The sequence below is a fragment of the Phyllobates terribilis genome, unplaced genomic scaffold (assembly GCF_046119375.1).
Source record: "Phyllobates terribilis strain yellow unplaced genomic scaffold, ASM4611937v1 Scaffold_2__4_contigs__length_985480577, whole genome shotgun sequence".
Classification (NCBI taxonomy): Eukaryota; Metazoa; Chordata; class Amphibia; order Anura; family Dendrobatidae; genus Phyllobates; species Phyllobates terribilis.
In genome coordinates, this window is record NW_027362762.1 from 660,741,358 (window position 1) to 660,885,536 (window position 144,179).

The 144,179-nt window shown below is 43.0% G+C and overlaps 1 protein-coding gene across 2 annotated transcripts; it reads left to right on the top strand.

The window, feature by feature from the left end:
* Positions 1–25,967: 25,967 nt before the first annotated feature.
* FOXP4 (forkhead box P4) lies at positions 25,968–111,970 on the top strand. Of its 2 annotated transcripts, XM_073666776.1 has the most exons (18): positions 25,968–26,412; positions 66,138–66,323; positions 66,938–67,027; positions 67,112–67,234; positions 83,919–84,005; positions 86,940–87,090; positions 87,452–87,644; positions 87,778–87,885; positions 88,923–89,010; positions 89,137–89,220; positions 89,315–89,516; positions 90,393–90,470; positions 90,909–90,985; positions 91,088–91,189; positions 93,327–93,448; positions 108,495–108,561; positions 108,971–109,125; positions 109,237–111,970. In XM_073666776.1, the coding sequence occupies exons 2-18, from the start codon at positions 66,153–66,155 to the stop codon at positions 109,370–109,372; spliced, it is 2,034 nt and encodes a 677-aa protein (XP_073522877.1). In that variant the 5' UTR covers positions 25,968–26,412; positions 66,138–66,152; the 3' UTR covers positions 109,373–111,970. The 2 variants fall into 2 exon arrangements, with proteins under 2 accessions (XP_073522877.1, XP_073522881.1); XM_073666780.1 differs by lacking the exon at positions 90,393–90,470 and having other exon boundaries at positions 25,972–26,412.
* The last annotated feature ends 32,209 nt before the right edge of the window (positions 111,971–144,179 follow it).

The window sequence follows — 144,179 nt, forward strand, 5'->3', positions numbered from 1 at the left end:
CAGAGATAAATGAAGAAAAAAATTATTTTTAATTTGCAACCTGATGGAGGTCAGTATAGATGGACTAATAGAACAAGTCCCACACACTGCTAGAAGCCCAAATATTTTTTCAGAGCTAGATGCAGAAAAAAAATATTTTTAATTTGCAACCTGATGGAGGTCAGTATAGATGGACTAATAGACCAAGTCCCACACACTGCTAGAAGCCCAAATATTTTTTCAGAGCTAGATGCAGAAAAAAATTATTTTTAATTTGCAACCTGATGGAGGTCAGTATAGATGGACTAATAGACCAAGTCCCACACACCGCTAGAAGCCCAAATATTTTTTCAGAGCTAGATGCAGAAAATTTTTTTATTCAATTTGCAACCTGATGGAGGTCAGTATAGATGGACTAATAGACCAAGTCCCACACACTGCTAGAAGCCCAAATATTTTTTCAGAGCTAGATGCAGAAAAAAATTATTTTTAATTTGCAACCTGATGTAGGTCAGTATAGATGGACTAATAGACCAAGTCCCACACACTGCTAGAAGCCCAAATATTTTTTCAGAGCTAGATGCAGAAAAAAATTATTTTTAATTTGCAACCTGATGGAGGTCAGTATAGATGGACTAATAGACCAAGTCCCACACACTGCTAGAAGCCCAAATATTTTTTCAGAGCTAGATGCAGAAAAAAATTAGTTTTAATTTGCAACCTGATGGAGGTCAGTATAGATGGAATAATAGACCAAGTCCCACACACCGCTAGAAGCCCAAATATTTTTTCAGAGCTAGATGCAGAAAAAAATTATTTTTAATTTGCAACCTGATGGAGGTCAGTATAGATGGACTAATAGACCAAGTCCCACACACTGCTAGAAGCCCAAATATTTTTTCAGAGCTAGATGCAGAAAAAAATTATTTTTAATTTGCAACCTGATGGAGGTCAGTATAGATGGACTAATAGACCAAGTCCCACACACTGCTAGAAGCCCAAATATTTTTTCAGAGCTAGATGCAGAAAAAAATTATTTTTAATTTGCAACCTGATGGAGGTCAGTATAGATGGACTAATAGACCAAGTCCCACACACCGCTAGAAGCCCAAATATTTTTTCAGAGCTAGATGCAGAAAAAAATTATTTTTAATTTGCAACCTGATGTAGGTCAGTATAGATGGACTAATAGACCAAGTCCCACACACTGCTAGAAGCCCAAATATTTTTTCAGAGCTAGATGCAGAAAAAAATTATTTTTAATTTGCAACCTGATGGAGGTCAGTATAGATGGACTAATAGACCAAGTCCCACACACCGCTAGAAGCCCAAATATTTTTTCAGAGCTAGATGCAGAAAAAAATTATATTCAGTTTGCAACCTGATGGAGGTCAGTATAGATGGACTAATAGAATGATGCTATGCCCAAAAGATTTTACTTCACTAGGTGCAGTAAAAAAATTGGTATTCTATACACAGGTGTTATATCTTGCAACACAGATAGGCTACTCCACTGACTAACACACTCTGCAATAGGCCAAAAAGGATTAGCTTTGCTAGATTCAGCCAAATGCTGTGAAAAAAACTTGCACAGCACTGGCACAGACCTGCCTGGCAAAAACTGATAGGAACTCGTGTAACCTAGTCCTGAAAAGGACTCCAATTACAATTAGTCTTTACTCCCACAACCTATCTATTTAAGAGCACAGACCTCCCTGATAAAAGTCGTAGGAAATGCTGTAACCTAGTCCTTAAAAGGACTGCAATCACAACTATTCCCTACTCCCAAGCTATCTGTATATTTGTGCGAAAATTGGCTTGAAATTAACAAGGTATAGCACACACAGCAACAGCGGTGCCGTCTAACACGCAGCTGCAGCAGTGAGAAAATGGTGGCGACGGGGAAAATGGCTTGGTCTTATAGGGCAAGGACATGTGACATACACTGCCAATCACACATGCCCTTGCTTGTGTGAAAAAAAGCACTTCGCTCCGTGTGTGCGCTGCTGATAGGCTGACAGATTGCACCTCCCCACTGCAAATGCGGGAAAGAGAAAAAAAAATGGAGATCTTCATTGTTCCTGCAGAGATCCATCCCCTGCCCCTCCCCCCGCCCCGCTGTACACTCAAACTGCGTATTAACATTAATTTTCATCATTACTGAGAAAAAATCCAGTTATGATTTTGGTGCACGAACAGTTATCGAACATAACCTCGAACAGCCGAATTTTTCTCAAATTGTTCGTGTTCGCCGACCGGCTCGAACACCGCCCAAAACAGCTCGAATTTGAGATTGGCGAACAGTTCGAGTAGAACAACGCTCATCTCTACTCTCTACCCCACCATTTCTTACTCTCACCTACTGTTGAAACCTTCAAAAAGCACTTGAAGACCCACCTCTTGCGACATGTGTACAACCTGCAGTAACCCTCACTCCACCATACCGCTGCACGACCAGCTCTATTCTCACCTACTGTATCCTCACCCATCCTTTGTAGACTGTGAGCCCTCGCAGGCAGAGTCCTCTCCTGTACCAGTCGCTGTCACATTTTTGTTCAAGATTATTGTAATTTTTTTTTCACATGTAAAGCACCATGGAATAAATGGTGATAAAGTAATAATGTGATCCAGACTCACATCTACTGAGACTGGACCATGTGGAACACAGGGTGGTGGTGGCAAACTGTCCTGAAACTTTATCTGCTATCCAACCAACAACCTTTTACACTGCTCTGGCTTCAATAGTGGTGTTCCGCGGCCCCCTAGAAATTGGGACAGGAAGTTCGACATGAAGTGGGTGTTTGTTGTGCTCCCTCAGCAGGCACAGTTTCATCTTGCCCACGGCCTCTGCGTGCACTATCACTATCACCATACCCGTCCACACTTGCCCGTCCCTTGACACACACCTTGCCCATTTTAAATGGAGTTTAAGATTTGTCACGTTGCCAAAAATGTCTGTATTATTACCACAGTAATATAGGATCACGTCTGATGAGATGACCACAGTTTTAGTCCGTGCCCTGGGAGTCAGAGATGCTTCCAGAGGTCTTCCCAATGCTGTTTCCGTGTCACACACCACATGGCCAGATAAGTTAGTAAAATATTAAAATGACATTTCCTGGTGAATGCATTTTTCACGGTTGAAAGCAATGCAAAAGTGCATCAAAAATGCTACGTGTGAACATAGCCCAAAATGTGGAGGAGCATTTTTGTATTTGGTTAATTATTTTGCCTTATATACAAGTCATTACCGTGGAAAGGATGTTCCTTAACATATTTCCCAGGAAAATGCATTTCAGTTTAGTTTTTGTATGTTTTATCCGTAAAAGTGGCGTAACACCTCTGACAACATTGTTGACAGCAGTGACCTGGGAGTCAGAAATGCTTCCAGGGGTATTCCCCATGCTGTTCCCATGCCATTTGAGCACTGTTCCCATCGATTTGGGCAATTTTTAGGCCCTCTGCAGACCGCTGGGGGAGGCTGCCGGAAAAATGCTTCAGTTTCCCATAGACTTACATTGGGCTCGTTACTCGGACCAAGCACTCAAGCATTCCAATTTGCTCGACCCGAGCAACGAGTACCCGAGCATTTTAGTGCTCGCTCATCACTAATTGTTACCATTACATAACTGTTATCATCAGTGATGTCTTAGTCCTAATGCCCCAACCCACAGGGTGTTACTGTCACTACTAGGCCTGTCACCGTCGTCACTCTCTAGGCAACACAAAACATCACACAGGCTCTAACAGGGTTGACAATACTGCCCACTAGGCTGCAATTCCCAAGTTGGAGATTTACTCAGTCCACTCGTCACACTGGCCGCCTTTGTTCCCTGAAGCATGGCACTGGTCCCCACTTTGTACTGTACATCTACATTGGAAGCGATGGTTCACTCGAATGTCCCCCTGCTGCTGCCTACTCGTCTCTCTCTCTTGGCTCTGACTCTACTCACTTGGCTCAGCTCTCCCGGCTTTGGTCTCTCTCAGGTCTGGTCTCTCTCTCAGGTCTTCACTTGGGTCTGGTCTCTCTCTCAGGTCTTCACTTGGGTCTGGTCTCTCTCGGTTATTCACTTTGGTCTGGTGTCTCTCTGGTCTTCACTTGGGTCTGGTCTCTCTCTCAGGTCTTCACTTGGGTCTGGTCTCTCTCTCAGGTCTTCACTTTGGTCTGGTGTCTCTCTGGTCTTCACTTGGGTCTGGTCTTCTCAGGTCTTCATTCAGGTCTGGTCTCTCTCGGTTCTTGACTCGGGTCTGCTCTTTTTCGGTCTTCACTTATGGTCATCGAAGAGGAGTGTAATACAAAAAGCTTTGTTAGTATTCTTGTTTATTTTTTATAGTTTTCCTTTAAAACGGACAATGAATTAGCACTGCAGGAAAAGTAGAACATAATACAACTAGTACAGGAATACCAGGCAGTATAGTTATAGTACCAGTAAAATGACGTGTGGCAGGCAACTCATGTATACAAAGAGTGGGTGGTCTAGCATTAGGAAAAATGAAGCACCTGTTTCACTTATAAGCATTTAGAAGGAATTTCTACGTACTCTGATCGATATGGACAATTATCAGCTGTGATTATGGCTTCTTGGGCTGTTTTCACTTACTGCGGTCATGCTGCGGCTTTTAACCACAACAATCTTTTGCCGCTACAGCTTTTAACCACAGGGGCCCTGTGCACCTTCATTCTTTCCACTGCTTCCCAGCAAAATCAATCATTCATGTAGGAAACAGTCGTTTCACCTGCAAAATTATGTGATTGTGCACGGAAACAATGAAAAGACTGCAGCGACACAGTACTGCTGCGATTAAAAGCCCAAAAATTACTGCTGCATCGAATGCAGCAAATTCTAAGGCTATGTTCACATGTCCAGTAATCATCAGTTAGAACAGATCCAGCAGCAATCTGTTGACAAAAAAAGTTCTGTCTATTTTTTTCCTTTCGGATCAGTTTCAAATAGATGATTACTTGAAAGTTCACATGTCCAATAGTACATGTTAAATATTTATTTTGTAAGCAAAAAACAGATATTTCCAAATGGGAGAAAAACTGATGGCTATTTAACGGATCCGTTTTCCATAGACTTCAATGTTAAAAAAACAGTTCTATTTTAAATCAGTTTATTCAGGTGGATGAAAAAGTTGTGTCTGCATAACTCTTTTTTGTCAATGGAGTGCTGCTGGATCAGATCTAAAGGATGATTACTGGGCATATAAACTTAGCCTAAGTTGTGCAGACACAATTTTTTTGTCCGGCTATAAGAACTGATTGCAATTGGATCTGCTTTTTAACATTGAAGTCTATGGATAATGGATCATTTAAATAGCCACCTGTTTTTCTTCCATTTGAAAGGGATCTGTTTTTTGCTCACTGGATCAGTTTCAAATGGATGATTACTTGATAATCCACCTGCCCAGTCGTCATCTGTTTGAAACTGATCCAGTAAGCAAAAAACAGATGTTTCAAATGGTAGAAAAGTAGATGGAAATTTAACACATCCAATTTCCATAGACTTCAATGTTAAAAAACGGAACCAGTTGCAATCAGGTACTTTTATCTGGACAAAAAAGTTGTGTCTGCACAAATTTTTTATCTTGCTAAGATGACTGATTGCTGCTCGATACGTTTCAAAAGGATGATTACTGGGCATGTGTAGGCGTTCACACTGGCCAACAAACAGACACAGCTCACGATAAAAACATAATAAGCAAATACCCTGAAGTAAATAAATAAACAGCAATAGTGCATGAAAATAATATAGGGTGCTTAGTTAACATAATTTTGATAAAAAAAATGTAAAGGCCATTCCACCACTTCAAGGTGACCCTATTCGGGACGGTCCTAACCTCTAATATTAAAACCTTACCATTTGTCAAGTGACGTGCATGAGAATAAGGGCTAAGAAGGACAGAGACCTGGCTAGTGGATACACTGCCATGGGGAGTTGCTGCTGGATCCGTTTCAAAGAGGATGAATACTGGACATGTGAACTTAGCCTAAGTCTACATTATTTTTAACAAGAAGATTTGTGTTCAAAGATTGAAAATTCACACTACAGTCATGGCCAAAAGTATTGAGAATGAGACAAATAGTAATTTTTCCAAAGTTTACTGCTTCATTTTTTGTAATGGCAATTTGCATATACTCCTGAATGTCAAAGAGTGATCAGCTTAACAGCAATTACTGTACTTGCAAAGTCAATATTTGCCCAGAAAATGAACTTTAACCCCCAAAACACATTTCAACATCATTGCAGTCCTGCCTTAAAAGGAGCAGCTAACATCGTTTTAGTGATTGATCCATTAACACAGGTGTGGGTGTTGATGAGGACAGGGCTGGCGATCAATCAGTCATGATTAAGTAAGAATGACATCACTGGACACTTTAAAAGGAGGCTGGTTCTTGGTATCATTGTTTCTCTTCAGTTAACCATGGTTATCTCTAAAGAAACACGTGCAGCCATCATTGCACTGCACAAAAATGGCCTAACAGGGAAGAATATCGCAGCTACAAAGATTGCACCTCAGTCAACAATCTATCGCATCATCAAGAACTTCAAGGAGAGAGCTTCCATTGTTGTCAAAAAGGCTCCAGGGCGCCCAAGAAAGACCAGCAAGCGCCAGGACCGTATCTTAAAACTGTTTCAGCTGCGGGATCGGACTACCAGCAATGCCGAGCTTGCTCAGGAATGGCAGCAGGCTGGTGTGAGTGCTTCTGCACGCACTGTGAGGCGGAGACTCTTTGAGCAAGGGCTGGTTTCAAGGAGGGCAGCAAAGAAGCCACTTCTCTCCAGAAAAAACATCAGGGACCGACTGATATTCTGCAAAAGGTACAGGGAGTGGACTGCTGAGGACTGGGGCAAAGTCATTTTCTCTGATGAATCCCCTTTTTGATTGTTTGGGACATCTGGAAAACAGCTTATTCGGAGAAGAAGAGGTGAGCGCTACCACCAGTCTTGTCTCATGCCAACTGTAAAGCATCCTGAAACCATTCATGTGTGGGGTTGCTTCTCAGCCAAGGGAATCGGCTCACTCACAGTCTTGCCTAAAAACACAGCCATGAATAAAGAATGGTACCGGAATGTCCTCCAAGAGCAACTTCTCCCAACCGTCCAAGAGCAGTTTGGCGCCCAACAATGCCTTTTCCAGCATGATGGAGCACCTTGCCATAAAGCAAAGGTGATAACTTAATGGCTCATGGAACAAAACATAGAGATTTTGGGTCCATGGCCTGGAAACTCCCCAGATCTTAATCCCATTGAGAACTTGTGGTCAATCATCAAGAGACGGGTGGACAAACAAAAACCAACAAATTCTGGCAAAATGCAAGCATTGATTATGCAAGAATGGACTGCTATCAGTCAGGATTTGGTCCAAAAGTTGATTGAGAGCATGCCAGGGAGAATTACAGAGGTCTGGAAGAAGAAGGGGCAACACTGCAAATATTGACTTGCTGCATTAACTCATTCTAACTGTCAATATAACCTATTGGTACTCATAATATGATTGCAATTATATTTCTGTATGTGATATAAACATCAGACAAACACTAATAAAAACCAGAGGCCAGCAGATCATGTGAAAATATAATTTTGGTGTCATTCTCAAAACTTTTGGCCATGACTGTACATAAAAGACATGCTTAGGATTGAAAAATAGGTGGCATGCCTCAAATCTAGGATGAATTTTTGGTAACATTTGAATGAGATTTTAACAAAATACAGGTATTAATTAAAGTCTTTAGAATTAATTGCACTATGCATATATTTTCACCACTTTAATGTATAAGATCAGTTCAGTTTATTACATTATATAAGGCAAAAGTGTGTCAAATTACATTATTAGGGTGTAAGAAGATAGACAAGTGAGAAGATGCGTAAAGTTAATGCCTAACAGAGTGTCTGCAAATGAACACCACCATCTGCTGGTCAAAGATGATAGAGAAAGTGAAAGCAAAAAGAATTGCATTAGCTGGAACTCAAGGGTGAAGTGCATGTTCCCTTTGTCAAAGAGATAGGAGGAGACACCAGGTAAAGTGATAACTGTGGCGCTGTTAATAATTATAAAACGCCCAGGAGGGCAGTGAAGGAGAGGCGTTGGCTCCAGAACCTATAGCAAAACAGACATGCGGTACAGTGAGCTGGCTTATAGATGCCATTATGAGAGACCAGACCTGAGTAAAAGAATCGAGAGACCAGACCCGAGTGAATACCCAAAGAGACCAGACCTGAGTGAAGATCTGAGAGACCAGACCCGAGTGAAGACCCGAGAGAGACCAGAGGCGGGAGAGCTGAGCTGAGTAAGCAGAGAGCGAGAAGACTATGCCACAGCGGAGGGACATTCATGTGAGCTGCCATTTTAAATGTAGATGTACAAAGTGCAGACCAGGATCATGCTTCAGGGAACGAAGGAAGCAAGCCGAGTGGGCCGAGTAACTCACCAACCTGGGACTTGAGGCCTAGCGGGTAATATCGTCGACCCCTGTTAGTACCTGTATGACGTTTTGTGTTGCCTAGAGAGTGACAATGGTGACGGGTCCAGTAGTGACAGTGATGTTCTGTGGGTTGGGGTATTAGAACCAAGACATAAATGACAATAACAGTTATGTAATGGTAATTATAGAACTATAGAGTGTAAATAGCATTGTGTCAATATCCTGTTCATCTGAATAACTTCTTCATGTAAGATAACTTTTTTCATTTTCACCGTTAGCGCTATCCCTGATATTGTGCCGAAGGCACCACTTTGATTGTGTTAGTCGAATAAATAGTTGTTGGTTTAAGTACCACTGTCTCCTCATTGTCTGCGCTGTTGCATTCGCATACCTGTTAACAAGAGATTATGCACAGGATTGTGTTATTGCTCCATACAACCTATGTGTTCGTATGAACTGCACAAAGCTGCAGCATTGGGCTCAAAAACTGCAAAATTGGAAACATGGGCACCATATCTCAGGCATATTTTCCCTATGTAGAAATATATACCTTGTGTAAAGTGACATATGACAGCGGCCTGTTGTGCCATATACTGTGCACAGCAATCTGCATACTCCATCATATACTGTGCTGAGAATTATTGAGGTATTCTCCCCTCTAAGCATTATCACAATAGAATACCGTATAGAGTACCATATAATGGCTTTTGGTTCCCTAATGAAAATATAGAAATTAAAAATATAATGACATGAGAAAGAGATACTGAAATGGTATGTTAAAACCTGGATAGCAGACAAATGACAGGCTAATTGTAAACTGTATCAATGTAAAATGGACCAATATTAGCACTAGTATACTAGCATCCACTGACTGCTCTTTTCTTCCTTTATCCCACTAAAGATTTCCAGAAACCCGTGTCCTTTATTCACACCCTGAGCTGCCATCAGAAATTTTTAGGCCGCAAAGTGTCAAAGAATCTTGGTACCAAGTAAGGTATGGGCACAGAAGAGTTTTCCACAAGGAAAACATTTACAGGACACACTGATGTCTTTTAGTAGAATAAAGGTTCCGGCACTCAAAAATGATGCAAAGAGTCAATAGTTTCAATTTCCAAACCAAATTCCTTTTAATGATTCTCCAATGTGTAACTGCCCAACGTTTCAACCCCACCGGGGTTTTCATCAGGGGCTTCAAATAAACTAATACAAAATCATAAAAACAAAAAAAGAAAGACGGTAATATTAATGCTGAGTAAACTAACATCATAGTAACTGGAAAACCACCAATGTGTGTACATTTTGACAATAAATGGTGTATATTTCCCGACATAATAACGAAGAAGCTGGAGAAATGGTGAATAAATCAAATTCTCACGAGACAAGTATATAACATGGAACAAAAAATTGTGCTGTAAGATATATTAAGGTACAATATACGTAATCAAAAAATAAGCTTGTGGGGCATATGCCCTTAATGCATATCCTCTATATAAGACACCAATGGACAATAAACGAAAGACAAGGGACGGAGAAAAAGGAAAATATGACAGAAGTATGTAAATACCCAGGATTGTTGGTTTTAGACCAATAAAGGAGGAGAGTCTTCAGGAACAATAGGGATTGCCCAGGCAGCTAAAACCGCTACTAATGACATTAAGAGAAGACCCATGTGAAAAAATGAAATAAGTATGATGGATATGAAGCTCATTGGAGCTCAGTGTAAATATACATACCAATAGATTAAGGTGTAGGGTGGGCAACCTATAATAGGTGCTAGTGGTATTGCCACTAGCGACTGCAGAGGGGATAGGCTGCCAGTCTAGAAATACAATGGGTCCTATGAGATAAATAGTCCAGGGATATGTTGTTATATAAAACCGACCCTGCCATGTGGGTAAATCATACCTGTATGCTTGTAGGACCAAGGTGCGTCCTATGGAGGTGGCCGTAGTGTGGTGTAGGTACGGCTGTCTGGCGATAAATAGCGCTGTACCATGCGCTGTGTTTCCTGTTTCCGGAATTTTGAAACGCAAGTTCCGGTTTGGTGGAACGCACCTCCGCGCATGTGCGGGATGCGTACTTCCGGGCCAGATCGAGCAACGGAACGCAAGCTATGCGTTCCACTGCGTAACTAGGAACTGGGATATCGGCCGTGAACTAATGGATTACACAGTGTAACTAAATGCTAAAGGCAGAGGGTCTATAGTTACTAATGTCCATATAGAAAATGGGGCCAACAAACAAAAGAAAGGAAAAAAGGGGGAGAAGAAGAGGGTATAAGAGCAAAAGAAGGAGGGGCATACACTGGGGGGGGTAGAGAGAGGGGCTATGGAAAAAAAATTGTGACATACACTATACAAATAATATAAATGACATGGTAAAAATAATGAAAAACTGTATAGACATATAATACAATTTTAGTATAACAAAGGATATACGGTATCATATTGACTGATGACCCAAGTAAACAGATCCTGTCTATACATGGAGGGTCTGAAAAAAATAAATATCATTAGTATAATGTCATGGGAACAATAAATGGTTAAAATTAGTAGAAAAAAAGTAGAAAAAACCCTCCTTGAACAAACTTCTAGTGAAATTAGGAAGGGGACAATTAAACATGAATCTCATATTCTCTATTGAGACCATGGGGTTCCAGTGTTTTCAGGGTAAAGATCCAAAATGCTTCTCTATCCTTGAGTCTCTGTATCCTATTACCCCCTCTGCTGCTTACCGGGATGTGATCAATAATTTGAAAGCGAAGCTGTGCAACAGAATGTTGTTGTGTGGAGAAATGATTCGGAATCGGCAGTAAATTCTGTTTGCATCGGATGGTGGATTTATGTTTACTGATGCGGTCTCGGATATGCTGGGTGGTCTCCCCAACATATCCGAGACCGCACGGACATTTAATCAAATAAACAACAAAAGAAGATTTGCATGTAAAGTAACCCTTGATGGGGAATCTCTTGCCTGATGATGGATGGGTGAAGAAACTGCCTTTTGTCATATTGGAACACTGGCGACACCCTAAACATGGGAAGTTCCCCATGCGAGGCGTCGCCAGAGTGGTCTGACGTATACTTGTGTGAAGACTGCCAATGTCGGCCCTCACCAATCTATTTTTTAGATTTGGTGATCTTTTATTTCATACTACAACAGGTTGTTGAAAGTCCATTATTCTAGGATAGGATCTGCCTAATACTGACCAGTGATCTTTAAGAATGTCTTGAATCAATGTCTGATATGGATGGTAAGTGTTTGCAAAAATCATCCTGTTTAATGTAGGTTTACGTTGTCTAGGTTCAAGTGGCGGGAATGAGATGGAAGGTGGGTATCCTCTTGTGATGAATTTCTGCCCCATCCCCTTGTGGCGTCTAATTTTCAGGGATGGAGACTGGAAGGGATTTGTTAACATGTCTTGGGTGACAACTGGTATAGTGTAATAGGGCATTCCGATCCGTAGATTTAACAAACAAGTCAATAGTTAGATGTCCCCTGTCATCTAAAATGACCATAATGTCGAGAAAATTAATGCGACATCTGTCATGATTCAGGGTAAATGAAAAACGTGGCGTGCAGCCATTGAGATATTGAAAAAACTCATTTAATTTTATTTCTTCTTCATCCCAGATGTCAAAGACATCATCAATGTATCGTTTCCATAATCTGATGCCTGGATGTGTACCTGTATCTGGTAATACATATTTCTCTTCAAAGTGAGCCATAAAAATGTTAACATAGGGGGGTGCCATGTTGGAGCCCATGGCCGTCCCTCGCTTTTGTATGTAAAATCTGTCACCAAATAAAAATAAGTTGTTATGTAGAATAATTTCAGATAAATCCCTGCAGAGGTCTTTACTGGACTGTGAATAGTTACTGTATTTATCCAAGAACCATGTAAGTGCCTCTAGGCCTAGGTCATGATTAATAGACGTGTACAAACTGTTAACGTCTAATGTAACTAGAATGGATCCTGGAGGAATTGCGTCAAGTTGGCGAAGATGTGACATAAAATCTGATGAATCTTTGATATACGATGGAATAGCTGGCAGAAGTGGTGTCAAAATTTTTTCAACTGTTTTCGCAAGCGGGGAGAGTAGGGAATCTGTGGATGCGACAATCGGTCGTCCAGATGGAAACTGTAGGTTCTTATGAATTTTGGGAAGCGTATAAAAAACCGGAGTGATTGGGTGTGTGTGTATCAGGTAATCATATAATTTTTGATCTATGAACCCTGAGTTGGATAGTGTCTCCACCTTGGTGCGGATAAGCTGACTGATGTGGAATGTGGGGTTGTTTGAAACCATGGTATATACATCCGGATCATTTAGTTGCTCTTCAATTTCTCTGTAGTAAGAGCGATCCATAACTACTATAGCGCCCCCTTTGTCCGCCGGTTTGATAATAATTTGATCATTCGTAGTTAATGAATGCAGAGCCTGTTTCTCCTCTTTATCAAGGTTCATCCGGGGGGGAAACATGCCACTGGAGATATTGGTCTTAAGTTTTTCAACGTCTCTTTTAACTAGTGCGATGTATGTCTCCAACGGATATGTTTTGGGAGGATTGAAGTGAGATGGTACTCTGAGGCCCAATTCATTGAGTGAAAGTTGTTCTGTCTGGTGCTCAATTGGGGGAAGACTAGGGGGGTCCTCACTGTTGGAAAAATGGACCTTGAGCCTGAGATTCCGGAAAAATCGCCTGAGTTCCAGATCTAGGGTGAATGGGTCAAAGGATGGGGTGGGACAGAAGGATAATCCCTTCTGTAGTAATTTGGTCTCTGTGGGGGTGAGAGCCTGTGATGAAATGTTGTAGACGAGAGTGTCGGGCCTACCTTTGAACGGAGTGTCATTCTGTCTATATATTCTAGAGACACTGATGTCTTTTGTCCTTTGTCCTGAAATAACTTTTTTGAGTTTTTTTGCTAACTGAGTGCTTCTATAGACTACACTTAATAGACCACTATGAAAAGGTCACTGTGACGTGGCACTTGTGATAACAATGTTAATAGAGAAATCTTTTTTTCCACAGTTATGGTATACTGTACACACTGGATTCTAGATTTTCTAGATTCTTTTTATTTCCAGATGTATATTGACAGCTGTTAAGAAAAATCTTCTTTTAAGCACAGTTTCATAAAACAGATTTCCCTCTAACATATAATGTCTTCAATAAATATTATAAATTACCATATATATACTTTGTCCACTGGTGCTCCTAACAATATACACCTATTTGTATCACCTGCAGCTGAATAGTATTCTCATTCCACCAGAGAATTCCAAAAATATATAGTTAAAAGACTATTTGCGCAAAATGACAATACAGGCTAATATAAAGAAACCCCTGGAGCACTAAGCAGAGGGGGAGATGACTTTGGGAGGGGTGGAACTTTGCAGCTTTGTTTGTATAGCTGTGCAGACTTTAAGCAAGAGTGATTCTGCTTTAAGAGGAAGGATCACAGTATTGTCTGTGCCTGATGTCTTACTATGAGGAGGGTGGGGCTTACATAGAGGAGGTATCTCTCTGACTTGTCTTTCTCTCTTTCTCTCAAAAGATGAACTGGAGAAAAAGTGACCCGCCCTGTTATAATCACTGTTCTACAATGCTTTATTCAACCATTACTTTTTATATTGAGAAATGCTTTATTGTATTTGTTTAATTAGCCATTGTAAATCTTGCAGCATGTCCAATTTTATCATGGCTATAAGGAGCTAACATTCGCATTAACCTTCTAAGCCCAAGGGAAGGGCAATACTTTAGCCATGGTTCCCTAGAGGTTTCCTCCACAGGGTTTTTTTCTTCTCCTGAGCTCTCTAGGATGACTCTTTGTGAGTCAGAGGTTTGCCAAGTTTGCCCTTTGCAGGCGCATCTACTTTGTAAGTTTACCAAAGTGATTTATAAAATAAAAAATAAAAGATTAAAAGTGTCATATGTGTCTTGGAATTTATAACATGTCACAGCTTTGCGGTTTAGAAGTCAGGTGGAAGTTGCAGACAAGTTAAGGAGGACTCATTTTAGAGGATGTAAAACCTTATGTGGTGAACAGGCTTGACTTTGGTGGCCAGCCTCAAGGATGTTGTAATGGTAACATCAATCAGGGGTGGGCACAGTGGTTAAGCACAGGAGTGAGGATAATGGGGTCACTCGTGCCCTGAAAGTTTACTGGCTCTGCTTGAATGGCAAGCCAGCGAATGCTGCCCCTTTATGGCTGTCTGTCCTGGTGCTGTATGTCAGACAGCTGGGGATTTCACAGTACTGGTGAATCCCAATGTACTAGCACTTCACCTGACTCCTAATGTGATTGTTTTAATCCCGTGATTTAAATAAAGCTTTGGCCATTTTGACAACCAAAATAATGTGTTCTGTGTATTTATTCCAGTGTCGAGGTTTATTGTAGTTATGGTTGTTTTAAGATGGAGTGAGGGTCCGTCCCACATCCAAAAGTCATGTTATGCACATAAGGTTAATAAACAGATAAAACAAAGGATTAGCCAACATGTTCACAGCCACAGACGTACCAGTTTTGAAAGGACAAGATTTGTGGAAAGTGGTACTGGCTGGGGGACCATCCACATACATTCCGTGGACTTGTACAGTTGATTTCAAACTTTGGATACTCTCATGAACAATAGTTCCTTTGCACACTTACTGGCTGTGAACAGGTTGGCTAATCCTTGGTTTTATGTGTTTATTAACTGTATGTGCACAACATTATTTTACCCTGTATTTTCATTTTGCGCAAATAATCTTTTAACTGTATATTATAAATTAGTGTCCTCATTTTTACGTATTCTATTGACTGATCTGTCATTTTCTTGTAAGATAAAAGTCTTTATATTGTTGTTTGTCTTTTTCAACAGCAGGACTAAATCTAGAAAGTGAGCAGAGTCCTGGGAACATCAGGCTGCTTGAGTGACATGGTGGGATCTGTTTCCAGTAAGGATTTCCGCTGAACAGGGCTCAGGGGCAATTTAAATTACTTGCTAATTAAAGTAAGTGTGAGGCATGTTATTGAAGCCCCCAGTGCTCAACAAAGGATTCACAATGACTGGTTTCTCCTGGACTCCTCTCTGGCATCTCATTGCTACAGGCCTGCAGAGCTGTTTATTTCTACATTTTTTATGGTGGACATTTCTTGCAAGACCTCTAATTCACCTCTCCAAGTCTTATTTGAGGGAACATGTGTTATTAGCCTGATCATTGACTGTACAGTTTTACTAAAGCAACTTCTTCAGCATCACCTAACCACAGCACTTCCCTTTTGCTGCTCTTGACTCTGTGTGGTACCATCTCTCTTCACCACTTAAAAGACTCCTGCACCCCCTCGACCTCTGCTCCATCATTACACTTCTCATCTATGGTGAGTTCTTTGTTGTGTTGTTAGAAATGCAAATGATGCATTGTTTAGTTTAAATCATATCCATTAAATTTATTATGTGAGTTCTTATTAGTCTTTCAGCTTCATCTAATGTGGTTTTACCTGTTGGTATCACATCAAAAATCATAAACTTGGCTACAATTCATCACAGGACTCCTAGCTATGCGTTTATATTCAGCTACAATACATAATAAAAAATCAATAAATAACATAATAATAAACATCAGTTCTTAATCCAACAAGCAATATTCTTAGGTGATGATATAAATGACTTTTACGGGAGGACTTGTGCTTTCTTACAGTAGACAATTACACTTATAAACATAATCCAGGTTTCTACTTCTCACACTGCTTCCAAAGAAATAAAGGCTCTCTAACAATGCCTGCGGCTGCTCCCCATTACTTTGGGGTTCTGGCTGCTATAAGACTTTACTCATACAAAACCTGAGTGAAAACAAAACAACAAGCAGAAAGTTTCTCCCACTCTCCCCCTTCTCTTCTCTTTTAAATGTGGAGCAGTAGGAGGCCAAGACACAAGAAAGGAGCACAAGAAGAAAAGCGGGAGAAGAACCTTCCACAGGATCTAGCTGTGAATTTGCTTCTGCGAAGTTGGTTTCTTATTCGGACATATTTTTTATTCACAAACAGCAAACTTTTAATTTACTGTAGTTTAGGAAATGATGGCACTGGAATTCGATAAAACAACAAATATATTATTACCACCTGGCTTAAAGTGGTATCAGAAAAAATGGACATCAGATAAGGTTTTGATTATAAAGGCATAAGTGGTGAAAACACCATATAAACATCTATAGGAAATCCAAATATACATTTGTTTATTACATCCTGTCCCAAAGTGGTTCTGCCCTTTCAAACTGGTAGCAAAATGGTTAGATAGGTCATTTTCAGTGATGTCTTCAAAGGGTTAAACAATTTTAGACTGCTAATCTCAAAATGCATACATACATTTGAGGATTTTGCATAGAATTTAGTAGGCTCTAGTATAAACCTTATTGATTCTCGCCTATTAATCTGGCATTAAAGTAGCATATCTGCCATTGTACCTGGTCTTTTCAAAGGTTTGCATGGTGTTTTGGTTCTGATTTCTCACTCTGTGAAGGGTGGACTTGTCATGGTCATTGCCCCCAGGCAATGAACATCATCGAATGTTCACCATGAATCATTGTCATGATACACCTGCGATTAATACATCAAGGAGCTTTTGGTAATGTAGAAGGGCATAAAATGTATCTTCCCAAAAAGAAAGTTCTCTATCTCTTTCTCTACCACTACTTTTCTGCATTAGGGTGTCATGATAATGCAACAGAGTTTAGAACAATTTAAACATGCAGCAACATAGTCCCTGGGTGGAAAGTGGGGGCATATGCTGAATGTCTGATTTTCTAAACACACATAATTTGCCTATCAAATATACACTGCTCATACCCTGGGGTGCTATCTTATAATATACAAGGCTAAGCTTATATGTCAATTAGAGTCTACTCATTAATTAATACTAGTAAATATGGGCCTTTTTAATTCACTACCCCATTGAAATGAATATGTGTTTCATTTAATAAATTGGAATAAAGTTATACGTTTTTAGGCCTGTTAGTGGTTCTATATCTAGTGGGGCTTTGTCCTTTTAGAGTTAACTGGTGGAAGTGATACTGCTCCTTCAACATTGGTTGGGTTTTATGGATTGAATCTGGTAGAGAGAAAAATAAATTTTATTTCCCGGCGTCTTGTAGAAAGTAGTACTGGTGCTCACTTGATGGGTCATTGAGTTCCCAGTGACAAATATCCAATGTACAGTGTAATGTATGGTGGGGACGCAGAAGAGTTTTTTTCTGCTGACTCCTCCATGAAGGCTATATTTGTACAGGTGTCTCTGAACAGTAGAACAATGTACCACAACTCCAGAGTCTGCTAAATCTTTCTGAAGGTCTTTTGCAGTCAAGCGGGGGTTCTGATTTGCATCACTAGCAATCCTATGAGCAGCTTTCACTGAAAATTTGCTTGATCTTCTAGATCTTATCTTTACCTCCACTAATCCTGTTAACTGCCATTTCTTAATTACATTTTGAACTCAGGAAAGGGCAACTTGAAAACACTTTTCTATCTTCTTACAGCCTTCTCCTGCTTTGTGGACCTCGACCATTTTTATTTTCAGAGTGCTAGGCAAATGCTTAGAAGAACCCATGTCTGCAGTTTTTTGGCTCAAGGTTAGAGGAGGCTGGGTTTTAATAAAGCTGTGAAATTTGCATCACTTGGCCTTTCCGAACGATGATAGTGAACAAGCCATAACGCCAACAGGCTAATTAAGGTCTGAAACCTTGGTCAAAGTTATAGGAGCACACAAATCTCCAATGGTCCCCAAACTTTTGCATCGGCCAATTTTCCTGCTGAAAATATACAGTACAGACCAAAAGTTTGGACACACCTTCTCATTTAAAGATTTTTCTGTATTTTCATGACTATGAAAATTGTACATTCACACTGAAGGCATCAAAACTATGAATTAACACATGTGGAATTATATACTTAACAAAAAAGTGTGAAACAACTGAAAATATGTCTTATATTCTTGGTTCTTCAAAGTAGCCACCTTTTGCTTTGATGACTGCTTTGCACACTCTTGGCATTCTCTTGATGAGCTTCAAGAGGTAGTCACCGGAAATGGTCTTCCAACAATCTTGAAGGAGTTCCCAGAGATGCTTAGTACTTGTTGGCCCTTTTGCCTTCACTCTGCGGTCCAGCTCACCCCAAACCATCTCGATTGGGTTCAAGTCTGGTGACTGTGGAGGCCAGGTCATGTAGCGTAGCACCCCATCACTCTCCTTCTTGGTCAAATAGCCCTCACACAGCCTGGAGGTGTGTTTGGGGTCATTGTCCTGTTGAAAAATAAATGATGGTCCAACTAAACGCAAACCGGATGGAATAGCATGCCGCTGCAAGATGCTGTGGTAGCCATGCTGGTTCAGTATGCCTTCAATTTTGAATAAATCCCCAACAGTGTCACCAGCAGAGCACCCCCACACCATCACACCTCCTCCTCCATGCTTCACGGTGGGAACCAAGCATGTAGAGTCCATCCGTTCACCTTTTCTGCGTCGCACAAAGACACGGTGGTTGGAACCAAAGATCTCAAATTTGGACTCATCAGACCAAAGCAGAGATTTCCACTGGTCTAATGTCCATTCCTTGTGTTCTTTAGCCCAAACATGTCTCTTCTGCTTGTTGCCTGTCCTTAGCAGTGGTTTCCTAGCAGCTATTTTACCATGAAGGCCTACTGCACAAAGTCTCCTCTTAACAGTTGTTGAAGAGATGTGTCTGCTGCTAGAACTCCGTGTGGCATTGACCTGGTCTCTAATCTGAGCTGCTGTTAACCTGCGATTTCTGAGGCTGGTGACTCGGATAAACTTATCCTCAGAAGCAGAGGTGACTCTTGGTCTTCCTTTCCTGGGGCGGTCCTCATGTGAGCCAGTTTCTTTGTAGCGCTTGATGGTTTTTGCAACTGCACTTGGGGACACTTTCAAAGTTTTCCCAATTTTTCGCACTGACTGACCTTAATTTCTTAAAGTAATGATGGCCACTCGTTTTTCTTTACTTAGCTGCTTTTTTCTTGCCATAATACAAATTCTAACAGTCTATTCAGTAGGACTATCAGCAGTGTATCCACCAGACTTCTGCACAACACAACTGATGGTCCCAACCCCATTTATAAGGCAAGAAATCCCACTTATTAAACCTGACAGGGCACACCTGTGAAGTGAAAACCATTTCCGGTGACTACCTCTTGAAGCTCATGAAGAGAATGCGAAGAATGTGCAAAGCAGTCATCAAAGCAAAGGGTGGCTACTTTGAAGAACCTAAAATATAAGACATATTTTCAGTTGTTTCACACTTTTCTGTTAAGTATATAATTCCACATGTGTTAATTCATAGTTTTGATGCCTTCAGTGTGAATGTACAATTTTCATAGTCATGAAAATACAGAAAAATCTTTAAATGAGAAGGTGTGTCCAAACTTTTGTCTGTACTATATATTTTTTTGCATAAAATACAAAGGAAATGTGGCAGCTTTAACTGTTACGCAAGTTGTTGTGGAATCACTGTGCCACGGACTGGGGACAGCCTGGAGTGGCATAACTAAGTGAACACCTGGTTCTTCACTAGAGCCCCTGATAGTGTTTTTCGACTTGAGCCCAGGTAAACGCCAGGTGCTACTCCAGGACAAACCCTGGAGCCATGGCAGCCGACCCCCAAAGGGGCAAGGAAGCAGGACCGGTCAGGAACTGGATATCAGGAGGGAATTTGGTATTTTGTGGCAAACTCGTAATATGCCACTCATGGGTTAAGTTCTTACAATCTAGCTGGACACTATTTTGTATACCCATTGTTTCTAGAGTCTTGTTGATGTTGGTGAGGTTAACCTAGGTAATGCAATTATCTCTCTTCTGTAAGGTCAGAGGAATTTAATCCTGTTAGAATGCCATTGCATTACCATGTGGATTGTTGACTCTATGTAAATTGCCTCAGCCACCATTGTTCTAATGTCATAATTTGCAAACCGAATGTCTCCTACTAGCATTCCATTGTAGGACTATATCAATCAGTATGTGGCTCTCCCTTGCCTAGACTGCAATACGATCAAAAATGGTTATATGGGACTTGAGATCCAGCCAATGAAAAGACAGTCTTATTCCACCAATTGTCAAGTCCCCGGTATCCTGCAATGAGGGCTGAGGGTATATCAGGAGGACTGTTCAGTTGACCAGGAGATTTTTGTCTACTGCCCTCAGCCTAGGGATGTTGGTCCCGACTGCAGGTGCACTAGCTTGAAGACAGGCAGCTAATTTAGGATTCGGATTCGAATGAGAGAACAACGACCGCCTAGGACGCAACCCAGGTTGGGACATTTCGGTCACCTGGTTACAGACTTTGCCGTGCTGTCTCAGTTCCAAACTCCAGCATTATTTCTTTCTGGGCTGGTGCTTGCCAAAAGAAGGGGACCACTGGTTTGGAGTAAATAGTCCTGGAAGATCTGAGATACGAAGAATCTAAAACTCTGGTGAGCCAGCGGAAGGGTGAGACTGTTGCCTGTTACAATTTGTGCTGTGCTGGTTGTGTTATATGCTGTTATTTGTTGGGGATCCAATAAAGCCTTAATATTGTGATTCCCTCACCCTGTGTTGTCTGAGTAGTGTTCCGTTCACGGTTGAGGAGTTCGGGCGTTCAGTTGGGGATGAGCCCTGGTCCACGTTGTCTTTCTAAAGACGGCTGGGCCAGCGGACGAGAGCACCCACTGACCCCGTGTCCTTACAGTTGTTATAGGAGAACTCTGCCCATGGTAAGAGCTTGACCCAATCGTCCTGTTGTGCATTTGTGAAGTGGTGCAGGAAATTGGTTAGAATATGGTTGATTCTCTCTACCTGTCTGTTGGAGTGAGGGTGGTATGCAGACGAAGTAAAGTACAACATTCAGAAGCTTGCACAAAGCTCGCCAGAATCTGGATATGAACTGGACACCTCAGTCGGACATGATGTGGTGAGGGAATCCGTGAAGACGGAAGATGTGTTGGATGAATTTCTCTGAACCCTGAACTCAGGATGTTCCATTATCTGAAGATCGAGGACACAACAATGTCTGTAATAAATTCCAATATGTTGCCAAGGCACTGAGGGCACAGGAAATGGTAGGAGTAGCCTGGAAGAGAGTTGCCTAGGAATTTTGTTCCGGGCACAGGAGGGACTGGTGGAGACGAACTCCATGATTTCCTTACGCATGGTTGGCCACCAGTGACGTGATATGAGCTGCAAAGTCTTTCTCTGCCCGGCATGACCGGCCTCCTTGGAGAAGGTCCCCCATAGCAGAACTCACCTCTTGTCAGATTCTTACACCAAGGTCTTACCGGAGCCACAATAACCATCTTGGACAGCTCGATGATGAGTTTAGGTTTCTCTTCTTGGTCAGTGTGCATGAAGCAGCAGGAAAGTGCATCAGCCTTGATGTTTTTTTTAACAATTCTGGAAATGCAGAACAAAATCAAAACAGGCAAAAAATAATGACCACCTAGCCTGGCGCGGGTTCAATCTTTGCGTGGACTGCAGATAGGCCAGGTTCTTATGTTCTGTATAAATGACTACTGGATGGATTGCTCCCTTGAAAAGGTACCGCCACTCCTCTAGAGCTATCTTAATTGCCAACAACTCTCGGTCGCCAATCGAGTAGTTGCGCTCCAGAGCAGGAAAGGCCTTGGATAAAAAAAAACACAGGTTACCATATGATCAGAGAAGGACTTTTGGGTGAGAACTGCTCCCGCCCCAGAAGATGAAGCGTCTAACTCCAGAAAGAATTGCATGTTCACTTTTGGTCTATGTAATACTGGAGCGGAGGAAAAGGCCTATTTCAGGGAGAAAAGCGTTCTTAGCCTCTGGAGTCAATACCTTGGGATCGGCACCCTTATGGATCATAGCAGAGATGAGAGCGGTCCAGGACGAAAAATGTGGACTGGCTTTCACGCCAGCAGGTCAACTCAAGGATGGAAGACACTTTGTCCGAATCCATCTTCAGGCCTGTGTCCGAGATGATATAACCTAAGAAAGGCAAAGAAGATTGTTCAAACACGCATTTTTCAAATTTAGCATACAGGTGATTCTCTCTAAGCCGTTGCAGGACTTGGTGAACGTTTTGTCTGTGAAAGGGCAGATCTGGGGAGAAGACCCAAGATATCGTCCAGATAAACCACGACACAAGAATAGAAGATGTCTCGGAATATTTTGTTCATAAATTCTTGGAAGACAGCTTAAGTATTGCTGAGCCCAAATGGCATATGGTACTCATAATGACCGTCCCGGGTGTTGAAAGCCGTCTTCCATTCATCTTCACAACGTATTCTGATTAGTTTATTCCTCTCAGATCCAGTTTGGTATAAGTCCTGGCACCTCTGAGGCGATCGAACGTTTCCGGGATTAACGATAACGGGTATGTGTTCTTGACTGTGATCTGATTGAGACCCCTATAATATAGGCAAGGACAGAAAGTCTCATCCTTCTTCTTGACAAAGAAGAAACCTGCTCCTGGCGAATAAATCCCCTAGCCAGATTTTCATTAATATACTTGGACATTGGTAGGGTCTCCACCTGAGACAGGGGGTAAATACTCCCTCGAGGGGGTGAGCATCCTGAAAGCAGATGTACAAGGCAGCAATACGGCCTATGTGTCTCTGCTTCCTTCTTGTCGAACACGTCAACATATGACCAATAGGCGGATGGTAACCCCCGGCAGGCAAGATGGTGCCACCGGAGGCCGGACTGGTTGTACAGGTACAAGACACTTCTCATGACAACACTGCCCCCAACTAAGCACCTCTCCGGATCTCCAATCAAGGACGGGTTCATGCATGCGGAGCCATGGAAGACCCAGAAGCGGATGAGACAGGCTAGGAAGCACATGTAGAAGGCGATTTTCTCAGTGTGCAGCATTCCTATCCGGAGCTCTATTTGCTCAGTGAGCTCCCGAAAGGCTTTGGATTGGGGCTTCCCATCGACAGATGACACCAACAAGGGATTCTGGAGTTGTCGAATAGGGATCTGATAGTGATCTATCACTGCTTGCTGTATGAAGTTCCCTGCTGCACTAGAATCCAGATACGCAGTCTCAACGAACTGGGAACTTCCACAAGTCACATATACGGTCAGGATCAATGACGGAGAGGAATACTCTTGCATAGGGTAGCCACTCCTAGCGGCCTTAGGCTTGGAAGTTTCCTGGCTTCTTGGGACAATTGGCTGGGGACATTTTTCAGAAGCATGCGCCACCCCTTTAAGAAGCATCCAGGGCGCGCACCCTAAGCATTTTCCCAGGAAACCTGCGTGGCGTGCGCAAGCTCTGGGAGGAGTCTGAGATGGCTTGGATTGGATCAACATGGAGAGGTGAGAGAATAAGCCAGTGTCCCTGATGAGAGGAGCAAGGGGCAGGTGCGCCGCCGCTGTCCCAACATTAACTTTAGGCCTTTTAGAGATCATTTTATTTTCAAGACCTGTGAGGGGCAGAATGTGAGACCTCTGAGGGGCAGAGTGTGAGACCTCTGAGGGGCAGAGAGTGAGACCTGTGAGGGGCAGAGTGTGAGACCTGTGAGGGGCAGAGTGTGAGACCTGTGAGGGGCAGAGTGTGAGACCTGTGAGGGGCAGAGTGTGAGACCTGTGAGGGGCAGAGTGTGAGACCTGTGAGGGGCAGAGTGTGAGACCTGTGAGGGGCAGAGTGTGAGACCTGTGAGGGGCAGAATGAAATTTGTGAGGGTCAATGTGATATTTGCGAGGGACAATATGAGACTTGTGAGGGGCAACGTGAGACTTGGGAGGGGTAGTGTGAGAGGCAATGAGAGACTTGTGAAAAGCAGAGTGTGAGACCTGTGAGGGGCAGAGTATTAGATTTGTGAGGGGCAGAGTGTGAGACTTGTGAGGGGCAGAGAGCGATACCTGTGAGGGACAGTGTGGGACCTGTGAGAGGCAGAGTTTGAGACCTTTAATGGGCAGAGTGCGAGACCTGTGAGAGGCAGTGTGAGATCTGTGAGGGGCAATGTGAGACTTGTGAGGGGCAGTGTGAGAGGAAATGTGAGACCTGTGAGAGGCAGAGTGCTAGACTTATGAGGGGCAGTGTGAGACCTGTGAGGGGCAGTGTGAGACCTGTGAGGGGCAGTGTGGGACTTGTGAGGGGCAGTGTGGGGGACCTGTGAGGGGCAGTGTGGGGGACCTGTGAGGGGCAGTGTGGGGGACCTGTGAGGGGCAGTGTGGGGGACCTGTGAGGGGCAGTGTGGGGGACCTGTGAGGGGCAGTGTGGGGGACCTGTGAGGGGCAGTGTGGGGGACCTGTGAGGGGCAGTGTGGGGGACCTGTGAGGGGCAGTGTGGGACCTGTGAGGGGCAGTGTGGGACCTGTGAGGGGCAGTGTGGGGGAGCTGTGAGGGGCAGTGTGAGATCTGTGAGGGGCAGTGTGAGATCTGTGAGGGGCAGTGTGAGATCTGTGAGGGGCAGTGTGGGACCTGTGAGGGGCAGTGTGGGACCTGTGAGGGGCAGAGTGGGACCTGTGAGGGGCAGAGTGGGACCTGTGAGGGGCAGAGTGGGACCTGTGAGGGGCAGTGTGAGACCTGTGAGGGGCAGAGTGAGACCTGTGAAGGGCAGTGTGGGACCTGTGAAGGGCAGTGTGGGACCTGTGAGGGGCAGAGTGAGACCTGTGAGGGGCAGAGTGTTAGACTTATGAGGGGCAGTGTGAGACCTGTGAGGGGCAGTGTGAGACCTGTGAGGGGCAGTGTGAGACCTGTGAGGGGCAGTGTGGGGGACCTGTGAGGGGCAGTGTGGGGGACCTGTGAGGGGCAGTGTGGGGGACCTGTGAGGGGCAGTGTGGGGGACCTGTGAGGGGCAGTGTGGGGGACCTGTGAGGGGCAGTGTGGGGGACCTGTGAGGGGCAGTGTGGGACCTGTGAGGGGCAGTGTGGGACCTGTGAGGGGCAGTGTGGGGGAGCTGTGAGGGGCAGTGTGAGATCTGTGAGGGGCAGTGTGAGATCTGTGAGGGGCAGTGTGAGATCTGTGAGGGGCAGTGTGGGACCTGTGAGGGGCAGTGTGGGACCTGTGAGGGGCAGTGTGGGACCTGTGAGGGGCAGTGTGGGACCTGTGAGGGGCAGTGTGGGACCTGTGAGGGGCAGTGTGGGACCTGTGAGGGGCAGAGTGAGACCTGTGAGGGGCAGAGTGGGACCTGTGAGGGGCAGAGTGGGACCTGTGAGGGGCAGTGTGAGACCTGTGAGGGGCAGAGTGAGACCTGTGAGGGGCAGAGTGAGACCTGTGAAGGGCAGTGTGGGACCTGTGAGGGGCAGAGTGAGACCTGTGAGGGGCAGAGTGAGACCTGTGAAGGGCAGTGTGGGACCTGTGAGGGGCAGAGTGAGACCTGTGAGGGGCAGAGTGAGACCTGTGAGGGGCAGTGTGGCACCTGTGAGGGGCAGAGTGAGACCTGTGAGGGGCAGAGTGAGACCTGTGAGGGGCAGTGTGGGACCTGTGAGGGGCAGTGTGGGGCTTGTGCTGTGCAGCGACCTGTGAGGAGGAGGCTGGCTCTCGGGCCTGCACACTAGCGCCGGGCTTTCTCGTGCTTTCTTTGCTCTCAGCCTCTGAGCTGGTGTCTTGCAGAGCAGGCGGGAGGGGAGCAGGGGGAGGAGGGGCCGGCACTGGATTGTCTGAGTGGGATTTGGGAGGGGAGCAGATCCACAGAGGTGCAGCTCCGCTCTTGTCTTTGTAGTGTCACAGTGGGGGGGCGAGGAAGGAGTTTTTTTCTGTTCCTCAGTCCAGTCAGTGTGCGCCTGGGAAGAGGCAGGGACAGGCTCTCGTTCCTCTCAAGTTTTCCTCCTCTCGGTGATATTGTTTTCTTCTTCTTCTTCTCCCCTCGTTTCCTCCCGCAGTGTCTCTTCCACCTGCTCCTTCTCGTGGGACAGATATCCGGGGCTGGTCTGCGGAGGATCAGCCGGGACTGTGACTAGCACCAAAACTTCTCCATAAACTTCTGCTGATCCTTCCTTTATCTGCATGGATCGTGGCGGATCACGCGTGGAAAGACACTGTGGCCGCATCTAGAGGTGAGTTCCTCCACTTTTCTTCCCGATTCCCCTAGCCCTGCTCTCTTACACGGTGCGGATCCGATACACAGAGCCATCCCCGATTTCCTCTACATCCGATCGGCAGATAAGTCGCTGCTCATCGCATTGCCCAGCGATCCCGATGGCTGGGGATCTGACATCTTGGCTCCATGTATGGGCAGCCTTCTAGTATCTCACTTATCTGGAGGAAGTTTACTAAACACTTTATTTGGTAAACTTGCGTGTGATGAGTGGAGGGAGCTGCCATATGCTGGGAGCCCAACCTGGCACAGATGGCACGTGTGATTGTTCTCATGGGGTTTCTATAGGTGGCATCTAAGACTTTCTCTGTAATAAACTATTGAAGTTTTCAGGTTTAGTTCCCTCTGAGATAAAATCCCCTACATATATAGAAATCCATATAGATTGCGGATGGTCGGGCTACAATCTGCTTCTGCTAATGGTTTCAGTGTCATTTTCTGCATAATTGTATCTGGCGGATGTAGGACGGGTCGTCTTTCTTGACTATGGCGACATGGGTGCAAATCTTAGGAGACTTGCCTGTCAGATTCCCAACATGCTAACGAGGTGACAGTAATCAAGAAATGATTGCTTCCATTATCTGTGTGGGTGTTTCTAAGTGTGTGCTTGCTATGTAAATATATGGAGATATATTGGGAATATAGATGCCAAAATCTACTTGGTTATTAGTCCAAGTGCCAACATAATTTGCAACAACACACACATTTTTGTGATATCGAATTCTGATTTTCCTCTGATTTATGTCGCTGATGCGTCTTTCAGGGCCCTAATCTGAGTGCGGCTTTGAAGGATCTTCTTTCCCACATGGCTCTTTTGTGTTGTGCTCCTCAGACATAACTTCTGTGATAGTAAGCGCTGTCTTGGGAGTGGCATCTTCTGAACGTGCCCCTGAACTTTAATATACAGATGTGGGATTTAAAGAGTATTTGTACCGAACATTATTCCAAAATAATTGTAAATTATCGACTTCTAGAGGGAAAAGAGTCACCCGAGTGGGACCTTTTTTCCTGGCCACCTCTGCGTGACCTCTAAGGACTCAACCTAGGTTTATGATCCTTGTACTAAAGTGACTGTTCCTTCCTAGAAAGCCTCTTGTGAGGGTTTTTTGTTTGTGTACTGTCGTATGCGCACCTCTGTTTGTATATAGGTTAATGATTAAATGTGTAAGTAACAGAAAATGACACTATGAAAGTGGAAAACAGCATGAGAGAGACACTTTCATAGCTAATAAAGGCTTATTATTTATTTTTCCTATAAGTGGAAATAGAATAAAAAAATCGGGTGGCCCTTAAACATAGGTTAAAATGTACAGAAGACATTTTATTTTAACATTCAACAACAGTATACATGAGTGCCTGAGTTTATTAATATTACCATTTACAAAAAAGTGAAAATACCTGATTATGGCTTGTCAAGAATAGAAATATACAGACTCTGTATAGAGGGGCACATGTATACGTGAAGCTTATAGACAGAGCAAGACTGGGGTGACCAAAGGTATATGGTTACTATAAATTCATACAAAAGTGGAAGAGCAGAGTTCATGGTGTTCGGGATGGGCAGCGTGCAGGTGGAGGTCTTTCTTTTTAGCCCTGTTCCTTAGATTTGCCTCCATGCACTTGTTTCCATATATAACAATACTGAGCTTTGTGCACAGAAGTTGGACGACTTAACCCTCTATCATATCGGGCACTTGGAAAACTCTAGAGCTTGTTTGAGCCTTTTTTGTTCCACACGGTGGTTTCTTTTCGAGCAGACATCCAGACTTTTTTTTTTCAAGTTATTAATATTATTACATTTGTTTTCTTTCTGTCCTACACTAGTTTCTATAATTACGTCTAACTTTAATTTCTAGTAATTTCTTAGCTCACGTGCTTGCTTTACAAACTTTTGTTGTTGGGATATCATGTGGAGAGTAATCTAAAATTCCAGCTTGGGTCGGAATCCTGAGTTTCCACAAATTACTTTCTAGACCAATATTTTAGATGTCTCCTTTTGAGGACAGTAATGTTCTCTGGGAGTAGCGTAGAATGATTCTGGAAAGTTATCTGTCTGGTATTCCCTTTATCGTATGATCTTCCTCAGGGCTGAGAGCATCCACCGCGTTTAGTATCAGAGCACATATGTATAGATGGAGTATTTTTTTTTTTTGCCTGCTGTTCTGCGGTTATTTATATTTTGCCATTAGATCTTTGTGCTTATTTCTAGTGTAGAGTATACAAAAAAATAAGATATTTATAAAATATACACAAATATTTTAAATCAGGAAAATATATCACTTACAATTTGTGTTAATTACAGGACGTTAGTGTCTGTTACTTTATAGATCAAAAGTGCACTTAAATATGCAACCTGGGGTTTTCTTTTTTACTTTGTTATGAAGAGTACAGATGTTTTTGTTGCTTTTTTTATACAAATGTGAAAATCACAGTATGTTGAAAACATTTCTGCTGGTTTTGCTGGATGTACATGTAAGTATGTGTGTACATAATAAATATATATATATATGCACATAAATATATATAAGTATCATACTCCATAAAAATTCCCAGTATCATGCAAGATATATATTTTTTGCCATGTCAGTCATTTATTCTTTTCTGAAATCAGGCTTCAACACTTGAACTAGTTCACCTGGCTGTGATCCAGTTCTTCATCTCCTTTGCTCTCTATTTCTGTTTTCTAAAATTTTTCCTTATGTGTTTGTAATCAATCACTTTCTATATTTTTTACATCGGGCTGTTGCAGTAGAATTACTGACTTTGGTCCCCTCTTTGTGCCTACAGAAAAGCCATTTTTCTAAATATAAGGGGAAGAATTTTGCTAATTTTGTGTATTTTCAAATTTTTGTCAAATTGTTCCCAGGCAAGAGGGTGCATCTAATTTAATGGTAGCAAGCATCTACAACGTACATCTGAAATATAAAATTGCCTTGGCGATGTTGACAATTTAAAGAGTTAACTCAGTTTTTTGGAGGGGGGCATCAAGAAGCCGAGTGGAATTTATTGTTAACACTTGTTTTTTTTTGCCGAGTTTGTATTTCAGAAGTGCACGCAGCACATATATATACGAGCCACCTGTTTAGTTGCATGGATAAATATTTTTATGTGGGGAAAATAAATAACACCTGTTGAGTAATGCTCCGCTTTATGTAGCGTAGCAGGGGCTTTGTCTGAAAGTTTGCCCAAAAGTGTATTACAGCTGTAAAGTGAGCACCGAGATGATTCGTGGTCCTTACTACTGCATATGAGGAATCATTTTTCTATAAAGTGAATTGATATTTGTTACAGATCAGTGTAGAAATGCGGCACGTGTGCTTGCTTTTTTTTTTCATTGTGGCCTCAAATGATTACCTTAATTTTCAGAGTGTTTTTTCTGCATCAGTAGTTATCTATGCATCTTACGAATATACATATCTATAGCATAGATCTTTGTACTCGACACCGGTAAAGTTTCATAGAGGCCAAAGTGATCGGCTCCATATCCCTTTCGAACCTGGAGGAATTTTAGGGGGTGAGGATGGGATGTTTACACAGCTGAGATCAGTAGGACTACAGGGAGGGGGCCATGATACTGCACAGTCACCCTACAGCGGCTCTCAGACCCCATAACTTTGGTGTGTAATGAAGCAGGAAATGTGCCATTAAAATCCAAGCGTGTGCAGGGAGGCCACCACAGTTGTGTCTTCTGCTGTTCTGTGTGAAATTGTGCGGGTGATCTTGTCAGTACTACATATAATGTTTCCTGCAAGACTGTGTGACACTGCTTGTTTTGTACTACTGTGTGGCACATTGTGTGCCGAGTTTACCACTACGAGTGCCCCTAAGGAAGAGCATGACATCATATTTCCTTTCCTAACTAGGGTCCTGCTAGACGGTATCTTGCATGTACAGTAGCGTTGTCCTGCCCACCCTGTCTGCCTAACAATGTATTCTCCATTTATCCGATTCCGTGATATACTGTTTATTATATACTTTTGCGCCATCTCAAGATAAAAGTGAACACTATTGATATTTCGTCACCGGTCGACCTAAACAAACATTCGGCTTTTTAGTTTATCTGCTGTAGTGATTGAAAGAAATTGTCACTTTTATAGTAATACAACCTTAAACTAAGTCATGTATAATAAGAGCACGATTCCACCAAAGTTATCACCTGTCTCAGCGGTGGGGTTTGGCGGACAAAGATACAAAATGGTACTTTTAGGGTCAAGGTGCGGGATGAAGAAAATTGGATTTTTTTTGTGTTTTGACAGGCGATCGTCTCAATACGGCATTTGCAGCAGCTACATAGACACCATTCGGATGAAGGTGTAGTAGTGAGGAAATACTTATAGGTGGACCTAGTTGTAAATCTATGGCCTTATCTTTTTTATATTAAGTGACTGTATGCAGAGAGTGAGTGTTTTGTATGAGAAGGTAAAGTCACATTCAGATATACAGTATTTGGTCAGTATTTGTAAACCAAAACCAGGAGTGGGTGATGAATACAGAAGTGGTGACGTGTTTCTATTATACTTTTCCTCCGATTTGTTCCACTTCTGGTTATATTGATAGAAAATACTGACCGTGTGAACGTGGCCTTAGTGTGATCGCGTAAGGTGAGCACTGAACATTGACAGATGTCTTTCTACATCTGATTCGGAGTTTTATGTATGTGGATATTTGTTGTACCTCAGCTTCATTGACCTGCCCATGGTAATAACTTGGCTTGCATCTGGCATAGTTATGCAGGTCTGATGTAACATATCACTCATCCCATTAGTATAACATATAGCTGGAAGATAATTATTTTTCTCTGGAGTACAACATTAAACAAGAGTACAGCCATAACAAAGAGGATAAAATCCTTAGTAAAATCCCGAACTTCCTTAGTGTTATTAATACTGCGGAGCATGATCACCATTTAAAATGATTACCTGGGTATTTACATTGTGCTCTGTTCATTTTTTGACAGGCCTTATTCTATTTGTCATTGTACTGACTTATTTGCCTATTCTTTCCATTTTATTAAAGCTGAAATCAGTCATTTGGTACTTTAGTGGTGAGAATACTAATACTGGATCAACAATGACACTGACGTTAAATGATTTCATATAGTAAATGACTTTGTACTGTGTCATAATACAACTGTTGCAGTAAAAAATTGCAGACCCCTTTCCCCTCCCCCAACTGCGGCTGTTAGAAGTATTTTTGGGTTGCGGCATTTTACCTTTACGGCTGTCTAGTTGTGTGGCAATCTGCTTCAAAGATGTGAATAGAGCGCTCCATCACTCATAATAACAGAACTTGAAGCGCAGCTTGCCATGTGTTTGTAGTGTCAGGGAGGAAGGAACATTGGCAGTCCTAGGTAAGTATCGCTCAGTGGAGTGATCAGCTGGATGTACTGACATGTCACCCTGGCACATGTCATCTTAATAAACAGGGCATCTTCTCTACAGTGGACACCCAGTGTATTAGAAAAAAAAAGATAAAAATCCTTAGATAAAAATATTACAACGTTTAAAAATTCATTTTCTTTAATGTTTATCAGAAACCACACACAGCTGAACTCTCGCACCTGAATTGGCTGATAACACATATCAATCAGGTATCCATCAAAAGAACAAACACACTATTGAACAATGTGGCACTTTAAGGACCTCTTTTAAGATTATCTCCCAGATTTTTCAAATATTTTAGTAATGTGAAAAACTTTGATTTGGAGTTTATTTTACTTGGCTGAAGTGGCCATTTAGTCAGCCGGGAGCGGAGTCTGTGCATTATTGCACATATGAAGGAAGCCTGCTCTGCAACAGTATCCAAAGTGTTAATGACCCCTGGGTCCCGTGTCTTATTTCTTTCCATATAGTATCTATACATCTCCCCCTTATCGCTGCGTGTTGTATTTTGTCTGTGTATACCGGCTGCACATCTGTTTCTCGTCTCCACATTCTGGACTGTCCTTGTACATCATCCCTCTGTGTATTATGCATGTGCCTATTATATCTGTATGTTGTGTCTGTGCATCCCTGTCTTGTCTACTTTTATAACTTGTCTTTGCCTCATAAATACATAAGGCTGCTCTGGCTCAGATACCTAACATACCTCTTATAATCTGTATCACTCTTCACTTCATATACTGTCTGTTTTTTGTGCATTCTATGAACTGCGAGGTCTGAGCTGGGGATCAGGTTATATGATTAATACACGTACCTTTAAAGTGATGGGATCAATGGAGCTTTTATAATATGCAGGAGGACTTAATCTAGAAAATATGTACTCCGTTACTTTTTAAGAAATGGAACAATTCTGAGGATGAAGAGCGCGACTGTTTGATACTGCCTTACACTCTTAGACTTGGTATATATAGAAATGCAGCAAGAAATGGCAGAAGGCTACCTCAATGCAGTCCACTATATTTCAGGCCTCATTAACACATGAAAAAATGGTACCAGTGTCATGGATCAGTGTGTCATCAGTATACGGTCCGTGCGCCCATTTTTACTATGTGTGTCATCAGTGTACGGTCCGTGCGCCCATTACTACCATCAGTGTGTCATTAGTGTATGGTTCATGTGTCCATTTTTACCATGTTTGTCATCAGTGTACGGTCTGTGTCCATTTTTACCATCAGTGTGTCATCAGTGTATGGTCTATGTGTCCGTTTATAACCATCAGTGTGTCATCAGTATATGGTCCGGTTCGTGTATCCGTTTTTACCATCAGTGTATGGTCCGTGTGTGTTTTTACCATCAGTGTATGGTCCATGTGTCCGTTTTTACCATCAGTGTGTCATCAGTGTTTTTCATGAAAATGTTGCTAGTGTTGTTAATCCTCCTCCTACTGTAAATGTCACAGTGATGAATAGTTAAGAATCGTCACTGTAAGGTGTGCAGATTTTACCACTTATTTACCTGGTTAAGATCAATTTGCTTTCCAGACAACAAATGTGGTCAGCCATAGACAAACAGCTGTAGAAATAGTGACCAATACAAAACAGAAGAAAACTAGCTGGTTCCACCAAGAAGGTATAGGTTAGGTATAGATTGTGTGGTGAGTATAGGCTTTGTATTCCATGTATTCCCGTCAACCTATAGTAACACAGCGTGGCACTCTCACCGCACGCCTTTTCTGGCATGTATATTGTTGAGTGCTTGTGGTTACCATTCACCTGCCTACTACTATAACGGCATCGCAAGAAAATTTGCTTCTCTTTATCATTCCTAGCACCTTGTTTCTGGCTAGTGCGCTCTGCAAAAATGATTCTCTCTTTGCGTCTCAGCTTCCTGTTCAGCTTCCTCTCCCACTAATTTTCCAGGATAACAATGGTTATAATAAATAGACAAAAGAAAGGGATCATTGGATGTTGGAACCAAATTCTGAATCCTAGAAATCAGAGGTTGCAGGTTTGCTGCCTTTAGGTCACGTTCCCACATAGCGTAAACACTTCTGCGTTTTTTTGGGCAGAAAATCTGCTACATTTAACTGTCCAAGCAAAGTGGATTCTCATGTCCACCTGCGTTTCAAGACCGGGTTAAATTGTGCATTTTTTGTGTGCATTTGTTCTCTATGGGGACCCTGAAAAAAGCGCATGTAAAAAATACTGTTGTGCTGTTAAGTGTAGAATCAAGACTTTTCTGTACTAAAAAAATGTAATAAAAATGAGGCTTCAAGAAGTATCAAATAAGGAAAAAAACAGTGAAAAAATAAAGCAGCAAAATTGCAACAATCAGAGAATACTGTTAGGTTTTTTTTTGTGCGGACACCTGCTGAAAACGTGGATAAAAAGCAGCAGAGAAAACTGCATTCAGCTACGTGTGAACACGGCCTTATAATTCTCCTGTCAGCCTTGATTTACAAGCCTAGTATTTTATTTCCTAGAGTTTTTAGGTAGTCATTGTACCCCACTATCTGTGCAATGAGATAAAAAAGATCCTTCTAATATTCTAATACTTGAAAGACATGTATCACTGCCTACAGAATTTGGAAAACAAAGCGAGCGTACAGGTTGGTTAGTGAAGTCAGACTACATGGAGAGGCTGTTGTCTGTTGGCATTCATCGGCAATGTGTATTTTCCTGAAAAAAAAGTATTTGGTGGAGGTGGAAGAGTTGTTGCTTCTTTTTCTCTGAACTTTATGGCTGCTGAGCAGGTCAAATTAGCTAATTTTGCTGGCTAAATTCCATCTTTCTACAAAGCCGTCATTTGCAAGAGAACTCATTTTTCAAGACTCTGTGCTCACGTAGGGAAGATTGGTAAGTGGGGAGGGGTAAAAGAGTAGATGGAGAATGTTCTCCTGCACTGTTTGTTTCCCACTTAGGACACTCATTCCAGGAATTTCTGCATTTAAACAGCTTATTTCTACTTAAAGGGAATGTAGCACCTAATTTTTACTAATTAAAAGCAGATACTAAAAAATATTATTTTCTAGTTCTTTTCCAAAATCATAAATACACACATATATATATATATATATATATATATATATATATATATATATATATATATATATATATATATATATATATATATATATATATATATATATATATATATATATATATGCCAACAACTGGTATCTGTAGGTGACTGTGAGAATTTCCTCTCCATGCTCTATGGACTATGCAGAAGTCATTGTACAGGGAGGAAGAAGAGGTGAACTGCGACCTTTACTTATAGCCAGTATTGGAACCTGTGAGATCTAGATACAGGTGATATCTTTCATTCTTATCGTTCCTATGATGATAATGAGATGTTTATTATGTTTAGTGGCTAAAGTGATTATTACTAAAACAAAATTCCTATTTTTCCAACCCCCGTTCAATTCTTAATGAGACAACACATAAAAATCTATTTAGAACAATAAATTTCTACTAATAAATAAGTATCATACACTATAATATGATGTTTTTGTTAAAAAAAAAGGTTGTTCTCTAAGCATAAAGGGCTGAGTTGTAAAACCAGACAGAGGTAGTGTTTTTCTTTATTTAAAAAAAAGGAAAGAAAACTGGTACCCCTGGCAAACGGTTATTTTTTGCAAGGCAATCCAGGCATTTCCCCAACAGTACACATGAGACTGCTCCTTTAAGGGCAGCGAGTTCAGGTGCAGGAAGCATTAGTGATGTGCTACATGGGTGTAATAACCCCATAGAAAAATCCAGTAATGGCAACCACTCTTTTCTTTACTTCAGTAAACTTATAGTCATGATCAATCTATTTTGCATCAGAACCATTACGTGTTTGAAAATCCATTTGTGAACACGTTTTAATTTGAATGGTTATTGCCATGTTTAGGGTGTATACAATGTTAAAGACATTTAGCATTGATTGTAAGACTGCTTTTTTTTTTTTTTGCTGCATTAGCGGTAATCCACATCTGTTTGCCACAATGTTACAAATTTGCGGAAAATTTTTTATGCCCTACCAAAAAATGTTCTTGGAGCAGTATTCGTATATCAGTATTGATATGTGTCAATGATTTACATTTCTTTATTATTATTATAATGATTTTAGACTACAAATGTATTTATTTACTCAAGATCCGATTATGGCAACAACCAGCAGGATATATGACCATTATGTGTTAGGTGCTGTTCAGTTTTGGTGCGATGTTTAAAGAGTTTTCCCCCAGTATGATATTTATGACCTATCCTTACCAGATCGGTGGGGTCTCACAACTGGCATCCCCACTGATCAGCTGTTGCTAGCTACGGCAGTAGCCGGATGTAAACTGTGTATGCTCCTTTACAAGGTTTAGTGACCACTGGCAGGTACTACAGATAAGCTCTTATACAAGTGATTTGCAGTGCCCAGCCTCAGCCACTAAACAGTGTAACCAAGCCACAGTAATACACTCATCACACTGTTAACCCTCAACTGGTGAGGTGAGGTGGGGGTTGCCACACCCCAGGGAATTTTTGTTCGACTGCCATTCTTTGAAAAATGCTGGTATGAGGATACGTGTCTCACTAGCTTCCATCCATTTGTGGGTGTCAAAAATTTGTTATACTCATGTGTAATCAATCGCCAATAAGAAAACGATTAAAGCAAACGTGATCTTTGCATTTTCTGTAAAAATAAGAGATTTCTAAACACTGGGGTATAGAAAACCCCACCTCACCAGTTGCGTGACAAAACCCCCCACCTCACTAGTTGAGAGTTCACATCTAGATGGAGCGGGTAACGGCAGATCGGTGTGGGTGCTGCATGTCGGTCACTGTTCTGTTATTGGTAACCTATCCTGTGGATCAGTCATCAATATTTTGTAATGGACAACGACTTTAAAATATTATAAGATTTTAATATATATATATATATATATATATATATATATATATATATATATATATATATTTGTTAGTTAAAGCTATAAGTAAATCTTAATCAAAGGAAACATATCAATGAAAAACTTATGACATTGATAGATAAAAGTCGTCAGAAATGTCCATTTTGACTATAATGCATGATTGTAGGCTGCTTTATCGAAACAAATGATCGACCAGTGACCGACCAACAAACTTTCCAAATAGCAGGCGAAAAAAATCCAACATGGCCAATGCAGTCTGAGATGGTTTTATGTGGTTCCTCTAGGGTAAAATAAAATAAAATCTAACATATCTTATACCGAAAGCAAAGCAAAAAATCAGCCACTGATTATGTTACCAATACTGATTGTGATGCAATTTTTACGTTAGAGCTGAAATTTATCTATCAGAATGGCAGGTACCTATAGTGATGCTGTTCATTGCACTGGTAGGGAAATTGGATTGTAAAGCGCGACATACACACAGATATTTATTGACTAATCCAACAGTTTTTTATGGGATCCCACGGTAATAAGTATGCAGACGGCTTGATCACTCTCCCAAAATCTCCAAGAAATAACCAATGGGAATGTTTACATGCGCGGTTTGGGCAACCAAGCGGGGCCCACAGCTGATAAAGTGCCTTTATGATGATTTGCCACAGATAAGACCGGCTGTGTCATTTAGGCTGGCCATACGCATTAAGTCTATGTTCACATGTCCATTAATGATCCGTTAGAACGGCTCCAGCAGAAATCCGTTCAGAAAAAAGTTGTGCTGACACAACTTTTTAGTCCGTTATTCACTAACTGATCCATATTTTTTAACATTGGATTCAATAGGCAACATATCCTTTCATTTCGTTGTCATCTATTTCTAACGGATCCGGCAAGAAAAAACCATGTAGCGACCCTGTGTATTCAATAACTTCTAGGTAATGCTTGGACGCATCGTACTTCAGTACTCCAGTGTCATTCCTTAGTCTTCCAGCATGTAATTATCCATATTTTTGCTGAGAACTGTAGTACTTTCTCACTCTATGTTCACTATTTAATTATATATTACTAAGTTATGCATTGATTTGAATGACTTCACTGTTTCAGTGTGTAAATATCCATCTTAGCTTATACGGGGCATTGTAGTGCTTTAATATGTCTTTCTTTTCTGTATGCTTTTCATGTGCTCAACTACAAAATCAGTGGGTGGGCAGATGGTGGTAAAGCAAGGTGATGAGAGACCAAACCATACAAGCAGAATAAGGGCTTTCCATGAAAAGATGGTGTTACAGAGAACCTGTCGGCAACATTTTTCCAAGTTAAAGTAGAGACATGGCTGTAATGGAGCTGATATAGAGATTAAATTGATATCTTTGGTGAAGAAATCTGCATTGTGCTTCTTCTTTAATCACCATTTGATGCTTACTGCTTATTAGATTTCGGTGCACAAGGGCTGGACTGTGCACTGGGTCTTCTCCTCTCTGTCTGTGATTTCCTGGCCCCTCCGTCGCCTCCGGTCTATGACTGACCTACCTCTTATGTTTGATTTATCAGCATTGACTTGTCATTAAAGCAATTTCTTTACTTTACATTACAAAATCGTGCTGACAGGTTGACGCAGCAGAAGAGACCAGCAGCTTGGTTCTATGATTTGTGTTGCTTCTATATGAACTTTGTGCCTATGTAAATAGTCTGTATCCCAAGTGATAGCTCTGTATTCATGCTGTGCCATCAGCTCTTTTGTAAATGTATTTATAAGACCTGGTTTACACAAGACAGTCCAGCAGACCTTAAAGGGAAGCATGCTGCCCAATCAACGGGCAGCATGTATATGGCACTGGCTGTTTAATATCAGCCAGGTATATTTGATGCTGAAATGTTGTGGTATTTGCAATAAAAATATACTTTAAAAGTCACACGGGAAACTAGTCAGACTGGTGGATCCCTGGTGACTTCCCCCAACCTGCTCCCCTGGAGTGACTGGTCTCTTATTCGCACACTCAGGGCCACAGTCAAATGTACCTAGCTGCAATCATACCGCCAGTGTCTGATACATGCTGGCTGTGGATCAGGCAGCATGTATCTGCTGTCAGGTTCACTTTAAAGCGCCTTGGTCTAAATGCAAAATCTGTAACCGTGCCCTCATCTACTATCTGACATTTCCAATACTGCTCGCCCTTTGGGCATTCTATACACATTATATAGCTGTCAGCCAACCGTGTGGCTGACTGCTTTCTCTCCAGACTCCCCCACACACAGGAACTCTCAGCAAGGCCATATGCTCCTGCGTCCTCTATGAGCGAGCCACTGCTACAGTAGAGGAGTCTGGTGGCTGCTTTTCTCCAGGGAGAACAAAAATCTATCTCTCCCCGACATCAACTGTCATGGGAGGGTTGGGAGGCCCCCATGCACATTAGACTGTCAACTGATCCAGACGATATCAGCAGGTTCTGACAACCTAAGTCTAATATATAAGGGCCTCTAGACTCATTTAATAGAGTGCCTATCACCAGTCTGGGGCTACCCTTTTGATTTAGTAAAAGAGAGGGCAGCCCCCTTTTGGTGATTTTTCTAAATGTCACTTATTCACAAAAGTGGCCAGAAGTATCCCAAATAACCCCTTTTAAGGACCCGACTTTCTGGCAAAAACGGGCCCAAACTTCCAGTTTGTGGTATCCCTGCATGCTGAGCGAGATCAGACAACCTCTGCGGCCCCCTATCACAATGAAAGAGCGAAACATCTCTCTTTACAGTAACTCATCACTGCCGCATACTTTACTAAACAATTAGCTATTGGAATCAGTTACCATTTGTAACGGTAAGTAAAGTAGCACTGAGTTAGTGTAAAGAGCAAGATCTTGATTTCTCACTGCAAGAGGGACAATGGAGGGTTGGGGGGTTGTGGGGCCAGATCTAATAACCCGTCGTGTTATTTTGGTGGACAAGATCTATTTCTGGTCACTTTTGCTAGTAGGTGATATTTAGAAAAATGGCCAATGAGGCTGCCCACTCTTCTATTGAATAAAAAGAGCAGCCCTAGGCTGGTGATAGCGTCTTAGGTACTTAAGGCTTTAGAAGAGGTACTTTCATTTTGTTCCAAGCCTGTCTGAAAAGTGACATTCTAAGAAAAATACAGACAATAGGGGAATTTTATCAAGTGTGGCGTTTCACACCTATGTTTTCAACCAAGCACCCACTTGAGTATGGTTGGTGCATGTCTCCAAATATATTTGGCTCATCTTTGTGCTTTGCAAGCACTGCAAAATTAAATCTACACAAACTCTGAGATTTCACCTCCAATTTATTAATACAATGCAAGCATTACGGAGATGGATTAAAAGGCAGAAAGTTGCAATTTTTGTGCATATGCCCATTACCCCAAATTTAGATTTATTTTTTTTTATGCCAAAAATCTGTCATAGAGGGATGGAAAATTTCCCACCAATGTTTTAGGAGCCTTTAGGAAATGCTTAATAAGAAAAAATGGCATATTGTTTAAAGAAACCCTCCCATGAGCTTTTTTCCCCCTAATCCTCTGTATGTGTAGTGTAGCGTCAGTGTGTTAATATACTCACTCACGTCTTCTCTGAAATCCAGCGCTGTTCCACTCCTCTTCTGATTAACGTCACCACTCTTCAGACTCTCCGGGTCAAACTGCGCTCTGCATGTCATGGAAGTGGCTTTTGCAATGCATGCCTAAGGAGCTACAGAACAAAGCTCTGTAGGCTTACAAAGTAAGGCCCCCTTCACAGGTCCATGTTTTCGGTACGTGTGGCGTTTGTTTTCACACATACCGGAGACACGTACACACACACCCATTACAATCTATGGGGATGCGCACATGTCCGCGTTTTCACACGGACCATGTGTCTGTCTGACCCATACGTAGACATGTCTGTTTTTTTTATGGCAGCACGGATGACAATATGTATTCCATACGGATGACATACGCGTGTCATCCATGTGCCGTCTGTGTGACGCGTACCAAAATAGAATACAGAATAGAAATTACAGATTTTTAGTTGTTAAACATGTGCAAAGATATAGATGGATATACAGGTAGATAGATATCCGTGAGATATATAATTAGTGCCTTGTGTGTGTAGCTTACTGTACATATATTAACCAAATAAATAAATGAAAAAAATGATGTGCGGCTCTCCCCATTTTTGGTAACCAGCAAAGGTTAAAGCAGACAGCTTTGAGCAGATATTATCACGCTGAGAAGGTGCATGGTTATTGGGCCCTTTCCCACCCAAAAATACCAGCCCGTAGCCGCCCCAGAAGTGGAGCATCACATGAGATGCTCCAATTCTGGCACTTTGCCTTTCCCTTTCCCCATTGCCCTGGAGTGGTGGCAATTGAGTTTGGGGTTGATGTCTATCAGACACCCCCATTACTAATAATTAAAAAACACACAAAAAAATATACTTCATTTATACAAACACTCCCTGACACTTTCCTAGGTTCACCACTTTATTAAAAAAAAATCTCATGCAGGTCTACCATAGTATACCGAATTCGACATAGTCCAGCGAATGGAAACCGAAAAAGAATATACACATAAAACAAAACAAAGACACTTTCCCTCATTTACCACTTTATTAAAAGAAAAAAAATTCCCACACAGGGCCGACGTAGTCCATCGAATCAGATGTAGTCCAAGCAAATCCAGCAAAGTCCATCGAATCCTCTGTACAGAGCCAATGGAGCCTCGTTCTGAGGCTCTATAGTGTTTGCAAACCAAACAGCCACTGCCGGGTTACTCTGCGCTGCTCGATACCCAGCGGCTCTGAACAGTGGTGACGTCATTAACGCTACCATTCATCAGAGTCACCGGGTGACGCTGCCCTCTGTGTGACCCGGTGACTGATGAGCGGTATCGTTACGGATGTCACCTCTGTTCAGAGCCGCTGGGTCTCGCGCAGCGCAGAGTGACCCGACAGTGGCTGTTTGGTTTGCAAACACTATGGAGCCTCAAAATGAGGCTCAAATGGTTCTGTTCAGAGGATTCAGTGGGCTTCGCTGGATTTGCTTGGACTACGTCAAATTCGGTGGACTACATCGGACCTGTGTGGGAACCTTTTTTTTTAATAAAGAGGGAAATGAGGCAAAGCGTCTTTGTTTTATATGTTTGTGTTTTATGTGTATGGACTATGTCGGATTCTGTAGACTGCGGGGGACCTACGTTTGATTTTTTTTTTTTAATAAAGTGGTGAACCAGGGAAAGTGTCGGGAAGTGTTTATTTAAATAAAGTTTTTTTTTTTGTGTGTGGTTTTTTTTTTGATCGCAAGGCACTAATTATATATCTCACGGATATCTATATCTGTCTACCCCATATCTATCTCTTTGCACTTCTTTAACACCTAAAAATCTGTCATTTCTCTTCTGCATTCTATTCCGGTACGTGTCACACGGATGGTACACACATGCGGCCAAAATAAAACCACATTGATAATAAAAATGGACCGGCTCACGCGTATGAAGGGACCGAGGACGTGTGAAGGGGGACTAAAAGAGACTTCCAGTTCACTCATAGAGTGCGCTGGATAGTCAAGAGCGGTGACGTCCCTTGGAAGAGGAGCGGAATGGCGCCGGATATTGGAAAACGGCGATCAGTGAGTATATTAACACACTTACACTACAGTACACACATATACACAGTTTTAGGGGGAAAAAAAGTTCATATTAGGGCTTTTTTAAATAAACAGGTTTCATTTTAAACATATTTTTAAAGAATTTGTTTTTTTTTTTCATTGCACGTTTGAAAGAAAACCTTGATACCAATGTAGTTTTTACTCAGGCAATATTGATGACAGTAGCCTGAAACTTCCTATCAGTATCATTACAGGTAGAATTAAAATGAAAGGCAACACATATATAAAAAACAATGGATCACACTACTCACAAAGGGTGATGGTCACAGCTCACCTGCTCCCCCTCCATGTACAGGACACAGAGCAGTCCTAGAAAGCTAATATAGAAGTTAATGAGTCATCCTACTGTAGAAACCCAGGCAAGAAGGGGTGCCTCCAGAATTTGTAATCATACATGAGAGTACTGAAGAACTATAAGTCCCAGGCTGTTTTTAATTATTATAAAGTAATATAGTCGACTCATTCCCTTTAGAAGGCTGTCACATAATTTCACTTTATTTTTGATATTCCAGGCTTTTATTGTATTTTATTGAACGTCTTTTTTTTATGCCAGCTGCTTGCATTCGCTCTCATATTTTACTTTGAGAAATCTTATTGAGAGAAGTTTCGCCATCCAGTGTTTAATAATTAAATGGGCGTGATTTTTTTTTTTAAATTTCTTCATACAGACTTGTTTCTCACCCCCTCCCCAATTAAACGGTTGGAATGTACACGTTAAGCGAGGCGCCAGTGTCCTTTCGTGCCCCTGATGATTCAAAAAGGATATTCATTTATGCCTTTTAAACACCATGCCGATTAAAATCAGAAAGATTTTCTTCATCAAAATCTAACATCCTTGAAAAATTAATTTGATGCTTCTGTTATCAGTTAATTGAATCAGCTCAGGGACGAGGTTTGTGTGGAGGGTGATTAAAAGCGGCCTCTCTCCGGGCTTTCTTTTCCCTTTCTTATTTCAAACACTGCAACATTATGAAACCTTCCTTTTATTTTCCCATTTTTACACATTTTCACTAGACTACAAGATGAATAAGGATTGTTCCTCTTGTCTTCCAAGTCCTGTAGTTTCTGAGGTGTCCACAAGGCCACTGAATTTTAAGGAGACGATCTATGTCCAGTAATATTTGTACCCTCCCCGTCCTACCTGACAGCAGAAAATTATTTCCTAGATCTCTCTTTTTGGTTTTAATTTAACAGGACCTTTTTATCAGAATGGTACATCTATGTGTATGATGCTCCTAAATAAAAAAATGAATGAGTGCTAAAATTTCAGATGTGCTACCAGCTTAGAGTCCATTGGAATCAGATAGGAAGGCACTGGAATTTTAGGGTAAATTCACATGTGGCAGATTTGCAATAAAAATTTCTGCAACTTTTCTATCCATCTCTATGAGGCTTGCAGGAATCCCGTCTACTTGCTACCTAAATTTCTTCATTTGATGTATGGAAAGGATTTTCAGGCACAATTTTTTTTTATTGCATTAACTATTAGTTCTTTTCACAATGTGACTTATGTCTGCAATAATACTGGCCGATTTTATGATACAATTTACAAAGGTGATATATACTACTCCAGTATAAATGAAAGGTGGCCACTCTGAATTGCTATTATCTTTGAGAAGCACAAATTACTGTGGTCCGACACTAAGGAGATGGGTAACTGCCAAATCCTTTTAGATTTCAATGCGGTGGCAAGAACACCACACAAGCTCGACCTAGGTCATGCTGTGGGTTGAAGAAAAAGAGAAATAAGATAAGAATTTTTAACTTCACAATCTGAATGTAGTTTCTAAATGGGGCTAACAACAAAAATTCAACAAGTCCAATCCATAAGAATATGGACATAAGGTATAATTCCAACTTCATAAAGGTCTCCTGTACTAACAATTAAGTTTTTATCATTTGCACCTCACTAAGGGCTTGTGCACATGACTGTATTTTCGGTCCAAGTACTATTCGTTAAAAAAAACAAAACCAGATTACACTTGGACCAATGTTATTCAATGGGGCAGTAAGGATTAGTGATGAGCGTTTTTTTCCAAGTATCATCAGCGTGCTCAGGTGTTATGTTTCAGTCACTCCGTGCTCATGATTTGCGATGGTTTGACAGCTTTAATACATGTGAGGAATGCTTGTTTCTTACATGTATTAAAGCTGTCAAACAGTTGCAAATCATGAGCACAGAGTGACTGAAACATAACACCCGAGCACGCTGAAGATACTCGGCGAGCATGCTCGCCAAAAGGGTTAACAGAACATACTCGCTCATCACTACAGATGACTGTTTTTTTTTTCACTGACTGAATCTACATGTGAAAAAAATTGCAGCATGCAGAGACTTTCCTCTGAAAATCAAATAAGACAAAGTCGAAGTCTATGGGTGTGATAAAACATCGGATGCCATATAGAGCCACAGCAGAGCATCTGATTTTTACCAATACATTGCAATTCTGTCACATAGGAAACTGTAAATGATTAAACTGATTGCATACAGATGACAAGTGAGAAACAAAAAGTCTCAATTTTTTGGATGAAAATCTGACATATTTTTTATACTGTCGTGTGCCCCTAGCCTTAGTCTGGCTTCATACATCCGTGTAACATGGCTCGTGCTTGAATCGGATCTTCTGACCCAAGCTAATTGCTCCAAAGCATAAATGCAACAGTTAGCTGAGGTCGGTCGGGCTGGGTCTTCCAACCTGAGTATGGTCGTACAATCGTCACACGGATGTGTGAAACCGGCCTAATGTCATACTCTGATCTTGATGCCGTGACCGGCTGCGGCTCTTCTTATCCGAACTTGACAGCTTCATATATGCCGATGAGACTGTCAAGTTCGTGTCAGGAGACCCATGGCCAGTTCGTGTATCACGAAAAATCTTCAGACCGAGAGACACGGATGTCTAAATGCAGCAAAAGGGAGAGTTCAAAAGTAAAGTTTTTTTTTTCTGCTGCAGGTTTGCACCAGAAAAAAAATCTGCTTTTTGACAGTTTTCACTGTGGAGTGTGGAAATATCACGCTTAGCAATATAAAGAGCGTGCTGTGAATGTGGAAAAATTGCAGCATGCTCCAATGGGCCTAGGACCCATATTCTCCCCTAATAGCACAGTTTCAGCAACCAGAACATAAAATATGGTCTCATCTTGCTCAAAATCGCGTGGATCTAAGGCCACTTGCACACATTGAGTATTTGGTGAGATTTTTTACCTCAGTATTTGTAAGCCGAAACCAGGAGTGGGTAAAAAACGTAGAAGTGGTGATGTGTTTCTGTTAGACCTCGTTCACACATTCAGTATTTGGTGAGTTTTTTACCTCAGTATTTGTAAACCAAAAAAAAGGAGTGGAACAAACAGAGGAAAAGTATAATAGAAACACTTGTACCATGTCTCCATTTTTTACCCACTCCTGGTTTTGGCTTGCAAATACTGAGGTAAAAAACTCACCAAATACTCAATGTGTGCACGTGGTCTAAGGCTATGTGCCCACGTTGCGGAAATGAAGCAGAAAATTTCTGCTTCATTTCCGCATGTCCTCTCCCGGAAAAACGCATGCGGAATTCCGCAAGCGTTTATCGCGCGTTTTTCACGCGTTTTCGACATGCGGAATTGCCTTACGTTTTTTCATGCATTAAATAAGGCAATGCAGAAACGCAAAATTAATGAACATGCTGCGGATTTTTGAACGCAGCTTAAATGCTGCGGAAAAATCCGCAGCATGGGCATAGAACTTGCGGATTCTCATTGGGGACCATGGGGTGCGGCTTACCAAGCGTTTTACAAGCGTTTCCGCTGCGGAAATTCCGCATCAAAAACGCCTGTAATACGCAACGTGGGCACGCAGCCTGAGTATGTTAACATGTTGCATTTTGCAATTTTTTTCTTGCTAAAAAATGCAGTGTTTTACCTTACCAGCAAAGTGAATGAGATTTCTGAAATCTCTTGCACATGCTGCTTATTATTCCCTTGTTGATTCAAAGCAGTTTCTTATCTGCAGAACGTCAATTCTTTCAGCATTTTTGCCTTTCAAATAAATGTGAAAAAAATGCATAAAGAAAATGTATCAAAATTTTACGCAAAAATTTTACACACCATTTTTCCTGCCACCACTCCAGTACTTGCAGTAGATTTATTTTTTGTTTGCAATATTGAATGTGTGCAAATATCCTAATGGAAAGTTATGTGCATGAGACCTAAGAGAAAACTTTTCATAGCAAAAGGCAATTGAATGTTATCACCATGATCAGGGCTGTGGAGTTGGAGTTGGAGTCCATTTTGGTGGAGTCGAAGTCATTATAAAATGGACCAACTCTGAAAATATATAATAAATTGGGTACAGTAGTACAATGCAGAATGTGCTTAATTTTTTCAGAAGAATTTGGGAAAGTTCTGAAATGTCCTATAAATGTCTCTATTCCTGATCTAAGGATCTCGGCTTTTAGTTGAGATGAATCTGTGCTGCACTTTATGTACACGCTCAGTAGTGAGGCAGGGCTGTGGAGTCAGAAGTCAGGGAAATGTCGGAGTCGGAGATTTGGCTTACCAACTCCACAGCCCTGACCTTTATACAATACAGATACTTGTACCATACTTTTAAGATTGGTTAGAAAAATAATGCTGAAAAATTTTGTGGAATTTAACCAAAGAAGGGTTGAAAGAACACAGCAGACTAAGGGTATGCACAAACTTCAAGTATTTGCAGTAGATGTTTCTGCACCAAAACCCTGAGTATTAGCAGGAAAAGCGCTGTGTAAAATATGCACATATTTCACACATTTTTACAAATGTTTTTGATGCTTTTATATCTGCGCTTTTCCCCATTGAATGGGTGAAAAACTCTTCATAAACGATGAAAGAATTGACATGCTGCAGATTTTAAAAATGCTTTGACGGTTCAGCTATTTATGGATAAATAAGCATGTGCATGAGATTTCAGGAATCTCTCTCACTTTGCTGGTACTGTAAGTACAGCATTTTACCCTTGAAAAACGCGCAGAAAAAACGTGGCAAAAATGTGGCATGTGGACAAGTCTTAATAGATCTAAATCCGCTGTACTAATGAGGGGAGAACTTGTTGTTTTGTCTGCACAGCATAGCGCAATATATGAAGATGACAGATCTGCTTTGCCTGCCCTCATGGCACTGTTACTCTGGGACTACCAGGCGACTTGTGCTGCACAACAGCAGTTCCGTGACAAGAGAACTTTTGCATGACTTGCTGTCGCACAACTATTTTAGAGCTGTGATTTTACTGTGAATAAAATAGCCAAGATCCGAGGGGTAACGTTTCTCCTTGCAGAGAGTGACGTGTTAAGTAAGTCAAGGTGAGGAGACTTTTAAGCCGCAATGCTCCTCAAGTAGCAATCCTAAAAGTCAATATCGACTCTATAACGAGCCTTGTCATATGACTTAGGATAAAAGACAGAACCTCAATTTGCAGATCCTGTGTTTTGGGCCACTGCCCCTCATCAGTGCAAAATGTGAGATCTGGTTTGGCTGGGTGAAAGGCATCTGGCCGGGATCCAAGGGGTAACGTTTCTCCTTGCGGAGAGTGACATGTTAAGCATATCAAGATGAGGAGACTTTTAAGTCGCAATGCTCCTCTGGTAAATATGCAAATTGTCTCTTCAGAGAAGAAAAGGACTAGAATTCTAGTGCAAGTCACCTATAGAAAGTAACAATCCTAAAAGTCAATATGAACTCTCTAACGAGCCTTGTCACATGACTTAGGATAAAAGAAATAGCCAAGTCACATGCAACTTGCATTGAAGTCTATGGCAAGTGTGTCGCATTTGACTTGCAATCAGCAACAGAAAAGCCAACACGTTCAGAAATTCTGATGAAGCGTGACACCAGAGGAAACTTTACATGCAATATAACGCTACGATTTCAGTGTCGCATGACGTGTTGCTGTGTAGCCCTAGCCTAAAAGTGGTTCCAATATATAGCAGGGTTTCAGGGAATACTGGTTGAGTAATGCTGTCCTAAAACTATCAAAAGTACAAAATCTGAATTTCTTTAAAAACTAGTCAAGCCGCATTTGATTATTTAATTCATCACATACTTTTATGCTAGTTATGAATTAATGAACACTTCGTTATACCCAAGATGAAGGTGAGGTTATCTACCAAATATAGTGCATGTCACCTTATTAATGGCAGGTGAATTGGTGTAATAGCCTCCTGGTAAACCCCGGCATTTGTTAGACCCATGAGCTGGCACTCTGCAAACACGTGCCATTCTATTACTCAAGACCTCACCATGCAGTCACACGTCACAATTTAATTAGGCGACCCTAATTAACAAAACTTGGCACTCGCCTCTCTCCTGCCCTTGTCTTCTCTGGCTCAGAATCAATGGCTTTGATATGCTAATTAGGGAGTAATTTAATTTCAAAGGCCACAATTAACAAGGGTGTTGTGGACATGCTGTAGTTAAGCGCCGTAATCTAATTTGCATTAGTAACAAGCAGGGACTAATTAGAAGCTTAATTAGACACTTAGCTGGCTCTTATGTTTACCTTTTTAATGAGATGGAGAAGAGAAGCTTCCTCATCTAGTACAGCATTACTTAACTTTCAAGATGTAGTGGTATACGGCTATGCGGGCCATTGATTAGACACAAAGCAAGAACCATAGGACTACGGAGGAATTTGACCTGCAGAATATAACACTGGCTTCTCCACCTTTCAAGATGGACTCCAGGCAAAACACTTTGCCAACTCTAGTGAGATAATTAAGAAAGATTATTTTTGTATTTTCGCAATTACTTTTGTCATAGCTATGTCTAGAATTAGTGCCCGTATGTGTGTGCAAGACGGGTCAAAATGGATCAAGATCACCAAAGAATGGACAACACTGATATTTAATTATTTTTTTTCAAGAATAAAGTCTCATGTGGGCACATTTTATTCAGTTCTTCCCGGCACTAATTTAGTATTTAAGTTCACATGTTTTGTTTTTTCGTGCTCTAAATTGTGTATAATCCTGACAAAACCACTGCAGTTTTGTGACAATAACAAAAAATTGCCACAAAAAAAGTGACCTGGTTGCAATGTGGCAGGGCACGGTCTAAGTGTGAAATAGTCATCTCTTCCTGCAACTATCCATAATACAGAAACATTGCCCTGGAAACAGGTCTATTAGGGGGAACTCACACATCAGAAATTCTGCGATTGAAAGAGGCTTGAAGAAAGCAATATGCTCCTATTTAGATATATTGAAGGAATTTTTTTTAGCGGAAATTTATGCAACAAATATGGTACATATGAATACACCCCTAAATTTGTCACCAGGTTTTTGCTGCCCCATCTGAGAGCAGCATGATGTAGTGGCAGAGACCCTGCTTCCAGTGATGTGTCACTTGTTGCTGCAGTTTTAATCAAATCACTTTTATTTGCTGCAGATCTATCAGTTTTCTGAAAGCTGAGCTCTGTATAACCCCACCAACACCACTGATGGGCAGCTTTCTGTGTACACTGTGCATAGGCAGAAAACTGTCAATCAGTGGTGGGGCGCAGGTTATACAGAGCTCATGAATATGCAGGACTACATGGCAACAGGTTTACTAGTCCTCTAGTGATAATCTCCTGCTGATGAAATAGTGATACATCGCTATAATCAGAGTCTGTGTCTCTACTTTATGCTACTCATTGATTAGGCGACACAACCTGGTGACAGATTCCCTTTAACCGGTTCCCGACCGCCCACTGTACATAAACGTCGGCGTTTGCTGGGCTCTGTGCAGCGCCGACGTTTAAAAACGGTGGGTGGTCCCGCAGCGCTCAGGACCCCCAGGGTCCTGCTAGCGCTGCGTTACCGGTTCAGAGCAATAGCTCTGACATGTGGCATCATGGGGACCTGATTGGATCAGGTTCCCATGATGTTAACCTGTTCCTATCTTCTAGATGCCGCGATCCATAGCGATCGCGGCATTTAAAAGATAGTGACAGCCGGTGGTCGGCGATCGGGACCCCCCACATACGTCAGGAGCGGCGGGGATCCCGGTGCTGTGACCTCTGACATCATCGAGACCTGATTGGCTCAGGTCTCGATGATGTCAGCGTCACACCAGCCAATCAGAGAGATCACCAAGGAAGTTTGTTTTAGCAACAAACTTTCCCGGGCGATCTGGCTGATAGAACACTGTTTCTCCTCCGATCTCAGTGAGAGAGCAGAGGAGAAACAGTGTGACAAGAGCTGTCAGCCTTGCCACTGTAAAATTGAAAAAAATAAAAAAGAAAGTAAGAGTTAGGGTCAGTCAGTCCTGTCAGATCAGTCAGTCCTGTCAGATCAGTCCATCAGTCCTGTCAGATCAGTCAGTCCATCAGTCCTGTCAGATCAGTCAGTCCTGTCAGTCCAGTCAGTCTGTCCAGTCAGTCCAGTCCGGTCCGTTCAGTCCAGTCAAAAAATATAAAAATAAAATGGCCCGTCAGACTTATACTGCAGAAGAGGTGTATGCCCTGCTGTGTTCTGATAGTGATGACAGTGCAATCTCAGATGGAGATATGGATTTTGAGGGCTTTAGTAGCGGTGACACTGAGAGCTCAGAAATGAGCAGTGATTCTGGTCCATCCTCAAGCCCAAGGACCAGTACAACAATAGGGGCAAATAGCGCTACTGGAGAAACGTCTCCAAATCAGGGAACATTGCCCAGTACAAGCGCTGTCCCTGCTACTAGTGAATTGGCGCACGCCAGTGTACAAGGGGCTTTGCCACATGATCTAGCATTTCCCAGATGAGAGGCTTCGGATTCGGCTGCTCCATTCAGCCCTGATTTCAACGCCACTCCTGGTATAAATGTGGAGGTGGAAGATTTTGGACCAATTCATTTTTTTAATTTGTTTTTTACAGACAGCTTGCTAGAGCATATTGTTGTGCAAACAAATTTATATGCATCCCAATTCATAAGCCAGAATCCCCGATCTTACTATGCTAGGGCAAATTTATGGACACCAACTAATGTCCCGGAAATAAAAAATTTTTTAGGACTTACAGTTGCCATGGGGCTTGTTAAAAAACCGAGCATTCGATCCTACTGGTCCAACCACCCTGTTCAAGCCACCCCTATGTTTTCAGTCGTTCTGCCTAGGACCCGTTATGAAATGCTCATGCGGTTTTGGCATTTTAACGACAATAGTCAATGCCTGCCCAGAAATGCCCCAGAACATGACAGGTTATATAAAATTAGACCCATCATTGAAAATTTGTCAGAAAAATTCTTAAGGCTCTACACCCCAACACAAAATATTTCTATAGATGAGTCCCTTGTAAAATTCAAAGGAAGACTGCACCTCAAGCAATTTATCCCATCTAAAAGGGCAAGGTTTGGAATAAAAGATCTATAAAATGTGCGAAAGTTCAACCGGATACACATCCGCTTTTCGCATATACGAGGGGAAAGATAGCCAACTAAACCCACCAGGATGCCCTACTTATCTGGGGACATCTGGAAAAATTGTTTGGGAGCTGATAAGTCCATTTTTTCAAAAAGGCTACAATCTATATGTGGACAATTACACCAGCATACCCCTATTTAAAAGTCTGGTTGAACACAACATCGGGGCTTGTGGGACCATTCGTAAAAACCGTCAGGGGTTTCCACAGCCATTGGTCAACCAAAAGGGGCAGTCAGGGGCTGTACGCAACAGAGAGCTGCTTGCCCTGAAATATAGGGATAAGAGGGATATTTTTGTCCTCAGCTCGATCCACACAGATGCCACAAGGGCCATTGTAGAACTAGGATCCACCACTCCGAAGCAAAAACCTGTGTCAGTCATTGACTACAACAAACACATGGGGGGTGTGGACCTTGCAGACCAGGTTCTACAGCCATACCAGGTATCAAGAAAGTCCTATACCTGGTATAAAAAGTTGGTTATTTATTTGTTTCAGGTGGCCACATACAATTCTTTTGTGTTGTACAAAAAAGCAGGAAATTCAGATCCTTTTCTTGATTATCAAGAAAAGGTCATTGAAAATCTTGTCTTTCAAAGTGTTAGCCCCGCTCATCCATTAGAATCTGAGGATGTGAAAAGACTCACTGAGCGACATTTTATTGCACTTATTCCAGCAACGGAAACAAGAAGGAACCCCCAGAAAAGATGTCGTGTATGTACTAAGAGAGGAATGAGGCGTGATACCCGCTACTATTGCCCACAATGCCCATCTTTGCCAGCCTTATGCGTCACTGACTGCTTTAAAATCTTCCACACAGAACCACGTTTTTAAACTGTAAAAATGTATCCCAATTTGTCATTCAAACATTTGGTTCATTTAGTGAATGACACATTCGAGTAGAGCTCACTTAATTTCCAGGGGGGGTTCTCCAGAATCTAAACCTTCCATTGCGTGCTTGTTTCTGGAAATCATCCATTGAGTTAAAATGGTAACAAAACTCATAGATGAATTCCCAGAGGGGTGTCATTTCCAAAATGGGGTCACTTGTTGGGGGTTTCCTCTGTTTAGGCACCTCAGGGGCTCTCCAAATGCAACATGACGTCCGCTATCGATTCCAGTCAAATTTCCATTCCAAAAGTCAAATGGCGCTCCTTACCTTCCAAGCCATGCCGTGCGCCCAAAAAGTGGCTTTGCACCACATATGGGGTATCAGCGTGCTCAGGAGAAATTGCACAACACATTTTGGGGTCCATTTTTTCTGGCTGCCCTTGTGAAAATTAAAAATTTGAGGTTAAAGTAGCAGTTTTGTGAAAAAAAGTTAAATGTTCATTGTTTTCTTCCACATTCCAAAAATTCCTGTGAAGCACCTGAAGGGTTAATAAAGTTCTTGAATGTGGTTTTGAGCACCTTGAGGGGTGAAGTTTTTAGAATGGTATCACTTTTGGGTATTTTCTGTCATAAAGGCCTCTCAAAGTCACTTCAAATAAGATGTGGTCCCTAAAAAAATGTTTTTGTAAATTTTGTTGTAAAAATGAGAAATCGCTGGTCAACTTTTAACCCTTATAGCTTCCTAACAAAAAAAAATGTTGGTTCCAAAATTGTGCTGATGTAAAGTAGACATGTGGGAAATGTTATTAACTATTTTGTGTGACATCTCTCTCTGATTTAAGGGCATGAAAATTCAAAGTTTGAAAATTGCAAAATTTTCAAAATTTTTGCCAAATTTCCGATTTTTTCACAAATAAACGCAAGTGATATCGAAGAAATTTTACCACTATCATGAAGTACAATATGTCACGAAAAAACAATCTCAGAATCAGGGGAATCCGTTGAAGCGTTCCAGAGTAATTACCTCATAAAGTGACAGTGGTCAGAATTGAAAAAATTGGCCCGGTCACGAAGGCAAAAACAGGCTCTGGCGCGAAGTGGTTAAATCCACTTGTCAAAAGACGCTGGCGATTTTTTTTTTTGTGGCAAACTATGGCACCAATTGAATGTGCCTTAAAAAAGGAGAGCTGGACTATTATTCACTCCTATGGTCAAGCCCCTACGGCACGGCATCTAAAATTCTGTCACTTGCTCCCAAGCATAACATTTTTCATCATTCATTACTACTTAAAACATACAAATTATAGTTGGCTGCAAAGGAGCAACTGATACCTTTTGTAATTGTATGTGGCAAACCTCATCTAGACTGAACATAGACTTTAAATGTTTGTCTCCATTTCTTTGGTTGCGCTTTTACTCGCAGCCTTTTTTTAAGAAGTTTCTATCAGTTAGCATTTTACCTTTTATTGCTCCTAATTTTTTTTCCCAATTTTTTTTCTGACTGCAAGATGATTATTAAAAACATTACAGCTCTTTTATGTACCCGGATTTCTTTCATGTCTTTGAGCACCCTATTGGCACAGTACAGTAGGAGGATGACCATTTGTATGATGCAAGTCAAAATGCAACAGCAGCTGCAGAGAGTTGCTCTACAGCCGGCACTTGGATGTAGGAAAACTTGTGGCAGAAAATACATTTTCATTTTTATAGGAAAGTGTTGTGAGATGTGCACAGAGGAAAGATGAGCTGAGTTGTGTCTACAACCTTGTGTCAGTGGTGCAAGTCTGTTATTTGCCCCCAGCTTTATAATGTAGCAGATAACCTAGGCCAGGTTCAGGTGAGCATATGCAAAATTGTCCATTTTTCATCTAGAAAAGACTTTTCTACATCTGTATGCCCCTCGTGTGTTCATTTTGTATATCTGTATGACATTCGTATGATATAATTTGCATCGGTGAAGTTCTACACCAAAGGACAGTGCTATTGCAATGTTGGTGGGTGCTCAAAGAACTTACTTTGACCCCGGACAGTCAAAGGAAAGGAAAAGCCGAAATCTGGTGCTGTGAATTTATTTTGATGCCCAATTATTTACACAAATACTTGCTACTTTGTGTCGGTATATCACATAAAATCCCAATAAAAACATTTACATTCATGGGTGTAAGGTGAACAAATGCTTAAAAGTTCACGGGATATGCATACTTTTTAAAGGCTGTGTGTGTGTATATATCATCTTTGAACCTACACCTTATTTGACTGTAGGTACTGTGTTCTTTTCTGTATAGGCCTTATTCCGTTTTCAGTAAACAGTAGAACGATGTGCTCTACCAAAAAGCTCTGTCTTGGTCTCATCTGTCCACAAGGTCCTTTGCCAGAAGGATCTTGGCCTACTCACATTTTGGCAAACTGCAGTCTAGCTTTTTTATGTCTCTGTGTCAGGAGCGGGGTCCTCCTTGCTCTCCTGCCATACTGTTTAATTTCATTCAAATGTCGACGTATAGTTCGAGCTGACACTGATGTACCCTGAGCCTGCAGGACAGCTTGAATTTCTTTGAAACTTAATTGAGGCTGCTTATCCACCATCTGTACTATCCTGCGTTGCAACCTTTCGTCAATTTTTCTCTGCCGTCCACGTCCAGGGAAATTAGCTACAGTGCCATGGGTTGTAAACTTCTTGATTATGTTGCGCATCGTGGACAAAGGAACATCTAGATCTCGAGATGGACTTGTAACCTTGAGAGTGTTGATATTTTTCAACAATTTCGTTAAGTCCTCAGATAGTTCTCTTCTCCTCTCTCTGTTCTCTATCCTTAGTGTGGCACACAGACACACAATGCAAAGATTGAGTCAACTTCTCCCCTTTTTATTTGGTTTCCAGTGTGATTTTTCTATTTCTTACTCCTGCTACTTGCCACAGGTTAGTTTGAATAAGCATCACATGCTTGAAACAAAATTGATGACCAGCAATTTTGGAAAGGTGCCAACAATTTTGATCAGCCCAATTTTGGGGTTTTGTGTCCAGTTTGCCTTTTTTGCTCAGTTTTTTTGGTTTGTTCCATTATACACAAAGGAAATAAACATGTGTATAACAAATCAAGTGTAATTGCAATAATTTTCTGGGATAAATACTTCATTTTCTGGAACAATTTCAGGGGTCATGACCGTATGCATTTGTGAAGTGTAAAGGAAATGGTACATAGTTTCTAATTATTTTAAAAATATAAATCTGAAAATTGTCACGTGCATTTGTAGTCAACACCCTGTGGTCCAATACCACTAAATAAAATCCTGAGTGACCAATTGCCTACAGAAGTCACATAATTAGTAAATTGAGTCCACCTGTGTATAATTTATTCTCAGTATATCTACAGCTGTTCTGTGAAGGCATCAGAGATTTGTTCGAGAACAGAAAGGTGTCAATCAGCATAATGAAAACCAAGGAACGCACTAGACAGGTCAAGGATAACGTTATAAAGTTGTGGAAAAGAGTAAAGCAGGGTTAGGTTATAAAAAATAGCCCAAGCTCTGATCATCTGATGGAGCACTGTTCATCATCCAAAAATGGAAGGAGTATGGCACAACTGCAAACCTACCAAGGCTTGTCCGTCCACCTAAACTGACGTCCCAAGCACGGGGTAATTAGAGAAAAGGCCCATGGTCGCTCTAGAGGAGCTGCAGATGTCCACAGCTCAGGTGGGAGAATTCATCCACAGGACAACTATTAGGGCTCATACTTATCTGTGAGAAAAACGGATGAGTGCAATCTGATAAAAAAAAAAAAAATCGGATTGCACTCTGACTAATTTTATTCTAGGATTGCCTGCTCATCTGGGATTTTTTTTCTCAGCTCTAATCGGACTGAGAAAAAAAATCGCAGCATACTGCGTTTTTCCGCGTATATCGGACGAGACTCACCAATGCAAGTCAATGGCACTCGGACCATGTGTGGGCCGTCCGATTTTTACTCACCCATCTCCTAGAAAACCCAACACTTCAGCCGAGTACAGCAAATTCACAGTGACCCGTCAGAATAGAATAGAAATAATAGATATATGCATAGAATAGATAGATAGAAAGATTTTTAATATCAACTCACAGCTGTATACTTAGCCTTTACTGGTTATTAAAATGGGGGGACCCATAATTAATAACCAGCAAAGGCTAGGCAGACAGCTGTGGGAAGGGGCATTGATACTGGTCCCCTCCCAGACTAAAAACATCAGCTCTCAGCCAACCCAGATTCAATTCTGGCTCTGAGCCTCCGCTCTTCCCACTTGCGCTGGTGTGTTGGCAAGTGAGGTAATAGGGTTGGGGTTGATGTCAGCTTTGTATTGGCAGCTGCCATCAAACCAAGGGGTTAGTAATAGAGAGGCGTTTTATTGTAAATAAAAAGCACCCAGAATAAAGTCCTTTATTTGAAATAAACACTCCCTGTCCCTCTTTTACCCATTTAATTAGAAAAATTAAAAATAAAAAAGCAAACTTACACTCACCCGCATGACGAGAAGATATTCCACTGAAGCTCATGTCCCCTGTAAAAGACCAAAAATAAAAAAAACACCATATTCCTCACCTGTCAAACGAGAAGATAATCCATTTGTCCCTTGACGAGTCTAGCTCTGCTACATATAGATGTCTTGCTGAATGGTTGAATGACGCGACCGTTCAGCCTGACATCCAGCACAGACACTGAGCTGCACATGCTAGTGCAGCTCAGTGACTCTCGGTGATGGGAATAAGGTGACGTCAGCGTGAGCACCGTGAGAAAGTCATTATGGATGCGCCATTTCTGGGGCGGCTGAGAGCTGATGTTTTTAGTATGGGAGGGGGCCAATATCCATGGCCCCTTCTATCAGCCCGCAGCTGTCTGCCTAGCCTTTGCTGGTTATTAATTATTGGGGGGAACGCACGGCATTTTTTTTGGGGGGGGTCCCTCATTTTAATAAACAGTAAAAGCTAAGTATGCAGCCGTGAGCTGATATTAATAGCTTGGGAGGCTCCATGTTAATTACCCCCTTCCCAGGCTATAAACATCTCCCAGGTGTCTTCTTTCCCTCAGCTGGTTAATAAAATTTCGGGGGATCCTATGCCATTTTTTTCAGTAATTTATTTATTACTTAAATACATGTACAGTAAGCTACACACACAAAGCACGGATTATATATCTCACTCACATATTTTTGTCAACCTATGTTTTGAAGAATATGAACTTGTTACTTTGAAAACTACCTTGAAATGACATACAGAATTACTCTATGTAAAAGCTAATGTTAAATTTGCATGTCATTCGGATGCTAGCTGAGAAAAATCACATTGTACTAGCATGACACTCGTCCAACTTTTCGGCACCAACATCGGACCGATTTTTTTAACGCTGATGGCTATAAGCCCTTAGTCAGATACTCCACATACCTGGCCTTTATGGAAGAGTGTCAAGAAAAGATCCATTTTTAAAAGCAAGCCATAAGAAGTCCCATTTGTATTTTTCTAAAAACCATGCACGGTACACAGCATGTGGGCTAAATGCAATACCCCATGTGAAGTGGAAAACTATCACTGCACATTACCCTAAAAACAACATCCTCACTGTCAAACATGGTGGCGGCATTATCATGCTGTGGGGAAGCTTTTCTTCAACAGGGAAGCTGTTCAGAGTTGATGGGAAGATGGATAGAGCTAAATACATGGAAATCCTGGAGGAAAACCTGTTAGACTATGTTCCCACGATGAGCTTTTATTGCATTTTTGACGCTGCGTGTTTTATTTTCGTAAAAACGCAGCATTTTACAATTTCAAGAAATGGGATGGGAATTCTAGAAATCTAATGCCCACTGTGCTTCTTATTTACTCCATATAAACTCAACTGCAGTGCGTTTTTTGAATCCACAGCATGTCAGTTTTGGGTACGCTGAGTTTTCCATGTGGATTTTCTCCATAGACTTACATTAGATTCGAAAAATCTGCAGGTAAAAAACGCATGCATTTTTAATGCATTTTCGCAGCGGAAACGCATCAAAAACGCATGTAATCTACACCTACATATGTCAATAAAGTTCAGTGAAATAAAAACACCAGAAAGTTTGAAAAAAAAAGGCAGCTTTATTTAAAGAATGACACACCAAACAGACAAAAACCGCAGTGTTAAAATCGTGATAAAAACGCATGTTTAAAAAATGCACATAAAACGCAAGTAACCTAATTTAAATAGGTGCAGAAATTATGTAGAAATTCTACAACATCAAAAAGACACCAAAAGCTCATGGTGCAAAAGACTTGAGACTGGGCCGTAGGATCACCTTCCAGCAGGACAATGACCTTAAACATACTGCCAGAGCTACAATGGAATGGTGTAGATCAAAGCTTATTCATGTGCTAGAATGGACCAGTCACAGACCAGACCAAAATCCCATTCACAATCTGTGGCAAGAATTGAAAATTGCTGTTCAAAGATGCCCTCCATCCAATCTCACTGAGCTACTGTAGAGCTAGTATGCAAAGAAGAATGGACAAAAATGTCAGCCTCTAGATGTGCAAAGCTGGTAGAGACATACTCCGAAAGACTTGCAGCAGTAATTACAGCGAAAGGTGGTCCTACAAAGTATTGACTCAGGGGGCTGAATACAAATGCACGTCACAATTTTCAGATTTATATTTTTGAAATAATTAGAAAATCATGTATAATTTCCTTTACACTTCACAAATACTTGCTACTATGTGTAGTTTGTAGGTGTGACGTGAAAAGATGGGTAAAGTTCACAGGGTATGAATATTTTTTCAAGGCTCTGTATGTAATGCATCATTTATATTGATTCCTGTCTTGTGATCATGTAAATATATTGGGTCGGGGCTCTCTTTACTGTATACAGTCAACATATATCAAAGACTAATAATATTCTACACACTGTAGTCAACATACACAAATAAGCAGCAGCTTGTCAAGTGATACTGACTTACCACCGGAGGAACATTGCTCGAAAAGTTTTTGCAAAGATATAGTAGGCTCTATTAGCCTTGGCCTCAGACATTAAACTTATGCATATTATATACCTAAAAACAAGGGGGCAGCTCTCTGAAGTCAGGTGATAAAAAATGTATCTTAATTAGCCTATGCAATGTTTTGGCTCAAAATAGCCAAGCCTTTCTCAAGCGATATCTTACTACATAAAGAGCTTAATGTTGAGGTGAGTACGAGAAAAACATCAGCGGATGTTGTTTTGTTATTGTTTTGTTACTCTTTGTTGTCTTGCCAAGTTATATACATACATACATACATTCAACAACAACATTACCTTAACAACAACTTCTACTTATCTGTTCTTTTTTTATTTACTCTGGCTCTGCCATTATTACAATCAACAACATTAACTTACCAACACAGCTTCTACTGATCTGTTCTTTTCTGATTAACTGAAAACTTAATGCTACAACACAGAATCAAGCTGCTTATGAAATATGTATTTAAATGCGGGGAATCCAGAAATGTAAATAGTTTTTTTTAAACTGGAAGTGGTTCCAGAAATATGAAGTTTTATTATTAAGGGATTTCCATCGTACAATAATGCATGTTCTAGAAATCCAAGTGGCCGAATTAATTCTTTAGCATAAAATACATATACAAATTTTTTTCATTCACATGTGGCCAGGGTTGCTTTGTATATTATGCACTGCACCTATTTGCCCTTGCTTTTATTAAAGCCAGAGCGAATAAACACTTTAAGGCTATGTGCCCACGATGCATTTTTTAAGCGTTTCCCCAGCGGCAAAAACGCTGCAGAAATGCTTAAAAAACGCTTGGTAGAAGGCCTGCCATGTTCCCCAATGATAATCCACATGTGCTGTGCACATGATGCAGAAATTTCCGCTGCGGATTATCATTGCGGAAAAATACGCAGCATGTCCATTAATTTTGCGGACGCGCAGCGTAATTGCTGCCATTGACTTGCATTGGAATGCATGGAATCCGCATCACTGCATCTATACATGCGGAATCCATGCGTTTCTATGTCCGGATGGTACCCGGGTCTGGAGGATAGGAGACTCTCCTCCGGACCCGGGTACCATAGAACCTGTAAAAAAAAGAATAAAATAAAGAATAAACATTATACTTACCTTCTTATGGCCCCCGGTATCCTTGTTTTGCTTGCTGGCAGCTCGCGGTGGACTGAAGGACCTGTGCTGACGTCATTTAGTCATGTGACGGCAGGTCCTTCAGTGTACCGCGAGCTGCTGGCAAGCCAGGACGGAGCGAAGCAAGACTGCGGGGGCCATCAGAAGGTAAGTATAGATTTATTTTTTACCATTATTAAGGTCACAGTATATAAATCCATGCCTGTTGCATGGATTTATATAGTGTGACCAAGTTGACAAGCACTTTCCAAGTGATACTAAAATCGCTTGGAAAGCGCTTGACAACCCGCATGTGGAAATGCATGTGAAGAACGCTTCACATCCGCATGTCCCTGGTAGGAAAAACGCATGTACAATCCGCATGTACAATCCGCATGTACAATCCGCATGCGTTTTTTCTGCCAGGGAGATGCAGAAACGCTCAGGAAAAAATCCTGATCATTTCTGCATCGTGGGCACATAGCCTTACTGTGAGTTAGTTTTTATTATGTAGAGCACACTTTTCTAGCTTCCGAAACTTATTTGTTTCGGAACTCGGGCTGCTAGTATATACATAAATGCATCTATCGTAACATGGGATGAGCCTAAAGTGTGTGTGTGTAAGTATATATATATATATATATATATATATATATATGTGTGTGTGTATGCTCGTTCTTCTCATTTTTGTAGTCTTTTCTTGTAAGGTGTTGTGAAGTTGTTAACACAAGTTATGGGTTGAGCAGGTTTTTCCTATCTGAGCGGGGTGTGGGAGGACAGAGTCCAAGACCCTTCACCCGGCCACTTGTGTGAGGTATACAGGTAAAACAATAAGAGTACCTCCTCCTTGTCCTTTTCTTATCGCAAACATCCCCTCCCTGCAGAGTATGACCTGTGTGGCAGAATGTGGATTGGCCACTTTTGAGTGTCGGCTGTAAACTAACGCCCTGTAATGTTTACTTGCTCCGAGGGGCACTGATACTTTGAGCTGTCCCCACCAGTTCCACCAGTGCCTACCAGAGCAATGAGCTGACATGGTTTCCTTATTTCGGACCTGCTGTTTACTGACGATCCCAGGGTTTGCTCTCCACGTGTGAGTAACATAGTGTTATTTGTCATAGTACAAGTTTTGCCAATTCTCATGAATTATAATTTAATTCTGGAAGAAGTTTAACTCTTTGTATTGACCTGTCCAATAAGGCTATTTGCATAACAACCTTTATTCTTGAGGCCTGATTCACATGTGATTTGCAGAAGTAATAATACATGTGATTCCACTGCAGTCGGCAATACTGTTGTTTTTCTAGAAAATATTGCTCCATATGTAAACCTAGAAATGGTGATTCCACAGAGAAATCAGATAGTGGTTGGAAAAACTCTGAAATGGGCACAAGGTGTGAACGGGATCTTGTAAAATCTTGTTGACTATTGCAGCACGTCTGGCTGCCTCAGTAATGGACTACATGTGGCCTGCTGAGGTTTTATGGCAGTTTTACACGCGGCCCACTCAACACATTTACCAATATATTCCTAAACACGGGCTTCTCACATTATTACAGTGCAGGAGAGTAGAATCTCTGATAGTATGTAAATGATTATGAGCCCATAATTGTATGGAATATATCATTACTGTTTATAGTAAACTGATGTGAGTCAATGCTAATTGTGGATTAATAGATGAGAGGGGCGTGTTAATAATATAATCCATAAACATCTGTCCCGTATAACAATTATACCACAGAGCTGTGCTCCGCAGCTGAGGCGTTATATAAACTATAATTCACATATGACTATTCAGGAAGCTTAGGTCTGCTTCACACCCAGGGTTGGACTGGCCCACAGGAGACCAGGAGAATCCTCCGGTGGGTCCCTGTGCAAGAGTGGCCACCACCCTCTTATATGAGCAGTACTTGGCACAATATACTTGAATCACTATGTCTGAAAAAGGCCCCCTTCACACATCCTGATATTTCCGGTACTGGAAAAAACAGTACGTGTCCGTGTGACCGTATGACACCATCCGCGTGGCATACGTGTGTCTGTGTGCACCATCAGTGTGACAAGTACTGGAATAGAATGAAGTGTACAAATGACAGATGTTTAGGTGTTAGATGTGCAAAGATAGAGAAAGATGATAGATAGAAATATGTCAGTGAGATATATATATATATATAATCTGTGCTTTGTGTGTGTACTTTTCTGTACTTGAATTTATCTAATAAATAAATAAAAATGGTGTGCGGTCCCCCTTATTATTTTATTAACCAGCCAAGGGAAAGTGGACATCTGGGTGCTGGTGTTAATATTCTGGGAAAGGGCCAATATCCATAGAGGTTCCCAGCCTATTAATAGCAGTTCACAGCTGTCTGCATAGCCTTTACTGGCTATTATAAAGTGGGGACACCCCAAAAAATGACGTGGTCCCCGTATTTTTATTAACCAGCAAAGGCTAAACAGATATCTGTGGGCTGATATTAAAGGGGTTGTCCACTACTTTTACATTGATGCCCTATGCATAGGATAGGGCATCAATGTATGATCGGCCGGGGTAATTGAATAGGAGGCGGATGTGCAGTACACCGTGGTGGCCACCACCACTTGATAGCGGAGCCCCGCAGATGAGCACTTCCGGCGGCCGCCGGCACCAATAACAGCTGATCGGCGGGGGTGCCTCGTGCGGGATAGGGCATTCTACGGATAGGGCATCAATGTAAAAGTAGTGGACAACTTCTTTAATAGACTGGGAAGGGGTCATGGATATTGGCCCCCTCCCAGACTAATAACACCAGCCCTTAGCCTCCTCAGAAATGGCGCATCCATTAGATGCGCCAGCCTCAGCTCTTGCTGCTTGCCCTGGTGTGTTAGCAAGCGGGGTAATGATTTTGGGGTTGATGTCAGCTGTGTAATGTCCGCTGACATCAAGCCTAGTGGTTAGTAATGGAGAGGCGTCTATAAGACACCTCCTTTACTAACCCCATAGTAAAAAATAATAAAGACACGCAGAAAAAAATCCTTTCATTGTAAAAAGCACACCCCGACCCTCTTTTACCCATTTATTACCATACAACAAAAAAAATAATCCAAAGTGGTCCGCCTTAAATCCATCCCATGTCCCACGACGTTCACCAACTCTGCTACATCCGGATGGAGTGTTGAGCGGTGAAATCAGTAATGTGACCGCTCAGTACGGCTGCCGGAACACACTGACAGTAGCGTGAAAACGTTTCTGCAGTGACGAGCGGTGATGTCATTAAGGTGACCGTCGGCCACAGGCGCGGTTCTCCCTTATAACCTCTGTGTGAGCCGGCCTGTGAACTGGGGTAAATTTCTCACGCTGCGAGCAGTGACGGCAGTAAGGTTTCCGCAGTTCACACACGGGTTACCGTATAGCTAAAAAGTGGGACCTTGAAGTTGGTTACTGGTGGGCCCTTGGCACCCCAGTCCGACACTGTAATCACACCACATTTTTTGTGATGTACTTAATCTATCATTTGTATTGTAAAAAAAAAAGTATCTGAACGGATACGTTTGTATTTACATAGAATACAATGGAAAATAATGTACGTCAGATTGTTATCCATATGTGCACATAACCATTTTAATCCTTTTTTTTACAGGACACAAATAACAGTGTGCTACACTTTTTCATCCTTCACTTAAAAAAACTGATAGATTTTTGTAACCTTGCAGTCTATGGAAGATGGATGCAAATATATTGTCCTACATTTGCATTTGCTTGTTCTTCCTTTATTTCATGTGTTTTTTTTTCCCAGAGAGCAGGTCACATCATCTGCTGACACTCTACAACCGTCATTAAAAAAAAGCCACATAATTTTTTAAGAAAAACGAATACAGTGTAGATATTAAAAGAAAATGGAGATACTTGCTTAAACAGGCATCTGTTTGCATCATTATTACAACAGATCTTTTTTTGGTTTACAATATAAAGACTTAAGGCTGTTAAAAATGTACAGACAATATCTTAGGCTATGTTCACACGTTGCGTATTTGGTGAGTTTTTACATCAGTACTTGTAAGCCAAAAGCAGGAGTGGAACAATCAGAGGAAAAGTATAATAGAAACACATCACCACTTCTGCGTTTATCACCCACTCGTGGTTTTGGCGTACAAATATGGATGTAAAAACTCACCAAATACGCAACGTGTGAACGTGGCCTTAGGGTATGTGCACACAATGTCTTTTCCAGGCCAATTCTGCCTAGAGTTTGCCTGAAAATGCACATCAAAACCACCACAAAAGAGGACATAATGCTCAGCAATGTCAAAACGACATTGCTGTGCACATTTTCCAGACTATGTCACTACTTTTAACCACTGTAGGGTTTGGAAACCCTGGAGCGGTCAAAAGAAGTAACATGTTCATTCTTCAGGCGGCTTCTGCTGGGAAGTCGCCCACTCTCTATTATTGAATATACAGGGAAAAGATGTTGTGAAAATGACCGCTGGCCGATTAAAAACGCCGTGGTCACACCTTGTTCATGGTGTCTTGTGGTGGATTTGGAGGAGAAACTAAGAAGAAAATTCTTCAAATCTCAAAACTTCTCAAAAACTTGGGAATTTCTGCTCTGAAAACTCTGCAAAAAGATTCTGTGTGCACACTTCACCTGATATCTTTAAATCTGCTATGTTTTTTTTCCAAAATGCAGCATGCTTGATGTATGGGGTGTTCCCATATGATTGTCTATAGGTCTTGAAAAACATTCCAAAAATGCATGTACATAATGTTGCAAAATAAAAAAGGGACAGAAAATGCTTGCAAAAAATTGTGTTAATATCGCTTGTGTTGCATGTCATTTTTTTCATGTGTTTTAGGACCCTGAAAAAATGTTTGTTTTAAAAAGTCTTGGGTGAGCAAATGCCCCATTTATTGCGTAAAATGTAAAAAGTGTGGTTTGTTATTGTAGCTACATATTAAGGTATGAAACACTCGTTGGTGAAAGCAGCTTATAGTGTTGGGGTATGTTCACATACAATACACATACAATAGATTTGTTGAAAAAATATCCTCTTTAGTTAAATTGGGCAAATTCTTGCATTTGCTCCCAAACCAATACCATTCACATGTGTGTAACATATATTTAGCCATGGAAATTTCTAGAACAAAGCCGCCTATGTGAACAGACCTTTAAAGTGGTAAACTGCTATCCAAAAGGTTTGAAAAGTCACATGTGAAAAAACGGCTTGGGAAAAGAACAATTTTTCCATTCATTTGCATTTCTCGTTCCTAGCAGATTAAAATTGGATCATTTTGGTAGGAATAAAGACTAGTTATTAATAATCAGAACAAATCTGATTATTAAAGTGGTGTTTTATGTCCTCCCTTATCATGTAAATCTTTGCAGAAAACAGTAATATTTGTATACTGTACATGTGACTTATACCTCGCTGTCTTACACAGGTTGTGGAAAACGTCATGATGGTGGAATCTGCATCTGAATCGATTCGATCAACCCCAACCAGTCAAAATGGAGTTGGCAGTATTCCTAACCAGTCAGATGGAGGTGGAGCAAGAGAAGGCAGCGCCAGCGGGGAGACTAATGGAGAGTTAAGCACAGCAGAGCTCTTGCATTTCCAGCAGCAACAGGTAAAAGGAAATAAGATTGATAATTTTGAGTTAATTTTTTTTTTTGCATGGAAATTGCCTTATATAACTGGAGTGGAGATAGGTGAGAAGGTGTATATAAATGATAGGCCCCGCCATGAAGCACCGAGCGCCTGGACTTGGTATGAGCAGTCATCCTGTGCTGACAGTCCCTTTAAATATTCTAATTCTCCCTATTCCAGTGGTGCTGCAGCCTGTCCTGTAGTGATTAAGTCACTTCCATAATTCACGTGACCTCTGCAGCCAATCACAGGCCTCTGTGGTCACGTGCCATAAATGCCAACTAGACTGATGAGGACAGTGACTAGAAGCAGTAGTCACAAAAATGATGGATGTGACTTAATTGCTGCCGGATCCATTTTACATTTTTTATGACATTTTGTAAAGGAGGTTTTGGAGAAATTATATAAACCGATCAAAAACTCTTGGTCTCCAAATGGCAATGAAGCCTTATGGAATATATTTCATGTGTATGTTGGGACCTTTTCTTGAGTGCACACTTTGGAAGGAGCAAAAGCCCTATGTGAAGAGAGGCTAAACTGCATATTTTCCGAGTACTAGCCTTGTATATTTTCTGTCTATCATCTTTCCTCCAGGCTCTACAGATGGCCCGGCAGCTTTTGCTCCAGCAGGCGACGGGACTGAGCACTCCTAGCAGTGCAGAGAACAAGCAGCCTTCAGTTCAGGTGAGACCATTGCACAGATGCGTGGAGAAGCAATGTCTTTCCATAAGGGTAGAATGATCATATCTCTTCTGTTTCGTTACACAGGTCCCAGTTTCAGTCGCTATGATGTCTCCACAGATGATCACACAGCAGCAGATGCAGCAGATCTTGTCTCCGGCCCAACTTCAGGCTGTCATGCAACAACAGCAAGCTCTTATGTTACAGCAGGTAAGGTACAGAAGTGGGAATTATAGCTTGGTCTGGCTTATTCTTACATCAGAGGCATCTTATTAACCGGCAGCAAGAACATAGAAGTAATATCATGTATGCACATAAAAGGCCCAAAAATGCCAGTGTAATGATCATGGTGGGAACCCTACAAATGCTTGATCTTACTTTTGGTGCCTTACTTTTCACTTTCGTAAGGCTACGTTTCCACCATGAGCTTATGTTGAATTTTTGGTGTTGCAGAGTTTCTGCACCTATTATTAAAATTAGGTTACTTGCATTTTTTTTACATGCGTTTTTATAAAGACAGATGGTCCGTTTTAACCATCAGTGTGTCATCAGTATATGGTCCTTGTGTCCGTTTTTACCATCAGTAATGTCATCAGTAATTTTCACGTTTGGATAAATGAATTACAAAACTTCTCCTATCCATTACAATATTAATAATGGACCACACAGTAGACTGATGCTAGTCGTGATCTTCATAGACTTGCATTTGTATTATTCATCAGTTCTGAGTGTAAAAAATAGTATGTTTTCGTGATTTTTGCACACACATGCGATCTGTAAAAAACACTGACACGTGAACGGCCCCATAGACTATAAATGGTACATATTACATGAATAGAGCACATACAGTACAGACCAAAAGTTTGGACACACCTTCTCATTTAAAGATTTTTCTGTATTTTCATGACTATGAAAATTCTACATTCACACTGAAGGCATCAAAACTATGAATTAACACATGTGGAATTATATTGTTAACAAAAAAGTGTGAAACAACTGAAAATATGTCTTATATTCTAGGTTCTTCAAAGTAGCCACCTTTTGCTTTGATTACTGCTTTGCACATTCTTGGCATTCTCTTGATGAGCTTCAAGAGGTAGTCATCAGAAATGGTTTTCACTTCACAGGTGTGCCCTGTCAGGTTTAATAAGTGGGATTTCTTGCCTTATAAATGGGGTTAGGACCATCAGTTGTGTTGTGCAGAAGTCTGGTGGGTACACAGCTGATAGTCCTACTGAATAGACTGTTAGAATTTGTATTATGGCAAGAAAAAAGCAGCTAAATAAAGAAAAACGAGTGGCCATCATTACTTTAAGAAATGAAGGTCAGTCAGTCCGAAAAATTGGGCAAACTTTAAAAGTGTCCCCAAGTGCAGTTGCAAAAACCATCAAGCGCTACAAAGAAACTGGCTCACATGAGGACTGCCCCAGGAAAGGAAGACCAAGAGTCACCTCTGCTTCTGAGGATAAGTTTATCCGAGTCACCAGCCTCAGAAATCGCAGGTTAACAGCAGCTCAGATTAGAGACCAGGTCAATGCCACACAGAGTTCTAGCAGCAGACACATCTCTTCAACAACTGTTAAGAGGAGACTTTGTGCAGCAGACCTTCATGGTAAAATAGCTGCTAGGAAACCACTGCTAAGGACAGGCAACAAGCAGAAGAGACTTGTTTGGGCTAAAGAACACAAGGAATGGACATTAGACCAGTGTAAATCTGTGCTTTGGTCTGATGAGTCCAAATTTGAGATCTTTGGTTCCAACCACCGTGTCTTTGTGCGGCGCAGAAAAGGTGAACGGATGGACTCTACATGCCTGGTTCCCACCGTGAAGCATGGAGGAGGAGGTGTGATGGTGTGGGGGTGCTTTGCTGGTGACACTGTTGGGGATTTATTCAAAATTGAAGGCATACTGAACCAGCATGGCTACCACAGCATCTTGCAGCGGCATGCTATTCCATCCCGTTTGCGTTTAGTTGGACCATCATTTATTTTTCAACAGGACAATGACCCCAAACACACCTCCAGGCTGTGTGAGGGCTATTTGACCAAGAAGGAGAGTGATGGGGTGCTTCGCCAGGTGACCTGGCCTCCACAGTCACCAGACCTGAACCCAATCGAGATGGTTTGGGGTGAGCTGGACCACAGAGTGAAGGCAAAAGTGCCAGCAAGTGCTAAGCATCTCTGGGAACTCCTTCAAGATTGTTGGAAGACCATTTCCGGTGACTACCTCTTGAAGCTCATCAAGAGTGCGCAAAGCAGTCATCAAAGCAAAAGGTGGCTACTTTGAAGAACCTAGAATATAAGACATATTTTCAGTTGTTTCACACTTTTTTGTTAAGTATATAATTCCACATGTGTTAATTCATAGTTTTGATGCCCTCAGTGTCAATGTACAATTTTCATAGTCAAGAAAATACAGAAAAATCTTTAAATGAGAAGGTGTGTCCAAACTTTTGGTCTGTACTGTACTTGCAGCCCGAACGTCTGAATGAGGCGGCCTAAAGCTGACAGGACTAATACCCTGCAATACTTTAGTATATACACATTTTTCGTACCATAAGGCTGTGTGCACACGTTGCAAATTTGGTTCTTTTCTGCCATGCAGATTTGCTAGCAAAACCTGATGCCAGCAAAGTGAATGAGAAACCTGAAGTGTCATGCACACGTTTTGACTCGCAGATTTTTGAGGCTGCGTTTTCCTGCCAAGAGATGCAGAAATGGTGCAGAAATTTTTGCAAACAAAATACTCAACGTGTGAACATACCCTTAGAGGCCTCTTACTATAGGATGCACACCACATTTAGACAGCAGAAAATGGTAAAATCCTAATTCCTCCTACTTTAAACATGTAAAATCCTAATTCCTCCTACTTTAAACATCGGTGGAAAGAACTAGAGGGGTCAGTACCACTAATCCTAATGCACTAGGGTAGATGAGGAGGCTATAGATCTATTAGTGTTTCTCTGCAGTATATATACACTGCTCAAAAAAATAAAGGGAACAGTCAAATAACACATCCTAGAGCTGAATGAATGAAATATTCTCATTGAATATTTTGTTCTGTACAAAGTTGAATGTGCTGACAACAAAATCACACAAAAATCATCAATGGAAATCAAATTTATTAACCAATGGAGGCCTGGATTTGGAGTCATCCCCAAAATTAAAGTGGAAAAACACACTACAGACTGATCCAACTTTGATGTAATGTCCTTAAAACAAGTCAAAATGAGGCTCAGTATTGTGTGTGGCCTCCACGTGCCTTTGTGACCTCCCTACAACGCCTGGGCATGCTCCTGATGAGGTTGTGGATGGTCTCCTGTGGGATCTCCTCCCAGACCTGGACTAAAGCATCCTCCAACTCCTGGACAGTCTGTGGTGCAACGTGACGTTGGATGGAGCGAGACATGATGTCCCAGATGTGCTCAATCGGATTCAGGTCTGGGGAACGGGCGGGCCAGTCCATAGCTTCAATGCCTTCATCTTGCAGGAACTGCTGACACACTCCAGCCACATGAGGTCTGGCATTGTCCTGCATTCGGAGGAACCAGGAGCCAACCGCACCAGCATATGGTCTCACAAGGGGTCTGAGGATCTCATCTCGGTACCTAATGGTAGTCAGGCTACCTCTGGCGAGCACATGGAGGGCTGTGCGGCCCTCCAAAGAAATGCCACCCCACACCATTACTGACCCACTGCCAAACCGGTCATGCTGAAGGATGTTGCAAGCAGCAGATCACTCTCCACAGTGTCTCCAGACTGTCACGTCTGTCACATGTGCTCAGTGTGAACCTGCTTTCATCTGTGAAGAGCATAGGGCGCCAGTGGCGACTTTGCCTGTCCTGGTGTTCTGTGGCAAATGCCAAGCGTCCTGCACGGTGTTGGGCTGTGAGCACAACCCCCATCTGTGGACCTCATTCCACCCTCATGGAGTCGGTTTCTAACCGTTTGTGCAGACACATGTACATTTGTGGCCTGCTGGAGGTCATTTTGCAGGGCTCTGGCAGTGCTACTCCTGTTCCTCCTTGCACAAAGGTGGAGGTAGCGGTCCTGCTGCTGGGTTGTTGCCCTCCTACGGCCCCCTCCACGTCTCCTGGTGTACTGGCCTGTCTCCTGGTAGCGCCTCCAGCCTCTAGACACTACGCTGACAGACACAGCAAACCTTCTTGCCCCAGCTCGCATTGATGTGCCATCCTGGATGAGCTGCACTACCTGAGCAACTTCTGTGGGTTGTAGAGTCCGTCTCATGCTACCACGAGTGTGAAAGCACAACCAACATTCAAAAGTGACCAAAACATCAGCCAGAAAGCATTGGTACTGAGATGTGGTCTGTGGTCCCCACCTGCAGAACCACTCCTTTATTGAGGGTGTCTTGATAATTGCCAATAATTTCCATCTATTGTCTATTCCATTTGCACAACAGCATGTGAAATTGATTGTCAATCAGTGTTGCTTCCTAAGTGGACCTTTTGATTTCACAGAAGTTTGATTAGTTGGAGTTATATTCTGTTGTTTAAGTGTTCCCTTTATTTTTTGAGCAGTGTATATATATTATATATCTATTATAAATATATAAATATATATATATAGATAAATATAAATATGGATATACATAGTATACAGGTGCATCTCAATAAATTAGAATATCATCAAAAAGTTAATTTATTTCACTTCTTTAATACAAATAGTGAAACTCATATATTATATAGAGTCATTACAAGCAGAGTGATTTATTTGAAGTGTTTATTTCTGTTAATGTTGATGATTATGGCTTACATAACACATAAACACAAAAGTCATTATCTCAGTAAATTAGAATAATTAACAAAAACACCTGCAAAGGCTTCCTAAACATTTAAAAAGGTCCCTTAGTCTGTTTTAGTAGGCTCCACAATCATGGGGAACAGGGGCGGACACAGACTGTAGTGGGCCCCTGTGCAAGAAATTTTTGGGGGCCCCCCTGCCCAACAAAGTTATGTAAACATAACCCCCCATGTGCATCTCTCATCCCCCCCCATGTGCATCTCTCACCCCCCCATGTGCAGCTCATCCCCCCCTTGCATCTCTCATCCCCCCCTTGCATCTCTCACCCCCCCTTGCATCTCTCACCCCCCCGTGCATCTCTCACCCCCCCGTGCATCTCTCACCCCCCCTTGCATCTCTAATCCCCCCCGTGCATCTCTCACCCCCCCCGTGCATCTCTCATCCCCCCGATGTGTATCTCTCATCCCCCCCATGTACATCTCTCATCCCCCCCATGTGCATCTCTCATCCCCCCCATGTGCATCTCTCATCCCCCCCATGTGCATCTCTCATCCCCCCCATGTGCATCTCTCATCCCCCCCATGTGCATCTCTCATCCCCCCCCATGTGCATCTCTCACCCCCCCCCCATGTGCATCTCTCATCCCCCCCCCGTGCATCTCTGATTCCTCCCACTCCTAGTTAATTAATTGTATTTAAAAAAAATAAAACTTGTTATACTTACCCCCATGCGATCCCTGCAGAATCCTGGCGCTCGTCCACGTCGCTGCCACCAGGTTCTCCTGACGTTCGGCCATGTGACGGCGCCACATACATAGCCATCAGCTTTGTTTTGGCCAAAAGATTTTTAAAGCCACCACCACGATAAGGTAGACTCTTCTGGCCGGGCCCTACTCTAACCTATTAAAATTTTCTTAAAATATCCAATACTCTTTTTAGATATATTTTTATTTAGTTTTCTTTAAGGGAATGTGTCATATACATTTTTTTTTTTTAAATGACCAATAATACCACATACAGGGAATACCGCCACACCATGACCAGACCACATATTACCACAACATAGTGACCGAATAATACCACACAGAAGGGAGAAAAACTGCCACACCATGACCAGACCACATATTACCACCACATTACTAATATTACCACCACATTACTAATATTACCATAAGTGTCATTATACACGGGAGCTCTATACATGGTATGTATAATGTAAGTGTCCAGGTAATCTAGTGATCACCGGTGACATTATACACAGGAGCTCTGTATATAGTGTCAGTGTACAGGTAATACAGTGATCACCAGTGACATTATACACAGGAGCTCTGTATATAGTGTACAGGTAATACAGTGATCACCAGTGACATTATACACCGGAGCCCGGTACATAGTATATAGTGTAAGTGTACATGTAATACACTGACTCACTGGTGACGTCTCTAGGTGAAGTCCTTCAGCTACGCTTTTCTCCTTCATCCAGTACAGACCGCCATCACATCTTCCTGCCAGGACTCGTCTCTGCATAAAATAACACAGTTAACTAGAGCACATTCCCCAACTCCTACATTACGCAGCTGAATACAGACGTGCATCCACCATCAATATATGGTTAGTTATTATGCCACCTACCATTCCAAATATAAATTGTAATCCACCACGGTGCCCCCATTAACTGTAAATAGGCACTTAATATATAATATAATTAGAACCTCTACTCTTTCCGCCAATTTGTTACCAGTTACACTACCCCCTACTCTATACTTCCTGCTCCCGAATTCATTATTTACATGCACCCCCTGCCCCAATTCATTATATTATGTCCGTGCTCTCCCCACCCCATCATCATTTATCATTTACTCTCCCCCACCCCACATTCATTATGTGCAGCTCATTATCCCCCTACTCCCAATTCCCCCATGTGCAGCTCATTTTCTCCCAATTCCCCCATGTGCAGCTCTCAAACTCCCCCATGTGCAGCTCTCAAACCCCCCCATGTGCAGCTCTCAAACCCCCCCATGTGCAGCTCCCACCACCCCCCATGTGCATCTCTCACCAACCCCCATGTGCACCTCTCTCATCCCCCTCCCCCACATGTGCACCTCTCTCATCCCACTCCCCCACATGTGCACCTCTCTCATCCCCCTCCCCCACATGTGCACCTCTCTCATCCCCCTCCCCCACATGTGCACCTCTCTCATCCCCCTCCCCCACATGTGCACCTCTCTCATCCCCCTCTCCCACATGTGCACCTCTCTCATCCCCCTCCCCCACATGTGCACCTCTCTCATCCCCCCACATCTGCATCTCTCACCCCCCCACATGTGCATCTCTCTCATCCCCCTCCCCCACATGTGCACCTCTCTCATCCCCCTCCCCCACATGTGCACCTCTCTCATCCCCCCCACATGTGCGCCTCTCTCATCCCCCTCCCCCACATGTGCACCTCTCTCATCCCCCTCCCCCACATGTGCACCTCTCTCATCCCCCTCATGTGCACCTCTCTCATCCCCCTCCCCCACATGTGCACTTCTCTCATCCCCCTCCCCCACATGTGCACCTCTCTCATCCCCCTCCCCCACATTTGCACCTCTCTCACCCCCCCACATGTGCACCTCTCTCATCCCCCTCCCCCACATGTGCACCTCTCTCATCCCCCTCCCCCACATGTGCACCTCTCTCATCCCCCTCCCCCACATGTGCACCTCTCTCATCCCCCTCCCCCACATGTGCACCTCTCATCCCCCTCCCCCACATGTGCACCTCTCTCACCCCCCCCCCACATGTGCATCTCTCATCCCCCCCACATGTGCACCTCTCTCATCCCCCCCACATGTGCACCTCTTTCATCCCCCTCCCCCACATGTGCACCTCTCTCATCCCCCTCCCACACATGTGCACCTCTCTCATCCCCCCCACATGTGCACCTCTCATCTCCCATTCCCCCCACTCCTAGTTAATCGTATTTTGAAAAAATAAAACTTGTTGTACTTACCCCCATGCGATCCCTGCAGAATCCTGGCGCTCGTCCAAATCGCTGACACCAGGTTCTTCTGACTTCCGGCCATGTGACGGCGCCGTCACATGACCGGAAGATAGGGGAATCATGAAGGCGCTGCCTTAGCAGCGCAGCGCTGAGATGTCCCGGACCCGGCGCTTAGCATGGGGCCCCATGAGGAGAGAGACGCACAAGAGGGGGGCCCCCAACGGTGCTCCGAGAGGGCCCCTACCGGCCGGGCCCCATACTGGACTCAGGCCTGATGGCGGCCCTGCTGGAGGCTGGAGGGGCCCCCTCTCCCTCGGGGCCCCCGTTTAATGAACCGGCTGCACAGGCGGTAGTTCCGCCCCTGATGGGGAAGACTGCTGACTTAACAGATGTCCAGAAGGCAGTCATTGACACATTCCGCAAGGTCCCAGAGTTCAAATTTTCATTTGGAAATTAAGGTCCCAGAGTCTGGAGGAAGAGTGGAGAGGCACACAATCCAAGCTGCTTGAGGTCTAGTGTGAAGTTTCCACAATCAGTGATGGTTTGGGGAGCCATGTCATCTGCTGGTGTAGGTCCACTGTGTTTTATCAAGACCAAAGACAGCGCAGCGGAAATTTTAGAGCACTTCATGCTTCCCTCTGCCGACAAGCTTTTTGGAGATGGAAATTTCATTCTCCAGCAGGACTTGGCACCTGTCCACACTGCCAAAAGTACCAATACCTGGTTTACACACAACAGTATCACTGTGCTTGATTGGCCAGCCAACTCGCCTGACCTTAACCCCATAGAGAATCTATGGGGTATTATCAAGAGGAAGAAGAGAGACACCAGACCCAACAATGTAGACGAGCTGAAGGCTGCCATCAAAGCAACCTGGGCTTTCATAACACCTCAGCAGTGCGACAGGCTGATCACCTCCATGCCACGCCGCATTGATGCAGTAATTGATACAAAAGGAGCCCCGACCAAGTATTGAGTGCATTTACTGAACATACATTTCAGTCGGCCAACATTTCGGATTTTAAAAACATTTTTCTAGCTGTTGTTATAAAGTATTCTAATTTACTGAGATAATGACTTTTGTGTTTTCATTGGCTGTAAGCCATAATCATCAATATTAACAGAAATAAACACTTGAAATAGATCACTCTGTTTGTAATGACTCTAAATAATATGAGTTTCACTTTTTGTATTGAAGAACTGAAATAAATTAACTTTTTGATGATATTCTAATTTAGTGAGATGCACCTGTATATTATATATATACTGCAGAGAAACACTAATAGATCTATAGCCTCCTCATCTACCCTAGTGCATTAGGATTAGTGGTACTGACCCCTCTAGCTCTTTCCACCGCCTGAAGAACTGAAATAAATTAACTTTTTGATGATATTCTAATTTAGCGAGATGTACCTATATATATATATATATATATATATATATATATATATATATATATATATAGCTCTGCTACATACACACACTCTATACATTATCCCATTTTGTAGTTCTTTCCAGGCGCTGATCACATGATCTGAAAAGTCCTTCAGCTACTCAGGACTTACAGAATTTGGGCAGGCCCTGGCAACTTTCTCTCCTGCTCTGCACTGATCACATAAATCAGTGTCTGACAGGAGGCTCTTAGTGATTGGGAAGGATACTATATCAGTGCTCTCCTAGATCAGAGGAAGTTGCCTCTGGACTATAAGAAAGTTATCTATTTTTCTTGCTAAAAAATCTCTTATAGTCCAAAAATACAGCAAGTATTGCAGGATATTATACCAGTGATTAAATAAGTGAAACTTCAGATCCCATAGTGGGACTAAAGGACTAAAAAGATAAAAGTAAAAAAAAAGTTCAACAGAATATTTAAAAATGTAGAGGGAAAAAACAGATATAAAGTACAGCAAATGACAAAAAAAGGACAGAAAGAAAAAATAGAAAAATGTTTTGCCCCTAAAGCCAAAAGTAAACTAGAAAAGGGCACAAAATCGCTGCGTCTGGAAAGAACCGAGCTATGAAACTGTCCCATTATTTAACCCGTACAGTAAACACCATAAAAAATAAAATAAATGCCAAAAAATAGCTTTTTCATAATAATGACAAAAAGTTGTAAATAAAGTTCTCACTGAAAACATCATCTCGTCCCAGAAAAAAACAGGCCTTTATATGGCTGTCAGCAGTAAAAAAGTTCAGAATATGGCAAAAAACAATTTTTTTCACAGCTAAAGTAGGCATAATCAAAAAAATAACTTGGCCTTAATCGTAAAAAAAAGTGATAAAAAATGTTCAACAACTTTAGCTCATCTGCCAATAAACAGGTCTCCACACAGCTTTTTTGGTGGAAAAATAAAAAATGTATTTATAAATGCATTTTTGTTGTGTTTTAATAACGTGCAAACATTTTTTATTTTTTTTTAAAAAGTACTATATCAATCTGTCTTCGCTGTAATCACACTGATGACCCAAATAATAAAGCCGTCTTATCACTTACGCCGCACAGTGAGTGGTGTAAAACTGTTTAAAAAAATGATAATTCCTTGCTGTTTTTGATCGTTCTGTCCCATAAAAATCAAAGTAAAAAGTAATAAAAAAAATTTATGTAGTCACAAATGGGGAAACTTTGACTCCTCCCACAAAAAAAACAGCCATTGTCGTCTGTCGAGGGAAAAATAGTAGTCGTCCATGTTATTAGTAGCTCGAAGGTGCTAGAAAAGCAACCTGGCTCCCAAAAAACAATCCAGTAAAATCCACGCTGCCAAAGCCAAATGCCTCCCTTCTGCAGCGTGCTCAAACAACAGTTAACATCAACATGGTTGGCATTGCTGCACAGGGGAGAACCTACTGAAAGGGGTTTTCCCACGAACAAAAGTTGATTTTAATCAATAGATCTTGGAATAATAAGTTATACAATTGAATGTATTTAAGTAAAATGTTCCTGTGCTGAGATAATCTTATAAATGTGCCCCTGCTATGTACTGTGTAATGGCTGTGTCTGACCGTGCAGGAACATGGTCTGATCATACCACATCTCCTGGGCAGAGGAGGAAGCAAAAGAGTATACAGACAGGACAGCACGAGATCACAGCTGATTCTTTTAGGTGAGGTAAAACATTTTCCTGCCTGTTTTTAAACAGTGTTTTACTTCAAAGAAAGAATCAGCTGTGACCCCATGCTGTAATGTCTGTATTCTCTTTTGCTTCCTCCTGTGTTCCCTGAGATGTAGTACGATCAGACCTTTTTCTGTACACAGTCAGACACAGCCATTGATTAAAATGAACTTTTGTTCGTGCGAAAGCCCCTTTAAGGCCTCCTTCACACTTCCTGATATTTCCAGTACTGGAAAAAACAGTACCGGTGGCATCCGTGTGCGCCATCCGTGTGACACGTAATGGAATGGAGAATAGATATGACAGATGTTTAGGTGTTAGATGTGCAAAGACAGAGAGAGAAAGATATCTGTGAGATATATAATCAGTGCTTTGTGTGTGTAGTTTACTGTGCATGTATCAAGCTAAAAAATAAATTTAAAAAATAACGTTGGGTCACCCTCATTTTTGATAACCAGCAAAGATAAATCAGACAGCTGTGAGCTGATATTATCCCAGCCTAAAAATACCAGCCCGCAGCCGCCCCAGAATTGGCGCATCACATTAGATGCGGCAATTCTGGTGCTGTGCCTCGGCTATTCCCGATTGACTTGGTGCGCTGGTAATACGGGAAATGGTAGATGGGGTTGATGTTAGCTGTGAATTCTCCAAAAACACACCTGTCAACAAACCCTGGTGCTAGTAATCCAAAAAAAAACACACACACACACACAAATACTTTATTTGAATAAAGACTATCCATCATCCACCAAATTATTGGAAAAAAAATCACACAGGTCCGATGTAGTCCAGAATTGGATACCTGAAAAATATAAAACGAGAGAAATAAAAACAAGATGCTGTCCCTCATTCACCAATTTATTTGTTAAAATGTTCCCATGCAGGTCCAATGTAGTCCATGTTCCCTGAATCCAGCTTTGGCGTCTGTGAATAGCAGGTTAGGGGTAGTTGGGGTTGATGTCAGCTGTGAGTTGTGATTTACTGATGCCAGTAATCCAACCCAGTATAGTTCCTGCTATTCACAGTTGACGGGTACTGACACAACACTCATCAGAGCCTCTGGGTCTCTCTGAGCGCAGCGCTAGCCAGCGACGCTGATGAGCATTGTGGTCAGTACCTGGTGGCTGTGAATAGCAGGAACTATACTGGGTTGGCTTACCGGCATCAGTAAATCACAACTCACAGCTGACATCAACCCCAACTACCCTTACCAAGATTACCCCTGCACCAAGGCAGTCAGGAAGAACAGGCCAAAGTGCCAGAATTGGCGCATCTAATGTGATGTGCCAATTCTGGGGCGGCTGCGGGCTGGTATTTATAATAATAATAATCTTTTTATTTATATAGTGCCAACATATTCCGCAGCGCTTTACAATTAAGACAATTTACAGACATTATCATCACTGTCCCCATTGGGGCTCTCAATCTACATACCCTATCAGTATGTCTTTGAAGTGTAGGAGAAAACTGGAGGAGAACATACAAACTCCTTGCAGATGTTGTCCTTGGTGGGATTTCAACCCAGGACCCCAGCTCTGCAAGGCTGCAATACTAACCACTGAGCCACCGTGCTGCCCTATTTTTAGGCCGGGAAGGACCAAATAACGAGGGTCCTTTCCAGCATGATAATATCAGCTCTCAGTTGTCTGCTTTATCTTGGCTATCAAAAATAGGGGGGACCCCACGTAATTTTTTTCATTTATTAGCTAAATACTTGTACAGTAAACTACACACGCAAGACACTATCTAACACCTAAACATCTGTCATTTCTATTCTGCATTCTATGCCGGTTTGGGTCACACGGATGTCGCACTTTGTCGTTCGTGTGCGGAAAGTATTGACGGAAAACAACGGACATGTATACATGGTGGGTCACACGGACACACAGACATCTAAGCAGCCCCATAGATTATAATGGGCGTGCGTGTGAAAACTGTCACCACACGTCCCGGAAACACTTATGTGTCAAGGGGGCCTAACGGTGTTCTCCAGGATCTAATGATTGATGACATATCCGCCTAATAGGTGATAGATATGAGACCGGTACTGTCTGACACTCGGCAATCCTCTGATCAGCTGAAAACTGCTCCGGCAGTGGCTGGACTAACTGCGGTATGGGCGGAAGACAGCAGCACCATCCATTGCTTAGTGGCCACAGGCAAGTATTGTGCTTTATCACCAGTTGAAGTAAATGAACTGCTGTACTCGTCAGTGGCCAATAAGCAATGTACGGGGTTGCTGAGTTCCACTTATACATTACTTAACTTAACCAGTAATGGCCAGAACTTTCAGCTGATCGGTAGAGTGTTGATTCCACACAGATCTCATATTGATAGAGGTCATCAATTGTTAAGTTTTAAACAACTCATTTAAAGGCTTTCTCCGGGAATTTTACATCGATGGCCTGTCCTTAAGATAGGTCATCAATATCTGGTATTTGAGGGTGTGACTCCCGCACTCCCATCAATCAACTGTTCCTGGCAGCGGCCGAAAGTGCTCAGTTGCGAAGCTGCACAACTCTGTCAACCGTCTAGTGGCTGCAGCCGGGTAGTTGCTAAAAAGTTTGCAACTTTGGGGTTTTTCCACGCCAAAATGAGCAGAACTGGAACGGCTTGGGGTGTGACTATGCCTACCCGTCAAAAATATGAAAAGTGACAGCATTTCTTAGGCCAGAAATATTACTCCAGCACAAGTGATCAGTCATTAAGGGGACTAATAAGTACAGTGAAACGTAAAAATATATATATAAGTTGAAATCACCTTCTTTTCCCCCCATTAAGTCCGATCTATCAAAATAATTAACCTGATCAGTAAACACTGTAAATGAAAAAAATTAAAGAACTGCAAAATGACATTTTTTTTTAGTCTCTACAATACCACAAAAAATGCTTTAACAACCGATCAAAACGTCATATCTATCCCAAAATGGTATCAATGAAAAGGACGTCTTCTGCACACAAAAAATAAGCCATCACACAGCTCCATTGATCGAAAAATGAAAACGTTACGGGTCTCAGAAAATGGCGACATAACCCCCAAATTTTTTTTTGCAAACTTCGGATTGTTTTTCATGACTAAATTAGTAAAAAAAACTGGACATGTTGGGTATCGTTGTAATCGTACTGATAGACTCGTATTGCAAGGTCATTTTTTTTTTTTTTTTTTAAATACATCATTTTTATTAGGATTTTCAGAAAAGAAAAAACATATAGAGACAAATGAACAAAGCCAACTTTGAGAGGTTAATCAGGAGCCCGTAGGCAGATCAGGCATGATGTACAAGCATTAGTTTGTGATTAGCTGGCACAACAAATAAAATAAAGATTAAATATTAACAACTTAAAGTCATCATTGTCATTACAAAAAAAATTAGACGTGGATAATTAATTCGTTCTGTTTTTCTCCCATATTTTAGTTTACGCGTAATAGTCCCAAGTTGTTGTTGAGATCCTCTAAAATATACCATTCTGTAGAAGTGAATGGTTCGACAATTTTTTTTTTTCAATCAGAGAGCAACATGTTACAACTGTTTCCACTTTAATTGAAATTTGCTGGCTTGCTGATCCTTGTTACTGAGGGCATCAAGTTGTTCTACTCCCAAAAAATGTTTTATTTGGATTATCAGCTCTGCTATGGGGGGAATGTTAGGGTCTAGCCAATGTTTGAGTAGCTGTTTTTTTTTTATGGAGCAGTTTTTGGGGGCTTCCTATCTTTTTGTTAGGATTCTCTGGGTTACTCTAGTAATTGAGTAGGGCTAAGTATGGAGAGAGGGTGTACGCTGGACCCGATATTGTGTGAATCAAGTCTGAAACCTGATCCCAATATAGTGTTGATCCAGTGCAGGACCATAGGCCGTGCATGAGGTCAGAGTATGGGTGATGACACTTAGGGCATGCAGTAAGTCTATTCGATAATGGATCTTTTTTCAGTATATTAAAGGCATAGATGGCCCCATGTATTATTTTATATTGAGTTTCTCTCCATGTTTCATTTATAATGTGTTTCCTAAATACCTTCCAACCTAATCTGATCTTAATGGGAATACTGCAAGGTCATTTTTTACCACAAAATGTACACTGTAAAAACAATTCCCAAATTGCATGTTTTTTTTTCACAATTTCTCCCCACTTAGAATTTTTTTCCCATTTTCCAGTACACTATGTGGTAAAATGAGTGGTCTCATTCAAAAGAACAACTCGTCTCACAAAAAAAAAAGCCCTCATGTGTCAAAAAAAAAAAAAAAAAAAAAGTTATGGCTCTGGGAAGAATGGGAGGAAAAAACGGAAACGCAAAAACTTTATTTGGCCGTGTCGTGAAGGGAATAAGCGGCGTGCGCCTCTTAACGAACTCAGCACATCTTTTTCTTTTTCTTTTTTTCATTCCACTCTGTCTTAATTCCTGTAAAGCATCTGAAGGGTTAACAAACTTCTTTTATTTCGGTTTTAAATACTTTGAGAAGTGAAGTTTTTCAATTCGGGTCTTGTTTGGTAACCTAAAAGCTGTTCAAAGTACTTTAAGGCTGCGGTCAGACGGCCGTGTGTTCTCTCCTGTGAGAGAATCGGTCCATTTATGCTAATATCATCTTATTATTCTCTCGCAGGAGTGAATAACAGCACCGGTACGGAGAACTTAATTTCTCCATCTTCTCCATTGTCTCTGTCTGCGGGTGTCGGACTGCACTCAAATGTAATTCTAGTGCAGCCGGATGTATCACAGGTACCCATAGACTTATATGAGTGCGCATGGTCTAATTATCAAATGCACCCGCACCATGCTGCGATTTTTCTTTTCTTTTTTTTTCTTTTCCGTCATGCTGGAACGGCATGAGTAGAAAATAGTTTATCTGCACTGCCCCATAGCATTACATTGGTCTGAGTGCTATCCTATAAAACATCGGATACCACTCGGCCATGTTATATACGCTCATGTGAACAAGCCCTAAAAGAAAATGAAATCTAAAAAAAAATAAGTTTGTGGAAAAAAAATGTAATTTGCTGCTAAAATTCTAAGCCTTCTAACTAGAGATTAGCGGATTAAGCAAAATTTGAGTTCGCTTGTTGCTTTTTCGAAGGAAATTCGATTTGCAGAAAAATTATTCTCTGGGAATTTAATTTCCCTTATAATGCTCTGGGGTCTCTCCAGACTTCTTAACATAATAAATATATAGTCTGTAAAAAAAAAAACAAAAACAACCTCACCGTCCAGGCTCCTCACTGTCACCAGTCCAGGTTTCGCTGCATCTTCTGATCTCCTGCCATTCACAATAGAATTCACGGGCGCACAGGAGGTGATGGTGCACAACGTGACGTCATGCCACCGTGATCTTCCTTGTGCTTGCGCAGAACCCTTCTGAGCCTCAGGAAAGCCGGAAGATTACAGCGCAAGCGGCGGGGGACCAGAAGATGCAGCAAGGACCAGATGGGTGGCGATGAGCAGCGGAGGGAGGGGCCGGGGAAGTGAGTATAAGGATCTTTTCATTTTCAAAATTGAAAATGATTAATTTTTTTTTTTTTCTAAATGTTTGCCAAATTTACAATATTTTCACGAATAAATCTTATTGACCTAAATTTACAAAAAAAAATCCTAGAATCATTGGGATTGGAAGAAGTATTTTAGAGTGGAATGTCTCAACTTGGGGAGAGTGCCAAGCTGGCATATAGAGACTTATAGGCCATACAATGCTCCTCTGGAAATTAAATGTGCAAATAGATTCTTCAAAAATATAGAGGACAGGAAGTCTAATACCACATAATATGTATAGCAACCTTAAAAGTCAATGTCGGCCCTTTAACAAGAATTGCAACATGACCTGCTAAACAAGACACTCCATTGCAGACACGTGTTTCGGGTGTTTGCTCCTCATCAGTGCAAATTTGGAGATCTGGATTTGATGGTGAGGGGTTAAATAGACTATTAGAAGTGACGTCACTGGGTTATGATATGATTGCCTTATAAATTTTAATACTTAGCGTAGGGATAAGAAGTTTCCAGTCACTGCTTCCTAGTAGTTATTCTGCTTTGTTTTTTTTTGGCAGCTTCAGGAATATTACAAGAAGCAGCAAGAACAGCTACACCTCCAGTTAATTTCCCAACAACAGGCAGGGAAACAGCAGCCTAAAGAGGTGAGCAGCAATAAAGTCCTTTGTGTTCCTAATTCTCTGGGATGAAAATCCTAATCCGTTCGTTATTCAGAATGAATTCTTTTTCCCCTTGTTGACTGTAAGCAAAGGCATAGGAGCACCTTAAAGGGGTAGTCCACTACTTGTACAACCCCCCTCTGCTGTGTTCCTGGTGTAAATAAAAGACAAACAAAAAAAAAACAGATACCTCCAGCACCGATTACAGTGGTATCGATGCGGGCTCTCCCAGAGCACACGTGACCTTGCTGAGCCTTGTCAGTGCTGCAGCCAATCAACTATTGCTAATTGACTAAAGTGCTCAAACTTGCCCCAGTCACAAGTCACACTTCCCTCAGACAAAAGTTGGACATCCGGGGAAGGTGTAATCACTGCAGCCCATTAGCGGCCGGATAGCATAGTCACTTGAGCGCTGGAGACCCATCGCAATCATCGCTGTAACGGTGTCGGAAGTACCTGGGTTTTTTTTTCTATGGACATTATTGCATTTAGGATGTGATTGCCCAGGTAGTGCACATCCCCTTTAATGCAATGCAGGCAGTGAAATGTGCAGTTTCGTCACACCATTTTGCAACAAGGCATTTACCTCTCTGCCGTTTCCACTGTAGGAGGTGTGTGCACAAATGAAAAGTCTGCAGTCACTCTCTGTGACTGCAGACTTGTGAATACTTCCAGCGCACGCACTGTGAGGATTCCCCGTCGTCTTCCCCGTGAACGGAGGTCAGGTATGTGATATGCATACTCCCAGACTGAACCTGTCTAGTGGGCGCGGCCTCTCTTAATACACTTCTATGGAGCGAGGCTGCGCCCACTAGACAGGTTCTACCTGTCAGTATGTATGTCACATACCTGACCTCCAATCCCGGGGAAGACTATGGGGAATCCTCACAGAGCACAGTGCCAGACTTTTCATGCTAGACTGGACAACCCCTGTAAGGTGCACATAACATAACTGATTGCTATCAGACTTGTGTACAGAATTGTATCGCCACTGACAGTGTAAATTTTCAAAGGCTTATAACTCTTTTCCTGCCGAATGTAGAAAAATGCAAAGTGTCTACCTACTATTGCTTCCATTTAATTAAACTCTTAGTCAATTCCTCAAGAAAGTCACTTAATAATCTGATCTTCTACGTTTTGCACAACAACTCCATACAAACACAACCTTACATTGTTGCTTGAGACACTTTTGTATCACCCAGCGTGACGGTGAGAAGAGCAATCTTGATTATTGCTTCAGTCCCATTGTGGGCAGAACTAATGTTTTCCTGCAGAGATACTGATGAATGAGAGAGAAAGCATCTGTACGCCTGTGCATTTTATCAGGGGTCCTCCTCTTGTCTTTTATAACCAATACATTCCTGGAGAGTGCCAGAGTGCTATGCCGATCGTCTGTTTGCTGCCAGTCCTTTCCCAATTTAAATGCCCCGACACTGTATCAGTATGATGTACGATAGATCCAGCCGGCTGCATCCTCTCTGTTACAGCCGTACATGTAGAGTATCAATCTCACAAAGTGACATCACTAGTGACCGGCTCTGCGGTCCCTACTGGGATACCAAGTCATTCCAATCAGTTTCAGAACAGGTTGCCCTTCCTCAGGGTTGAGGTACACAATTTGGATACATTTGTGAAAAAAGGACTGCCAGTGGATTACTGCTTCTTTAACCACTTCCAGACCATCCATAGACTAAGCATCCGGGCAGTCCCTCTCCTACTCTTCAGTGACATTCTAAAATGTCACTGCATAGGATCGTAAATCTACATGATCATGTAGCAACGGAAGGGGGGTTTTGGCGGTCAGAGACAGAGTACCCACCGAGAAGGCACAGATGGCTTATTACCGTCTGTGCCCTCTCTATCGCTGTATACACCGTGCCAAGTGTGCGCTGTATATGCAGTAATAGGAAGCTCTTACGGTGCGTCCTCCTCCATACACAGCGGTCAGGTGATCACTGTGTACAGGGAGGGAGCAGGAGCTGCAGGGTCATAGGAGACCCAGACAGGCTTCATTTCCCCTGTAACTAGTGCTAATATACCAACCCCAGTAACCAGGGAAATAAGAGGAAAATACAAATATTTATATGCGTGTCCCAAAGGTCTTTTATGACCGTATGGGGAGCTCAATAAGTAAAATAAATTAAAAAATAGATTTAAAAATTGCTATTGTCAGTCCAAATTGCTGTTATTAGCACTACCCCTGTGCTTAAAAAAAGTCTAAAAGTCCAATATATAAAAATACTTTTTACAGAATTAGGAATACATTTTATGACAGTGAGATAATTTATGGGGGGATGTAAATGGTTTGGTCTTGAACTGGTTAAGCAGATCTATCGAACAGAACTTGGGAACTCTCCAGAAATGCATTGGCTATAATAATAATAATAAATCAGTCTGGTTAGAATTAAACAGAATAAAGCTTGAAGTGCCAATATATGAGAGGTGACTAAGGAGGAAAAGTGTTTACAGTGCCAGGTGCTGTGTAATAATGTTCTACCACACAGGCCGATGGATGGTGAGCCACTGACTCTTAGTATAAAGCAAAGGTAGTGGCAATATTTTTTCAGTATCTGTTCAATCGTGTTAGCTACAGTGTATTGTATGGAAAGCAAAGTGCATTGCATTTCTCAAACACCATGTCCATATGTCAGGCTATGTGCAATGACCTGCTTCTGCGTAGATTTTGAGCCCTCTGCTTTCTTGTTCTACACCTCATTCTTCTGATCTCCTTGTCTGAATGTACTACGTTTAACTCAAAGGAAGCCTTGAATCTCATGTGTTCCTCACTGTACGAAGGACTGCCTGCTCCGTGCACAGCCCTCTGAATCCCTGTCTGTTTTCCATATGTTGGCATAGCGTTGTACTGTATAAACCCTTGTTATTGCTCATGTAATTCTTCCCGAGATATCTGATTTCCAGGCAGCACTGGGGAATAAACAGCTAGCATTCCAACAACAGCTATTACAGATGCAGCAGCTACAACAGCAGCACTTGTTAAATCTACAGAGACAGAGCCTGGTGGGACTCCAGCCAGGCCAAGGACAAGTGACATTGTCAGGTCTGCCACAAGGTTAGTATTAATAGCTGGATGCATATATAAAAAAATGCGTATTATATTTGCCCATATGTTTTTACACTCTTGTGAACACAAAAGCCTGCAATGTTCAGTGCTAGAGCACAAAGCAGGACATGACTATTTGTAAGGTCAGTCTCATAGCACTTGGTCAGTATATTGACATCGATATTTGTAAGCCGAAATTAAGAGTGGATCCAAAAACAGAAGAAGTGTGAATGTTTCCATAAGTCCAATTCCTGGTTTTGATCTTCACATACTAGTGCAAAATACTGACAAAATACTGTGAAAGAGACCTAAGCATTGGAAGCCTTGGCCTTGAGTGTTTCCTTACACATGATTTTGGAATCTCCACTAGCGGTGTCCCCATCAGATCTCCATCAGCTGTTGAAGGAGATGAGTAACAACCAAGAGGATTCCACCAAACAAGATCCTGCCGAACTGAGCAGCACAATCTCTACCTCATTCTCAAGCAACAAGATGTCTCCTCCCACAGTTCACCCTTCTTTACCTAATGGTCAAAGTGCCATACAGAATCCACGGCGGGACAGGTACTTGCAAACTGCTAATTAAATAGCCGCTAAAACAGTATAATATATCCACTGTTTTCTGATATACCTTTGTAAATTTTCATCCATTATTTTTATGTATAATTATTATTGTATACCTTATTTCTAACCACAGCTCTTCACATTATGAGGTGCCTCCCAGTTCTCACCCACTATATGGACATGGTGAATGTCGGTGGCCTGGCTGTGAGGCCTTATGTGAAGATATGGGACAGTTTATCAAGTTAGTATGCAAAGTTACTTACTTAATGAGAATTTTCAGACAAACACGCTTGATTATATTGTTAAAGGGTTATTCTCAAGTTGTATCTTGAGAAGCACACAGCTTTCCAATCTCCTTGTTGCTGGGGGAAGGGCACTCCTCTTTGAGTGACAGTTCTGGCTTGGTGCAGTAGCTTTGAACAAGTGCGCAATTCAAGGGAAAACTGCAAATCGTGAGGCAGAAGGGGTATGGATTGTGACTTTTTTCAGGACTGAAAACAGGTCAGGAGATCAGCAGCTATCACCTAGCTGTATATAAATCCATACACTGTAAAGAAATTACTGGGATCTCATAAGTTAGCTCCTCAGCCTGGAATGCAACTACTGCTCATACTCGACCAGGCTCTGGTGGCTGATCTCCTATGCAGAATGTACACTATGTAAGATAATAGCTTTCATAACATGAGAATGACAGATGATAGAAAAAGCAAACTTGCATATTTTATTTGCATACTGTCTAACTAACTGAAGCAATTTCATCACACTTTTAATATGAATTGCCTTATTATTCCATATTGTTGTATGGCTTGCAATGCACCAGATACACATTCACAGAGCTTTCCTCTATGTGTAATGAAAATTCTGTCATTTGCTTCTTAGCAACAGACTACAAACTTGTTGTCACCATGGACTGTTACTAAGCAAGTTGCAGCTTGAAGTCTGTTGCTAAGGAGCGAATGAGAGCAGTAGATACTCATTTGGGAAGTCTTGGGAACGTGAAGCTACATTGTGAAATCGAAGAACATTGGTCATGTATTCTCATCCATTTTATGGCTCCACGTCTTGGCACTAACACGGGTTTCATTACTCAAACTATCTGTATCATAGAATTATATGATGCTGTAAGTTCTGGCCATGAAACTCCTATACGGAGTATATTTGGGTCTGTAATTTAAATCCTTGTCAAATGTAAACCGCTTTATATTGTGGAAAACTACATTGGAGTGCATCACTTCTACTTGGCATCTCTTATATTAAAATCTTTTGTGTTGTATAAAGGCATCTAAACACAGAACATGCGCTGGATGATCGCAGCACAGCCCAGTGCCGGGTACAGATGCAAGTGGTCCAGCAGCTGGAGATACAGGTAAATGGGAGAGAAATCCAATGTCCTCTAGTATATCAGTTTTTGGTCCAAGAATATTTAATAATCATTTTCAAAGTGTGGCCTTACTGTCACGTTTCTTACGATCATATATTGTTTTTACCTTAGCTGGCAAAAGAGAGTGAACGATTACAAGCAATGATGACACATCTTCACATGAGACCATCAGAACCAAAGCCCTTCAATCAACCAGTAAGTCAGTCTAAACCATTGTCCCATTCCCTCTCCTCTTCTAGCTGGGTGCTCACGTCCTTAAATGTCTGATTTTTTTTTTTTTTTTTTTTAGCTCAATTTGGTCTCCAGTGCAACCCACACCAAAATGTCTCCAGACAACTACCCAGATGGCTTACCTCAACCTCCAACCTCTGCAACTGCCCCCATCACTCCAATGAGAGCAGGTACTTCCGTGATCAGCTCGTCAAGTCTACCTAGCATGGGTCCTGTACGGAGAAGGATAGTGGATAAGTTCTGTACTCCAATATCTTCAGGTGAATTCCGCTTACTTGAAGCCTTCACTGTTGCAGTTTTTTAGCATTTCCATTACATTTTTTGCTGCTGTGCATGCTCTAAGCTGTGTATTGTCTGCTGTTTGTCCAGCATTCAGGAAACTTGTGTATGTTTTCCTTATATTTAGTACATCATAAGCATAGACACATTTCTGTTTGCTTTGATGCGTGAACTCTATGAACCCCCAGAAAATATAATAGAAGATGGAAGGTTTCACAATAATACTTAAAGCACACTTCTAACCAAAAAATCTAAGATTTCAGTTTCAATTGGAGTTAACCCCAATCTCTTAGTCCCCCATACACAATAGATAGCTGCCAGCCTTCCGCGGACATCTATCTTTCCAGACTCCTCCATACACAGAGCGCTCACTCTGCTCCTGTGTTCTCTGAGACAACCGCTACGCGACTCCTGTCGGTGGCTTATCTCACCGAGAACAAAAGGATTGGCAGTCTAGAATTGGGCATGACAATTCCTTCTCTCTATGTCGGGGGAGAGTCAACATGACCCCATAAACATTAGACTGTTGGCCGAGCCCGCTAATATAGTTGGGATGGCCACCGTTAGTTTAATGAGTATTGAGGCCTCTGAGAAGCTGAAATCTGAGCTGTTGTATGAAGGGTATTTGCATGTAGGGGCTGATTTGTCTGTATTTGAGCCTCCCTGTTACATGGAGGGAAATAGTAGTCACCAGTGAATTTATTTCCCTGACTATGACAAGTGACTCTGCTGGGCTGTGTAGTTAGAAATAGACTGCTATCATTAGCTTTTATTCTTAGAGCTCCACCAGCTTACACAGAGTCAGCATTTTGATAGAAATAAAATTCACTGGGACTAGCTTGTTCCATCCATGTCAGTTCTGCAGGCACAGAAACAGCTGTACAGTGTGAGGACCCCCGCATACATCTCCACATTCCACAGCATTCTGGACCCCGGTAAGTATGGCATGGGTGTGGGCTATGACCATTGACTACAGTCAAATTGGAATTTTAAAGAGGTTGTAGAGCACCATTTACTTCACCATCAGGAGACGAGAGGCGCTGCTGACGTGGCGTCCGAAGATCGCTTGCCAGGTCTCATGCACCTCTCCTACTAATGAGAATAGGGGGTGTGCATGATACCTGCTGGGTGTGGATGAGACCTGGTAAGCGATCCTTGGACACCACATTAGCAGCGCCTCTCCTCTCCTGATGTGGACTGAGAGGTGCTTGATAACCCTTTAAGGTTGACTGAAAGTGTGCTAATAAAAATAATAAAATGATACCCGGTAGAGAACCTTTGCTATAAGTCTCCTCGTATTATTCACTGTGAACGATTTCAATATTGACAGTTACAAAGGTGTTTTTTTTGTTTTTTTTTCTCTTCATTTTTAGAACTTGCTCAGAATCATGAGTTTTATAAGAATGCTGAAGTTCGGCCACCCTTCACATATGCCTCTCTTATCCGACAGGTAAGTGCATGGAACACAGCACTACAGCTGAAGGGGGATTAGGACGTTAACGTCTGTAAGCATACTTGAAATACTTATCTCATCTTTCACGCTTTTTAACAGGCTATTCTAGATACACCGGACCGGCAGCTGACTTTGAATGAGATCTACAATTGGTTCACTCGCATGTTTGCATATTTCAGAAGAAACACCGCCACGTGGAAGGTAATTGGAAAAGTCAAGTTTATATGTGTATGCATGAAGTTTATCTTTGCTTTATGTATATAAAAAACAATTGTTTGCCCCTTTTTAATAACTGCTGCTAAGAAATTCTTTACTTTTAGTTTGTGTGTTGTAGTGAAATTGCAGTATTGATGCAACCTCAGTATTTTTCTAAAATGCACGAAGTCTGTCTTATAATTATACCATGATGTGTAAGACCAAATGTAGCCCTAGACTGAACCTTTCTACATACGTATAAGAGCCTGCATATGGAGGCTGCACGGTGCTGCACCAACTGTACTACCATATGGTGCTTTTAGGGAAGATCGTTCTGTAATCTGATGTGGAATGCAGCACGCAAAATCATTGAAGTCATGGAGATATAGAAAGGCCCTGTATATATTTATGGTTGCCTGTCACCCATAATACTCTTGTGTGCATGAGCTCTTAGAGTTCTATGTGCTGCCATACAGACACTGTTTTTTGGGATAATTCCTTCATACATACATACATACCACATGTAAAGCGCCATGGAATAAATGGCGCTATAATAATAATAAATAATAATAATACATACATAGGTCCATTTTACAAACATACGGAGGTACAGCACTTCTATGTTTGGCCTAATATGGCCGTGTGTATGAGCCGTTAACCTCCCACCTGACAGATGATGTTGGGGCAGATAAGGATCTGGCTTGTCTGATTTTTGGACCACTGATTCTTATGTTCCCGGTGAGATAAGCCGTATGGTAGTGGCTCTTTCATAGGGAAGACAGCCGAGTGAGCACTCCTGTGTAAGGGAGAGATGGCCAAGATAGCTGTCGGCCAAACGATAGCAATAGCTATCGATTGTGTATGGGACCCCTTAGGAAGATTCCATTACTTATCTGATCTATCGGCGGTCTGCAGTGGAAGTGGTTGAGGCTTTGTAAATCTCATAGTTGTATACAGTGTCGGTCTGAGGTACCAAGGGCCCACCAGTAACATAGACTCTGAGGGCCCAGTGTTCAGCTACATGCCAATATTCAAATATACCATTGGTGCAGCTGCACGGGGGCCCAAGAGGTAAGGGGGTCCACTACCACCTGAAAAGCAGCCATCAACTTCTGTCACAGACATTAGACTGCAAAGGGCCCGTATATTGTTGTTGCACAAGGGCCCTCTTCTGTCTGTGTCTGCCCCTGCAAATAATACATTATCCTGAGTCACAAAATGACCTATACTTCTATCTAATAATCATCTGAATAGTTTGTGAAATCCATAATGAGATGCTGCCCTTATCTGCACATAGTGAATCAAGTGTATTGTCCCTACTACTGTTCATATAGAGGGGTGAGAAGCGCACACGTGCACAGCGGGCCACCTGGGGGTTCACCAATTCTCCTGTGGGCCAGTCTGGGCCTGGTTTAGTGACTTTTCTAGCAATGTTCTATTTTGTAGCAGTAGATTTCTTCCATTGTCCTTATCTCCACTGTGTATTCATGTTCCTCCCTTCTCTTTCCTCCTGGTTCTCATTCTTCCTATAGCCCACTCCCTCCCGTCTGTCTGCGCTCTGGTTGCCTGACCCCTTTCTGACCTCTCAAATTGCTGTTAATGTTTTAGCCTAACGAATTAGTCTCTCATCTCCAGCCAGGGCTTAGAATGAGAGAAGGGGCGCTGCTTTGAAATTGGGGTCATATCATTTGAGTGTGGGAGTGTCAGGAAAGGGTGGTGATATGCACGTGTTGCCATCTTTGCCCTGCTATTAACTCCTTGGTAATCAGTAATGGCAGCTTATGAGACTCTTAAAAATGGACTGTGTTGATTAGAGGCAAATTAGTTTGAGCAAAAAGAAAGCAGAATCTTTCATATCAGCCACTTGCTCCATAAACCCATGGCTGCGAGCTGTACAATCACGGCTAAGGTTTTGACTCTTGAACAGCACACAATACATTTTTGCAGAACTTCAGGCACATGGAAATTGGATTTCTAGGACATTTTTTATGTATGTCTTTTTGTGTTTGAAATATAGTAATTATTTTGGAGCCCCATTTAGGGCACGTACTAGTATAACTATATTATTGTCACACAGTTGTGTATCTCGTGTATAAATGACAAATAGGTGCTAAATTTGTCACATTGTTTCACGTTTCTGCAGAATGCCGTTCGACACAACCTTAGCTTACATAAGTGCTTTGTGCGTGTGGAGAACGTGAAAGGAGCCGTGTGGACGGTAGATGAGCTGGAATACCAAAAGAGGAGACCGCCAAAGATGACAGGGTAAGGTAATGAAAAGCAGTACGAGTTGGTAAATATGAGATTAAAGGTTCTACTACAAGACTAGAGTTTGACGATGGCCTGTGCTGCATTACAGCTTTCTAAGGAGTGCGACCTCTGGATGAAGGAAGTTATGTGGTTTTGCTTTCATATTAAATTTACATTACATCTTCTTTTGAGATTGAGATTTTGGTTTGACTATTATCCTAAGTCATGTGACAAGGCTTGTTAAAGGGTTGATATTGACTTTTAGGATTGCTACTTCTGGTAGGTGGCACTAGAGTTCTAGTCCTCTTCCTCTCTGAAGAGACAATTTGCATCTTCTTTTCTGACACACATTGTAAATTTTGTGAGGCTGGAAATAAGTGGGTAACCATCCACACTGCCAATGGTCCAGAGAAGACCATACTTCATCGGGACAAACCACAATGATCATTCGTTGTGTTTTGTCCTGTTGAAGAAGTATTTTTACTTCGAAACTTATTGACAAAACCGCATTTCAACCATTTCGGTCTCCTACTTTTCTCTGGACCATTGGCAGGGTTTTTTTTACCCACTTTTCTCCGGCCTCACAAGTTTCTCCAAATCATGGACCTGCAGCAGCCTATTTCTAAGCTGATATAAGGGTTGTGACTCTCACGAGCCCTTCAGGTGAGCATAAATTGCTTTTATCTTCTCATTTTCCACTTGGATAAGACCCTATTGCGCTTATTGTCTCTCCAGTTTTTTTTCCCTTACACATTGTAAGTGATCTTCTGTGGATGTGATGGTTGTTGTCTTAGCCATGGTGCTCACAACAATTTATACCCAATTGCATGCATTGGACATTTCTGTGGAAGGCAACCTTGTCTGCTACATCAGGAAAACACATACCTAAATGCAACGTGTGTCTAGTCTCAAGGGGAAATCATCCTTTAGTAAAAAATGTTTAATGTTCTAGGGGTTGCTACATGCTGCTGATCCGGGTCCTGAGATCTCCACTGATCAGTCAAAACACTGCAGTGATGGGTGCAACTCCTTGCTGGTGCACAGAGCACTGTATGGGTTCAATAGTAAGTTTATGGGTCCAGACAGCACTCTCTTTTGAGAGAGTTGTATGGACCCATAGACTTTTGTGCCCATTCACCATTCTGCACTTGTAGCTGTGCTCTTTAGGGAAGTGTTTTGATTGATCGGTTGGGATCTCAGGACTCGGACCTCCCACCGATCAGCAGAATATGGCAACACATTTAGCATATAAAAAATGTATTAAATAATTATTACCTTTTAAACGTTTAGCGTGAAAAAGGTAGTTAATACATAAAAAAGTAGTAATTCATATATTGTAAAGGGAAGAAAATATTGTAGATGATACAGTATAGAGTGGTTAAGACCCACAGAACTGTAGAATTGTTTTAATCAGGTGTGAAAAAAAATTCTGCAAACTTAGGATGGTTTCAAAAATAGAAGTGTTAATAGTTTATTTATATAAATTAGCAAAGTGAGTGAACAAAAGATAAATCTAAATCAAATCTGTATTTGGTGTGACCACCCTTTGTGCAAGTGTACCTTGAAGAAATGATGCTGTTCTGAACACAAAGTCTGGGATTTTGCAGGATTATAGTCAGATGTGTGAATAACCATTTATACCAAATAGGTGATAACGATCATTACTTTCATATATAGGTTGAAACACTGTCATTAACTGAAACAGAAAATGCTGTGTAGAAGGCTAAACACTGGGTCAGGAACATGCAAACTCTGCTACAAAGGTGAGGTTGTGGAGGACAGGTACATACACCATGACAAGGCTGAGCACAGCAACAAGACACAAGGTTGTTATACTGCATAAGCAAGCTCTCTCCCAGGCAAAGATGTCAAAGCAGACTCGGGTTTCAAGATGTTCTGTTCAAGCTCTTGAATGAGCAAAAACAAATGGGCAACATTGAGGACTGTAAAAGCAGTGGTTGGCCAAGGAAACATACGACAGCTGATGAAAGATACAACATGGTTACTTCCCTTCTAAATCAGAAGATGTCTAGTTACGCCATCAGCTATGAAATGGCAGCAACTGATGGAACCCAACTATAGCATCTACTGTTTGGAGAAGTCTGGCCAGAGTGGTCTACAGGGAAGGACTACCGCCAAAAAGCCATACCTTCGACATGGAAACAAGGCCAAGTGACTCCAACTATGCACGAAAACATAGGTACAGAAGAATGTGCCGAAGAATGTCAGCAGGTGCTCTGGACTGAGGAAACAAAATGTGAAATATTTGCCTGTAACAGAAGGCAGTTTGTTCGCTGAAGAGTTTGAGATCGGTACAATGATGAGTTACTGAAGGAAGCAGTGAAGCATGGTGAAGGGCCTTTGCAAGTTCTGAGCTGTATTTCAGCATATAGAGTTGGGGATTTGGTCAGGATTAAAAGTGTCCTCAATGCTGAGAAATACAGGCAGATACTAGATGCTTAGCCATAATGCAACACCATCAGGGAGGCCTCTTGATTGGCTCCAAATTTATTCTACATCACTGCAACGACCCTAAACATATAGCCAATGTCATTAAGTGTAAAGAACAACAAGGAGTCCTGGAAGTGATGATATGGCCCCCACAGAACCCTGATCTCAAAATCATCGAGACTGGGATTGTATGAAGAGACAGAAGGATTTGTGCTAGCCTACATCCACAGAAGATTTGTGGTTAGTTTTCCAAGATGTTTGGAACAATCTGAACCAAGTTTGAGTTCCTTCAAAATGTGTGTGTTCCAGTGTACCTACAAGAATTGATGCTGTTTTGATAACAAAGGGTGTTCACATCAAATATTAATTTGATTTAAACTTTTCTTTTGTTCTTTCTCTTTGCATTTTTTAAAAGTGAAAATTTAACTATGAACATTTCTATTTTTGAAAGCATTCTTACTTCACAGTGCTTGTTCCACACATGTCTAAAACATTTGAACAGTACTGTAGGTTTCTTTCTAATTAACCTGGACACACTGTACTGGTTATTCCTGAAGCATTATCTCTAATTTACAAGCATTCAATGACATAACCTCCCACACATTCTTATTTTACAGTTAGAAGTTACATTATTTGAACATTTAGAGTTCAATTTAGTAGTTAACTTTTTGTTGAAAAAGTCATCTGGAATTTAAAGATTGTAGTGCCAGTAATAGCAGTATGTGCTGTTTAGCCTGCCACCATGCTTCACAGTGCTCTTGTCTTCGAATTGCAGACTACTTTTTTGAGGAAGGCCAAAACAGGTTTAAACTTTGTTTTTAACATTTGTTCTAGCTATTTAAACATTTCTAGATCAATTTGATGCCCCCTTCTACCAACTACAAAAAAATCAGATGCATGATTTAGAAGGCAATGGACCTTTTTATTATCCTTGTTCATTTGTAGATAACGTAAAACCAGAAGCCATAATTACTGTCTGGAAGTTATTTGAGTCCCACTGTGACATAGTTAAGGGTAAAGTTTGAGACTTTTTTATTTTTTTTGCGGTTTTGTCACTTTAACACAATCAGCAAAACCCCAGTCCCTTTTCCAAAAATGTCTCATGTAAATAACCCAAGTATTGGTTGTCTTGTAATGAGTACCAGGAGTTCACTATAATGCTCTTACCATATGCATGGGATTGCTGTGTTCGCCAAGTGATTTACAGCAGTACCCCTGGTCTCTTCCATCAGTCTTAAAATATACTATTAGGTTAATTAGTGTCATAGGGCTTGTTCAGACATCAGTTTTTTGCATGCAAGTTCTGTGTTTTTCATGGCTAGAACTCAGTCTATGGAGCTGCACACGTGTCTGTGTATTCTTGCGGACTGTATGATCTGCACATAATCATGCAGACATGTCTGATTTTGATTTGAGTCTCGGATCAAATTTGCCAATGCAAGTCTATGGGTCCATGAAAAAAATCGGACAGCACTCGGCTGCTATCTGTGTACTGTCCTTTTTTCACAGACAGTTTGATAGGGGGAGCTTACAGGTCACTACTTTTATATTGATGACCTATCCTTAAGATAGGTCATCAATCTGATCAGCTGGAGTCCGACACCCGGCACCCATGCCAATCAGCTGTCATCGGCGCCGGCTGGAAATACTCACTTGTGGAGCTGGCTGTCTTCTGACGGCCAGGGCATGGTACTACACATCCGCCTCCTATTCAAATCAATTTGAGGCGGATGTGCAGTACCCTGCGGCAGCCACTACCAGAAGATGGAGCAGTTGAGGACAGTTAATGACTTTTGTGTTTTCATTGGCTGTAAGCCATAATCATCAATATTAACAGAAATAAGCACTTGAAATAGACCACTCTGTTTGTAATGACTATATATAATATATGAGTTTCACTTTTTGTATTGAAGAACTGAAATAAATTAACTTTTTGATGATATTCTAATTTAGTGAGATGCACCTGTACATGCATGAACAAGAGACACAATTCTGAAAAAAAGCATAAAAAACACACCAAAAACGCATAAAGAAACGCAGCAAACCTGCGTTTTTGATGTAGCCGGTTTCCTGCCAGAGATCAGTTTGGGCTGTAGATTTGTGACATAAAAAAACCAACATGTGTGAACATAGCCTTAGACGCATTTAGACGTCAGATTTTCTCATACGAATTCTATTTGCGTTTTTCACGCATAGAACTCTTATTCATTATAGTTTATAAGGCTGTTAATATGTCTCCCTTGATTTTGCGTGGACTACTCAGTCCGATTGTGATCCAAGTGTCTGATAAATCTCTCTAGTTCTATATGTGTGCAGTTTGTTTTTCAAAGACTGTTTGCTATGAGAAGGCAGAGAAACCTTCTTCATAAAATCATATATATATATATATATATATATATATATATATATATATATATATATATATATATATATATATATATATATATATATATATATATATATATATATATATATATATATATATATATATATACAGTGGGGGAAATAGGTATTTGATCCCATGCGGTCTTTTTGCCCACTGACAAAGACATGAATAGTCTATAATTTTAAGGGTAGGTTAATTTTAACATTGAGAGATAGAATATCCCAAAAAAGAATAAAGAAAATCACATTGTATAAATTAGGTAAATTTATTTGCATTTTGCAGTGAGAAATAAGTATTTGATCCCCCTACAAACCATTATGAGTTCTGGCTCCTACAGACCAGTTTGACGCTCCTAATCAACTCGTTACCTGCATTAAAGACAGCTGTCTTACATAGTCACCTGTATAAAAGACTCCTGTCCACAGACTCAATCAGTCAGACTCTAACCTCTACAACATGGACAAGACCAAAGAGCTTTCTAAGGATGTCATTGACAAGATCATAGACCTGCACAAAGCTGGAATGGGCTACAAAACCATAAGTAAGACGCTGGGTGAGAAGGAGACAGCTGTTGTTGCAATAGTAAGAAAATGGAAGAAATACAAAATAACTGTCAATCGACATCGATCTGGGGCACCATGCAAAATCTACCCCGTGGGGTATCCTTGATCATGAAGGTGAGAGATCAGCCTAAAACTAGACGGGGGGGGGGGGGCTTATTAATGATCTCAAGGCAGGTGGGACCACAGTCACCAAGAAAACCATTTGTAACACATTATGCCTTAAAGGTTTAAAATCCTGCAATGGCTGCAAGGTCACTCTGCTCAAGAAGGCACATGTGCAGGCCTGTCTGAAGTTTGCCAATGAACACCTGGATGATTCTGTGAGTTATTGGGAGAAGGTGCTGTGGTCAGATGACAAAAATTGAGCTCTTTGGCATTAACTCAACTCGCCGTGTTTGGAGGAAGAGAAATGCTGCCTGTGACCCAAAGAACACCGTCCCCACTGTCAAGCATGGAGGTGGACACATTATGTTTTGGGGGTGTTTCTCTGCTAAGGGCACAGGACTACTTCACCGCATCAGTGGGAGAATGGATGGAGCCATGTACCGTAACCTCCTTCCCAGGACATTAAAAATGGGTCGTGGCTGGGTCTTCCAGCAAGACAATGACCAAAAATATACATCTGACGCGCCCCTGGGCCTGTGTCGCGCTGCGTTGCGCATGCGGGAGCTTACCCGGAGCCGGATCTGTTGAGGGTTGTAGTCTCGTGGCGGTGATCCGGTCCGTGCCCAGGGAGTCAGACTAAGTGGCGCTGTATCAGCGGTAGATCCTGCCGACTACGCCAAAAGTTGACGCGCCCCTGGGCCTGTGTCGCGCTGCGTTGCGCACGCGGGAGCTTACCCGGAGCCGGATCTTTTGAGGGTTGTAGTCTCGTGGCGGTGATCCGGTCCGTGCCCAGGGAGTCAGACTAAGTGGCGCTGTATCAGCGGTAGATGTTGGACGACTACACCACCCGTTGAGTACAGCTAAGGAGCTGCTGCTGCAGGGCAGACCGCTGAGGCCGGTGGTAGGATTGTGCAGCGTGATAGTATAACCCCCAATGGGAGGGATATGGCCTCAGGGCAGCCGACGTGGATGATGGGGGTAGCAGGAACCACTCGGAGACGGTACGGTGTAGTTCAGGGTCTTTACTGGTGACAAAGATAGACCCTCCCGGAGTACTGGCTAGCGATTGGGGCCTGGTCAGTCCTTGAGCAGATGGGATCTCCCCTGGCCAGGCGGAGTTGTAGGCCTCCCAAACTAACTGTACTCTTCTGGCTACCTTGCTAGAGGCGGGTATAAGTAGCCCACGTCCCTGAGTGTCCCGTGTGGTGCTCACCCGTATGGCCGGTGACTCGGGGCCTTCTAGTAGCTTCCGCTCCACGACGGCGGTGCTGGTCCCATGCGTGTGACCGTGCCTTCGGGTTTCTTGGCCAGAGGACCTGGAATCCCCTGCCTGACGGATTCTGCTGCTGGGTAGGAGTTAGTCCCCACAGCCTCGGACTCCGGGTCCGGTAAGAAATCTTCTCAGTCAGGGCGAGCTCTGCAGCTGCCAGCCCCTGACTCCTTGTAACACTGCTCCCACAGAGCTCCTGTTGTTTCTTCCCATAGCTGCTTCTCTTCTCTGTCTCTACTTCTGGCATGGCCCAGGAGCTGGGCCCAGCCGGAGCCACAGCTCCCTGTCAGCCCTCCTGGCTGAACTCTCCCTCTGAACTCTCTAACCCTGCCTCAGCCCCAGGTTTATATAGGGGAAGTTCTTCCCCTCCCAGGACTGGGCAGGAGGTGTGGCATGCATAGGATTCCTGACCAAGAGACCTCCCACCTGCTCTCAGACATAACATTGCTGTTACTGTGGAAACCAGACCCTTGGGGTGCCACATTCCCCCCTAGTGAAATTTAGTACTCCGGGACTAAACATATTTTTAGAAAAACATAACAAGGTATAAACAATAATAATACAATAAGAAAAGCACATAAAGATGGTCACGGTGTGTCCGCAACCGGGTGCAGTTTTGAAGAAAAGCAAGGTGTCCATTTCACCAAAACAGGGAGACGTAACCAGGTAGGGGTCTGTCCTGCCCCGAGTCCTTAACAGTCTTTAGTCCATTCCTGGGTTACGCTCCAACCATGTACAAAGGATTCCCGGTAAATCCACCAAAGACTCCCATAAATTACTAGAAACACATAATTATTTACATGATATGGCGGCTCTCAGTCCTCGGCCAGTGGGGATAAGGAATGGCTGCTCACAGTCCTCAGCCTGGTTTAAGATAGGGGCACATGGGGAACAATTCACTAATCCCAACGGGGACCATATTTTAATTAGCAGCAGTCCTTGTACCCTTACGGGTAACTATTTACAGCTCTTTATTCACGCTACTTCCCTTCAGTAGCTATGTCCTCTTTGTGCTCCCTCCTGAGGGTAGTCCTCAGACCCGTCCGGGTCCTCTTGGCTTACCTCGTATTGGTAGTACTGCAGCTCCTCCTCGGTTAGCTGGGTTAGTATCTCTGCGACAGTCCTCCTCCCAGGTGGCCAGGACTTTACCTCCCTTTGGGCTGCCCCGGTTAATTGGGCCACCAGGATGCTCACTTTTTGCTCTTCTGTGAGGGGGTACACCTGGAAGAGGCTATCCAGCTTTTCACTAAAGTCATTCAGGGTATGTGACTCCCCTGAGTATTGGGGTAGCCAGGCTGCTCCCGGGATATAGGGCATGGTAAAAGGCATGACTGCAGCAGCGCTGGCGCTGGCGGGGGTTGAGGCAGTGAAGCTCTCCTCCATATCCGACATCTTCCTCCCCCCTAGTGGACCGTGGCCTACCTTGCGATGATCCTCTTCCGTAGGCCGCGGCTCCGCAGTGGATCGTCAGGGTCGAGGACCTTCCGTCGCGCTCCTGTGACGTCGGCGTCTGCTGGGCTCCTTCCAGGACCTTACGCAACGTCCGGACGTGAGGCGGGGCTTCAGTTCTCGCGCGCCTTCGGAGTCCACGCCCCTCTTCTTCCCGCGCGGCGTCTTCAAGATGGCGTCCAACGGCGGGAAAACTCCACGGATGGCGGGAAGAAGACAGAAGATGGCGCCGGATGGCGGGAAAACTTCGCGGATGGCGGGAAGAAGACAGAAGATGGCGCCGGATGGAGGGAATCTTCACCACTGGTAAGTTTGAACAGTCTTTTTCAGGCACGCAGTACCCGGTGGTTGCGGGCACGAGATCCTGCCGACTACGCCAAAAGTTGACGCGCCCCCTGGGCCTGTGTCGCGCTGCGTTGCGCATGCGGGAGCTTACCCGGAGCCGGATCTGTTGAGGGTTGTAGTCTCGTGGCGGTGATCCGGTCCGTGCCCAGGGAGTCAGACTAAGTGGCGCTGTATCAGCGGTAGATGCTGGACGACTACGCCACCCGTTGAGTACAGCTAAGGAGCTGCTGCTGCAGGGCAGACCGCTAAGGCCGGTGGTAGGATTGTGCAGCGTGATAGTATAACCCCCAATGGGAGGTATATGGCCTCAGGGCAGCCGACGTGGATGATGGGGGTAGCAGGAACCACTCGGAGACGGTACGGTGTAGTTCAGGGTCTTTACTGGTGACAAAGATAGACCCTCCCGGAGTACTGGCTAGCGATTGGGGCCTGGTCAGTCCTTGAGCAGATGGGATCTCCCCTGGCCAGGCGGAGTTGTAGGCCTCCCAAACTAACTGTACTCTTCTGGCTACCTTGCTAGAGGCGGGTATAAGTAGCCCACGTCCCTGAGTGTACCGTGTGGTGCTCACCCGTATGGCCGGTGACTCGGGGCCTTCTAGTAGCTTCCGCTCCACGACGGCGGTGCTGGTCCCATGCGTGTGACCGTGCCTTCGGGTTTCTTGGCCAGAGGACCTGGAATCCCCTGCCTGACGGATTCTGCTGCTGGGTAGGAGTTAGTCCCCACAGCCTCGGACTCCGGGTCCGGTAAGAAATCTTCTCAGTCAGGGCGAGCTCTGCAGCTGCCAGCCCCTGACTCCTTGTAACACTGCTCCCACAGAGCTCCTGTTGTTTCTTCCCATAGCTGCTTCTCTTCTCTGTCTCTACTTCTGGCATGGCCCAGGAGCTGGGCCCAGCCGGAGCCACAGCTCCCTGTCAGCCCTCCTGGCTGAACTCTCCCTCTGAACTCTCTAACCCTGCCTCAGCCCCAGGTTTATATAGGGGAAGTTCTTCCCCTCCCAGGACTGGGCAGGAGGTGTGGCATGCATAGGATTCCTGACCAAGAGACCTTCCACCTGCTCTCAGACATAACATTGCTGTTACTGTGGAAACCAGACCCCTGGGGTGCCACACATCCAAGGCAACAAAGGAGTGCCTCAAAAAGAAGCACATTAAGGTCATGGAGGGGCCTAGCCACTCCATGAAAAATAGAAAATTTATGGAGGGAGGTAAAGCTCCAAGTTGCCAAGCGACAGCCTCAAAATCTGAATGATTTAGAGATGATCTGCAAAGAGGAGTGGACCAAAATTCCTCCTGACATGTGCGCAACCCTCATCATCAACTACAAACAACGTCTGACTGCTGTGCTTGCCAACAAGGGGTTTGCCACCAAGTATTAAAGGGGTTGTCCAGTACTTTAGATTACTCCCCCAATGTATCCCCCTGGTGCCCCTAAGGATTTTTGTAATTACCTTACATTGCAGATAATGCCTGTGAGCGGCGCTATCACTGGCCGCTCACAAGCATTACGTGACCCCCGGCTGCAGCCGGCTCGGACATCTGCTGACGTCACAACAAGTGCTGGCTGCAGCCGGGGGTCTCTGTCTTCTGCGTTCCACGGTAGATGCCAGGCTGTGGGTGGGGTTACCTCCCGCGTCACACCTGACATCCACCGCGTGCTCTGCCTCTCCCCATTCATAGGGAAAGCACGCGGTGGATGCTGGGTGTGATGCGGGGGTAACCCCGCCCACGACCCAGCAGCCACCACGGGGACCCCAGCGCTGAGTCACGCCTCACTTGTCGTGACGTCAGCGTGGGGTCACGTGATGCCTGTGAGCGGCCAGTGACAGCGCCGCTCACAGGTAGTATCTGCAATGTAAGCTAATTACAAAAATATTTAGGGGCTCCGGGGGGATACTTTGGGGGAGGGGGGTAATCTAAATTACTGGACAACTTCTTTAAGTTCTGTTTGCCAGAGGAATCAAATACTTATTTCTCACTGCAAAATGCAAATAAATTTATCTCATTTATACAATGTGATTTTCTTGATTTTTTGGGGGATATTCTATCTCTCAATGTTAAAATTAACCTACCCTTAAAATTATAGACTGTTCATGTCTTTGTCAGTGGGCAAACTCACAAAAACAGCAAGGGATCAAATACTTATTTCCTTCACTGTATAAAAACTGGCACACAGAGCAAACTCTGATAAAACTCGGACTGATGTCTGACTATATGGGCGCAGTCAGACGGCCGTATAAATCAGACTGAGATCGGAGGTCAATGCACTGACTGGCTGGGGATCGCCTGACCCGAGCATGACCGCTTCATAGAAATAGATGAAGCTGTCGCACTCGGGTGAGGGGAGCCGCTGTGGCGTTCCGATCTCAGTCCGACTACGACCGGCTGACTGTGCCCTATCAATCTCTCACCATGCTTTGTATGCTGCTAGAATGGTATATGAAAGAAATTGAATATGTTGATTTCTCATCTGCCATTTTGAAACTGTTTTACTTGATCATAAAGCTTTGGGCAATGGGAAAAGATTTCTCTTTTTTTGTTTTCTTTTAACCCTTTTCCAGACTTTCCAATATTGCACTTTTCATTTTTTTCTCCTCTTCCTCCAAGAGCTATAGCTTTTTTTTTTAAATTTTTCCATCCACGTCAGCCATATGACAATATGTAGTTTAGAATTTTACCTTCATCTCCTCATTCAGTGCACTGGAAAATGGGCAAATTCAAAGTACAGTGGAATTGCACCAAAAAAAACCTTGCAATTCCGCAATTGGGTTTTGGATTTTGCTTTTACGGCTTTCATTATGCGGTAAATTTGACCTGGCAACGTGATTTTCCTGGTCAGTACTATATGGCTATATATAAAATTAATATAATATACCTTAAATATAAAATTTGTTCGTTCGTAAAAACAAAAACAATTATTGCTAGTGTTGCCATTTTCCAAAACTATTGATATTTTCATTTAACATTGATGGAGTTGCGTGAGAGCTTGTTTTTTGACCTTTTTATTAATATTTTGGGGTTGATTATTATAACAATTTCATCGCACTGGCAGTCTCGTTAAGTCAGAGTGACAGCAGCAATTAAGTGGTTAAACAGTGATCGGCATGAGACGCAGCAGCTGTAGTTACTGGCAGATGCCAACTACTTATGACAGTGGCATCTGCCTAGTATAATGCAAGCTCAGGTCCTTGGCCCACTCCGTACACAGTGACCAGGCATAAGACGTTCTATTAGGTGTTACATCAGCAAGGGGTTAATCCACTATTGGCTTTGACTTCAAAAAATTTATATAAAACAGCATGAAATTGGCACATGTGAGAGCATCCTCAGAGTATAAACTAAATTTGCAAAAACAGAAAAACAGTACTCAGCACCAACACCATCTGCAGGTCGGCTTAGATATACAGGTTCATCTCACAAAATTAGAATATCATCAAAAAGTTCATTTATTTCAGTTCTTCAATACAAAAAGTGAAGCTCCTATATTATATAGAGTCATTACAAACAGTGATCTATTTCAAGTGTTTATTTCTGTTAACGTTGATGATTATGGCTTACAGCCAATGAAAACACAAAAGTCATTATCTCAGTAAATTAGAATACTTTATAACAACAGCTTGAAAAATGTTTTTAAAATCTGAAATGTTGGTCTACTGAAATGTATGTTCTGTAAATGCCCTCAATACTTGGTCGGGGCTCCTTTTGCATCAATTACTGCATCAATGTTGCGTGGCATGGAGGCGATCAGCCTGTGGCACTGCTGAGGTGTTATGGAAGCCCAGGTTGCTTTGATAGCAGCCTTCAGCTCGTCTGCATTGTTGGGTCTGGTGTCTCTCATCTTCATCTTGACAATACCCCATAGATTCTCTATGGGGTTAAGGTCAGGCGAGTTTGCTGGCCAATCAAGCACAGTGATACTGTTGTGTGTAAACCAGGTATTGTTACTTTTGGCAGTGTGGACAGGTGCCAAGTCCTGCTGGAGAATGAAATTTCCATCTCCAAAAAGCTTGTCGGCAGAGGGAAGCATGAAGTGCTCTAAAATTTCCTGGTAGATGGCTGTACTGACTTTGGTCTTGATAAAACACAGTGGACCTACACCAGCAGATGACATGGCTCCCCAAACCATCACTGATTGTGGAAACTTCACACTAGACCTCAGGCAGCTTGGATTGTGGCCTCTCCACTCTTCCTCCAGATTCTGGGACCTTGATTTCCAAATGAAAATTGGAACTCTGGGACCTTGTGGAGTGTGTCAATAACTGCCTTCTGGACATCTGTCAAGTCAGCAGTCTTCCCCATGATTGTGGAGCCTACTGAAACAGACTAAGGGACCTTTTTAAACGCTTAGGAAGCCTTTGCAGGTGGTTTTTGTTAATTATTCTAATTTACGGAGATAATGACTTTTGTGTTTTCAATGGCTGTAAGCCATAATCATCAACATTAACAGAAATAAACACTTGAAATAGATCACTCTGTTTGTAATGACTCTATGTAATATATGAGTTTCTCTTTTTGTATTGAAGAACTGAAATAAATGAACTTTTTGATGATATTCTAATTTAGTGAGATGCACCAGTAGAGCGTGGTTACAGAAATCAAATCAAGTCACCTCCTGCATTTTTCCAATGGAGAAGGCTATGTGCACGTAGAGTCTCTTTGCTGAATTTTCAAAGCAAAAGGTGATGGGAAGCTCAGAATTTTTGAGATTTGGTTTCTGGTCCAAAACCTCAAAAAACTGTGTGCACATACCCTAAGCCTGTGTTCCCATGATGATTTTTTTGTGAGTTTTCAACGCTGTGTCAAAAAGCAGCGTCTTACAGTTACAGCAAAAGTGGATGGGATTTCTAGAAATCTCCTGCCCACTGCGCTTCCTTCTTTACGCTGCATGAGCTGACCTGCGTTGTGTGTTTCAAATTCGCAACATGTCACTTTCTGTTGTGGGACACAGTGTTTTTTATGTTCAGATTTTCCCCATATAATTTCCTTTGGTGCAGAAAATCTGCAGGTAATAAATGCATATATGTAGGTCGTTCGTTCCTCGATGTGGAAAAGCACTAAAAATGCATATAATTCGTACATGACTGTATCAATAAAGTTTTGTCGAAGCCAAATATCAGATAGCCAAAAAAGCATGACTACGACCAACCAGTAATCATAAAAATTCACAAACTTTATTAAAGAGATTTATAATAACAGCGTGTTAAAAACGCAGCGCAATGAATCCACACAATGTAGGGAAATCAAGAAAGGGGAAATGTATAAGACATACATACATACAGTGAGACATAAACACCAAGGACAAGTAGATACAGTCTATGCAATTTATACCAACTAGAAGAGAGGGGGGAATCAAGATGCCCAGCCTGCCCAATGCGCATTTTGCACAATGTGCTTCATCAGGGTTTTTTTTTTTTATCATCTCTTTTAATATTTGAAATTTTTTATATGTACTGGTTTGCCGTAGTCATGCTTTTTTTCATAGGCCACCTTTGTAATAAATATATAAAGGACTTTTTGGACTATATTAGTGGTACTAAAGCTAAACATCAGAAGTTTCAAAAACCAAGCAGCTTTTTTTAAAATTTATTTAAAGCATAACATGCCAAATAGAGACAAAAAACACAGTAAAAAGCGCAATGAAAAAAAAACACAAGTGACCTATTTTACCTAAGGCTATGTGCCCACAATCTGGAATAGCAGCGTTTCGGACGCAGCTCACCTGCGCTGCGTCCAAAACGCTGCTTTCTACCGTACAAGCACAGTGGATGGGATTTATAGAAATTCCATGCCTACTATTGCTTGTTTTTGACGCTGCTTAAACTCACCAACAGTGCGGGTTTACGAGCCGCAGTATGCTAATTTCTGTAGCGGAGACGCGGTGGATCCGCATGTACTGACGAAACAAGTGCGGCATTAGAACACAGCGCTTTGGAAACAGCAAAAATACGCTAACCTAAATGGGTGCGTGCGATCCAATTCCAGCATGCAATAGCACCATGCTGTGATTTTTTTTTTTCAGCTTGATTGCAATCCGATTGGAGCTGGAAAAAAAAACGCCACTGAGCACACCATCATAGGATTAAATTAGTCCGAATGCAATCAGATTTTTTATCGGATTGCATTCGTCTGATTTAATCGCAAGTGATAGCGAGCCCTAAATGATCTATCGGACTACTATGCCAACAGGTTGTGGTCAGAATTTGAGGAATACTTCCATTTAATTTTACTGAAACAGATGCTTCAGAGGAAAGCCGCATTAAAGTGTAGCACCAGCTGTTCCCAGCAGATGGCAGTAGAGATGCATTACTTTTTCAAACGTGCACATAGAAAAGTTCTGAGCCTTGAGTTGATGTTATTAACAATGGGAAGTTGCTACTGTATCACTCTACCATGGATACTGAATTACTGATCAATCATTTTTACTGATTTTGTTAGTTTTTACAAGCATTGTTTCTTAAATATTCATTTTGTTTTTCCTACTTTGAATTATTGCAGGAGCCCAACCCTTGTAAAGAATATGATTTCAGGCCTTGGCTATGGAGCCCTCAATGCAAGTTACCAGGTGAGATGAAACCTTTGTGATGAAGTTCCAGCTTTATGATCCGATTGAATTTGCAGGTGATCTGAGCAATGATTTTTACCCCTTTCCGGCCGCAGCCAATTTTCATTTTTGTTGTTTCCTGCCCTTCATCTAAGAGCCATAACTTTTTTTTATTTTTCTATTGGCATACCCGTGGAGGGCTTGCTGTTTATGGGACGAGTCTTAGGTTCGACTCGTACAATATGGGCTTATACCAGTCCGAGTCCCATACAACTGGTCCCTAATATGGCATAGACCCTAACAGCTTGGATATACAAACACATGACTTTTAGTACTTTACTTCAGTACTGAATATGGATATGAACAAATAGTGTAAAAATTCATTTGTTCATTTCTACCCTTACACACATCTGTCTTTGTTCCAACCCAGGCTGCCCTGGCAGAAAGTAGTTTCCCTCTGCTGAACAGCCCCCCACTGCACAACAGTTCAGGCAGTGGATTCCATGGTGGACATGATGACGTCACCAGCACCGGGGAACCTGGGAACAGTAATGGGAGCAGCCCGCGCCTTTCTCCTCAGTACAGGTAATTCTGCTCAGGCTGTGGTATTCCCCATTATCTTGGAATTTTAGGAATTTGTAATAGTGATGCACCACAATTTATGTCTTACTAAATATTTACCTTTTGCCATTGTAGTCAGTCTGTTCACGTCAAAGAAGAGCCGACTGAAGAGGACGTCAGACCGGCCTCTCTCTCTGTTATTAACCAGAGCACAGTACTACCAGAAGACCATGACTTGGAACCAGAGACAGCTATGGAAGACTTGCCCTAATAGCTTTAGTGCCCATGTGTTACCTCCCTTGCCCCAAAGTCCAGCACTTCCATCAGAGACCAAGTTGACCCTTTTACCCCAAACTTTGTTCAGTTAAAACTGAATGAGACTTGAACGTGACTATTTCCAACCCCTAGGGTCTTCCTCAGTCTGGCAGCACTTCAGTGACTTATGGACAGAAGAGGGATATCCCACAATCGTTTTCTCACCAAGCAGACATGGAATGGGCACTGACACTAAATGGCCAGATATTATCAGCCAAGGGACACTCCTGTTTTCTTATCCCTTCTGCACATTAGGGGAAGTTTGGACGCTCTGAGGAGCATGCCTGGACTTCTCTCTCCGTCCCACTGAGCATTTAGGACTGGGTGTCCCTAATCAAATTTCCTTCACTAGCGCTTTTGTCTGGTTACTTCTAAAGGTACCAAAAACCCAGACTTTATTTATTTTCTGTGCTTCTTTTGGATCAATGTTACTGCTGGCATTCTTCACACAGCCATGTGAGCATATGGTACGTACACTAAGAAATGAGTCCAGATGCATCCAAAATACTAACAGTATGCATACCGAATTCACGTTTTACTTGTAGACAAATGCACACGTGGAGGACTATCAGAAGCAGTGCTGCTTGTGCCTTTAAAGGAACATGTGCACCATAAAATAGGACAAATGTTTCTTCTGTCTGCAAAAAAACTAACGAATTCCTGGACTTGCCATCTCTTCAAAAACATTTCAAATATTTTTTTATATTAGTTAAAGATATTGCTCCAGGAATGGTGCAACAAGTTGTACAGCTGATTACATCACTTCTGCTGAAAATCAGCTGATATCTGATTTTAGAATACAACCCATGGTTCTCCATTCATAGATGGCACCTGCAGCACTTAAAGGTCTACATTGCTGTCTGTGATAAGTGGTGTATGCTACTAGTTCCTTTTGTATAAAGATGGTTTCTTTGTTAGCTGACTAGAAAAATGGAATCAGTGACATTTGTGCACAAAGGTATCTAGCCTCATACAGTTTGGATTGGCCTACACAGTACAACACTCTTAAAGGGAATCTGTCACAAGGATTTTGCTACCCCTCATGAGGGCATTATGATGTAGGGGCAAAGACTCTGATTCCAGCGACCCTGATTATGTCACTTACTGCTGTTTTGATAAAATCACTGTTTTCAGATGCAGATCTAGCAGTTCTCTGAATGCTGAGCTCGGTATAATCCCGCCCACATCACTGATTGGCAGCTTTCTGCCTGTGCGCATTGTATACAGAAAACTGTCAATCAGTGGTGGAGGCGGAGTTATACAGAGCTTATGAATATGGAGGACTACGTGGCAGCAGGTTTACTAGTCCTATAGTGATAATCTGTTCATAAAACAGTCATTTTATCCAAACTACAGCAAGCAGCCCAGTACGTGACATCACTGGAATTGGGGTCCCTTCCTCTACATTATACTACTCTCAGGTAAGGTGTCAAAGATCAGGTAAGAGATTCCCTTTTAAATGAATATAATTATGTCATGAATGATACATTCAGGAACATCAGATGATATATGTTCATCCTAAGAAGTTTACTTTATTTGGGACCAATTATGTTGCGTATGGTGAACACAACCCAACTCTACCATTCATTACTTTTTTCTGTTGACACACACATGCAGTACATGTACATATGAAATCCCTGTTATTTTTATCTCTTACAAAGCCTGTCGAATTCTGAAAAAAAAAAACTTCTTCCTTTTATGTGCATGTGGCAAAATTTCCCACATCTCCTATATAAGTGAAGGGCTAGTTGGACCCTTCCTCTTGTGTGCTGCATCCTCCTATGCCTCCCTGACCAAAGATACCTCTTCATGCCAAATAAACCAAAACCACCTCTTACTTTGGCTTTTATGGTCCTGGTACAAGTATGGAGGTTACCCTAAGCCAAAGGTACTTGTGTATCAATAACCGATAACGAGATTGACTTTTCATCGTGCCCCCACACTCCCAATGTTGTAGCCCATGCCCACCTTGCGCTTTATGTCATTGACCTGCATTCACACATTGTGAGGCCTGGTGTCGCATCGGTTGCGGCCATCCTGCACTTTGTGCAAACATTTGTTGATTGTGTATGTTTGTAGACAGACTAGAAAAAGTACTAATTTTAATCATATAGAAGTCATTGTAGCTGGAATGTGTGTTCCACACTGATAATGTTGTGCCCAGATACACTACGTGTGCAAGTTGTTGAATGCATTTTTATTTTTTACATTTAAAAAGTATTTCTGTTCAGTGTTTAAAGATGTAATTGGCATTGAGTGTCCCCCGCCATGGGTGAGAGGATGTCTACACACTACAGTCCATTCCCTGTGTCCTTCCCCATGGAAGTGCCCATATATTGTGTCACTATGCTGCTGGCGGTGGGAGGAGGAAGAGGAGAGAAAAGGCAGGAATTGTTACCTCAACGGTGCAGAGGTCTCTGTATAAAGGATCCAACACTGTGCCGGCATCACGTGTGCGCCTGGTACAGAATCCTCGTGTACAATAGGTTCTAGGTGCATGAAACAAATATGTATGGACATTGGCATATAAAATGCAATAAATATAATTCTGTCACAGATCTGTTACTTGAGTAAGCAAAGAAACATGACACACATCAAATCTTCTTGTATTTAATTGAAGTTTCTCAATGTGGCAAAGACTTTCTGCAGTCCCGGTCCATGAATATCTACACAAGGGTGCAGTGCAAATCTGCAGTCACCCAACTCGCAATATTCATATTTAGAAGAGCTCATGGGAAATGACAATTGTTCAGACTTGCTTTTATAGTCGTGTGTATTACAGGAATCTAGCCATGTGATATTTCTAGGTAATATTTTTAGTGTTCATACACCAGTTAGCCATAACATAAAACCACTTGCAGCATAGACTCTACAAGACCTTTGGAGGTGTCTAATTGTATCGAGACTTTAGCAGCAGACCATTTTGACTTCTAAATGTTACAAGGTTGGACCTCCATGGATCAGACTTTTTTCATCACAACCCACAAATACTTGATTGGAATATGATCTGGGGAATTTAAAGTTCAAGTCAACACTTTTAACCAGTTTTTCGAGTTCCTTCAGATACTGCTAAACAGTTTTTGCAGTTTGGCGGGGTGCAATAGTCTGCTGAAGGAATGCCATTGCCATATTGGTGCATACTTGGTTTGCAACAATGTGGAGGCGGTATGTGTCACTGTAACATTTACAAGGATGCTTGCAGCCAATGTTTCTTAACAGAACATTAGCTAGGGCATCACACTGCCTCTGTATACTTCCCTTTTCCCATAGTGTATCCTGGTGCCTTCTTTGTTCCAAATTAACGCACTCCCAGTTGAATAATGGAAAGCCAAGATTACACACTCAGATTTCTTCCTCCATTTACTAAATTTTTGCGAGGTTTAATTCCTAGAAAAAGAAAGTTATCTTTTTCTGCTAAGACTGCCAGTGATGCAGAGAACGGGGCTCTGGATCCTCAAAACCAGTATAGTTGCGCATGCTCAGTCCAATCTCCATGGGACTGCCAGAGCAAGCCAAGTACAGTGTTTGTCTATACCCATCAGTCCAATAGACAATGAACGGAGCAAAGGTTGAATAGGCTCCCTTCCAATCCATTCAAAAATGGACTTTACAGAACCTCATCTGGTAGATGGAGACCCAGCCAAGAGAATACTCTGTAAGAGCTAAGATATATGCAAACATTGAATATATGAAATTTGAACTGCATTACTGCTATATTGAATATATTTATAAAAATAAAGGTACATGGTGCACAAATTTGCCAATTCATGTGAGCCCATCAACCATGGCAAGGTGACCTTTCTTTGATGGGACCCTAAACCTAATAATTATCAAACATGACTCTCCCAGGCTATAAGCCTACAAAAGAGCAGGTAGGACCCAACATTAATTAAAAACAGCCATAGGCTGATGGGAGGAGTGCACAGTCAGAAAAGGAGGCAGTCACAACCTCCAACTGACCAGTACCTCCAAACAGAATAAAGCAAGTGTAAACAGGTGCTAGCTACCATGACTGCATAATATACAAAGGAGAATACAGCAGCACTCTCTAAGCGCTAAGATGTGTGCAAACATTGAATATATTAAATTTGAACTGCATTACTGCTACTTAGAATATACAGCTGTGAAATATGTATTGAACACAAAATGGATTTTCTAAGTAAATATAAATCTGAAGGTGCTATTAACGTGAAATTCTCATCAGATGTCGATAACAACCCATCCAATTCACACAGGCAAAGAAATCAAACCATAGAAGTCCATAAATTAAGTTATGTGTAGTAATAATAAGGAATGTCACAGGGAAAAAGTATTAAACACATGAAGAAAGAGAGGTGCAAAAAGCCATGGAAATCTATCAGTAATTAGAAAGCAATCATGCCACTTAGTGAAAAATTATATCCGTTGCTTTAACTGATGACTTATAAAAGGTGTCTCATTACCAAGGTACCACACAAGAAACATCTCATAATTGGTAAAACCAGTGAGCTGTCTCAACACTTTCACAACCTCATTGTGGCAAAAGATACTGATTGCATTGGTTACAGAAGAATTTCTAAACTACTGAAGGTTCCACTGTTGGGGCCATAATTCTGAAGTGGAAAGAACATAATTTCACCATAAACTGTCCACGACCAGGTGCTGCCCGCAAGATTTCAGAGGAGTCAAAAGAATTATCAGGAGCGTTGTCCAAGAGCCAAGGACCACCTATGGAGAATGACAAAAAGACCTGGAATCAGCAGGTACAATTTCAAAGAACCTCCATGGCCTGTATGCACGTTCACCACCCAAGACTCCACTGCTGAACAAAAAGCATATTCAAGCTCGTTTAAAGTTTACTCAACTTTTAGACAAGCCTGTGAAATACTAGGAGAATATAGTCTGGTCAGATAACCAAAATTTAACTTTTTGGATGCCATAATGTTTGAAGGCCAAATGTCACAGGTGTGTCAGAAGTCACAGTCGCCCTGTAGTTGGTTGCAGGAGATCTCTACGTTTGGCATTGCAGACACCTTCTTGGGGGCTGTCTCTCTAGGACCCAGCGGCTACCTTCCTCTGGCTAATTAACGCCCTGGCCTGGATGTATAAATACCTGCTGTCTGCTAGAGGGAGGTGCTGGTGATACTCACATTACCCTTTGTGAAGGCTCGGAGCAAGTGCATTGCTTCATCCTCTCTGGAGCTATGAGGACGGGTGTTCATCTCTCTGAAGTCGACTAAAAGCTAAGCTATCTTCCCTTGTTTGTTCCCCCTTGTTGTCTTAGTGGTCAGTGGGGATCGACTAGCGCTCATCCCCCCTACCTTCCCAAGCCAGAATCAAATGCCAGGGAAAGACAGGGCGAGGTTCGCGTGCAGCGATTGGTGAACAGCCAATACAGGGACGTTAGTGGAGACAGTGATATTCAATCAGCCGAGGAGGTCTCCACTCCCCCCTTTCCCTACAGTCTGTGCTCCCTTTCCCTCTTCCTTTTGTGTTGCACTAAGTCTTTCCCGCACCTTGCATGACATTATTGCCGGCCGAGCACATTTTGAAAAGGAAAAAAACTGACACTTTGGTTTCTTTTTTGTGTGTGTTTTTGGGCCTGTTTTTTTTTCCTTTCTCCTTGGTATGGGTTCAGTTGCAGAGCGGCTGCGCAGTCTGTCTCTGGAGGTGAATCACCTCCGCTGTGAGGTTCAGCATCAGCGGCTACAGGTCGCCAATGTGGGGTTCTCTGCAGGTAGGCCTGTCCAGCCTGAACCCAAGGTTGCCCTCCCGGACAGGTTTTCAGGAGATAGGGACAAGTTTTTTGTGTTCAAGGAGGCTTGAAAACTGTATTTTACACTTTGTCCTCACTCTTCCGGAAATGAGGAGCAACGGGTTGGAATTGTGATCTCTCTACTGCAGGGAGACCCTCAGTCATGGGCTCTTTCTTTACCCCAGGAATTGGTTTGTCTCCAGTCTGTGGAGGTTTTTTTTCGTGCTCTGGCCCTCATCTATGATGACCCTGACCGAGTCGCCTTGGCTGAGTCTAGGTTATGTCGCCTTCAGCAGGGGAATCGGTCAGTGGAGATGTACAGTTCTGAGTTCCGTAGATGGGCAACGGATTCCAAATGGAATGGCTCAGCCCTTATAAGTCAATTTTGTGAGGGTCTTACTGAAAGGTTGAAAGATGCCTTGGCAGTAAATGAAACCTCTCCGTCCTTGGAGGCTGCCATGTCATTGGCCATACGTCTTGATAGATGCCTTCAGGATAGACGAGTGAGACCACCTTTTCCGGGGCCTTCTTGTCGGGGTTGTGTACCTCTGCCGGGGAGTGGTCTGGGGGTGAGCCAGTACTGGGGTATGTGGAGGAACCCATGCAGTTGGGGGGTGTCTCTGCATCATACATTTCCCCAGAGATTAGCAAGAAAAAAGGCGTATGTTTTTTTTGTGGGAAAAAGGGACATTTTGTTGGGACCTGTCCTTCAATTCCTACACAAAAGGAGACTCGATTAACTCTTGGTAGTCTGGAGTTGAATAAACAAGAGGTGCATTTGTTGCCAACCTGCAGTTCCCGGTTTGTCCTGACAGCAGAGGTGAAAACCGAGAAAATTTCTGTGTTTGTTGACAGTGGAGCCGGAGTCAGCATTGTTGATGCTGAGTTTGTGAAAACTCATGGTCTTGCTTGCTGTACTTTTTAGCTAAACCTATTTCCATCTTTGCCATCGACTTGGCGCCACTTGCACAGAAAGCATTTATTCATGTAAAACTGAGGGTGGGGTCAGTTCATTGTGAAATAATCCCTTGTTATGTCCTTGCCAATCTTCCCACACCTATTGTTTTGGGTATTCTTTGGCTTGTTAAACATAATCAGTTGGTGGATTGGCAAACCGGGGAGATTACTGCCATGAGAACGGTTTAGATATTTCCCTTGCTACTGTCTCTACGAAAATATTGCCTTCTTTTCTGTCTGGTTTTGAGGACATTTTTTCTGAGACGGGGTGTCAGGAATTGCCTCCTCATCGTGCATATGACTGTCCTATTAACCTGACCCCCAGAGCTAAACTACCGAAATCCAGACTGTATAATCTTTCTAACCCTGAGAGACAAGCCATGAAGGATTTCATTGCGGAAAGTCTGGAGAAGGGACATATCAAACCCTCATTTTTGCCCGTGGCGGCAGGGTTCTTCTTTGTGAAGAAAAAAGATGGCAGTCTACGTCCCTGTTTAGATTTCCAGGAATTATATAAAATTACCATCCATGATCCATACCCTCTTCCTCTGATTCCTGATTTGTTCAGCCAGGTTGTAGGAGCTAAGGTATTCTCCAAGTTGGATTTAAGGGGAACCTACAATCTGGTTAGAATCAGAGAAGGGGACGAATGGAAAACAGCATTCAATACCCCTGAAGGGCATTTCGAGAGTCTGGGTATGCCTTTCGGTTTGACCAATGCGCCTGCGGTATTCTAGCATTTCATAAATTATATTTTCCATCATTTGATGGGGAGCTTTGTGGTGGTCTATCTGGACGATATTTTAGTTTACTCACCTGATTTGGAGACACATCAGGGACATGTTAAGCAGGTGCTCCAGATATTAAGGGATAACAAACTTTATGCCAAACTGGAAAAATGTGTTTTTGCTGTTCAGGAGATGCAGTTTTTGGGGTACTTGTTGACATCTTTGGGTTTTCGGATAGATCCGGAGAAGATTCGTGCAGTCCTTGATTGGGACCATCCCGAGAACCTGAAGGCTCTACATCGTTTTCTGGGCTTTACTAATTTTTACCAGAAATTCATCCAAAATTACTCTGTAATTGTGAAACCCCTTACTGACATGACTAGGAAGGGGTCTGATTTTTCCTAATGGTCGAATGCCTCCCTTCAGGTTTTTTCTTCCTTAAAGAATCATTTTGCCACTGCACCTGCACTGCAAATTTAACCCGATGTTTCCCAACCCTTTATTGTGGATGCTTATGCTTCGGATGTCGGGGTTGGGGCTGTGTTGTCTCAGGGTCCATCCCCTGGTAAATGGCGTCCATGCGCCTTCTTTTCTAAAAAATTGTCTTCGGCTGAGAGAAATTATTACGTGGGTAATAGGGAACTTTTGGCGATCAAATTCTCGTTCGAAGAATGGCGACATTGGTTGTAGGGGGCTGTCCATCCTATTACTGTTATTACTGACCATAAGAACTTGTCATATCTCCAGTCAGCTAAACGTCTCAACCCTAGGCAAACCAGATAGTCCCTGTTTTTTACTAAGTTCAGTTTTGTTGTCACTTTTCGTCCAGGAGTCAAAAATGTGAAGGCTAATGCTTTGTCCCGGAGCTTCCCTGGTGGATGATGACCATGAGAACCCTACCCCGATATTACAGAAAGGGGTAGTTATTTCGGCACTGTTTCCTGAACTAGAGGGTGAGGTGTTGGAGGCTCAGGGGGACGCCCCTGCCTCCTGCCCTTCAGGAAGGTTATTTGTACCATCTAATCTGCACCACAAAGTAATTAAGGAACATCATAACTTTGTGCTTGCTGGGCATCCAGGTGATAAGGCAACCGCGGACCTCCTCTCTCATCGTTTTTGGTGGCCGGGGTTGCATTGGGATGTGATTGAACACGTATCTGCTTGTAACATTTGCGTGCGTTCTAAGGTTTCGCATAATCGTCTGTCTGGTACTCTTCTTCTGCTACCTATCCCGAGTAGGCCAGGGACACACTTGTCCATGGATTTTATTACTGACCTACCGGTTTCTGCAGCAAAACAGTGATTTTGGTTGTTGTAGATAGGTTCAGTAAAGTGGTTCACTTTGTCGATTACCTGCACTTCCAAATGCTAAGACACTTTCTCAGGTGTTCATAAATGAGATCGTGAAGCTTCACAGGGTTCCCTCCAATGTGGTGTCAGATCGGCGGACCCAGTTTGTTTCCAAGTTCTGGAAGGCATTCTGTTCTTGACTGGGGATGCAGCTGTCCTTTTCCTCTGCTTTCTACCTTCAGTCGAATGGACACACCGAGCGTGTCAATCAGAATTTGGAGACCTACCTCAGGTGTTTCATCTCCGAAAATCAGGAGAATTGGGCATCCTACTTACCCCTGGCAGAATTTGTCATTAATAATCATCGTCAAGGATCGGTGCATCTGGTTATCACCCACAGTTTGGTACCTTTAGTGGGGGAGGAGCTTCAGGAGTTCCTGAGGAGGAACGGTTTCTTCACCGCTCTCCTCAGTATGGCAGGGTGTTCTGAGTCATTTAAAGATCATGGGAGATAGGTATAAACGTATGGCTGGCAGAAAATGCTTGCCAGGTCCGGACTTGAATATGAATGATTTTGTGTGGTTGTCGACCAGGAATATAAGATTGAAAGTTCCTTCTTGAAAGCTGGGACCTAGGTTTATTGGTCACCATAAAATAACTGCCGTCATTAACCCAGCAGTGTTTCGTCTTGAACTTCCTCAAGCCCTTAAGATCCACAACGTCTTTACTCAAGAAGTATGTGGAACCTCTTGAGACCTCACTTCTACCACCGCCCCCAGTAATGGTTGATGGTAATCTGGAGTTCCAGATTTCGAGGACTGTAGATTCTCGTCTCCAACGTCGTTCTCTACAATACTTGGTGCACTGGAAAGGTTATGGTCCAGATAAGAGGATGTGGGTTTCAGCATCAGAAGTGAACGCTCCCAGGCTGGTTCGTTCATTCCACAACTCTTATCCTGAGAAACCCGTTCCTGAGTGTCCGGAGGCCTTCTTAGAGGCTGTCTCTCTAGGACCCAGCTGCTACCTTCCTCTGGCTAATTAACACCTAGCCTGGGTGTATAAATATCTGCTGTCTGCTAAAGGGAGGTGCCGGCGATACTCACATTACCCTTTGTGAAGGCAAGGCTCGGAGCAAGCAACTTCATCCTCTCTGGAGCTATGAGGGCGGGTGTTCATCTCTCTGAAGTTGACTAAAAGCTAAGCTATCTTCCTTTGTTTGTCCCCCCTTGTTGTTTTTAGTGGTCAGTGGGGATCGACTAGCACTCATCCCCCTCCCTTCCTTAGCCAGGGCCAAACGCCACGGAAAGACAGGGCGAGGTTCGCGTGCGGTGATTGGTGAAGAGCCAAAACAGGGACATCAGTGGAGACAGGGTGATATTAGATCAGCCTAGGAGGTCTCCACTGCTCCCTTTCCCTAGAGTCTGGGCTCCCTTTCCCTCTTCCCTTCGTGTTGCACTAAGTCTTTCCCACACCTTGCTTGACACCAAAAGGCACTGCATATCGCCCCAAAAACACCAAACTAACAGTGAAGTTTGTAGGTGGGAACATCATTGTGTGGGTCTGTTTTTCAGCATAGGGCACTAGCAAACTTAATATAATTGAAGGAAGGCTGAATGGGCAAATGTACCAAGCCATTCTTGATAAAAATCTGCTGCTATCTACCAGGATGATGAAGATGAAATGAGGGTGGATATTTCAGCAAGACGATCCCAAACACAACGCCAAGGAAACTCTCGATTGGTTTCAGAGAAAGAAAATAAAGCTGCTAGAATGGTCCAGCTGATCACCTGACTTGGATCCAGTAAAAATATTAATAGAAGGAGCTAAAGCTCAGTCTTCATAAAAGGAGCCCACGGAACCTTCAGGATTTGAACAGTGTTGGTGTGGAAAAATGGGCTAAAATCACACCCGAGCAATGCATTCGACTAGTTTCTCTATAAGGGAGGTGTCTTGAAGCTATCATCACCAACAAAGACTTTTGTACGAAGTATTAAATACATTACAGTAAGTGTGTTCAATACTTTATCCCTGGGTTATTTCTCATCATTACACATTGGGTTGTTAGCGATATCTGATGAGAATTTCATGTCAGTAGCACCTTTTAGAAACATATTTACTTAGAAAATTAGTGACATATTCAATACTTTTTTTCACCCACTGTACTTAAAAAAATGTAGGTACTCAGCGCACAAATTGACCAATTCAAGTAAGCCCATTAACCACAGCAAGGTGACTTTTCTTTGATGCTAGCCTAAGCCTAATATATATCAAACATGCCTCTCCCAAGCTATAAGCCCACAAATTTAAAGGGCAGGTAGGATTCAGCATTAATTAAAAACAGCCTTAGGCTGATGGGAGGAGTGCACAGTCAGAAAAGGAGCCAGTCGCTACCTCCAACCGACCAGTACCTCCAAACAGAATAAAGCAAGTGTAAACAGGTGCAAACTACCATGACTGTATAGTAATCTACAAAAATTGACCAGCACTTTCAAACTGAATAAAGCAAGTGTGAACAGGAGCAAGCTACCATGATTGCATAATATACAAATAAGAGGATACAGCCCTGTTAGTGCAAAGATGTATGCAAACAATGAATATATTACATTTTAATTTCTTTACTGCTATATAGAATATATTTATTATCTCTTGTCTGTATATTACACAGTCATGCCAGTTTGCACCTGTTCACAATTTGTTCCGTTGGGATTTGCAGATCAGTTTTTTTTTCTTTTTTTTTTTTTTTTTTTTCAGTTTTGTGCACTCCTCCCATCAGCCTGAAGCTGTCATGGCAGACTTTTAGAAAAAGTCGAGATAACCACCTACTTGTTTTCCATCTATGTTCGCCCTTTTTTGGCTCTACTAATATCCCTAGTATAAAAAAAACGGACTGTTTTGAGGGCACTGCAGATATGGATAGTTGTCTGTACCCGCTGTGTCCACTGAAAGTAAGAAGTGAGGCTAATTTCAATGGTTGCAACCGTTTTTCATTGGGTAAAAATAAGATACATGAAAGTAAAAACCACTACGCATTTCGAGCCTGCTTCTTCAGGTGTATACAGTTAGGTTAGAGCTAGGGAGAGATTTGCTACTTAATTAGTTAGTGTAGATATACCACAACATCTATATATATATCCATCTGAACTAACAGTCCTTCTGAGGACTAATCCGGCTGCATCTATTCAGTGGTGACAGCAGGAGTTAGGCAGGCTGGCAGTGTATGTGGCAGACTGCAGTGCATATAGCAAGAGGGTCCATTGAACGTCCTGTTAGTCTAAGTATTCCACAACATATATATATACTCTGCTCAAAAAAATAAAGGGAACAATTAAACAGCACAATGTAACTCCAAGTCAATAACACTTCTGTGAAATCTACCTGTCCAGTTATGAAGCAACACTGTTTCTCTGTTCTCATCCTTTTTGTCTGTTGTTTTGGTCACTTTTTCATTTTGCCATTGCTCTCACCCCTAGAGGTACAGTAGCATGAGGCGGTGTCTACAGTACAACCCACAAAAGTTGCTCAGGTAGTGCAGTTCAACCAGGATGGCACATCAGTGCGAGCTGTGGCAAGAAGGGTAGCTGTGTTTGTCAGCACAGGGTCCAGAGCATGGAGCAGATACCAGGAGATGAGGAGGGAGCCATAGGAGGGCAGCAACCCAGCAGCAGGACCGTTACCTCCTCCTTTTGGCAAGGAGGAACAGGAGGAGCACTGCCAGAGCCCTGCAAAATGACCTCCAGCAGGCCACAAATGTGCATGTGTCTGCACAAACAGTTAAAAACCGACTCCATGAGGGTGGTTTGAGGGCCCGACGTCCACAGATGGGGGTTGTGCTCACAGCCCCACACCGTGCAGGACGCTTGGCATTTGCCACACAACACCAGGATTGGCAAAGTCGCCACTGGCGCCCTGTGCTCTTCACAGATGAAAGCAGGTTCACACTGAGCACATGTGACAGACGTGACAGAGTCTGGAGACGCCGTGGAGAGTGATCTGCTGCCTGCAACATCCTTCAGCATGACCGGTTTGGCAGTGGGTCTGTAATGTTGTGGGGTGGCATTTCTTTGGAGGGCCGCACAGCCCTCCATGTGCTCGCCAGAGGTAGCCTGACTGTCATTAGGTACCGAGATGAGATCCTCAGACCCCTTGTGAGACCATATGCTGATGCGGTTGGCCCTGGATTCCTCCTAATGCAGGACAATGCCAGACCTCATGTGGCTGGAGTGTGTCAGCAGTTCCTGCAAGATGAAGGCCCGACCGTTCCCCAGACCTGGATCCAATTGAGCACATCTGGGACATCATGTATCGCTCCATCCACCAACACCACACCACACCACAGACTGTCCAGGAGTTGGTGGATGCTTTAGTCCAGGTCTGGGAGGAGATCCCACAGGAGACCATCCACAACCTCATCAGGAGCATGCCCAGGCATTGTAAGGAGGTCATACAGACACATGGAGGCCACACACAAAATGAGCCTCATTTTGACTTGTTTTAAGGACATTACATTAAAGTTGGATCAGCCTGTAGTGTGTTTTTCCACTTTAATTTTGGGGGTGACTCCAAATCCATGCCTCCATTGGTTAATACATTTGATTTCCATTGATGATTTTTGTGTGATTTTGTTGTGAGCACATTCAACTTTGTACAGAACAAAGTATTCAATGAGAATATTTCATTCATTCAGATCTAGGATGTGTTATTTCAGTGTTCCCTTTACTTTTTTGAGCTGTGTATATACAGGGTGGTCCAAAAGTAGGTGGCCAGAAAATAATAACATTTATTTTGATTTATATGTAAAATTATATTTACTAACACAAGCCTAACATTGACAATTACATTTTATTCTGAACAATAATACAAAAGCCCTTAATTTTTATCAACGCAGGCGCTCAAACTGTTTTCCATTACAATTTGCTCAGCTTTGAAGTCTGCCTCTTACGCTTCGACAAACTCTTTTGCACAAGTCTCTTTGGGTATTAATTTCTTGAAATGCATCTCTTATGTAATTTTTCAAATCACTGGCACTTTTTGGTTTTTGACTATAAACTTTGTCCTTGAGTACTCCCCAAAAGAAAAAATCCATTGGGGTCAAGTCTGGTGACCCCAATCAAGTGGGCCTCTTCGGCCAATCCATTTATTAGGAAATGTTTCATCAAGATACTCGCGGACTACTCTTGAATAATGTGGAGGGGCCCCATCTTGTTGGAAATAAAGACTCTTTTTTCAAAGAGTCTGTGAGGAATGAAAAGTGGAATCTGATTGGTTGCTAAGGGCAACTGAGCCAGTTTCACTTTACACCATGTTTGATAAATCTCCCCCTTCATAACCTTATTACACTTTCTGTCCACCTACTTTTGGACCACCCTGTATATATCAGAGCTAGGCAGGCAGGAAGTGTATGTGGCAGACTGCAGTGCATACAGCACAAGAGGCTCCATTCCAGTTCTGTCTGCTGCTGATGTTACAGATATTTCTAGACATATCCCCAAGGCATCAGGGGCCAGGGATAATTTTTTTTATCTTAATCCTGATTATTTGCTTAAAAAGCAATCCAGAGAACACCGTTTTTCTGCTCCATTTGCTTGGTGTGACAGCAGAATACTGCCAGCTCCTTTCCATATTACAGCGATAACAATCCAGAAATTTGTAGTGAACGTGGAAAATGTTAGACTCCATGTAAAGTTTGTTGCAGTGTGTTAGTGAAGTTATTGACACCAGGTCGCTGTGAAAAATAGTAACCTACTGGCCAGCTATTTAAAACTGTGGTTTTCCGTCACACGTATCACATACAAGTTCGCTCCAAATTCAGCCATTTCTGGCCTCCATTTAAATTTTGTTGCCGTGTGTTAATGACGTTATTGACACCAGGTCGCTGTGAAAAATAGTAATTTACAGGCCAGCTATTTAAAACTGTGGTTTTCCGTCACACGTATCACATATACACCGCGTGCAGAATTATTAGGCAAAAGCGTATTTTGATCACTTTGATACTTTTTATACATATTGTCTTACTCCAAGCTGCATAGGCTTGAGAGCCAACTGCCAATTAAGTAAATCTGGTGATGTGCATCTCTGTAATGAGGAGGGGTGGTGACTAATGACATCAACACCCTATATAAGGTGTGCTTAATTATTAGGCAACTTCCTTTCCTTTGGCAAAATGGGTGAGAAGAGAGATTTGACGGGCTCTGAAAAGTCCAAATTTGTGAGATGTCTTGCAGAGGGATGCAGCAGTCTTGAAATTTCCAAACTTTTGAAGCGTGATCACCGAACAATGAAGCGTTTTATGGAAAATAGCCAACAAGGTCGCAAGAAGCATGTTGGCACAAAATAACTGCCCATGAATTTAGGAAAATCAAGCGTGAAGCTGACAAGATGCCATTTGCCACCAGTTTTGCCATATTTCAGAGCTGCAACGTTACTGGAGTATCAAAAAGCACAAGGTGTGCGATACTCAGGGACATGGCCAAGGTAAGGAAGGCTGAAAAACGACCACCTTTTAACATGAAACCTAAGATGAAACGTCAAGAATGGGACAAGAAATATCTTAAGACTGATTTTTCAAAGGTTTTATGGACTGATGAAATGAGAGTGACTCTTGATGGGCCAGATGGATGGGCCAGAGGCTGGATCTGTAAAGGGCAGAGAGCTCCACTTCGACTCAGACATCAGCAAGGTGGAGGTGGGGTACTGGTATGGGCTGGTATCATCAAAGATGAACTTGTGGGACCTTTTCGGGTTGAGGATGGAGTGAAGCTCAACTCCCAGACCTACTGCCAGTTTCTGGAAGACAACTTCTTCATGCAGTGGTACAGGAAGAAGTCGGTATCGTTCAAGAAAAACATGATTTTCATGCAGGACAATGCTCCATGACATGCATCCAACTACTCCACAGCGTGGCTGGCCAGTAAAGGTCTAAAAGAAGAAAAAATAATGACATGGCCCCCTTGTTCATCTGATCTGAACCCCATAGAGAACCTGTGGTCCATCATAAAATGTGACATCTACAGGGAGGGAAAACAGTACACCTCTCGGAACAGTGTCTGGGAGGCTGTGGTGGCTGCTGCACGCAATGTTGATCGAAAACAGATCAAGCAACTGACAGAATCTATGGATGGAAGGCTGTTGAGTATCATCATAAAGAAAGATGGCTATATTCATCACTAATTTTTTTTGATTTTGTATTTGCATTTCAGAAATGTTTATTTCTAAATTTTGTGCACTGATATTGGTTTTCCTGGTGAAAATAAACAAGTGAGGTGGGATTATATTTGGTTTTTATTAAGTTGCCTAATAATTCTGCACAGTAATAGTTACCTGCACAAACAGATATCCTCCTAAGAGAGCCAAATCTAAAAAAAACCCACTCCAACTTCCAAAAATATTAAGTTTGGATATTTATGAGTCTTTTGGGTTGATTGAGAACATAGTTGTTGATCAATAATAAAAATAATCCTCTAAAATACAACTTGCCTAATAATTCTGCACATAGTGGTAAGTTCGCTCCAAATTCAGCCATTTCCGGCCTCCATTTAAATTTTGTTGCAGTGTGTTAGTGAAGTTATTGACACCAGGTTGCTGTGAAAAATAGTAACCTACAGGACAGCTATTTAAAACTGTGGTTTTCCGCCACACGTATCACATACAAGTTTGCTCCAAATTCAGCCATCTCTGGCCTCCATTTCAATTTTGTTGCAGTGTGTTAGTGAAGTTATTGATGTAGCATCGGCGTCTCTGCCCCCTGCCAGGCAGAGACGCCGTCCCACTCACATCCTCGCTCCCCACGCTCCCCGCTCTGCGTTCACCAGCGCTCTTCTTCCTGCTGCCGGCGCGCGCAGCTCCCCGGGCACTATGCTTAGGGCGCACGCTCCCTCCCTCTTAAAGGGGCCGTGCGCGCCGTCCTAAGGAGTGCCCGGCCAATAGCCTAGGGTCCTCCCATATATAAGGCACCTCCTCCAAAATGGAGGTGCCCGAGCAAAAGTTGTTGCACAGTGTTTCTGACCTCTGCTTCAGCCCTCAGGTCCCGCTGCTAGCCTGACTACCAGTCTTGCCCGCCAGCCTGTTACCTGCCTGTTACCTGCCATGCCAGCCAGCCCGCTCACCTGGGAGCACTTGCCTTTTGCCTGCCTGTTACCTGCCGTGCCTGCCAGTCCGCTCACCTGGGAGCACTTGCCTGTTGCCTGCCTGTTACCTGCCGTGCCTGCCAGTCCGCTCACCTGGGAGCACTTGCCTGTTGCCTGCCTGTTACCTGCCGTGCCTGCCAGCTCGCTCACCTGGGAGCACTTGCCTGTGACCTGCCTGTTACCTGCTTGTTACCTGCCGTGGCTTCCCGGAGGCTCCAGCCGTCACTTGCCGTGACCACCTAGAATCCTGCCGTCACTTGCCGTGACCACCTGCCAGCCCACCTAGAGACTCCTGCCGTCACTTGCCGTGACCACCTAGAGACTCCTGCCGTCACTTGCTGTGACCACCTGCCAGCCCACCTAGAGTCTCCTGCCCTCACTTGCCGTGTCTACCTGATAGCCTACCTGGAGGCTTCTGCTCGCCAGCCTGCCTGCTGTGCCTACCTGCTATTCCGGTCAGTCCCTGCCATCTGTACCGTGGGAGTCACCTGCTCCCTTACAAGGTCGTCCCCAGAGTAGCACCTGGTCCCTCGGCTCGGTCCCTCCCTGGTCACGGAGTCGTTAGCCGCCGTACGACCAGGGTTGGTCCGGGTTGATACTTAGTTACGCCCCTCTGGGTCCCTCCTTGCACCGTAGCACAGAGGTTCCACCCCCCGGACCCGTAACAATTGACATCAGGTTGCTGTGAAAAATAGTAATTTACAGGCCAACTATTTAAAACTGTGGTTTTCTGTCACACGTATCACATACAAGTTCGCTCCAAATTCAGCCATTTCTGGCCTCAATTTAAATTTTGTTGCAGTGTGTTAGTGAAGTTATTGACACCAGGTCGCTGTGAAAAATAGTAATTTACAGGCCACCTATTTACAACTGTGGTTTTTCGTCACACGTATCGCATACAAGTTCGCTCCAAATTCAGCCATCTCTGGCCTCCATTTAAATTTTGTTGCCGTGTGTTAATGACGTTATTGACATCAGGTCGCTGTGAAAAATAGTAATTTACAGGCCAGCTATTTAAAACTGTGGTTTTCCGTCACACGTATCACATATAAGTTCGCTCCAAATTCAGCCATTTCTGGCCTCTATTTAAATTTTGTTGCAATGTGTTAGTGAAGTTATTGACACCAGGTCACTGTGAAAAATAGTAATTTACAGGCCAGCTATTTAAAACTGTGGTTTTCCATCACATGTATCACATACAAGTTCTCTCCAAATTCAGCCATTTCTGGCCTCAATTTAAATTTTGTTGCAGTGTGTCAGTGAAGTTATTGACACCAGGTTGCTGTGAAAAATAGCAACCTACAGGCCAGCTATTTAAAACTGTAGTTTTCTGTCACACGTATCACATATCACTGCGGTTCAAATCCAGCCATTTGTACTGAACGTGGAAAATATTGTCCTCCATTTAAAAGGCGCATGGCAAGGGACAGGGAAGTGGACGTGATAGTGATGATGGAGCATGCAGAGGACCAGGCCGAAGTCGTGGGCAAGCTGAAATTGTGCCACAACACCCACATCTTGTCGCTCGACCTTCCTGTCCCAATTAATAGGGGACCGCAGAACACAACTATTGAACACAGATCAGGGTGAAAAGGTTATTGGTTGGATAGCAGATAATGCTTCCAGTCACTTTGCCACCACCACCCTGTCTTCCACACGGTCAAGTCTCAGTAGCCGTGAGTCTGGACGGCATACTCCTCACCCTGATTCTCCTTCCTCCCACCATGCTGAGTGCCCGGAGATAACTAATCCCACACTTGGACACTCTGAAGAGCTGTTCACTTTTATATTTATAAATTCGGGCCTCTCACTCTGTCCACTTGAAGCGGGGCAAGAGGAGATCGCATTTAGCGATGCCCAAATATTTGAGCAGCCATGGTCACACAAAGGCGATGTTGGGAAACTGTCACAAGAGGTGGATGATGATGAGACACAATTGCCAGAAACTCAGGAGGAGGACCAGGGTGCGGAGGTGGAAGATGAGGTGGTGGACGATGAAGTCACTGACCGAACCTGGCAAGGTGACCTGCAGAGCGAAGACAGCAGCACACAGGGGGAGGGAGGCGTAGCACCACAACAGGCAAGAACAAGCAGTTTGCCTCCTGCCCTGCACCTGTCGTTGAACACTCTCAACTAGCACCATCAGCAAACATGTCTACGTCCTTGTCCCAGCGCAGTGTTCAGCTGTCCCTACCCCAGTCCTTGAAACGCAAGCGCAAATACGCAGCTAACGCCCCACAGGCCACACTACTAAATTCACACATTTCGCGAATGCTTGCACTCTAAATGTTGCCTTTTAGGCTCATGGAGATGGAAGCATTCCGCAACCTGATGACGGCGGCCGTCCCTTGGTACTCTGTCCCCAGCCGCCATTATTTCTCCCGGTGTGCCGTCCCCGCATTACACAAGCACGTGTCCCCCATCATTAGCCATGCCCTCAACAACGCAGTTACTGGGAAAGTCGACCTAACCATGGACAAGTGGACAAGTGCTTGTGGGCAGGGACAGTACATCTTGCTGACGGCACACTAGGTTAACATAGAGAAAGCCGAGACCCAGTCGGATCTTGGGATGGAACACGTCCTCCCGACATTGACCCAGGGCCCGCAATCCTCAATCAGGGTTTCCCCCACATTCTACATCTCCTGCACCTCCTCCTCCTCTTCAACATCCATCTCCAAAATGACCACATCAGTCGCAAGCTGGAAGCACTGCAGCACTGCCTCGGCCAAGCAGCAACAGGCTGTGCTGAAGCTAATATGCTTAGGTGACAAACTGACACTGCTGAAGAGTTGTGGAGAGCTCTGAAAGAGCAGGCAAATCTGTGGCTGACACCGCTGACCCTACAGCCAGGCATGGTCGTGTGTGACAATGGCCGGAATCTGGTGGCGGCTTTGAGGCGAGGCAAGCTCACACACATACCATGCCTGGCCCATGTGCTTAACCTCGTGGTTCAGCGGCTTCTCAAAACCTACCCGGATCTGTCGGATCTGCTTGTCAAAGTACGCCGCCTGTGTGCCCATTTTATAAAGTCAGCTACAGCTGCCGCCGCCTTTGCCGTGCTTCAGCAACATTTGCAGCTTCTGGCTCACCAACTGGTATGTGATGTCCCCACGCATTGGAACTCTACATTGCAGATGTTAGGAAGGATTTGTGAGCAGAAGAGGGCAGTTGTTGACTACCTACATCAACAAGGCCATCGGTATTCAGGTCAGACTCCACACATAAAACCTCAAGAGTGGACATGGATGTCAGATATATGTACCATTCTCCTAAACTTTGAGGACTCCACCAAGATGGTGAGCGGCGATGACGCCATAATTAGCGTCACCATCCTGCTTCTCTGGTTTCTGAAACACTCTCTGCACTCAATTAAAGAGGATGCATTGCAGGCGGAGCACAATAAGATGGAGCAAGGAACCATACAGGATGATTACACACAGCCCAGCCTCATCTCATCCAAACATGGATTGGGTGACAATGAGGAAAAAGAGGAGGAGGAGGAAGAACAGGAGCTAGTTTCCTGCACTATAGACACTACTACCTGCACAACTGTCATACCAACTGTTCAGCGTTGATGACCTGAGAACAGGGAGGAGGAGGAATAGGAGGAGAATGAGGAGGAGAGCATGGTCAGTCGTCCTCTTGATGACGACACGGAAGTCTTGCCTCTTTGCAGTCTGGCACACATGGCTGAATTTATGTTACGCTGCCTTTCTCGTGCCCTTTGTGTTGTCCAAATTTTGGGTGACAGTCATTACTGGTTGGTGACGCTTGTAGACCCACGCTACCGGGAGAACTTTCTGTCTCTTAATCCCTTGCAGGACAGGCCTAATAAATTGGTGCAGTACGAGAAGGCCCTTGTTGCTGAATTATTACAAAAATTCATCTGGCGGCAGAGTTCACAGTTCATTGGACAACCAAGGAGGACAGGCGAGAGAGCCACAAATGCAATCCAGCAGAGGCAGGGGAACACTGTCAAAGTTCTGGGACAGTTTTCTCAGACCCTCCCATCGCACAGGCCCTGAGGCGCAGGGTACTCTCACAAGGAGTACAAAGTTTCGGAAGATGGTGAGGAAGTACCTTGCCGACCATACCAACATCCTCCATGATTCCTCTGTGCCTTAGAATTATTGGGTATCCAAGCTGGACACGTGGCATGAACTAGCTCTCTATGCCTTGGAGGTCCTTGTCTGCCCTGCCGCTAGTGTTTTGTCAGAGCGGGTTTTTAGTGCCGCTGGTGGAATTATAACCGATAGGCGCATCCACTTGTCAACTGAAAATGCTGACAGGCTGACTCTTATAAAAATGAAGAAGGGCTGGATTGGGCCAGAGTTCTCAACACCACCGAATGATAGCAGCATAACATAAACTCAAATACAGTGTCTTTTTTGGGGAGGTCTAACTCTATTCCCATGCACCCCTGTCTTCAAGCCCAGACATGGGTATAAGCTTCCTGATTTGGTCTATTTGCTCTTGTCCTCCTCCTTCTTCGCATCCTTATCCTCCACCACCATATCACCACCATATGTACCATATTAACATATCTACGTCTCTTTCAAGGGGCATTGGAGTTCCTCCAAATTTTTGGCAGCCGTTGCTTCACTGCATAGGCAAACACTATGGGAGACCCACTTCCTAATAATGGGAACATTGTTTTTAGGAGGCTCTCGGACCTCTATGTCTCTTGCAAGGGGCATTGGAGTTCCTTAAAATTTTTGGCTGCCGTTGCTTCACTGCATAGGCAAACACTATGGGAGACCCACTTCCTAATAAGGCAAACATTGTTTTTAAGAGGCTCTCTGACCTCTACATCTCTTGCAAGGGGCATTGGAGTGCCTCCAAATTTTTGGCAACCCTTGCAGTCACTACTAGTGTTGAGCAAATTTGTTCGGCGAATGTTCGAAAGTTTGAAATTCGGCACGAATATGGCACATTCGGATTCGTGATCGCAGAGGCGAGCAAATTTTCTTAAAATCAGAAAAGTTTGATGAATTTGCTCGGGACTGCGAATACAGGGCAACCACGGCATTTTGAACAGTTTTGTTAGCTTAGTGCAAGTGTCTGATGAGCGGTGACATGTGTCAGGTGAGTGTGGGAGCTGTGGAGAGCTTAGAACAGGTCAGATCAGCGGCGCACTGTTTTGTTTTTTCTTTTCCTGTGGGCGGTAACTTTCACTGAGGAAAGCGCCGCCAGCCAATCATAGCGCAGGAAGCATGTACACTGTCCAGACATAAGGGCTTCTGCAATTGGCTGCAGAAATCACATGTCCTCTCAATATAAAAAGCGGCCATGTTCCCTCAGCGCCATTATATCCATGTCACTGCTGGAGACAGACGCAGCTCAGTGTTCTCCTGTGTAATGAGAGATATTAGCTAGATAGATGGGCGCTTGTGTGGTAGTCAGATAGTGTAGATAATTCCTCGCCTGTGTACCTCTGCAACTGCTGGTGCAGCACATTTTTGGTGTTCTTGTGCAAGTACTGAGATTCTGACAGAAGCAGAGGGCCCATGCCATACAATAGTGCTGTGCACCACTGGTATAGAGCTCCATGTCTCAGTATACCTTGAATCTTTTTTTGCACTTGCTAATGTGATCAAGCAAGCGCAGTGCACCTTTTCATTTAGTGGGGTTGAAATTGTGCTCTGCACAGTCTTCAGAGCTTCTTATTGCAGAGCACAAAATCTGTTTTTTTTTCTTTTGCTATTGTGATATTGAAAGCTGTGTGCACTAAAGTTTTTTTTAGTGTCAGATACTATTTTAGTGGAGTTGAACTTCAGGTGGTTTCAGGGTAAAAAAATAATTTTTTTCTCTTGCTAGGCCCAGTCCAAAAAATATTTTTTCGTGTGACAAAAGTCATACAGTGCTATAAGCCAGCTACTACGTCAGTGGCGGTCAAATTCAGCTTGTACGCACAGTCAAACCTATATATATTTTTGGTTGGCAGGCAGAGTCCACCAAAAGTTTTTTACTGTGGCAAAGTTGATCCAGTCTACTAAAAGGCAGATCCTATTTTAGTGGGGTTGAACTTGTCCTGGTTTCACAGTAAAAAAAAAAAACTCCTCTTACTAGGTCAAGTCCAAAACATATTTTTTCCTGTTCAAAAAGTCATACAGTGCTATAAGCCAGCCACTACATCAGTGGCGGTCAAAGTCAGCTGGACCCAGAGCTTATGCAGAGTAACCCAAAAATATTTTTTGCTCTGAGTAAAGTGATACAGCTGGCTAGATCTGAGTTTGAAATATTTTGGAGCATATATTCTATGTCATACTGGCCTCATCCACATTCAAAATAAACAATTTCTTCTGTTCCTAAAGTAATACAGCAGGGGACATCTCAGTTTGAAATTGTTGGAAAATATCTCGTATCTTTTATGGGCCTCATGCACACTAACAAATTACTTTTGTCTGTTAGTAATATTATACGGCAGGCCATATCTTACCTTGTCATTTAGTGTCACTGAAATTCAGGTGTGTGCTGAGCTATCTTGTTTTTCTTTAGTTAATTGCATGCTCCTACCACTGTATCTCACCAACATGAGTAGGAAAAAGACAGGGCGTGGTGGAAGGGGGAATAGGCTTGGTGTTCAAGTTTTACGTGGGGTACGTGGTAATGTTAGTGAAAGCACTAGTGAACCAACACAAACAGGTCCTATCCAAAGACAACTGACAACTTATGTTAGTGGACGGCCTACTGCACTCCCTTCCTTTGGCAGCCGCACAGCGATACGCCTTGTTGATAAGGCCCAGAAAGAGCAGGTGCTCCTGTGGATGGCAAGCTCTGCTTCCAGTGCCCTCTCCTCTTCTTCCTCCACCTCAATATCTCACGCAGTACAGTCCACAGACGTGGCACCCCAATTACCCATGCTTCCCCCCACGTCACAACTGGCCAACTGCCCAACTGACTGTAGCGAACCACAGATGGGCGAGTCTGTAGAACTCTTCATCCATTCTACACCATGGGCTTCAGAAGTGTACTCCAAACAGTCACTGAGTCAAGGGGAGGAAAGCATTTGCACCGATGCCCAAATTTTTTTTAGCTTGGATTCGGGGCAGGGCGAAGTAGGGTCCGAGCAGGTTCCTGACCCTCGTCACCAGACGTTAACCACAGGGGAGGGAGGTGATCCCGATGAGACTCAGATACCTGAGGCTCATGCGGACTGTACTGTGCTGTCAGGGCAACAAGAGGAGAGGGGTCACTCTGAGGGCAAGGAATGGGATAACACATTGAATGATGACGAGGTTGAAGATCCTACTTGGTGTGAACCCAGAGCACGCAGCCGAGTAGCTCATCTGAGGAGGTGGAGGAGGAAGACGAGGAGGTTACATTTCGCCCTATAGTGCAGACATGGAGTGATGCAAGCACGGGGAGCACTGCATCTTTAGCCACAACCGTGGCTGTGGCCAGCAGCGGTTACGGGTCTGCAGCTCTCAGAGGCAACAAAGGTTGCCTAGCATGGGCCTTTTTTGTCACTGCAGAGGATGAGCCAACTCACGTTATCTGAAAACTTTGCGATAAAAAACTCAGTAGAGGAAAAAACTGCAATAATTTGACTACTACATGCATGAACATTCACATGCTCAAACAAAAATCTTTACGCTGGGAATCTTACCGTGATGAAATGTGGACCAGCGCACCTCAACAACCATCAGCTGCCCCATCAAACGCATCCACTTCTTCTTCCTTCTCCTCTGTTTCCGTGCCAAGTATTGTCACGCAGGTCTCCCATTGCAGAAACTCTGGTTATTTAAATGCTCCAGTCAGGCTGAGTGACAGCCCGCCTGCTGTAACGGAAGCGGACACGCCTGCTGTGTTTGTTTCACCGAGTACACCGAATGTTTCTCAATCCACCTTAACATCTGCACCTCACTCACGCTCCACCAGCTTTTCCGGTTCACCATACTCCGCCCTCTCTCAGCACCTTAGCCAGCCCTCGGTCCCGCAATTGTGGTCACGTAAAAGATTGTTTCATCCTACGCATGACAAAGCTAAGAGGTTGAACTCCACCATCTCCAATCTGTTGGCCACGGAAATGCTGCCTTTCTGCCTGGTAGATACAGACGGTTTACGTAAACTGATGGCAGTCACAGTCCCCCAGTACCAGTTGCCCAGTCGCCATTACATCTCTAAGAAAGCTGTGCCTGCGCTACACCAGCATGTCGCAGACAACATCACCCATTCCTTATCTAAATCTACGTGTGCCAGGGTGCATTTCACCACAGACACCTGGATGAGTAAGCATGGCCAAGGCCGTTACATCTCGCTGACTGGGCACTGGGTGACTCTGGTGGCTGTGGGGGCAGGTGGGGAAGGGGCTGCTCTACAAATCTTGGAATCCCCAAGGCTTGCAGAAGAAACCTCTGTATTTCCCACTTCCTCCACTGCTTCTGTGTCCTCCACCTCCTCTAGGGCCTCCACCTGCGCACTCAACCTCTGCCTTAACGAGACACGCGTTCCAAGGGTGCGGGGCGAATACACACCACCTCCGTACAGTGCAGTCAGGGCTCACCGTAATCAGGCAGTCTTCAAATTAATATGCCTTGGATATCGCAGTCATACAGGTGAAGAGTTGTGGGCAGCTCTCCAGGCTCAGTTTGAGCAATGGCTGTCTCCACTGAACCTAGAGCCAGGGAAGGCCGTGTGCGATAACGGAGCGAACCTGTTAGCGCGGCCCTAGGCCGAGGCAAGCTTGCACACATGCCTTGCATGGCTCACGTCCTCAACCTGGTGGTACAGCGATTTCTCCGCCACTATCCTGGCCTAGATGAGCTGCTTCACAAAGTACGGAAGCTGTGTTCTCACTTCTGCCATTCGCACCCCTCATGTCATCGACTTGCATCAATACAGAGGTCTTTGTCAGTGCCAGTTAACAGGTTGATCTGTGATGTGCCGACGTGGTGGAATTCCACTCTGCACATGTTGCAGTGACTGTGTCAGCAGTAACGAGCTCTTACGCAGTATGTCATGATGTATAGCTTGGGGCAACGCAGTATGGACTTGGGGCATATCATGTTTGCAGAGTGGGAACAGATTAAGGACCTGTACACCCTTCTGCATGGTTTTGAAATGGCTACTAAACTGGTTAGCGCTGACAATGCCTTCATCAGCATCACTATTCCGGTCATATACATGCTGGAGCAAACTTTGAATAACCTGCGGCAGGAGGTGGTGACCCTAGAAGAAGAGGAGGATGCGTAAGGGATACCAATGTCTCAAATTTTCAGACTGTCATCACACAGGCGGATGCCAAGTGACGGTGGATTACAGTGATCGAGGGGGTTTGGTGATACCAGGCAAACTGTTAGTTAAGGTGCAAGAGCCGAGGAACTAATGGAGGAGGAAGAGGTGATGGGCGAGCAGCTGTCAGAGGATGAAGAGGATAATCATCCCCTCTCGTTTGAACGTGGTTGACAGGAGGGGACGGAGGAAACAAGCATCAGTGTTACACAACCCAGAATACAGCCTGGCTTTGGACCTCCTGGAAGAGCCCGACATATGAGTGCCTTCTTGATGCACTATCTGCAACATGATCCCCGTATAGTTAGGATTCTAAATAATGCTGACTACTGGGTTGCCACTCTGTTAGATCCACATTATAAGAGTCAATTTTGGCAGATGCTTCCTGCCCTGGAAAGGGACCCGCTTATATTGGAGTATCGAAACAAGCTTTTAAGCAACCTTAATAGAACTTTTCCCCAAGATAACAGTGAGGCACACAGTGTGCATCGCAGCTGTAGTCTTTCAACCTCCGGCACGTCAGTTCGTCAACGCCAAAACATTAGCAGCAACAGCAGAGTAAGTGGCAGAAGCAATTTCTGAGAGTCCTTTCACACATTTTTTGCACCAGCTCGTGCACCAGCACAACAGATTATAAGTCTGACACGTGGTGAATGACTGGAGAGGATGGTGCTGGAGTATCTAGAGTTCAATATCAATACCATCATGAAGGTTTGGAACCTTTTACATTTTTGTCTTCAAAAATGGATGAATGGCCTGAGCTCGCTTCTCACGCCTTGGAGGTTTTATCATGCCCGGCAGCCAGCGTTCTCTCTGAACGTGTCTTCAGTGCTGCTGGTAGTGTCTTGACGGATAAGCGCACCCGGCTGTTCACTGAAATGTAGACCGCCTAACTTTCATCAAGATGAACAAGTCATGGGTCTCCAAGGACTTTTGCACCCCAATTGCAGACTGTACAGAGTAGGTAATGTTGTCGCTTTGAGTGTGCTGCATTGATCTCTTGAAATTGCAGTCTGTGATATGGGTTCTGTGTCTGCTCTTGCTGCTGCTGCAGGTTTTAGGCCCTAATTTTGGGAAATGTGCAGAATTCTGATTGTGTCTCCATCCACTGGGTTGGCTGTAGTGGGACAGGTATGGGTCTGCGTTAAACTACTTGTAGTCTGATGACATTGATGCCACTTCGGTGGTGTTAGGCCCTCATTTAGGGCAATGTGGACACTCCTGGTTAGGTCTCCATCTCCTGGGTTGGCTGTACTGAAAGAGGTGTGGGTCTTATTTACACTGTACAGTAGTGAAATTGATGCCACTTTGCTGGCGTCTGCCACTAATTTTTTTAAATGTGGGGAATCCTGATTGGGTTTCCATCTATTGGGTTGGCTGTAGTGGAACCTTCCTGTTCTGCAGTCTAAGTTGTGTAAGGTTGCGTACAAGTCCTGATACAGTTTTGATACAGACTCTGCCTGTTGCACTCTGATATAGACTCTGCCTGCTGCACTCTGATACAGACTCTGCCTGATGCACTCCTGATACAGACTCTGCAGGCTGCACTCCTGATACAGACTCTGCCTGCTGCACTCTGATACAGACTCTGCCTGCTGCACTCTGATGCAGACTCTGCCTGCTGCACCATTTAGTCTGTCCTACTGGGTCCAGCTGCTGCGTGTCCGTTGCTCTGTGTTGTGGCACCTGGCGTTCATCGGGAGCCAAGTCTAACATCACCATCAGAGGCTCTAGTGAACAGTCCGGTGCTCGCTTAGTCACGCCCCTCCAGGCTCTCCGGGGTCCGTGGCACAGTGGTTCCACAAACCACGTCCGTGACAGTGCGCCCTCTCAGGCAGGGTCCTCTCTCCTGTTGTACCAGTCGGTGACCCCTTTTGACATGTAAAGCGCAACTGAATAAATGTCGCTGTCACAGTAATAATAATTATAGTACTTGTACTCTGGGTCAATTGATGGCACTTCCCTGATGTCTACACCTAATTTGATGTGTTTTGGCAGATTTTGGTCCCGTTTCTAGGTGTTGTATATGCATTTTTTTTGGTCCCCCCATTGACTCCTATGGGATTTGGAAATGGTCGACGAACATTCGGCGAATAAATTCGGCGAATATCAATTTGTTCGGCGAACTTTTCCGAACCGAACATTGAAATGTTCACTCATGCCTAGTCACTGCATAGGCAAACACTATGGGAGACCCACTTCCTAATAATGGGAACATTGTTTTTAGGAGGCTCTCTGACCCTCTACGTCTCTTGCAAGGGGCATTGGAGTACCTCCAAATTTTTGGCAGCTCTTGCAATCACTGCATACGCAATAACAGTATAGGAGACCCACTCATTAATAATGGGAACAACAAATCATAGCCGGCTGATGGCTCTCTAACAATAGCAAGGGTCGACTGCTGACCCTTTAAGAATAGTAAGGGCCGCCTGATGGCCCTATAAAAATAGGCTTTGTGACTTTCAGAGTCCCTCCTTCATAAATTAAACTGGATGTGTCTGATGATGTGTCACACACCACATGGCCAGATAAGGTTGTAAAATGTTAAAATGACATTTCCCAGTGAATACATTTGTCTTCAAAAATAACGTATAAAAAAAATAGTAGGATCATTCTTCCAGAGTTGCCAATGTAAACTCAATGTAATCACATTGGTCAGCTCCTGCACCTCCTCCGCCTGTTTGGCCTCCTTCTCCGAAATGACCACATCAGTCACAAGCTGAAAGCACTGCAGCACTGTCTTGCAACTGCAACATGCTTAATGCTTAGGTGACAACCGCCCAGTGCTGCAGAGTTGTTGAAAGCTGTAACACAGCAGCCTGATCTGTGGCTCTCACCGCTGAACATACAGCCAGGCATGGTCATGTGTGACAATGGGCGGAATCTGGTGACGAAGAAATGACAGCCGGAGTATATACGGTTTCCCTCTATCCCAGTCCTTTCACCAAGCTAAAAAATATGGCTGTGGTGAAATACAACTCACCGACAAGCTGTGGACTAGCTCCGTACTGTCCCTGGCCACATTCACTTGATCACGTGTTTGTGGTTAGGTGGTCCTTCCCATTAAGTGCACTGGGGAGGGCACAGGTAATGTTGTAGGACCCGTGCTTGTGGAAGGTGGAGATGACACCGGGAGAAATAGTGGAGGCTGGGGACCGAGTATGGACACTCGGCCGCCGCCGCCATAAGGTTGTGGACAGCTTCCACCTCCACGAGCCTAAAAGGCCACATTTCAAGTGCAAGCAGCTGTCAAAAATTTGGCAGTATAGTATTGTAGCCTGTGGGTGGGTGGGTGGCTGGCTGCATATTTGCGCTTGCATTCCAAGGAATGGGGTAGGGACAACTGAACGCTGCACTGGGACAAGGACATGGATGGTGATTGTTGCAAGTCTGCAATGACAGGTGCATGGCGGGAGGCATCTTCGCATGCGCCAAGGATCACTTATGATGGGCACACTTTTAGGCAGTGACCTGGGAGTCAGAGATGCTTCCAGGGGTCTTCCCCATGCTGTTCCCATCTCTTTTCAGCACTGTATGCATGTGTCTGATGATGTGTCACACACCACATGGCCAGATAAGGTTGTAAAATGTTAAAATGACATTTCCCAGTGAATGCATTTGCCTTGGTTGAAAGCCATGCAAAAGTGCAAAAAACAATCAAAAACGCTACATGTGAACATAGCCCAAGGTGTGGAGGAGCATTTTTGTTTTTGGTTATTTATTTTGCCTTATATACAAGTCATTACCCTGGAAAGGATGTTCCTTAACATATTTCCCAGGAAAATCCATTTTGGTTTAGTTTTTGTATGTTTTATTGTGAATCCGTAAAAGTGGCATAATACCTCTGACAACGTTGTTGACAGCAGTGACCTGGGGGTCAGAAATGCTTCCAAGGGTCTTCCTCATGCTGTTCCCTTGTCATTTGAGCACTGTTCCCATCGATTTGGGCAATTTTTAGGCCCTTTGCAGACCACCGGGGGGAGCCGCCAGAAAAATGCTCGAGTTTCCCATAGACTTACATTGAGCTCATTGCTCGGGTCGAGCTCCCGAGTATTCCAATTTGCTCGATCCGAGCATCGAGCACCCGAGCATTTTAGTGCTCGCCCATCGCTAACAATAACCCAAAACATACTGCAAAAGCAACTCAGGATTTTTTTAAGGCAAAGAAGTAGAATATTCTGCAATGGCCAAGTCAATCATCAGATTCAATCAATGTTTCACAGGATATTTTTGTTTAACCCCTTCAATTAATCCTGAAAGTCTACACTTCAATTGCACCTCAATTGTTTCATTTTAGATCCAAAATAGTGTCATGCAGAGCCCAAATCACGAAGATTCCGTCACTGTCCAAATATTTCTGGACCTAACTGTATATACATAGAGAATAATGGCAATTAAACGTTTGCATAAACAATGGGCTCAAAAAGCTTAAGTTAATTAAACATCAATTTCCGATGTGATACTTTTCACTGTAAGGATTTGTTGTCATCTTTTCAGCATCATTGTGATTCTGGTTGTTAAAAACTGGGTACAATTTCACCATTGTTATTCCTTCACTATATCGGATGATGCCCTATGTGCATGGGCTTTCTTTGTTCTTTTGTCTGTAGACTTCTTTAGCTTTATAAAGCCAGAGCTGTCCTTAAAAGAAGAGGGAGGGTTAAGATACAGGTAAAAAAAGTAGGTGGGAAGGTGCAGTTATAGGGACTCTGTCAGTACAAAATAACTGTTCAAACCAAGTACAGGTGCTCAGTGCACCATGTCGTGGCGAAACATTTGAGTACAACTTCCCACCTGCCTGTTTTCTATCTATCTCTGCCCTTTTCTGGCTCTTTTAATCCAAAGCTGTCAATCAAAGAAGAGCGAGGCGGGGGAGAAGTGGAGATAGAGTAAAACAAGCATTTGCAAAGGTTCACTTTAATGTTTCACGACGCCATGGGGCACCAAGTGCCTGTACTTGATTTGAAAAGTCATCCTGTGTTGATAGAATCCGTTTAACCCCTTAACGACCAATGACAGACATAGCACATCATCAGCGGGTGTCAGTTCCTGCACCATGACGTTCTATGACCGTCATGACTTTATAGCTGAGCGGCACAGAAGGAAGTGCGGGGACCCATGCCGTTGGTCCCTGCACTCAAAGGGCTATGATCGTTCAGTCAATCTGACTGACTGATCACGGCATGATCGTGCAGGAGGTGCTGATATATCAGCACCTCCTACCCGATCAGAGCAGGAGCTTGGCGATGCCAGTGGCTGAGCTCCTGCACTAAACTGACAGAAGTGGTTCCAGCACAGCCCCTGGCTGTTAACCCCCTAATTGCTGCGATTGCAAGCGATCACAACATTTAGGAGGCAGGCAGAGGGACGGGAACTCCCTCTGCCTTTAGATCGGCACCCCCACGACGCCATCGCTGGGGCCCAATCGTTGCCATGGTGACCTGGGGTTGTCATGACGACCCCCGGGTCTACAAGCTATGGAGAGCTTCTTAGACCACACTCAGAGCATGGTCTAAGAAGCTTTCAGCATAGATGTAATACATTGCAATGCATTATACCTGCAAACAAAGTAAAAAAAAAGTGAAATTCCCATAAACAGACTAAGTAAAGAAAAAATAAAAAAATCTAAGAAAAAAAAAAAAGACAAAATAATAATAAAAAAATTATATATATATATATATATATATATATATATATATAAATATATATATATATATATATATATACAGTACAGACCAAAAGTTTGGACACACCTTCTCATTTAAAGATTTTTCTGTATTTTCATGACTATGAAAATTGTACATTCACACTGGAGGCATCAAAACTATGAATTAACACATGTGGAATTATATACTTAACAAAAAAGTGTGAAACAACTGAAAGTATGTCTTATATTCTAGGTTCTTCAAAGTAGCCACCTTTTGCTTTGATGACTGCTTTGCACACTCTTGGCATTCTCTTGATGAGCTTCAAGAGGTAGTCACCGGAAATGGTTTTCACTTCACAGGTGTGCCCTGTCAGGTTTAATAAGTGGGATTTCTTGCCATATAAATGGGGTTGGGATCATCAGTTGTGTTGTGCAGAAGTCTGGTGGATACACAGCTGATAGTCCTACTGAATAGACTGTTAGAATTTGTATTATGGCAAGAAAAAAGCAGCTAAGTAAAGAAAAACGAGTGGCCATTATTACTTTAAGAAATGAAGGTCAGTCAGTGCGAAAAATTTGGGCAAACTTTGAAAGTGTCCCCAAGTGCAGTTGCAAAAACCATCAAGCGCTACAAAGAAACTGGCTCACATGAGGACCGCCCCAGGAAAGGAAGACCAAGAGTCACCTCTGCTTCTGAGGATAAGTTTATCCAAGTCACCAGCCTCAGAAATCGCAGGGTAACAGCAGCTCAAATTAGAGACCAGGTCAATGCCACACAGAGTTCTAGCAGCAGACACATCTCTTTAACAACTGTTAAGAGGAGACTTTGTGCAATGTAAGGTGACCCAGCGAGGTAGTCATGGGCGAGCTGTAGTCCCCACTCGCTATGGCACCCTACAGACAATACGTGTCCTCCCTCTGCAGTGTGGCTGTGTATGTGGTGCCCTTCACTTACTTGAAGCCATCCGATCACGGCTGTCTCCAGGCATTTCTCTTCTGGGACCAGGGCAGCAATAAATTCAGAGGACACGAGATTCTTAACCAGAACTTGAACTTTACTTGGGGAAGAGGAATATATACAGTATTTACAGGCAGATATAATGGATAAGGCCCGACGGGCTATCATCTCTCTCACAGGCGCTGGCAACATCTTCAGCCCTGGTTCCCTCTTTAAATGAAGCATCTCTGTGACTCTATCTCCAGCCCAAGAGACTCTTCTGTAATACTGACAGTAATCTGGATCCAATCTCTCCCCCACGTCTTAGCTTGGAGTCCTATTCCTCTTCCTCTGCTTCCTGCAGACTAGAAGTGCCCCGGGTCCTCACTACCTCTGATGAGTTTCTCCGGCCGGCTAACAGGACTCGAGCTCTTGTGTAGGGAGACTTGCACACTGGGGATCCCACTGTCAGAGGGTATGGAGCTCCCGTCTACCCTAGCAGCCACTATATTCAGGCTGCCCGAACGATTCACTGTACTATCTCTTACTGAGTGACTCCTCCTGCTTTCTGGAAACGTAAGCAGGAATTTTCCTAAAGTGCCCACCCTCGGTGAGCTGTCATCACACAGCATTAACTGGCTATGTCGATGGTGCCGTCAACAAGGATTTGGATTTCTGGATCACGGAATGAATTACCTATACGATGGACTACTTGCTAGAGATGGGGTGCACCTTACGAAGACTGGAAAACATGTATTTGGAAGTCGCCTTGCTACACTCATCAGAAGAGCTTTAAACTAGAACAATGTGGGAAGGGAAGCAAAAGGCCAGAAAAAGCCATACAGCTGACAAATACTATTGAGATCTCTGCTACTGGAAGTGGAAAAGAAGAACAAAGACAAAAAAATCTAAATAATAAAAATATGGGAGGAAGAGAAACCAATCACAAACTAAAATGTTTTTATACAAATGCACAAAGCATGGGCAACAAACAAGGAGAATTGGAACTACTAATGCAGGAAAAGGAATATGATGTCATAGGAATCACTGAAACTTGGTGGGACGATACACATGATTGGAATAAAAGGCTAAAAGGATACAACTTATTTGCAAGAAACAGACTTGATAAACGAGGAGGAGGTGTTGCATTGTATGTTAGAAAAGCGTATATCTGCACAGAGATTGAAGCTTCAGAGACTGGGAGTTCTGTGGAAACTGTTTGGGTAAGAATACAAGGAGAGAACAACGGAAAGGACACCATTGTAGGCATTTCTACAGGCCACCTGGGCAAGCTGAAGATATGGATGAACTCTTTATGTATCAAATGACCAAGTTCTCCAAAAAATATGACGTAGTGGTCATGGGAGATTTCAACTATCCAGACATTTGTTGGGAATCTCTCTCAAGTAAAACTAACAGGTCAAGCAAATTCTTATCCTCTCTTGCTGACAACTTTATCTTCCAAAAGGTAGGGGAGAAAACAAGGGGATCTGCTACTTTGGATCTAATCCTTATAAACAGGGAGGAAATGGTTGAGGAGGTAAAGGTGGCTGGGACCCTAGGAGGCAGCGATCATGCTATTATAGAATTTTGGATAACTAGAGGAGGAAGACATGTGAAGACTCAAACTTCAAGGTTAGATTTTAGAAAGGCAGATTTTAAGAGACTCAGAAAGAGAATAGGAGGGATCCAATGGCTGGATGTCCTTAAGGACAAAAATGTCCAGGAAGGATGGGAAATTTTTAAAAATGAGATTCTCAAAGCACAATCGTTAACAATCCCGAAAAGTAGGAAGAATGGGAAGCATTTAAGGAAACCAGGATGGATGAACACAGAACTTAAACACATGCTAAAAAGAAAGAAAGAAATGTTTATTAAATGGAAAGAGGGAGGCATATCTAAAGAAGATTATAATGCAGTCTGCAGATCCTGTAGGGCACGTATCAGGTTAGCTAAAGCTGACAATGAATTAAGGCTTGCAAGAGATGTCAAAAGCAATAAAAAAGGATTTTGGGGGTATGTCAAAAGTAAAAGAAAAGTCAAAGATGCTATAGGATTTTTACAGGATGAAAATGGAGAAATGGTAAGAGAGGATGTTGAGAAGGCCGAA

What these genes read in the sequence shown, in the direction of transcription:
- FOXP4 (XM_073666776.1), top strand. Translation starts at nt 66,153, where the DNA reads ATGATGGTGGAATCTGCATCTGAATCGATTCGATCAACCCCAACCAGT. An exon ending in CCACAGCATTCTGGACCCCG is followed by an intron (nt 90,471 to 90,908) that starts GTAAGTATGGCA and finishes CTTCATTTTTAG; the next exon opens with AACTTGCTCAGAATCATGAG. An exon ending in ATGCCTCTCTTATCCGACAG is followed by an intron (nt 90,986 to 91,087) that starts GTAAGTGCATGG and finishes GCTTTTTAACAG; the next exon opens with GCTATTCTAGATACACCGGA.